The sequence below is a fragment of the Leptodactylus fuscus genome, chromosome 5, assembly GCF_031893055.1.
Source record: "Leptodactylus fuscus isolate aLepFus1 chromosome 5, aLepFus1.hap2, whole genome shotgun sequence".
Classification (NCBI taxonomy): domain Eukaryota; kingdom Metazoa; phylum Chordata; class Amphibia; order Anura; family Leptodactylidae; genus Leptodactylus; species Leptodactylus fuscus.
In genome coordinates this window covers 18579574-18723752 of record NC_134269.1, presented here as the reverse complement: position 1 = coordinate 18723752, position 144179 = coordinate 18579574, and the positions used below count along the sequence as shown (strand labels likewise).

Genomic DNA, 144179 nt, shown 5'->3' with positions numbered 1-144179 from the left:
CACTAATAGATGCAGGGAAGGTCTACAATCTAATGGATACTGATGTGTGGTCTGATCTGCCGGTCGTATGCTGCAGACTAGATGGATATATACTGACAGTATAACCTGTCACTTAGCAATGTATATCTCTGCTCATTCTGGGCTTAGGAGTCCAGTGGGCGGTGCTACTAGTAATGGACAGCTATGTGCACACACATAAAGGGAAGTCTGTCAATCACTGATATAGCTGCCCCATAAACCCAGATTGAGAAGAGACGTAAATGAATAAAATGCAATTTATACTAAATCTAGTCCTACAAACCAATATATCAGTCTGCTCAGAGCAAACTCCAGGCTCAGCATGAGAAGTATCACAAAGTCATCTACATTATATATCAATATAACCTACACTAAAGGTAAGTGCATTACATTACTGATCCTGTATTATACTCCAGAGCTGCGCTCACTATTCTGCTGGTGCAGTCACTGTGTACATACATTACATTACTTATCCTGTATTATACTCCAGAGCTGCGCTCACTATTCTGCTGGTACAGTCACTGTGTACATACATTACATTACTTATCCTGTATGATACTCCAGAGCTGCACTCACTATTCTGCTGGTACAGTCACTGTGTATATACATTACTTATCCTGTATTATACTCCACAGCAGCGCTCACCATTCTGCTGGTACAGTCACTGTGTACATACATTACATTACTTAACCTGTATTATACTCCAGAGCTGCGCTCACTATTCTGCTGGTACAGTCACTGTGTAGATATATTACATTACTTATCCTGTATTATACTCCAGAGCTGCACTCACTATTCTGCTGGTACAGTCACTGTGTACATACATTACATTACTTATCCTGTATTATACTCCAAAGCTGCGCTCACTATTCTGCTGCTACAGTCACTGTGTACATACATTACATTACTTATCCTGTATTATACTCCAGAGCTGCGCTCACTATTCTGCTGGTGCAGTCACTGTGTACATACATTACATTACTTATCCTGTATTATACTCCAGAGCTGCGCTCACTATTCTGCTGGTGTAGTCACTGTGTACATACATTACATTACTTATCCTGTATTATACTCCAGAGCTGCGTTCACTATTCTGCTGGTGCAGTCACTGTGTACATACATTACATTACTTATCCTGTACTGATCCTGAGTTACATCCTGTATTATACTCCAGAGCTGCGCTCACTATTCTGCTGGTACAGTCACTGTGTACATACATTACTTATCCTGTATTATACTCCAGAGCTGCACTCACTATTCTGCTGGTGCAGTCACTGTGTACATACATTACATTACTTATCCTGTATTATACTCCAGAGCTGCGCTCACTATTCTGCTGGTACAGTCACTGTGTACATACATTACATTACTTATCCTGTATTATACTCCAGAGCTGCACTCACTATTCTGCTGGTGCAGTCACTGTGTACATACATTACATTACTTATCCTGTATTATACTCCAGAGCTGCGCTCACTATTCTGCTGGTACAGTCACTGTGTACATACATTACATTACTTATCCTGTATTATACTCCAGAGCTGCACTCACTATTCTGCTGGTACAGTCACTGTGTATATACATTACTTATCCTGTATTATACTCCACAGCAGCGCTCACCATTCTGCTGGTACAGTCACTGTGTACATACATTACATTACTTAACCTGTATTATACTCCAGAGCTGCGCTCACTATTCTGCTGGTACAGTCACTGTGTAGATATATTACATTACTTATCCTGTATTATACTCCAGAGCTGTACTCACTATTCTGCTGGTGCAGTCACTGTGTACATACATTACATTACTTATCCTGTATTATACTCCAGAGCTGCGCTCACTATTCTGCTGCTACAGTCACTGTGTACATACATTACATTACTGATCCTGTATTATACTCCAGAGCTGCACTCACTATTCTGCCGGTGCAGTCACTGTGTACATACATTACATTACTTATCCTGTATTATACTCCAGAGCTGCACTCACTATTCTGCTGGTATAGTCAAGGTGTACATACATTACATTACTTATCCTGTACAGATCCTGAGTTACATCCTGTATTATACTCCAGAGCAGCGCTCACTATTCTGCTGGTGCAGTCACTGTGTACATACATTACATTACTTATCCTGTATTATACTCCAGAGCTGCGCTCACTATTCTGCTGGTGCATTCACTGTGTACATACATTACATTACTTATCCTGTATTATACTCCAGAGCTGTGCTCACTATTCTGCTGGTGTAGTCACTGTGTACATACATTACATTACTTATCCTGTATTATACTCCAGAGCTGCGCTCGCTATTCTGCTGGTGCAGTCACTGTGTACATACATTACATTACTTATCCTGTATTATACTCCAGAGCTGCGCTCACTATTCTGCTGGTACAGTCACTGTGTACATACATTACATGACATATCCTGTATTATACCCCAGAGCTGCGCTCACTATTCTGCTGGTACAGTCACTGTGTACATACATTACATTACTTATCCTGTATTATACTCCAGAGCTGCGCTCACTATTCTGCTGGTGCAGTCACTGTGTACATACATTACATTACTTTTCCTGTATTATACTCCAGAGCTGCGCTCACTATTCTGCTGGTGCAGTCACTGTGTACATACATTACATTACTTATCCTGTATTATACTCCAGAGCTGCGCTCACTATTCTGCTGGTACAGTCACTGTGTACATACATTACATTACTTATCCTGTATTATACTCCAGAGCTGCGCTCACTATTCTGCTGGTACAGTCACTGTGTACATACATTACATTACTTATCCTGTATTATACCCCAGAGCTGCGCTCACTATTCTGCTGGTGCAGTCACTGTGTACATACATTACATTACTTATCCTGTATTATACTCCAGAGCTGTATTTACAATTCACCCTCCAGTGATATAAGACAAGAATCCAGGACAAGAATTACTGGACACTTTACCTACAGTCACAAGAAGCTTCGATGAAGAAGTAACAGTGGCAGATAAGTAGACCACAGACCCTGGATTGTTCCTAAACCTTAGGCCCATCCCCAGCGACCCTCTGCAGGCCTTCTCTATGGTCAGTCCCATCTTCCTCTGATAGTCTCACTATGGGCCTCCTTCCTATATGACTAGTATCACCTGGTCCTACATACACCTCCTAGGTAGAGTCCAGGTTACTCGGGATACAGCCATGACTGTACCGCTATACTCTGTCCTCTTCTGCTTCATATTTGTTAAGGACCTTGTCTAGCAGTTTTCCTTAGGCTATAGCACTTGTCCTAGCCACCACTTATGGGCAAGTCCGAGTTACAGGAGAGCAATCTTAATAATCGCAAACCCCTACAGCCCCGGGTCACAATGTCCAACCCACACATGTGCCCTCTCAGTGTCCCAATTAATTACGGACTTTACAAATCGTTATCAATCATGGTTATTGCTATGGGGGGGAGCCCAGTTGTCCCAAACTATCCATCCACCTCCTGCGGGTCCAATCCGCTATTGAGAACTATCAGGTCCCGTAAATCCTCCAGCTTCCCGGATTACCTTAAGCTCCCCTATGGACCTCACCATGTCTTAGGTCCTCTCATCAGGGATGTCTTCACCCTTTGCGTATCCTCCAAGGTCCCACTAAGTCTACATCTCTTCTCACAGAGCATGTTACCACCCTTAAGGAAAATATGGACAGGAGTGTGGCGCCTCTCTGAACTTCAACTCTTCACCTAAAGAACTGGGCCCCATCCATTTGAGTCTCCAAAGCTCTTCTTGATAAGCTATATATGAATGTCGTCCCTGATGTCAAAATCAGTTCTCCAGGCTGGGGCCTGGTCCCCCTGATGACCATCTTCATTGTCCTACTCTGAAGAAGTTCCTGAGAAGAAGACTAAGTATCATAGGCCGATCCCTGCTCGGTCCCATTACATGACACTTCAGACAGCTATTCTTTGTGTTATGGTAGAATCTGGTTACCCCCATTAGGGTACTTAAGAATCCAAAGCTTGCAAACAGTAAAGTGAGGGCCAGAGTTTGGGGATCGTAACTAAATTCTATCACATTTTCTATGGTCAATGTTCTCCTTCTCAGGACCGGGCCATCTTGTTGGCCTCGCCACTCTTTGCAGTATTGCCTCCATCCTCATCTGATCCTTTAATGTTGTTCTTCTTCTCAGTTCACTTGCTCAGTCGCATTTTCTTCATCACTTGACTCATGGCCCCTCTACAAGCTTTTTTGCCCACAACATTCTAGATCTTAAAGCCACTCTGAGCCAGTGTCACGTCTATGGTGTCCACCACCCACCAGGTTAGAAAACAAAGCACAACCATCTTAAAGGAAGAAGCTTGGATCTTCTATATTTCTAGAAAAACTTGTCTACACAGTATCTGCTGTCCACATTCCAGGGGAAACACATTCCAGACCAAGTTGTCATGCCTAAATTGAAGAATCCTGAAGGTCAACCTTAGGCTTCTCACGTATTTCCTGAGGGACTATGGTTCCTCTCCTTGACTACAATCTTAGGGCAGTCAAGACGAACTCTCATAACCCCATGAGCTCTATTCTCATTGCCTCACGTCTTTTCCCACCTCTGTTTCTTCCTTAAGGGCTCAAGAAGATCAAGCTAGAAAGGTGTTCCTGTTCTGCTAGTAGCTCAGGACTGGCTGAGATGGTCCTTGCATGCAGGTTTTGTCAAATATGTCACGGATGCCTTATGACACCTTCTAGCTCTCCCAGATCTACTCCCTCAAGGTTTCCTCCTTCTCTTGATTCTACGGCCCTGTTAAACTTTTCTTGGTCCTGGTCAACCAGAAAAGAAATCCAGGACCTTCTGATATTGAATACTGTGGTCCCTCACATTCTCTACTTTTCTTGGGACTAGCCCATAGCCCTCTGAATGGTTTGGTTCCTGTCCTATCCAACTTCCAACGTCTCATGTGTAGTCCTCCTTCAGAAGGTAACACACATGGTTCCTCTAGTTTCATGAGACTTGTATCTGCTCTTGGATATTTTCCAGTTTCCATCCATTCTGAGGGTCTTTGAGTTGCCAGCTCTCTACTGTCCCCATCATAATAACCTTCTAGAGGGCAGAGGTTCTCCATCAGGCATCTTCTATTGTCCCGTCGGTTGTCTCTTTCTTCTACATTATGAAGTGCTTTCATTTCCTGTCCCTCTTAAATTAGAGAACTATCGAGCCGGGCATGCTTCTGCCTGAATCTTCAGACCTTCTCCAGATGATATATGAGGACACCGGCCTTCAAACCAACCACACCCATTGGATAGGCCCATGTACATGTGAAACATGTCACATCACATGGATCCCTTTTCCCCCCACATCTGCGGCCTCTGCACCCTCCTGTTTAGGGCATACACTAGTATATAGCACCATAGACCTCTTGTTTACCGTATATCCAGACACCAGGACGTGCCCATGTTCACCCTCCCCATGGCATAGGTAGTGACAATGAGAACGTCTGTCTATTGTGGACGCCCCGGGCACTCGTAAATGTTCTCTCCAGTCTCACTATAAATAAGCTTTGTGCTAGTAACTGTGCAGATATAGGTCAGACCAAAATGGGTCAGATTCTTGTCCAGCTGGCACAGAGCCTAGTATAAAATGCCTGTAGGGGGCGACGCCCAGGATGTATCGGGAGATCAGCACCAAAGGGGTAATGTGGCGGCAAGATGAGGGGGGGCATCGGTGCCAGGGATGTTATATGGAGACTTCTCTGCCCATGTCCTGGATCTTCACCCAATTCCCAGAACAAGATCTTCTGCTCCACAGAACAGTTATGTAACCAGAGGTTATACAACACGTCGCTGTATACAGCACATTACATATACACGTCCTGAGTCTATACACATTACTGTATACACATATTACATACACATATCACTATATACACACATTATATACACATGTCACTATATACACACATTACATGCACATATCATACACACACATTACATGCACATATCACTATACACACATTATATACACACATTACAAGCACATATCACTATATACACACACATTACATACACATATCATACACACACATGACATACACAGGTCACTATATACACACATTACATGCACATATCACTGTATACACATACTACATGCACATATCATACACACACATGACATACACAGGTCACTATATACACACATTACATGCACATATCACTGTATACACACATTATATACAGACATTACATACACATATCACTATATAAACACATTACAAACACAATTCACTGTATACACACATTGTATACAGGTGACATCTCAAGTGATGTCCTATTTTTGCTAGGTGACCCCTGCAGCCAATTACAGGCCTCAGCAATGACCTCCTCACATACAGCATGTGATGAACCATTTGTGAAGAGGTCACCGGGCCTGTATATTACATACCTCCCAACTTTCGAAGAGCCGAAAGAGGAACATAATATGCGCATAATATGGGCAAACTTAGCCCCGCCGACTTTTCTGTTGACTCCACCCATTCTCGTTCATTTTTCATGTGCCCCCACACAGTATAATCCTCCTACAGTCACCTGTAAATTATATTCCCCCCTCCATCTCTCCCCCAGTTTCATATATCCCCTTCATCTGCCCCCAGTTTCATGTCCCCTCCATCTCTGACCACAGTTTCATGCCGTTCTTTACCCCCTACATCTGCCCCAGAGTCATGCCATCCCCCCCTTCATCTGCCCCAGTGTCATGCCGTTCCCCCCCTTCATCTGCCCCAGTGTCATGCTGTTCCCCCCCTTCATCTGCCCCAGTGTCATGCTGTTCCTCCCCTTCATCTGCCCCAATGTCATGTCGTTCCCCCCTTCATCTGCCTCAATGTCATGCCATCCCCCCCCCTTAATCTGTCCCAATGTCATGCCGTCCCCCCTCTTCATCTGCCCCAATGTCATGCCGTTCCCCCCCCTTCATCTGCACCAATGTCATGCCGTTCCCCCCCTTCATCTGCACCAATGTCATGCTGTTCCACCCCCCTTCATCTGCCCCCAGTTTCATACGCCCCCTACATTATGTTCCCCTCAATGTTTAACACAAACACTTATACTCACTTTCCAACGCTCCCCCGCCGCTCTCTCCACTCTCTTACTCCACTCACATAGTTGTAGGCCCGATGTGACGCCATCACATCGCGCCTACACATGCAGAAGCTGGAGTGCAGCGGTAAGGCAGGAGCTGAGCTGTGATAGTTCCTGCTTTACTCCCTTATGTGTTCAACTCATCGGCGTCCTCCAGACGTCGGGACGGTTGGGAGGTATGATATTGTAGACCGCTGCTGCTGTGCTGACACTGAGAACAGAGGCCCAGAAAGTGGAGAGTAAAACTTTACGGCCTCCTCAGGAATCAGAACACTCCTCTAATGTCCTGGATCAGGTTTATCTACAGTAGTGGGAACATATAGGCAGTGGCGTAACTAGGAATGGCGGGGCCCCGTGGCGAACTTTTGACATGGGGCCCCCCCGACACCGAAGATCTCGACCAAGTCCCTCCTACGCATTCCTGCGCGCTCTATTATGTTCCATAGTGGCCCCTGTACACAGTATTATGTCCCATAGTGGCCCCTGCACACAGTATTATCCCCAATAGTGGCCCCTGCACACAGTATTATCCCCCATAGTGGCCCCTGCACACAGTATTATCCCCCATAGTGGCCCCTGCACACAGTATTATACCCAATAGTGGCCACTGCACACAGTATTATGTCCCTTAGTGGCACCTACAGGACTAAATACTGTCACGTCAACGGCTGACTGCTATACAAGGACAAATTGTGGATAAAAAATTTGGTCATGTGAATTACAATTTAGTAACTCCATGTGCCTCATATTAATAGCAGTTAACCCCATCATCTCCCTCCCTCCCATATCAGTAACTCTTATGGTGAGGCAAACAGGGGTTAATGTGAGGGAGATGATGGGGTTAACTGCTATTAATATGAGGCACATGGAGTTACTAAAACACAAGTAATCCCCCCATATGCCTGACATTAATAAGTAACCCCAGTACGTACCTGTGTAGCTTTAGTTTCACTTTCCTTCTTCCTTTCTTCCTCCAGTGCAGGACGGCAGGAGCTCGGCAGGGATAAGCCCCGCCTCCTCCTCTCATTGGTGGGCAGAGGACAGCAGAGAAAGGGAGGGGGGAGAGAGGGGGAGCGTCCTGCAGCGCTGACAGGAGCCAGAGCTGCAGCTCCTGTGTCTCACCTGTGTGTTGCTGCAGCTTCGGGGCCCCCTGTTGGTGGAAAGTATTCCACCAACAGGGGGCCCCGATCATTATACTCGGGGGTCCGAAAAGACCTCCAAGAATAATGATAGCAGCGGTAGCAGCTGTCGCCGGGCCCCTAATGTCCCGGGCCCTATGGCAGCTGCTACCGCTGCTATGGTGGTAGTTACGCCACTGCATATAGGGACATATATATTACTTAGTTTATATCACAGATCTGGTCTCTACCTCGGTTTTTGCGACTTTTTAAACACCAGTTGCGTTTTTGAGCCTCCCACACCCAGTGGAGAAGGCCGGATCTTTATAAAGAGCCACGCGCCTTATCAGTGGCGTAACTAGGAATGGCGGGGCCCCGTGGCAAACCTTTGACATGGCCCCCACCCCAAGCGACACCAAAGATCTCTACCAACTGACCCCCCCCCCCCCTCCGCATTTCTACACACAGTATTATCCCCCATAGTGGCCCCTGCACACAGTATTATCCCCCATAGTGGCCTCTGCACACAGTATTATCCCCCATAGTGGCCCCTGCACACAGTATTATCCCCCATAGTGGCCCCTGCACACAGTATTATCCCCCATAGTGGCCCCTGCACACAGTATTATCCCCCATAGTGGCCCCTGCACACAGTATTATCCCCCATAGTGGCCCCTGCACACAGTATTATGCCCCATAGTGGTCCCTGCACACAGTATTATCCCCCATAGTGGCCCCTGCACACAGTATTATCCCCCATAGTGGCCCCTGCACACAGTATTATACCCCATAGTGACCCCTGCACACAGTATTATACCCCATAGTGACCCCTGCACACAGTATTATCCCCCATAGTGGCCCCTACACACAGTATTATACCCCATAGTGACCCCTGCACACAGTATTATACCCCATAGTGACCCCTGCACACAGTATTATCCCCCATAGTGGCCCCTATACACAGTATTACACCCCATAGTGGCCCCTGCACACAGTATTATCCCCCATAGTGGCCCCTGCACACAGTATTATACCCCATAGTGGCCCCTGCACACAGTATTATGCCCCATAGTGACCCCTGCACACAGTATTATCCCCCATAGTGGCCCCTGCACACAGTATTATCCCCCATAGTGGCCCCTGCACACAGTATTATCCCCCATAGTGGCCCCTGCACACAGTATTATCCCCCATAGTGGCCCCTGCACACAGTATTATCCCCCATAGTGGCCCCTGCACACAGTATTATGCCCCATAGTGGTCCCTGCACACAGTATTATCCCCCATAGTGGCCCCTGCACACAGTATTATCCCCCATAGTGGCCCCTGCACACAGTATTATACCCCATAGTGACCCCTGCACACAGTATTATACCCCATAGTGACCCCTGCACACAGTATTATCCCCCATAGTGGCCCCTACACACAGTATTATCCCCCATAGTGGCCCCTGCACACAGTATTATGCCCCATAGTGGTCCCTGCACACAGTATTATCCCCCATAGTGGCCCCTGCACACAGTATTATGCCCCATAGTGGTCCCTGCACACAGTATTATCCCCCATAGTGGCCCCTGCACACAGTATTATACCCCATAGTGACCCCTGCACACAGCATTATCCCCCATAGTGACCCCTGCACACAGTATTATACCCCATAGTGGCCCCTGCACACAGTATTATGCCCCATAGTGACCCCTGCACACAGTATTATGCCCCATAGTGGCCCCTGCACACAGTATTATCCCCCATAGTGGCCCCTGCACACAGTATTATACCCCATAGTGACCCCTGCACACAGTATTATGTCCCATAGTGGCCCCTGCACACAGTATTACCCCCCATAGTGGCCCCTGCACACAGTATTATGTCCCCATAGTGGCCCCTGCACACAGTATTATACCCCATAGTGGCCCCTGCACACAATATCATGCCCCATAGTGGCCCCTGCACACAGTATTATGCCCCATAGTGGCCCCTGCACACAGTATTATGCCCCATAGTGGCCCCAGCACACAGTATTATGTCCCATAGTGGCCCCTGCACACAGTATTATGTCCCATAGTGGCCCCTGCACACAGTATTATGCCCCATAGTGGCCCCTGCACACATTATTATGCCCCATAGTGGCCCCTGCACGCAGTATTATGTCCCATAGTGGCCCCTATACACAGTATTACACCCCATAGTGGCCCCTGCACACAGTATTATGCCCCATAGTGTCCCCTGCACACAGTCTTATAAGCCATAGTGGCCCCTCCACACAGTAGTATACCCCATAGTGGCCCCTGCACACAGTATTATGTCCCATAGTGGCCCCTGCACACAGTATTATGCCCCATAGTGACCCCTGCACACAGTATTATGCCCCATAGTGGCCCCTGCACACAGTATTATGCCCCATAGTGGCCCCTCCACACAGTATTATCCCCCATAGTGGCCCCTGCACACAGTATTATTCCCCATAGTGGCCCCTGCACACAGTATTATGTCCCATAGTGGCCCCTGCACACAGTATTATGTCCCATAGTGGCCCCTGCACACAGTATTATGTCCCATAGTGGCCCCTGCACACAGTATTATGTCCCATAGTGGCCCCTGCACACAGTATTATGCCCCATAGTGGCCCCTGCACACAGTATTATGTCCCATAGTGGCCCCTGCACACAGTATTATGTCCCATAGTGGCCCCTGCACACAGTATTATGTCCCATAGTGGCCCCTGCACACAGTATTATCCCCCATAGTGGCCCCTGCACACAGTATTATGCCCCATAGTGGCCCCTGCACACAGTATTATCCCCCATAGTGGCCCCTGCACACAGTATTATGCCCCTTAGTGGCCCCTGCACACAGTATTATGCCCCATAGTGGCCCCTGCACACAGTATTATGCCCCATAGTGGCCCCTGCACACAGTATTATCCCCCATAGTGGCCCCTGCACACAATATCATGCCCCATAGTGGCCCCTGCACACAGTATTATGCCCCATAGTGGCCCCTGCACACAGTATTATCCCCCATAGTGGCCCCTGCACACAGTATTATGCCCCATAGTGGCCCCTGCACACAGTATTATCCCCCATAGTGGCCCCAGCACACAGTATTATGTCCCATAGTGGCCCCTGCACACAGTATTATGCCCCATAGTGGCCCCTATACACAGTATTACACCCCATAGTGGCCCTTGCACACAGTATTATGCCCCATAGTGGCCCCTGCACACAGTCTTATACCCCATAGTGGCCCCTCCACACAGTAGTATACCCCATAGTGGCCCCTGCACACAGTATTATGTCCCATAGTGGCCCCTGCACACAGTATTATGCCCCATAGTGACCCCTGCACACAGTATTATGCCCCATAGTGGCCCCTGCACACAGTATTATGCCCCATAGTGGCCCCTCCACACAGTATTATTCCCCATAGTGGCCCCTGCACACAGTATTATGTCCCATAGTGGCCCCTGTACACAGTATTATGCCCCATAGTGGCCCCTGCACACAGTATTATCCCCCATAGTGGCCCCTGCACACAGTATTATCCCCCATAGTGGCCCCAGCACACAGTATTATGTCCCATAGTGGCCCCTGCACACAGTATTATGTCCCATAGTGGCCCCTGCACACAGTATTATCCCCCATAGTGGCCCCTGCACACAGTATTATGCCCCATAGTGGCCCCTGCACACAGTATTATCCCCCATAGTGGCCCTGCACACAGTATTATCCCCCATAGTGGCCCCAGCACACAGTATTATGTCCCATAGTGGCCCCTGCACACAGTATTATGTCCCATAGTGGCCCCTGCACACAGTATTATGCCCCATAGTGGCCCCTATACACAGTATTACACCCCATAGTGGCCCCTGCACACAGTATTATGTCCCATAGTGGCCCCTGCACACAGTATTATGCCCCATAGTGGACACCCATGAACAATTATACTCTCAGGTCTTTTCAGTCCCCTGAATATAATAATCCAGGGGAGATAAAAACATTAAAAAAACACTGTTACTTACCTATCCCTGGCTCCGCTGCTGTCGGCCATCTTCAATGCTGTCCGGGACGTTGTGTGACTGGGGGGGCCTGCGTCACGAAGCATATGGACACAGGTCCCGGTCTTGTGACGTCAGGGACCCAAAGCCTGCCCGGAGAGGTGAGTAACACTGTTTTTATGTTCTGTTACCTCTCCTGGGCCTCAGACCCTCAAAAGACCGAAAAGACCCCCAAGTATAATAGTGCTTACCAATGCCAGCCCCTGTCAGGATCAGTAAGTAGGGAGTAACTCCAGCCGGGCACCCTAATGTCCCGGGCCCTGTGTCAGCCGCTACCCCTCCTACCCCGGTCGTTACGCCCCTGCGCCTTATGAAGACTGACGTTCAATACACTGGTCTACATGAACATGCCCATAGACGCCCTGTAGATTTAGGCATGCCCCCATGTGCACCTGTCTAACCATTTGTAGGATCTGATAAACGCACGAGCCTCACGACTAAGCAACACCTCAGCTTTTGTGGAACTACAAATCCCAGATCTCCCATAGAGGTGCCTAGAGGATGCTGGGAGTTGTAGTGCCAAAGATCGCTGACCCCAGTGCAATACAACCAGTAATATTGGGCACATACTGGTAGACTCTTTGCTTTCCCATTTCTCTCCATCAGACCCCGACCACCATGACGACTTCTCCCCACCATGACACATCTTAGAAGACGTTGCCCAGATGTCGGACTACTTTTTCAGTATGTGAGTGATCTGACGCTGGGGGATGTCCTGGGAGTGAATGTCGCTGGTGTTCAGCATTTACCACTATGTCACACAGCCATTCACTGACAGCAAGCAGAGATCTTTCAGATGATAAGAGATGAGCAGGCAGCAGGGGCGGGCATAGCCATGGTGTGATGCCAGTGACGGGCGCTGCGGTGCTCTCTCCAGCTGCTTCGGTCAGCGCGGTGTTAAAGCAATCATGATTTGATTATTCAGAGATCCAGGCTTAGCAGGATATTAATAACCTCCTGGCGGCGGTGGAGGGAATCAGACAGTCACACGTGAGGCCTCCGCTCGTGAGCCTCCGACTACCTACCGCCTACTAACTGACTGACCTGGAGCCGCCAAGGATTCTCCTCATCTAATCCATCCTAACCTGCTTACATGAGCTGGAAAAGTCACTCCACTGACCCACAGAGCTGACGCTCTAATAGACAGAAAGACTGGTACATACTGATACTGACCCACAGAGCTGACACTAATAGACAGAAAGACTGGTACATACTGATACTGACCCACAGAGCTGACACTCTAATAGACAGAAAGACTGGTACATACTGATACTGACCCACAGAGCTGACACTCTAATAGACAGAAAGACTGGTACATACTGATACTGACCCACAGAGCTGACACTCTAATATAGAGAAAGACTGGTACATACTGATACTGACCCACAGAGCTGACACTCTAATAGACAGAAAGACTGGTACATACTGATACTGACCCACAGAGCTGACACTCTAATAGACAGAAAGACTGGTACATACTGATACTGACCTACAGAGCTGACGCTCTAATATAGAGAAAGACTGGTACATACTGATACTGACCCACAGAGCTGACACTCTAATAGGCAGAAAGACTGGTACATACTGATACTGACCTACAGAGCTGACGCTCTAATATAGAGAAAGACTGGTACATACTGATACTGACCCACAGAGCTGACACTCTAATAGGCAGAAAGACTGGTACATACTGATACTGACCCACAGAGCTGACACTCTAATATAGAGAAAGACTGGTACATACTGATACTGACCCACAGAGCTGACATTCTAATAGACAGAAAGACTGGTACATACTGATACTGACCCACAGAGCTGACACTCTAATATAGAGAAAGACTGGTACATACTGATCCTGACCCACAGGGCTGACACTCTAATATAGAGAAAGACTGGTACATACTGATACTGAGCGACAGAGCTGACGCTCTAATAGACAGAAAGACTGGTACATACTGATACTGACCCACAGAGCTGACACTCTAATATAGAGAAAGACTGGTACATACTGATACTGAGCCACAGAGCTGACACTCTAATAGATACTCTGACACTCTAATAGACAAAAATGCTGGTATATACAGATCCCAAACCACAGAGCTGACACTCTAATAGAGAAAAAGGCTGGTACATACTGATCCTGACACACAGAACTGACACTCTAATATACAGAAAGACTGGTATATACAGGTCACGACCCAAAGAGCTGACACTCTAATATAAAGGGGGGTCATAATACCCAGGGGCAGGGCAGAAACATTGAGCTATAGTAATGCTGTGCTGCAGAGCTGACAATCTTAGGCTAAGTTCACATCTGGAGACTTGTCCTCCTTGCAGAGAGCTGACAGACACCCGCACATCCTTTGTAGGTCGGGGGCTGTGATGATGTCTGTGGGTCACCTCAGTGTTAGCAGTCCAGCTCTCCATTACTTTAGGTCCCCTGGAGATCCCCGCACAGATGTAAATAGGTCTTGATAAAATACAGGAGGGGGCGCACAACCCCTGTGGTATGTTACTAATAGTCAGCAGAGCTGACACTCTAAGGCTGAGGTCACGTCCATCCAGTGCGGATCTATCTAAAATCACCCAATGAAAAGGTCATGCAAGCCAAACTTTAGTTCCAAAGGATAGACCCCGTTATAGTCAGTGGGGTCCCTTGGGCTACATGGGGGTCCGCTATATTACGAGACTTCAACACGCGACCCCCTGACTCTAGTGTGACCCTCACATAATACAGTACAAAGTACAACACCCAGCCTACTCTCATAGTCTGCAGCTGTAAGGGCATGCTGGGGGTTGTAGTTCTTTAACAAATAGAGAGCCGCAGCTTGGAGATGACTATTGTTATATAATATAGGGAGTAAGAAGTAACCCCGAGCTGACCCTCTAGGAAATGGGGGACATAATATATTAAGGGGGGCGCCAGAAATCCTGATGGATGTCAACTCTGTCGTACAGAGGGTCATAATACAATAATGGGGAGGGGGGAGATCCAGAGGTGTATGAACACTGTGCTGCAGAGCTGACACTCTACTAGGGGGTCATAATACAATAATGGGGAGGGGGAGATCCAGAGGTGTATGAACGCTGTGCTGCAGAGCTGACACTCTACTAGGGGTCATAATACAATAATGGGGAGGGGGAGATCCAGAGGTGTATGAACACTGTGCTGCAGAGCTGACACTCTACTAGGGGTCATAATACAATAATGGGGAGGGGGGAGATCCAGAGGTGTATGATCACTGTGCTGCAGAGCTGACACTCTACTAGGGGTCATAATACAATAATGGGGAGGGGGGAGATCTAGAGGTATATGAACGCTGTGCTGCAGAGCTGACCCTCTACTAGGGGTCATAATACAATAATGGGGAGGGGGGAGATCCAGAGGTGTATGATCACTGTGCTGCAGAGCTGACACTCTTATATAAGGGAGGGGAGAGATCCAGAGGTGTATGAACGCTGTGCTGCAGAGCTGACCCTCTACTAGGGGTCATAATACAATAATGGGGACAGGGAGAGATCCAGAGGTATATGAACGCTGTGCTGCAGAGCTGACCCTCTACTAGGGGTCATAATATAATAATGGGGAGGGGGAGATCCAGAGGTGTATGAACGCTGTGCTGCAGAGCTGACACTCTACTAGGGGTCATAATACAATAATGGAGAGGGGGGAGATCTAGAGGTGTATGAACGCTGTGCTGCAGAGCTGACCCTCTACTAGGGGTCATAATACAATAATGGGGAGGGGGGAGATCTAGAGGTGTATGAACGCTGTGCTGCAGAGCTGACACTCTTATATAAGGGAGGGGAGAGATCCAGAGGTGTATGAACGCTGTGCTGCAGAGCTGACCCTCTACTAGGGGTCATAATACAATAATGGGGAGGGGGAGATCCAGAGGTGTATGAACGCTGTGCTGCAGAGCTGACACTCTACTAGGGGGTCATAATACAATAATGGGGAGGGGGAGATCCAGAGGTGTATGAACACTGTGCTGCTGAGCTGACACTCTACTAGGGGTCATAATACAATAATGGGGAGGGGGGAGATCTAGAGGTATATGAACGCTGTGCTGCAGAGCTGACCCTCTACTAGGGGTCATAATATAATAATGGGGAGGGGGAGATCCAGAGGTGTATGAACGCTGTGCTGCAGAGCTGACACTCTACTAGGGGTCATAATACAATAATGGGGACAGGGAGAGATCCAGAGGTGTATGAATGCTGTGCTGCAGAGCTGACACTCTACTAGGGGTCATAATACAATAATGGGGAGGGGGGAGATCCAGAGGTGTATGAACGCTGTGCTGCAGAGCTGACCCTCTACTAGGGGTCATAATACAATAATGGGGAGGGGGAGATCCAGAGGTGTATGAACACTGTGCTGCAGAGCTGACACTCTACTAGGGGTCATAATACAATAATGGGGAGGGGGAGATCCAGAGGTGTATGAACACTGTACTGCAGAGCTGACACTCTACTAGGGGTCATAATACAATAATGGGGAGGGGGGAGATCCAGAGGTGTATGATCACTGTGCTGCAGAGCTGACACTCTACTAGGGGTCATAATACAATAATGGGGAGGGGGGAGATCTAGAGGTATATGAACGCTGTGCTGCAGAGCTGACCCTCTACTAGGGGTCATAATATAATAATGGGGAGGGGGAGATCCAGAGGTGTATGAACGCTGTGCTGCAGAGCTGACACTCTACTAGGGGTCATAATACAATAATGGGGAGGGGGGAGATCCAGAGGTGTATGAACGCTGTGCTGCAGAGCTGACACTCTACTAGGGGTCATAATACAATAATGGGGAGGGGGAGATCCAGAGGTGTATGAACGCTGTGCTGCAGAGCTGACCCTCTACTAGGGGTCATAATACAATAATGGGGACAGGGAGAGATCCAGAGGTGTATGAACACTGTGCTGCAGAGCTGACACTCTTATATAAGGGAGGGGAGAGATCCAGAGGTGTATGAACGCTGTGCTGCAGAGCTGACACTCTTATATAAGGGAGGGGAGAGATCCAGAGGTGTATGATCACTGTGCTGCAGAGCTGACACTCTTATATAAGGGAGGGGAGAGATCCAGAGGTGTATGATCACTGTGCTGCAGAGCTGACACTCTTATATAAGGGAAGGGAGAGAACCAGAGGTGTATGAACGCTGTGCTGCAGAGCTGACACTCTTATATAAGGGAGGGGAGAGATCCAGAGGTGTATGATCACTGTGCTGCAGAGCTGACACTCTTATATAAGGGAGGGGAGAGATCCAGAGGTGTATGATCACTGTGCTGCAGAGCTGACACTCTTATATAAGGGAAGGGAGAGAACCAGAGGTGTATGAACGCTGTGCTGCAGAGCTGACCCTCTACTAGGGGTCATAATACAATAATGGGGAGGGGGAGATCCAGAGGTGTATGAACACTGTGCTGCAGAGCTGACACTCTACTAGGGGTCATAATACAATAATGGGGAGGGGGAGATCCAGAGGTGTATGAACACTGTACTGCAGAGCTGACACTCTACTAGGGGTCATAATACAATAATGGGGAGGGGGGAGATCCAGAGGTGTATGATCACTGTGCTGCAGAGCTGACACTCTACTAGGGGTCATAATACAATAATGGGGAGGGGGGAGATCTAGAGGTATATGAACGCTGTGCTGCAGAGCTGACCCTCTACTAGGGGTCATAATATAATAATGGGGAGGGGGAGATCCAGAGGTGTATGAACGCTGTGCTGCAGAGCTGACCCTCTACTAGGGGTCATAATACAATAATGGGGAGGGGGAGATCCAGAGGTGTATGAACACTGTGCTGCAGAGCTGACACTCTACTAGGGGTCATAATACAATAATGGGGAGGGGGAGATCCAGAGGTGTATGAACACTGTACTGCAGAGCTGACACTCTACTAGGGGTCATAATACAATAATGGGGAGGGGGGAGATCCAGAGGTGTATGATCACTGTGCTGCAGAGCTGACACTCTACTAGGGGTCATAATACAATAATGGGGAGGGGGGAGATCTAGAGGTATATGAACGCTGTGCTGCAGAGCTGACCCTCTACTAGGGGTCATAATATAATAATGGGGAGGGGGAGATCCAGAGGTGTATGAACGCTGTGCTGCAGAGCTGACACTCTACTAGGGGTCATAATACAATAATGGGGAGGGGGGAGATCTAGAGAAGTATGAACGCTGTGCTGCAGAGCTGACCCTCTACTAGGGGTCATAATACAATAATGGGGACAGGGAGAGATCCAGAGGTGTATGAACGCTGTGCTGCAGAGCTGACCCTCTACTAGGGGTCATAATACAATAATGGGGAGGGGGGAGATCCAGAGGTGTATGAACGCTGTGCTGCAGAGCTGACACTCTTATATAAGGGAGGGGAGAGATCCAGAGGTGTATGATCACTGTGCTGCAGAGCTGACACTCTTATATAAGGGAGGGGAGAGATCCAGAGGTGTATGAACGCTGTGCTGCAGAGCTGACCCTCTACTAGGGGTCATAATACAATAATGGGGACAGGGAGAGATCCAGAGGTGTATGAACGCTGTGCTGCAGAGCTGACACTCTTATATAAGGGAAGGGAGAGAACCAGAGGTGTATGATCACTGTGCTGCAGAGCTGACACTCTTATATAAGGGAGGGGAGAGAACCAGAGGTGTATGATCACTGTGCTGCAGAGCTGACACTCTTATATAAGGGAGGGGAGAGATCCAGAGGTGTATGAACGCTGTACTGCAGAGCTGACACTCTTATATAAGGGAAGGGAGAGAACCAGAGGTATATGATCACTGTGCTGCAGAGCTGACACTCTTATATAAGGGAAGGGAGAGATCCAGAGGTATATGAACGCTGTACTGCAGAGCTGACACTCTTATATAAGGGAGGGGTGGTGACCCTACAATACAGAAGGCGGGCAGAGCCCTGTAATCCTGCTGACAGAGCTGACACTAATACACATGAGACATAAACCCCTCGGCGCGGGCACCAGCAGCCCTTGTGCCAGTTTCCATATATAGGTCATGAGGCCTCGGTGTGAGTAGACGGGCGCAGTTCTGGTTCAGGGCTTTACAGGACAATGGCAGTCACGTTGCCCCACATCCACATGTCGCCTCCCTCCGCTCGCTCTCGTCATTACCTAAACGTTCTGATTTTTTTTTTTCTCTTTTAATAACTTAAAAATAGCAGAAGGACGGATAAGAGGTAAACAGGCGCCTACAAAATGGGTCAAGATGACAGGTCTGGACTGGAGGAGAGAAAACAGAAGCTATTTACGGGAAGAAAGATGTCAGTGTTAGAAGGACTGTGCCCCGGGCGCTCTCAGCCACGTTACACAATACTTGGCAGGGCTTCAGCAGCAGCGAACACGAGACTGGCATGTCACCTGTTACAGGTAACTGCCGCTACCCACAATGCACCGCGCTCGCCCCACAGGAACCCGACAATTACCATCTCCGGATTGCGTAGCAAACACAGAGTTAATAAGAGGCCTGAAGGTGGACGGACGGGTTCCTGAGCTTCAGCCGTGAGAAGATTTCTGAGACATAGAAATATATATAATAATCTGTGCCGGGCCCGTACTGGATGGAGCAGGGTCCCTTTAAATGGGGGCAGGTGTTAGATCACTACTAGAGGGCGCCACAGTAACCCGAAAAGCTACACATACATATAAAGTCCTGCAAAACGTGCAGATCCTGGGCCCCCCCATCATGTGCCATCTATAACACTCTATAGGTGTCGTCTTATCTTCTAGAGAGGCCATTGGGTCCCCCTGAGGCTCCGGGGCCCGGGAGTGATTCAGTCGCCGCCTCTAAGATCTCTGCTTGCTGTCAATAATAGAGACATTGGGGGAGATTTCTCGACTCCTGCGCCAGAATTTTTTATTTTTTTTTGCACAAGGGGTCGTGGCCATCGGCGCGGGGCTGTGCATCTGGAGGGAAATGTTTAACGTGGTATACAAGGCATACGAAATCTGGGCTGAGACACTAATATTTCTCACAGCTGAGGGTTTGTTACAGTGGTGTCCTGTCTGGTAAGGGAATAGTGTGACCTCCAGGCTGATACGTTACCTGCACCGACACATGGTAACAAACTATCCAGCCAGAGATTTGTGTCGCTGATGTATTTAGATGAGACATAACCGTATTAAGCCCAGGTTGAGCGAGGTTTGCCAAGCATATGCCAGGCTGCCCTACTACCCAATATAGGTCTGCGGATGAGGAGGCGGATGTGCCGTAAGCCTGCTGTTGTTCTTAGCTGTTGGTTGCGTCAGTGTCGGACATGTAACAGCCCCGGGGCTGAGCCGCCGCCGCCGTCGCTCTCTCTCGCTCTCAGTCAGGAACACGTGAGGGAAAAGTCTCATGTGCCCTGAGAAGCAAAAGACACCCAGTAACACCCTGACCTGAATATTACACAGGGAACAAGCCCTGAGGCCTGTGCCGCCGCCATGGCAGGAGAGGGAGGGCACGGCTGAGACACTGCTAATTACTAGACAGGGGGGGGGGTAAGGAGGTCTCAGAAGGCTCCTCAAGGTGACAGAGAAGACGTCATCGCCGCTTATCTTACCCATGAGATCAGGAGCTGCAAGGATCAGCGTGCAAGACACTGAGCCCCAACACTTAAAGGGGTACAGGACAATGACACACACACTTGGGGTACAGGACAGGAACACACACTTGGGGTACAGGACAGTGACACTGACACTTGGGGTACAGGACACTGACACTTGGGGTACAGGATGATAACACCCTAACACTTGGGGTACAGGACAATGACACTTGGGGTACAGGATGATAACACCCTGACTCCGTCATCTAGAAGTTTCCCTGCACTCCATGCACTTAGTATAAGATACCGCCTGATACGGCTTCAGTTATATGACCTTATTTATTAATAGATGGCCGGACCTTTGTACCGCACCAGCCCTCTGACCTCGTGTGTCCCTCCTATTCCCTTATAGATTCTATACTCTTACCAGCCGGGTCCTCACTCCTATTGTTTGCCCTTTGTCACAATGTAATATCTCATACTGTCTGTTCACGTTGCCTCTGATTTGTAAAGTGCTGCGGTATGTGTTGGCACTATATAAAGTTATTATTAATATATAACAGGAAACATTTGCCATCCTGAGCACTGACATATAATACGGCCATACAGAAGTGATATAACACCGCCATCTGCTGGACAGTCTGCAGAACGTCAACCTTAATGTCCTATTCCATATTTGTCGAATAAGAAAATAACTGATTTTTGGTCATCTCAAGATAAGTCCGCTGTTCTGGAGGGGAAGGAAACAGGACAACACTTGATTTATTATTCTCTATTCATCTGTGCCCATAGAAGCGGGCGGCTTTAGATATTGGAAGCCCTGTCCACAGGGCCGCCATCAGGAATTTTGGGGCCCCATACAGCCTAAGTGTCTGGGCCCCCCCCCCCCCACCACCACCTTATTTTGCGTCATACCAGTTCTGTATTACATTTCCCTTTATTTAGCAGCATTACAAGGCTTAATCAGATACTATTTGCAGGTACAATCTGCTACGTGTGACAGCGCCTATAGAGAGCCAACACCATCTATAAGAGCCCTCCTAATAAATCCTCAGGGCTTATTCACATTGCGTTTTTGGCCTCCCTTGCCGGGATCCGTTGGTAACCAGTCAGAATCAGCTGTCAACTTATCCCTGCACGAAGAACTGGCCATTAAAAAAAGGGGGGCCCTGCAGTTCTCCGTGCAGGGATAAGTGGGGAGCTGATTGTGACTGGTTACCAACGTATTCCGGCAAGGCAGGCCAAAAAAGCAACGTGAATACTCCTTTAAAGTGAAAGTCCCACCCCCAAACAGGCTGCTATGCTAGTAACATAGCCGCCTACATCATTATTATTCTCCAGCTAAAAGCTTATATATTATATATTATTGCCCCAGTTCCCTCTCCGCAGTGCCGCACACCCGATGTCCCAACAATCCCCCCCCCCCCCGTCCACCCTCTAACATCTTTCCATTGCCCCCTGTACCCATACCTCACATACCTCGCTTTGCGCGCCGCGGGAAATTTAGCCCCACCCACTGTTGTTGACTCCGCCCGCTCATTAATTTTTCATGTGCCCGCACACTGTATAATCCTAATCCTCCTACAGTCATCCGTAAATTATATGTCCCCCCTCCGTCTCTCCCCAGCTTCATATACACCCTTCATCTGCCCCCAGATTCATGTCCCCTCCATCTCTACCCCCAGATTCATGTGCCCTCCATCTCTGCCCCCAGATTCATGTCCCCTCCATCTCTGCCCCCAGATTCATGTGCCCTCCATTTCTGCCCACAGATTCATGTCCCCACATCTCTGCCCCCAGATTCATGTCCCCCCATCTCTGCCCCCAGATTCATGTCCCCTCCATCTCTGCCCCCAGATTCATGTCCCCTCCATCTCTGCCCCCAGATCCATGTCCCCTCCATTTCTGCCCACAGATTCATGTCCCCAATCTCTGCCCCCAGATTCATGTCCCCTCCATCTCTGCCCCCAGATTCATGTCCCCTCCATCTCTGCCCCCAGATTCATGTCCCCTCCATCTCTGCCCCCAGATTCATGTCCCTACATCTCTGCCCCAAGTGTCATGCCGTCCTCTCCATCTCTGCCCCCAGATTCATGTCCCTCCATCTCTGCCCCCAGTGTCATGCCGTCCTCTCCTTCATCTGCCCCCAGTTTCATGTTCCACATTAGACTTACCTTCTCCTTCGTTCCCCCGCTGCTCTCTGCACGCCTCTCTCTCTTACTGGCGCACAGTTGTAGACGCGATGTGATGTCATCACATCGCGTCTACACTGCCGGGTAGCCGGCGGCAGCGGCGAAGCGAGGAGCTGACACAGGTCAGCTCCTCGCTTCAGCCGCATATGTGTCAGGGAGAGAGGCGTGCAGCGGCGAAGCGAGGAGCTGACCTGTGTCAGCTCCTTGCTTCAGCCGCGTATGTGTTCAACTCAGATCTGCGTCCTCTGGATGCAGATCTGAGTTGAAACAAACAGGACATACAATGACTGCTGCCGGCACCAGGGGGCCCGGGCCCCCCCCATTTTTAAATTTGGCCGGGCCCCTGACTGGCCTATCGGCGGCCCTGCCTGTCCATGCCCACTTTGGCCCTGCCCATTTACAACCAATGACATATGACAATGTCCCTTTAGTGGCCTCAACATGGTATCATGCCCCCTTTGTGGTCCCCACACAGTATATTGCCCTCCTCAATTTAGCCTCCACATTATATTGACCCCCTTAATGTGGCCTCCACAGTATAATGCCCCCTCATTATGGCCCCACACAGCGCCGCACCTCTAATGAGGCAACCTGAGGCAACTTGGGGTAACCTTGGACTCTGACCTATCCTTCAAGCCACATATTCAAGCCCTCAACACCTCCTGCCGCCTCCAGCTCAAGAACATCCACCGAATTCGCCCCTTCCTCACCCCTGAAACCACTAAGATGCTCGTCCAGGCCCTCATAATCTCCCGCTTAGACTACTGCAACACCCTTCTCCATGGACTCCCAGCTAACACCCTCGCCCCCCTCCAGTCCACCTTAAACTGCGCTGCTCGCTTAATCCACCTCACCCCCCGATCTTCATCGGCTGCTCCCCTCTGCCAGTCCCTCCACTGGATAGCTATAGCCCAGCGAATTGAGTTCAATCTACTAACACTAACATACAAAGCCATCTACAATCTGTCCCCTCCATATATCTCTGAACTCATCTCCCGCTACCTGCCCACATGTAACCTCAGATCCTCCAATGACCTCCTACTCCGCTCTGCTCTCATCCGCTCCTCACACAACCGCCTCCAAGATTTCTCTCGTGCATCCCCCATACTCTGGAACTCCTTACCAAGACACATAAGACTGACCCCCACAATCACAGGATTCAAGAAGGCCCTGAAGACTCTTATACAGGAAGGCCTACAACCTCCAATAACACTATCACCGCACCCCCATCTGTACAGTCTCCCCCCTCTCCTTCTGTCTCTACCCCCTTCCCTCATAGATTGTAAGCCCTCGCGGGCAGGGCCCTCTACCCCACTGTGCCAGTCGGTCACTGTTAGTATTATATCTACCTGTATATTCTGTGTATTGTATGTAACCCCCAAATGTAAAGCACCATGGAATTAATATAATAATGTACAGCACCATGGAATTAATATAATAACGTACAGCACCATGGAATTAATATAATAATGTAAAGCACCATGGAATTAATGGTGCTATATAAATAAATAATAAAAATAATAATAATAATAATAATAACTGCCTCAGGCGGCGCTATGCCGGGGGCGGCATTTTTACTGACTCTAAGCCAGTCCAGGACAAGCTGCGTGCAAACTGTCCTGGACTGGCTTAGCGTTACCGCAGCCCGGCAGGGGAAGCGAGCGGTGGATTGGGGCGGCCCTGTGGACGCAGCGCTGCTTTAACTCTCACCTATTAGCAGCAGTCTCGGAGCGGAGGCAGGTGTGATGTAACAAGATTCCGGGACCACAGGCCGGGGCCAAATGATGAAGCAGCTAGGGTGCGGCTCCTGACTTCATCAGTGAACTCAACTCCAGATGAATTGAGGCTTGGACATAGCATCCACCTCCCGGAGTAGTGGGACAGCACCCGGAATCCAGGACTCTCCCACTGAACCCGGGATAGCTGGGAGATATGTATCATCCCTAATGTATATATTATGCCACCAGCAAAAGGAAGGAGCTGGTCTTTACCAGTGAGACTCCCTCTCTTTAAATGGGTGATAAATTACTGGGGGCGCCATTACTTGGACCTTCAGGATCACTAAAACTGGGGTCTCAGGCAACTTGTTTGTCCTTACCAAAGTGCGGTGATCGGGCTTTCAGGGTCCTGACATAAGAGAGTACGATGTCGTTTCCGTCAGCCCCATCGATAGAGAATGGAGCATCCAACGAGGACTGCTTTTATGATCCTGTCTCCGCAGATCCCGGAGTATAATAAGTGGAGGCCCGGGGGAGGTAAGTAAACATAAAAAAACTGCTACTCACCTCTCCTGGCTCCGGCGGGGCTCCCTATTCTCTTCCGACTGATGTTAAGGGCTATTGAGGCATCGTCTGTCACGCGGGTCACATGGCATCACAACGCTTGCATCTATGCGCCACATGATCACTGGGGCCCAATCACAGGCCTCCGTGGTCCCTGATGTCAATTATAAGGCCCAGCCCTGAACTGTACCATATATAATATTGAGAAACCTATAAAAAAAAAATATATTTGTCGGTTGAGATGGGAAAAAACAACAAAAAACAGAACGGTTCCATCGTTGTACCGGTTTTACGACGTTTGGTATGGGGCAGAATTGACACGTTAATTATGTACGATCACTGCCATACCAAATTTATATAGTCCATGCCGTGTATTACTGTGGGAGGAATTTTTTTTTTTCCTTTTTAGGCCAATTGGCGTCTGACTTGTGTTATTTTTCCCCCACTTCCTTTGGATCACCATAGTAGGACTTGATGGACTTGTGTCTTTATCCAACCCTATCTGGTAAGTGTCGGACCCCTGCTGATCAGTAGAGATGAGCGAGTAGTATTCGATGGAATACCTCCCCTGCATAGGTATTGGTGTAATGGTCGCATACCATGCGGTATACGCAGTAAAAATTCGATGCCCCTCCCACCTTCCCTGGTACTTTTTTACACCAATAACTATGCAGGGGAAGGTGGGAGGGGCATCGAATTTTTACTGTGTTTACCGCGTGGTATGCGACCGATTACACCAATATCTATGCAGGGGGAGTATTCGATCGAATACTACTCATTCATCTCTACTGATCTTCAATTGATGACCAATCCTATGGAGAGAGCAGCGCCGCACCTCCCATGAGGCAACCGCTTCAGGCGGCGCTATGTCAGGGCCCCGGGGAGGGCGGCATGTTTGCTGACCTAAGCCAGTCCAGGACAAGCTGTCCTGGACTGGCTTAGGGTCACCGTCACTGAGCGGTGGATTGGGGAGGCCGCTGAAGCAGCGCTGCTCCAGCGGCCGCCCCTCACACTCAGGCAGAGAGCAGGTCCTCTCCCTGCCTGCTAAAGATGCTCACTCTGCCCTGCCCCCTCTGCTCGGCCCCGCCCCTTCCTCCGGGGAGGGGGGGGGGGGGCGTTCTGATGTCCGCCTTCAGGCGGCAGAAACCCATGGTTCACCCCTGGGAGAGGGGGCACCACTATGTAACTCCAAGGAAGCTTCTTTAAGTTATAGGAGGGCTTGTTTTTTGTAGGGGTGAGCTGCAGTTTTTATTGACACCGTTCTGGAGTATAGACAACTTTTTTGTGACTTTTTGGAGAACGTATAGTAACAATTTAGATTGTTATTTTTTTAATGTCATTCACCATTCAGGATAGTGAGGGGCAGGAAGGACGCAGACAGGGCCTCCAACACTCCTCATTACCTCTCAGGTGCCACGATTTCCATTGGCCATATTATCATGGCCACCAAAGGCAAATGTTGACTGTGCCTGTATAGCCATCCTTGCCACTCCTTTTGTCATAGAGGAACACTGAAGACGAACCCGTGGTAATCTTGCCAAAAAAGACCACGCCCCTGACAAAAAAACTATCCAATGAACTGCTGAATATTTGCCTACAGCCGGCCTCTGCAGGGAAAACAAGGCAAAAAAAAAGCAAAGATCTAGGCAAAAGCGTATGGAATAAAGGTAAGTGGGACGTAATGGTAGCGGGGCACAGCTTTATTGATTAAAAAAATACACAAAAGTAAATAAATTAAAAAAAAAAAAAATTACAATAGTTCACAAACTAACCTCCGCAGTGCCGACAGTGAACCAAAGCGGCCAGCCAGGAACTGACAAGGTTAAATTTACCATAAATCTTCTTGCATAGAAATAGTGGAGCCCCTATAGACAATATATTTATATATTTATATAGATCTATATATATAGTGTGTCCAGATAAATATACTCCATATTGTATAGACGTATGTTTCTATATGTAGATAAGACAAGGCATGGCAGGACATCACCGGACGTGGCACAGGCTCATGATGACATCATAGGCTGGGAGGTGATGTCATAGATTGGAAGGTTTGAGCACAGAATGAGGTCTCAGGAAAGGGTAATGGTGGTGGCAGTGATGTCATGCAGGGGGCATGGCAGAAACCTGCAGTTCATTACTCGGTTGACCCTCCCTTTAAAGGGACTGCTTGCCGACAAAGACTGGAGTCCGCCATTTTGCGTAGTGATATTGCCAAACAAAATGGCCGCCCTCCGTTTGTCGGGACCGTGTCCATATGACGTGTCCCTGCTGAGTGTCGCTCTATGATCTCTTTAGTTTCTAGCGCTAAGTGTATGTGTATGTGCAGTAACTTTTATCCCAACTAAATAACAATTAAGGCACAGCACAAACACACGGATACACAGACACACACACAGACACACACATACACGCCTGTGCAGCCCCTGCCTCGCTCAGAGACTGTAGGGGGGCAATAAGGCTCAATTCAAGAATCCAGTGTGGGGCAGTTAGGACTCCTGCCCCCGGTCATTGCTCTCTCCTGAATATAGCGGGGCTAAATCCGTAATATCATCGACATTATTATTCGTTCACCCTGACAAAGACAAGAAATCCCTTTCCTTAGGAGCGCCGCTGACTCGTGACTGTGGTTGTGGCCGTCTGGGAACTTGGAGATTTTGCTGTCGGGATCTGGGGGTCACTCTCGGCTGCACTAATTCTAATGGTGACCGATGACTCCTTGGGTTGATCCGTTGTCTTCGCAGTTGCTGTAGGTGCCTTACTCTGCTTTTTGTCGACGTCAGAACTTCCCGTAATAGTTTTGGTCATCTGATCGCCTGTTATGGGTTTATTACATGATAGTGCAGGAGAGACCTTGGCCTGGGTGGTGTCCACCATGCTTACTCTATCGAAGCTGGGAGAGATGGTGGTCTTCTTGGACTGATCGCTCAGAAGTTTACTGATGCTACTATCAGACGCAGCTGTGGGCAACTTAGCCCGGGCAATCGTTTCTTCACTGATCGTCAGAGAACTCAATGGCCTGGTTGTCCCCCTTGGCTTGTCCTGTTCTGTTCCTGAAGGCTTACTAACACATGGAGTATTATTATCGGTAGAGGTGGTCTGCCCGGCTTCGGGAGAACTAACCTTATGAACAGATGAAGGAGCCATGGCCACCTTGGTCTTGTCACTTTCTGGTCCACTTGTCTTGCTTAGGGTTGCGTTATTGCTTGCTTGGCTCTTCTCAGTTGTACTTAGAGTTGGTTGACAAGTATGTGTGGACACCACTTTATCTTCTCCTTCACTCACTTTAACAGTCGGGAGGATGTTGGTCACCTTGGTCTGACTTGCTTCCTTACCACCCAGTGTAATATTATTGGTCACTGTGGTAGTCCCTCTTATTTGTTCATTTTCAGCTTTGGTTATCTGGATACTTATGGGAGAAACAACTGGTGGAACTGAGGGAAGCGACGGAGGAACCTCACTTATTGGCCCATTACTTTTCACATTTTCGGTGGTTGGGATAGATGGAGTAGATTTTGTAGGTTCACTGGATTTATCGGGGGTGACATTGGTGGCCTGAGTTGGTCCAGGCTTTATAGCGGTTGTGCTGGAGGTGGAAACCTTTATCTCATCTTTTAATCTAACAGGGTGAGAGGAAGCGGACTGGAATGTTTCGGGGTGTTTTCCGTTGGATCGAGATACAGATGGACATTTTGCAACGTCGGTTATCGGCTTCTCATCCTTAATACTGCAGGATGGTTCACATTTTGCATTGTTGGCGTCTGTCTGCTTTATTTCAGGTTCTTGAGATGAAGGGGTTGACATTTTGAGGGCAGACGCCTTGACGGAACCCTCAAGGTTTTTACTCTTTGCGGGGTGCATAACATCAGACTGTACATGTGAGAAGCCGATGGGTGTGCTCTTCATTTGGTCAACACTCTTGGACTTTACAGACTGAGAACAGTCTGTGAGATTGGAGGAGGTTCCTTTTGTGGTGAGATGGGGTGTACTTTTCCCCACAGTGGTCAGCTCTTCTACCACTTCTAGGTACCAGCGTTCTCTCATAGTTCCACATTCTTCTTCATCCTCCTCTCCTTTTTCTCCTTTTTTTCCTTCTCCCTCCCCTACACCTTCTTCTCCTTCACCTCGTCTACCCTCGTGTTCCTGCACAGGACTCAGAGTTTTCACCTGGCATCTTCCCACCATAGCATGGGAAGGGTCACCTTGTGTTGGAAGGGCAGATGTTGAAGTAGATGGAGGCTCTTGTGGTGAAAATGTAGCAGGACTACGGACTACTGTACCTATTTTTCCTACAACTTGAACCTTACCCTCAGTATTTTTGTGTCCATCTGTCTGTTGTAATATTCCTGTCCCCAAATCACCTTCCAGTCTCTCTAAACCATCTACCAAGAGATCTCCAGCACACAAGCTCCGTGGGGACTCCTGTCTACCTACTCTTCTCACTGCTTGTGACCTACTTCCAAGGGTTTCTCCTAGTTCTCCATCTGGAGTTCCACCACCGCCTCCTGGCTCCTGTTTTCTAGGTGCTCCACCACTTCCCCCTCCTCCTAACTTCTCTGCGGACTGCACTCTTTTCAGGAGAGGGGAACGTGGTGGTTCTGCACTCTTAGGACGTGGACGAGAGACAGGAGGAGAAGGATGCAACTTTGGAGGGAAGCTCTGTGTGGTCAAGCTGCTTCCTACACTGTGACTTGGAAGGAGAGGAGGGGAGGCCGCTGTAGTCGGTGATGGAGTATGAGCTAGTGGAGAAAGTGGCATGTTACCAGCAGACTTGCAGCGTGCAGAACGGTACTGGCGGTGAAGTTTTGGGGACAGACCATGAAGTGTACTGGGGCGAATATGGGGGGAGGGTGGTGCCGGAGAAGACGTGGAAGAGGATGTTGAGGCACAAGATGTGGAGGAAGATGGAGGAGGAGGGGCAGGAGAATTAGGAGTGCTGGAGGAAGGGGAGCTGCCTTGTGAAGAGGCACCTGTAGAAGTACAAGAAAGAAGTATATTAGTATTGGGTCCCAAAACTGTAGAGTTGTCTTCAAAGTTACTATTCCAAGTCAAGTCTTCCTCTGGTAGATGATACGGGAGATCTTAACCCATGAAAGATCGTCAACCCTACCTAGATATGCAGAATCCATTGACCGATAGCTGTGAGTTGGAGAGCGGGCAGAGAGGCTGTGAGTAGGAGATCCTGGGAGACTGTCACTAGAGGAGAGAGAGCGGCTGAGAGAAGATAGAGAGCGGCTGGTATGCAGGAGATTGGACTGCTTGGTGATCTTACGAAAGAGAGAACTGCGCTTCTTGCTGTTAAAGGAAGAGAGACAGGACAGAAAGAAGAAAGAATGGAAAAAGAGAAGAAATGCTAGATGACCCTTCACCTAACATCTACTACTACATTATTGAGCCCTCATAACCATCTCATTGGATCATCTCGAATGCATTGCCTACCACCATGGTCATCCACTCCATGCACCTTTGACCAGCAGTTTTCCACTAGCTCGTCGTCTTCTCTACCTTTCGTGGACCTACTAATATCTTCTGCACACTGAGCACACCCCTCACACATGAACCATACATCTCACATCTCTTACCTCTCTTGCCCTTCTCTCCCCATACTCCTCTTGCTTCTCCGGGCCATCTTGGACCTGTAGCTGCTCCTCCTAGCCGGGCCAGTTCTAATGGACGTGTTCTCGAAAGGTGTTGTGGTGACCAGCACCTTGTTCCCACTCTAAGGGAAAGAAAATGTGGGCCATCAGTACATTGTGGCCCAAAACTATTGAAGAATGATGTTTTTGATTTATGTACAAAGCTCCTACCTTCAGGATCAGCTCAACCACCTCCGTGTGCACCAGGCCATGTACAGGTTCTCCATTCACATGAGTAATAAGGTCACCGGCACATAGCCCTGCCTCATGAGCGGGACCTCCATCCTCAACATGCTGGGAATAAAGAGAAGACACATGGATTATCTCCTCGCAAGATGAATTTTGTGGTTGATCCTTTAGAATTCCCTTGGTTGATGTTGAGCTCGAATACATCTTAATGGGGCTTTCCATTAAAGACTGGAGGACATTACACTGAATTACAGTTAGAGGGGTGGATATAAAGAGCATAACACCATAGTTCATAGGATAGGCCATCAGTTTGTGATCTGTAGGGGTCCAACACTTAGACCAAGCACCGAACAGCTCGGAACAAGGAAAACCCTTTAAGGCCTAAACTAGTCCATGTCCCTAAGGGATTAAAGGGTTTGTATGAGACTACAAAAACATGGCTACTCTCTCCCAAAACCAGCGCTACAGCATCACCGGTTGAATGAAGCCAAACTGCAATACCAGACACAGCCTACAGACCAAAGTGGCACTGTATCCTGAGAAAGCAGCCATGTTTTTATAATCCTGGAGAATCCCTTCCAGGCTAGAACTTTAAGTGAAGAAGCTTCTTTATGTAAAGCAAGGAAAGTTGCATATATTTCACCATTTCCTTGCCGTGACATACATTATGGGGTAGAGCTTCTAACATGACATATAAAGAAGATAAACATACTTACCCAGACTATATGCTGAACACTGTACACATCGCTCTCCCCCATGTACACTCGAATGGCCCTCAGGGTGAAGCCATACTTCTTTCCTGACCGCTGGATGGAGATGGGGGAGCGGAGACTGCTGACTGCCGGGGTGTAGTCGCGGCTGGGAGAGGAGTCTCGTGAAGATGGATTGGATGATAGGGAGCGCGGAGACATTGGACTGACCAGAGGTGAACTGCTGTGTTGTTCAACTGTGGGGAGGGGGAGTAAATTACATAAATATTAGAGCGAGGGGCTTCAGTCACAAGCCTGGTATATGGGACACTAGTAGTCACGGGCCTGGCATATGGGACCCTAATAGTCGCGGGCCTGGATAGGGAACACTAGTAGTCATGGGCCTGGCATTTGGGACACTAGTAGTCATGGGCCTGGCATATGAGACACTAGTAGTCACGGGCCTGGCATATGGGACACTAGTAGTCATAGACCTGGCATATGGGACACTAGTAGTCACGGGCCTGGTATATGGCACACTAGTAGTCACAGGCCTGGCATATGGGACACTAGTAGTCATGGGCCTGGCATATGAGACACTAGTAGTCACGGGCCTGGCATATGGGACACTAGTAGTCATAGACCTGGCATATGGGACACTAGTAGTCACGGGCCTGGTATATGGGACACTAGTAGTCACAGGACTGGCATATGGGACCCTAGTAGTCATGGGCCTGGATAGGGAACACTAGTAGTCATGGGCCTGGTATATGGGACACTAGTAGTCATGGGCCTGGCATATGGGACACTAGTAGTCATGGGCCTGGTATATAGGACACTAGTAGTCACGGGCCTGGCATATGGGACACTAGTAATCATGGGCCTAGATAGGGAACACTAGTATTCATGGGCCTGGTATATGGGACACTAGTAGTCATGGGCCTGGTATATAGGACACTAGTAGTCACGGGCCTGGCATATGGGACACTAGTAGTCACGAGCCTAGTATATGGGACAGTAGTAGTCATGGGCCTGGATAAGGAACACTAGTAGTCACGAGCCTAGTATATGGGACACTAGTAGTCACGGGCCTGGTATATGGGACACTAGTAGTCACAGGCCTGGCATATGGGACCCTAGTAGTCATGGGTTTGGTATAAAAAGGCAGTAGTAGTTACAAGTCTGGTATATAGGACTGTAGTAGTCACAAATCTGGTATATGGGATACTAAGTATTTGTCACAAGTCTGGTATTCATGGGTCTGGTATATGGGGCAGTAGTAGTCATGGGCATGGTAAATGGGACAGTAGTAGTCATGGGCCTCGTATATGCGAAAGTAGTGGACACAGGCCTTGTATACTGGACAGTATTAGTCATGGGCCTGGTTTATAGGACAGTAGTAGTCACAAAAGTCTGATATTTTGGACAGTTACTAGTCACGGGCTTGGTGTATGGGGCACTAGTATTTGTCACAAGACTGATATATTGGACTGTATCAGTCATAAGCCTGGTATTTAGGACATTAGTAATCACGGGCCTGGTGTATGGAAAATTATTAAACACAGGCCTGGTGTATGGGACAATACTAGCCATAAGCCTGGTATATGGGACAATAGTAGTCATAAGCCTGGTATATGGGGCAGAAGTAGTCTCGGGCCTGGTATATGGGACATTAGTAGTCACAGGCCTGGTATATGGGACAATATTAGTCACAGGCTTGATATATGGGACAGTAGTAGTCACATGCCTGATATATGGGACAGTAGTAGTCATAAGCCTGGTATATGGGACATTAGTAGTCACAGGCCTGGTATATGGGACATTAGTAGTCACAGGCCTGGTATATGGGACATTAGTAGTCACAGGCCTGGTATATGGGACATTAGTAGTCACAGGCCTGGTATATGGGACAGTAGTAGTCACGGGCCTGGTATATGGGACATTAGTAGTCACGGGCCTGGTACATGGGACAGTAGTTGTAATAAGCCCGATATGTGGGACATACAGGCCTAGTATTAGGACAGTAGCAGTCACAAGCAGGGTATATGGGAACGTGGCATCACAGCGCTCACCTGTCGGAATCATGACGGACAGTGCGGTGGTAGAAGCGGACTTGATAACCTTTCCTCCAGTCCTCCTCCGTTCGCTGTCCCCGGAGAGGTGCTGGTGCCGAGCTCTGCGCAGGACAAGGTCATTGGTGGCGCGGGGCGAGGAGTCTGTGTCCTGCTGCAGATGTGATTCTGAAGACTTGTCTGAACAGGAGCATAGGCAGACAAGTTACACTAGTGACGCCACCACTTTATGCGCACTGGTTGTCAGTAATGCCTGCAGGGGTCGCTCACCTCCTTCTAGCTCTCCCAGGGGTATTTTACTTAGACCAAGCTGTGTCCCGCTGCTGCTTTTCACTCTGCCCTCTACTTCTCCTTCTAGAGGAGCCACAAAGCGAGCTGTATCCACCAAAGCAGAAAAGCGGCGCCTGGCAGCTAATGGAGGGCTGGAGTCAGCATCTGCGGCATCCGAGAAATGCTTCCTGCAACACAGAGTAGCACCCCCTGTTGGTACTGTACATGTACTTCTCCCCGACTAGCCCCAACTCCCCAAACAAAATACTGAATGCAGATGTGAGCCAGGCCTGACAGCAGACAGAGTGTGCTGCTGATATGTTTAGTATGACTACAGTAGATGCAATTGTAACAAACCAAGATTTCTGATAAGATTTAGGTTCTGTTCACACCTGCACACTGTTGGATGACAGCTACCTGGATATCGCACTGACTTATGATGGCGCTGGTTGGATGTGGTTGTGTCTAATATTTTGACAATGCATGCAGTATAGTGCACACTCACATTTCGGGAGACACGGTCCTCCAGCAGCGGTCTCTCAGGGTGACCCCACCAAGGGTCTCTCTCTTGCTCGTCCGCTCAGAGCGCTCCTGTTTGCTGGAGTCTTGGACAGGGGTGGAAGGTTTCTGCTCCAGTTGGGAGAGCTGCTCCATGCTACTGTAAACCTATATACCCCAAGAAGAGCAAAAGCAGTGACTGAAAATACATGGAAGCCTTCTTAAAGGGGAAATATACAACAGTATTCACAAGGGGCCCTTACTTTACTGAATCTTGGTGTACAGGATGAAAACTGCCTGATCTCCACAGAGTCTTCATCGTTCGTGTCATCTTCATCATAGGAATTAATATGCTGATAGCGATCTGACCGAGCTGTATGGCAAAACATAGGTGATACGCTGGCTTACAGGATAGCTACCTATAGGTGGTGCTAGAGAGGCTGTATACTACAGAGCTAGTTTGTATATTGTGTCCCAGGGAGCACTGCGGTATATTGCTGGATCTCCACAAGGAGAATGAGGACCTTTGTATAAGATGGCAAAAAGTGTAGACCAGGAGTCAGCAACCTTCAGCTGTTGTGACACTATAACTCCCAGCATGCTTCCTTCACTTCTATGGGCAAGTATGACTGCTGGGACTTGTAGTATCATAACACCTGGTGTAGGCACAATCAAGGTGGATGCCAGAAAGTAGAAGGGATAACCCTAAGCTGTGACAGAGACGCCATTAATCCCGGACCCTTATAGGGCCTTTCTAACTCAAGGTTATTGGGGGGCATCTTCTTTTAGAGAGGGGCTTTTAATATACTACAGCCTTGTGCAGTTTTTTGTGTAGCATGCTGCACTTTTTTAGTTGCCTTTGGGTGAAGACAGTCATAAAACTTAGTCTTTAGGTTCGACAAGCTGATCAGGAGGGCCAGCTCTGTCCTGGGGAGCCCCCTGGACCCAGAACAGGTGGTGGTTGACAGAAGGATACTGTCTGTGGTGACCTCCATGCAGGAGAACAAATCCCACCCCATGTATGAGACCTTGATGGCACTTGGCAGCACTGTAAGTGACCGTCTACTTCACCCCAAGTGTGAGAAGGAGCTATCGGAGGTCCTTCCTCCCCGTCAGGCTGTACAACCAACACCGAGCTAAGCAGAGATCACTCCATCACTCCATCCTTAAGTCGTGATATCCTCCTACTACCTCTTTATCTGTACCTACTGTCTCTGCAATGCCTCTACCTTGTATTTGTATATTGTATTATCCATGCTGCTGTAACACGCTGAATTTCCCCATGGTGGGACTATTAAAGGATTATCTTATCTTATCTTTAACCCAAAAACAGTTTTGCCAAGACCACCAGAGATGTTCAGTCCTAGTCTGCCCGATTAACACAGCGAGTGATATCCAGGTGTATTATAGACCAGGTTGTGGCTATTGTACTCACTGTCAAAGTAGCTGGTGTCATCCTCAGCCTCCAGATGAGGAATAAACTCTGCCTTCTGCCTCAGCAAACCATTCCAGTCCAGATCTGTGAAAAACTTGTGAGCCTTCACCTCAATGGCTCCCCCTAGTGGGTAACGAGGGAAAAACAATAGGTTAAATGAGATCTATGAGCAGTACATAGAATATACTGGGGCATGTCACTGTACAGCTTTCACAGCTATGATAGATTATTGACAGAGGAAGATTTTATGGGTCCCTAAATTCCTAATATATGTCATACATACATTAATAGACAGGTGTACTGTATGTACAATGTATATGAGATAGATAGATAGATAGATAGATAGATAGATGATAGATAGATAGATAGATAGATAGATAGATAGATAGATAGATGATAGATAGATAGATAGATAGATAGATAGATAGATAGATAGATAATAGATAGGAGATAGATAGATAGATAGATAGATAGATAGATAGATAGATAGATAGGAGATAGATAGATAGATAGATAGATAGATAGATAGATAGGAGATAGATAGATAGATAGATAGATAGATAGATAGATAGATAGATAGATAATAGATAGATAGATAGATAGATATTTACAGTAGATAGATAGATAGATAGATAGATGATAGATAGATAGATAGATAGATAGATAGATAGGAGATAGATAGATAGATAGATAGATAGATAGATAGATAATAGATAGATAGGAGATAGATAGATAGATAGATGATAGATAGATAGATAGATAGATAGATAGATAGATAGATAGGAGATAGATAGATAGATAGATAGATAGATAGATAGATAGATAGATAGAAGATAGATAGATAGATAGATAGATAGATAGGACATAGATAAATAGATAGATAGATAGATAGGAGATAGATAGATAGATAGATAGATAGATAGATAGATAGGAGATAGATAGATAGATAGATAGATAGATAGATAGATAGAAGATAGATAGATAGATAGATAGATAGATAGATAGGAGATAGATAGATAGATAGATAGATAGATAGATAGATAGAAGATAGATAGATAGATAGATAGATAGATAGATAGATAGGACATAGATAAATAGATAGATAGATAGATAGATAGATAGGAGATAGATAGAGAGATAGATAGATAGATAGATAGATAGATAGATAGGAGATAGATAGATAGATAGATAGATAGATAATAGCTCCGTGCTCCTCTGTAGGGCCGCCGCTGATCACTATGCACACCATGTAACCTCCACTGATAGACAGGACATATCTATAGATGGGGTCTTGTTCTGTAAAGCACATCCAGATTTCCTCTCCACATACTTATCTACGCCTGCCCTGTAATCTGGAAGGTTTCCTAATCCAGCGTCTGTTATGCCCCACTAATGCAGGATTACGGGGACGGCTCTGTAGTAGGTGCAAGCCTGGCACTTTCATCATCCTGGGCTTGCAGACTCATGCAAAATGGAAATTTCATTTTACCGGATAAATTCTTAGAATAAGATGATGACGGCTTGTGGTGACATCTGCATAAAATGTGCTGACACTGGAGAATAATGTAGAGCAGAATTATCAGGATGAAGTATATGGCCGCACGTCTCACCTGTCCCCAGTCTGAGTAAGGGGTCTGTCTGCAGAAGGCTGGAGATGAGATTCTGGGCATCTGCTGGTAAGGCTTCCTCACCCTCTGGCCAGACAATGTCGTCTAGGGGGCAGAGAGTACAGATATGTCAGTAATGCTGGCATCAATAATAAGAGATGGCTGAAAGGTACATCCACTGATCAACAGGGAAACCCCTTTCCAATGTGTCCCTTCTATATGGTGGAGCTGAGAGTGGCTTCCACCCTTAAAAACATTAGACATTTAAAGGGATTGTCCTATTATGGAAACCTATCCCGTATCCCTATCCGTTCACTTCTATGGGGCTGCTGATACTGCCAGAGATTACAGTCCCGGCAGCCCCATAGAAGTGAATGGAGTGTCGGTCACACAAGTGCACAGATACTCCATTCACAAGCTACTAAAGCCCCCCACCCTCTTGATCACTCAAGAACCTGTCGATCGATCACTCAAGAACCTGTCGATCGGTCACTTATCCCCTGTCCTGTGGATAGGAGATAAGTGTCCATAATGGGACAACCCCTTTAAGGGTGTGCCATGTAATACTATAGTACATGTCTCCCCATTACCAGTGAATAAGAAGGTGAATCTCATCTACTCACCACTGATCACCTGACCAAACAGCTCTTCGGGGGTGTCGCCAAAGAACGGGACACAGCCCACAAGGAACTCATACAAGATAATGCCCATCGCCCACCAGTCCACAGGTTTTCCGTAACCCTGACGCAGGATTACCTCTGGTGCTATGTATTCTGGGGTCCCGCAAACCTGGAAGATTTATAAAAGAAGAATGAAGTTAGAAATGACCTCCTTCTTCCAATATAAGATGTGGCGCGGGGTCTGCTCCTCCTACCACAGGGTATAACAGGAGACCGCTAGGTAAATATTAAATCTTCTCCTTTCTACATAGGGTGACACAGACTGTAGGGAGGAGTTACATGACATGGAATCTGCTCCTCCTAAACAGACAAGGAGGAGGAGCTAAGTGACCTGGACATGGGTGATACAAACAAGAGGAAGAGGCTATGCATCACAACCAGAGGGTGACACAGAGAGGATGGAGGAGCTATGTGTCCTGGAATAAACCCCTCCCACCAGAGGGTGAAACAGACAGGAGGGAGTAGCTACGCATCCCGGAATTTGTCCCTCTCACCACAGGGTGACACAGTTGTGAGGGAGGATCTATATGTCCTGGAATTAGCCCCACCCACTACAGGGTGACACAGACAAGAAGGAGTAACTATGTGTCTTGGAATTAGCCCCTTTCACTAAAGGGTGACACAGACAAGAGGGAGTAGCTAGGTGTCCTGGAATTATCTCCTCCCACTACAGGGTGACACAGACAAGAGGGAGTAGCTATGCGTCCTGGAATTAGCCCCTCCCACTACAGGGTGACACAGAAAGAAAGAGTAGATATGTGTCCTGGAATTAGCCCCACCCACTACAGGGCGACACAGACAAGAGGGAGTGGCTATGTGTCCTGGAATTAGCCCCTCCCACTACAGGGTGACACAGACAAGAGGGAGTAACTATGTGTCCTGGAATTAGCCCCTCCCACTACAGGGTGACACAGACAAGAGGGAGTAACTATGTGTCCTGGAATTAGCCCCTCCCACTACAGGGTGACACAGACAAGAGGGAGTAACTATGCGTCCTGGAATTAGCCCCACCCATTACAGAGTGAAAAAGACAAGAGGGAGTAACTATGTGTCCTGGAATTAGCCCCTCCCACTACAGGGCGACACAGAAAGAAAGAGTAGATATGTGTCCTGGAATTAGCCCCTCCCACTACAGGGCGACACAGACAAGAAGGAGTAGCTATGTGTCCTGGAATTAGCCCCCCCACTAGAGGGTGACACAGACAAGAGGGAGTAACTATGTGTCCTGGAATTAGCCCCTCCCACTACAGGGCGACACAGACAAGAGGGAGTAGCTATGTGTCCTGGAATTAGCCCCTCCCACTACAGGGTGACACAGACAAGAGGGAGTAATTATGTGTCCTGGAATTAGCCCCTCCCACTACAGGGCGACACAGAAAGAAAGAGTAGATATGTGTCCTGGAATTAGCCCCTTCCACTACAGGGCGACACAGAAAAGAAGGAGTAGCTATGTGTCCTGTAATTAGCCCCTCCCACTAGAGGGTGACACAGACAAGAGGGAGTAACTATGTGTCCTGGAATTAGCCCCTCCCACTACAGGGTGACACAGACAAGAGAGAGTAACTATGTGTCCTGGAATTAGCCCCTCCCACCCCAGGGTGACACAGACAAGAAGGAGTAGCTGTGTGTCCTGGAATTAGCCCCTCCCACTACAGGGCGACACAGAAAGAGGGAGTAGCTATGTGTCCTGGAATTAGCCCCTCCCACTAGAGGGTGACACAGACAAGAGGGAGTAACTATGTGTCCTGAATTAGCCCCTCCCACTACAGGGCGACACAGACAAGAGGGAGTAACTATGTGTCCTGGAATTAGCCCCTCCCACTAGAGGGTGACACAGACAAGAGGGAGTAACTATGTGTCCTGAATTAGCCCCTCCCACTACAGGGCGACACAGACAAGAGGGAGTAACTATGTGTCCTGGAATTAGCCCCTCCCACTAGAGGGTGACACAGACAAGAGGGAGGAGCTATGTGCCCTGGAATTAGCCCCTCTCACTACAGGGTGACAGACAAGAGGGAGTAGCTATGTGTCCTGGAATTAGCCCCTCCCACTACAGGGTGACACAGACAAGAGGAAGAAACTATGTGTCATGGAATTAGCCCCTCCCACCCCAGGGTGACACAGACAAGAGGGAGGAGCTATGTGTCCTGGAATTAGCCCCTCCCACCCCAGGGTGACACAGACAAGGGGGAGTAACTATGTGTCCTGGAATTAGCCCCTCCCACTAGAGGGTGACACAGACAAGAGGGAGTAACTATGTGTCCTGGAATTAGCCCCTCCCACTACAGGGTGACAGACAAGAGGGAGTAGCTATGTGTCCTGGAATTAGCCCCACCCACTAAAGGGCAACACAGACAAGAGGGAGTAATTATGTGACCTGGAATTAGCCCATCCCACTACAGGGTGACACAGACAAGAGGGAGTAGATATGTGTCCTGGAATTAGCCCCTCCCACTAAAGGGCAACACAAACAAGAGGGAGTAATTATGTGACCTGGAATTAGCCCCTCCCACTAAAGGGCAACACAGACAAGAGGGAGTAACTATGTGTCCTGGAATTAGCCCCTCCAACTACAGGGTAACACAGACAAGAGGGAGTAACTATGCGTCCTGGAATTAGCCCCACCCACTAAAGGGCAACACAGATAAGAGGGAGTAACTATGTGCCCTGGAATTAGCCCCTCCCACTACAGGGTGACACAGACAAGAGGGAGTAACTATGCGTCCTGGAATTAGCCCCACCCACTAAAGGGCAACACAGATAAGAGGGAGTAACTATGTGCCCTGGAATTAGCCCCTCCCACTACAGGGTGACACAGATAAGAGGGTGTAAATATGCGTCCTGGAATTAGCCCCACCCACTACAGGGTGACACAGATAAGAGGGAGTAACTATGCGTCCTGGAATTAGCCCCTCCCACTACAGGGTGGCACAGACAAGAGGGAGTAACTATGTGTCCTGGAATTAGCCCCTCCCACTAGAGGGTGACACAGACAAGAGGGAGTAACTATGTGTCCTGGAATTAGCCCCTCCCACTAGAGGGTGACACAGACAAGAGGGAGTAACTGTGTGTCCTGGAATTAGTCCCTCCTACTACAGGGCGACACAGAAAGAGGGAGTAGCTATGTGTCCTGGAATTAGCCCCACCCACTAAAGGGCAACACAGACAAGAGGGAGTAACTATGTCTCCTGGAATTAGCCCCTCCCACTAGAGGGTGACACAGACAAGAGGGTGTAACTATGTGTCCTGGAATTAGCCCCTCCCACTACAGGGTGACACAGATAAGAGGAAGTAACTATGTGTCCTGGAATTAGCCCCACCCACTACAGGGTGACACAGACAAGAGGGAGTAACTATGCGTCCTGGAATTAGCCCCTCCCACTACAGGGTGACACAGATAAGAGGGAGTAACTATGTGTCCTGGAATTAGCCCCACCCACTACAGGGTGACACAGACAAGAGGGAGTAACTATGTGTCCTTGAATTAGCCCCTCCCACTAAAGGGCAACACAGACAAGAGGGAGTAACTATGTCTCCTGGAATTAGCCCCTCCCACTAGAGGGTGACACAGACAAGAGGGTGTAACTATGTGTCCTGGAATTAGCCCCACCCACTACAGGGTGACAGATAAGAGGGAGTAACTATGTGTCCTGGAATTAGCCCCACCCACTACAGGGTGACACAGACAAGAGGGAGTAACTATGCGTCCTGGAATTAGCCCCTCCCACTACAGGGTGGCAAAGACAAGAGGGAGTAACTATGCGTCCTGGAATTAGCCCCTCCCACTACAGGGTGACACAGACAAGAGGGAGTAACTATGCGTCCTGGAATTAGCCCCACCCACTAAAGGGCAACACAGATAAGAGGGAGTAACTATGTGCCCTGGAATTAGCCACTCCCACTACAGGGTGACACAGATAAGAGGGTGTAACTATGCGTCCTGGAATTAGCCCCACCCACTACAGGGTGACACAGATAAGAGGGAGTAACTATGCGTCCTGGAATTAGCCCCTCCCACTACAGGGTGGCACAGACAAGAGGGAGTAACTATGTGTCCTGGAATTAGCCCCTCCCACTAGAGGGTGACACAGACAAGAGGGAGTAACTGTGTGTCCTGGAATTAGTCCCTCCTACTACAGGGCGACACAGAAAGAGGGAGTAGCTATGTGTCCTGGAATTAGCCCCACCCACTAAAGGGCAACACAGACAAGAGGGAGTAACTATGTCTCCTGGAATTAGCCCCTCCCACTAGAGGGTGACACAGATAAGAGGAAGTAACTATGTGTCCTGGAATTAGCCCCACCCACTACAGGGTGACACAGACAAGAGGGAGTAACTATGCGTCCTGGAATTAGCCCCTCCCACTACAGGGTGACACAGATAAGAGGGAGTAACTATGTGTCCTGGAATTAGCCCCTCCCACTACAGGGTGACACAGACAAGAGGGAGTAACTATGCGTCCTGGAATTAGCCCCTCCCACTACAGGGTGACACAGATAAGAGGGAGTAACTATGTGTCCTGGAATTAGCCCCACCCACTACAGGGTGACACAGACAAGAGGGAGTAACTATGTGTCCTTGAATTAGCCCCTCCCACTAAAGGGCAACACAGACAAGAGGGAGTAACTATGTCTCCTGGAATTAGCCCCTCCCACTAGAGGGTGACACAGACAAGAGGGTGTAACTATGTGTCCTGGAATTAGCCCCACCCACTACAGGGTGACAGATAAGAGGGAGTAACTATGTGTCCTGGAATTAGCCCCACCCACTACAGGGTGACACAGACAAGAGGGAGTAACTATGCGTCCTGGAATTAGCCCCTCCCACTACAGGGTGGCAAAGACAAGAGGGAGTAACTATGCGTCCTGGAATTAGCCCCTCCCACTACAGGGTGGCAAAGACAAGAGGGAGTAACTATGCGTCCTGGAATTAGCCCCACCCACCACAGGGTGATACAGACAAGAGGGAGTAACTATGTGTCCTGGAATTAGCCCCACCCACTACAGGGTGACACAGACAAGAGGGTGTAACTATGTGTCCTGGAATTAGCCCCTCCCAATAGAGGGTGACACAGACAAAAGGGAGTAACTGTGTGTCCTGGAATTAGCCCCTCCCACTACAGGGCGACACAGACAAGAGGGAGTAGCTATGTGTCCTGGAATTAGCCCCACCCACCACAGGGTGATACAGACAAGAGGGAGTAGCTATGTGTCCTGGAATTAGCTCCTCCCACTACAGGATGACACAGACAAGAGGGAGTAACTATGTGTCCTGGAATTAGCCCCTCCCAGTACAGGGTGACACAGGCAAGAGGGTGTAACTATGTGTCCTGGAATTAGCCCCACCCACTACAGGGTAACACAGACAAGAGGGAGTAACTATGTGCCCTGGATTTAGCCCCACCCACTAAAGGGCAACACAGACAAGAGGGAGTAACTATGTGTCTTTGTATTAGACCCTCCCACTAGAGGGTGACACAGGCAAGAGGGTGTAACTATGTCTCCTGGATTTAGCCCCTCCCACTACAGGGTGACACAGACAAGAGGGAGTAACTATGTGTCCTGGAATTAGCCCCTCCCACTACAGGGTGACACAGACAAGAGGGAATAACTATGTGTCCTGGAATTAGCCCCTCCCACTAAAGGGCAAAACAGACAAGAGGGAGTAACTATGTGTCCTGGAATTAGCCCCTCCCACTACAGGGTGACAGATAAGAGGGAGTAACTATGTGTCCTGGAATTAGCCCCACCCACTACAGGGTGGCACAGACAAGAGGGAGTAACTATGCGTCCTGGAATTAGCCCCTCCCACTACAGGGTGGCACAGACAAGAGGGAGTAAATATGCGTCCTGGAATTAGCCCCTCCCACTACAGGGTGACACAGACAAGAGGGAGTAGCTATGTGTCCTGGAATTAGCCCCTCCCACCCCAGGGTGACACAGACAAGAAGGAGGAGCTGTGTGTCCTGGAATTAGCCCCTCCCACCCCAGGGTGACACAGACAAGAGGGAGTAACTATGTGTCCTGGAATTAGCCCCTCCCACTAGAGGGTGACACAGGCAAGAGGGTGTAACTATGTGTCCTGGAATTAGCCCCTCCCACTACAGGGTGACACAGATAAGAGGGAGTAACTATGTGTCCTGGAATTAGCCCCTCCCACTACAGGGTGACACAGATAAGAGGGAGTAACTATGTGTCCTGGAATTAGCCCCACCCAATACAGGGTGACACAGACAAGAGGGAGTAACTATGTGTCCTGGAATTAGCCCCTCCCACTAGAGGGTGACAAAGGCAAGAGGGTGTAACTATGTGTCCTGGAATTATCCCCTCCCACTACAGGGTGACACAGACAAGAGGGTGTAACTATGTGTCCTGGAATAAGCCCCTCCCACTAGAAGGTGGCACAGACAAGAGGGAGTAACTATGTGTCCTGGAATTAACCTCTCCCACTACAGGGTAACACAGACAAGAGGGAGTAACTATGTGTCCTGGAATTAGCCCCACCCACTACAGGGTGACACAGACAAGAGGGAGTAACTATGCGTCCTGGAATTAGCCCCACCCACTACAGGGTGACACAGACAAGAGGGAGTAGCTATGTGTCCTGGAATTAACCTCTCCCACTACAGGGTAACACAGACAAGAGGGAGTAACTATGTGTCCTGGAATTAGCCCCACCCACTACAGGGTGACACAGACAAGAGGGAGTAACTATGCGTCCTGGAATTAGCCCCACCCACTACAGGGTGACACAGACAAGAGGGAGTAACTATGTGTCCTGGAATTAGCCCCTCCCACTACAGGGTAACACAGACAAGAGGGAGTAACTATGTGCCCTGGAATTAGCCCCTCCCACTACAGGGTGGCACAGACAAGAGGGAGTAACTATGTGTCCTGGAATTAGCCCCACCCACTACAGGGTGGCACAGACAAGAGGGAGTAACTATGTGTCCTGGAATTAGCCCCACCCACTACAGAGTGACTGAGACAAGAGGGAGTAACTATGTGTCCTGGAATTAGCCCCTCCCACCCCAGGGTGACACAGACAAGAGGGAGGAGCTATGTGTCCTGGAATTAGCCCCTCCCACCCCGGGGTGACACAGACAAGAGGGAGTAACTATGTGTCCTGGAATTAGCCCCTCCCACCCCAGGGTGACACAGACAAGTGGGAGTAACTATGTGTCCTGGAATTAGCCCCTCCCACCCCGGGGTGACACAGACAAGAGGGAGTAACTATGCGTCCTGGAATTAGCCCCTCCCACTACAGGGTGACACAGATAAGAGGGAGTAACTATGTGTCCTGGAATTAGCCCCACCCACTACAGGGTAACACAGACAAGAGGGAGTAACTATGTGCCCTGGATTTAGCCCCACCCACTAAAGGGCAACACAGACAAGAGGGAGTAACTATGTGTCTTTGTATTAGCCCCTCCCACTAGAGGGTGACACAGGCAAGAGGGTGTAACTATGTGTCCTGGATTTAGCCCCTCCCACTACAGGGTGACACAGACAAGAGGGAGTAACTATGTCTCCTGGAATTAGCCCCTCCCACTACAGGGTAACACAGACAAGAGGGAGTAACTATGTGTCCTGGAATTAGCCCCACCCACTACAGCGTGGCACAGACAAGAGGGAGTAACTATGCGTCCTGGAATTAGCCCCACCCACTACAGCGTGGCACAGACAAGAGGGAGTAACTATGCGTCCTGGAATTAGCCCCTCCCACTACAGGGTGGCACAGAGAAGAGGGAGTAAGTATGTCTCCTGGAATTAGCCCCTCCCACTACAGGGTGGCACAGACAAGAGGGAGGAGCTATGTGTCCTGGAATTAGCCCCTCCCACTAAAGGGCAACACCGACAAGAGGGAGTAGGTATGTCTCCTGGAATTAGCCCCTCCCACTAGAGGGTGATACAGACAAGAGGGAGTAACTATGTGTCCTGGAATTAGCCCCACCCACTACAGGGTGGCACAGACAAGAGGGAGTAACTATGTGTCCTGGAATTAGCCCCACCTACTACAGGGTGACACAGACAAGAGGGAGTAACTATGTGTCCTGGAATTAGCCCCTCCCACTAGAGGGTGACACAGACAAAAGGGAGTAACTGTGTGTCCTGGAATTAGCCCCTCCCACCCCAGGGTGACACAGACAAGAAGGAGGAGCTGTGTGTCCTGGAATTAGCCCCTCCCACCCCAGGGTGACACAGACAAGAGGGAGTAACTATGTGTCCTGGAATTAGCCCCTCCCACTAGAGGGTGACACAGGCAAGAGGGTGTAACTAATTGTCCTGGAATTAGCCCCTCCCACTACAGGGTGACACAGATAAGAGGGAGTAACTATGCGTCCTGGAATTAGCCCCTCCCACTACAGGGTGACACAGATAAGAGGGAGTAACTATGTGTCCTGGAATTAGCCCCACCCACTACAGGGTAACACAGACAAGAGGGAGTAACTATGTGCCCTGGATTTAGCCCCACCCACTAAAGGGCATCACAGACAAGAGGGAGTAACTATGTGTCTTTGTATTAGCCCCTCCCACTACAGGGTGACACAGGCAAGAGGGTGTAACTATGTGTCCTGGATTTAGCCCCTCCCACTACAGGGTGACACAGACAAGAGGGAGTAACTATGTGTCCTGGAATTAGCCCCTCCCACTAGAGGGTGACACAGACAAGAGGGAGTAACTATGTGTCCTGGAATTAGCCCCTCCCACTAAAGGGCAACACAGACAAGAGGGAGTAACTATGTCTCCTGGAATTAGCCCCTCCCACTAAAGGGCAACACAGACAAGAGGGAGTAACTATGTGTCCTGGAATTAGCCCCTCCCACTACAGGGTGGCACAGACAAGAGGGAGTAACTATGCGTCCTGGAATTAGCCCCACCCACTACAGGGTGGCACAGACAAGAGGGAGTAACTATGCGTCCTGGAATTAGCCCCTCCCACTACAGGGTGGCAGAGACAAGAGGGAGTAACTATGCGTCCTGGAATTAGCCCCTCCCACTACAGGGTGGCACAGACAAGATGGAGTAACTATGCGTCCTGGAATTGGCCCTCCCACTACAGGGTGACACAGACAAGAGGGAGTAGCTATGTGTCCTGGAATTAGCCCCTCCCACTACAGGGTGGCACAGACAAGATGGAGTAACTATGCGTCCTGGAATTGGCCCTCCCACTACAGGGTGACACAGACAAGAGGGAGTAGCTGTGTGTCCTGGAATTAGCCCCTCCCACTACAGGGTGGCACAGACAAGAGGGAGTAGCCATGTTTCCTGGAATTAGCCCCACCCACTACAGGATGACACAGACAAGAGGGAGTAACTATGTGTCCTGGAATTAGCCCCTCCCACCCCAGGGTGACACAGACAAGAAGGAGGAGCTGTGTGTCCTGGAATTAGCCCCTCCCACCCCAGGGTGGCACAGACAAGAGGGAGTAACTATGCGTCCTGGAATTAGCCCCTCCCACTACAGGGTGACACAGATAAGAGGGAGTAACTATGTGTTATGGAATTAGCCCCTCCCACTACAGGGTGACACAGATAAGAGGGAGTAACTATGTGTCCTGGAATTAGCCCCACCCACTACAGGGTGACACAGACAAGAGGGAGTAACTATGTGTCCTGGAATTAGCCCCACCCACTACAGGGTGGCACAGACAAGAGGGAGTAGCTAGGTGTCCTGGAATTAGCTCCTCCCACCCCAGTGTGACACAGACAAGAGGGAGGAGCTATGTGTCCTGGAATTAGTCCCTCCCACTAGAGGGTGACACAGGCAAGAGGGTGTAACTATGTGTCCTGGAATTAGCCCCTCCCACTACAGGGTGACACAGACAAGAGGGTGTAACTATGTGTCCTGGAATTAGCCCCTCCCACTACAGGGTGGCACAGACAAGAGGGAGTAACTATGCGTCCTGGAATTAGCCCCTCCCACTACAGGGTGGCACAGACAAGAGGGAGTAGCCATGTGTCCTGGAATTAGCCCCTCCCACTAGAGGGTGACACAGACAAGAGGGTGTAACTATGTGTCCTGGAATTAGCCCCTCCCACTACAGGATGACACAGACAAGAGGGAGCAACTATGTGTCCTGGAATTAGCCCCTCCCACCCCCGGGTGACACAGACAAGAAGGAGGAGCTGTGTGTCCTGGAATTAGCCCCTCCCACCCCAGGGTGGCACAGACAAGAGGGAGTAACTATGCGTCCTGGAATTAGCCCCTCCCACTACAGGGTGGCACAGATAAGAGGGAGTAACTATGTGTCCTGGAATTAGCCCCACCCACTACAGGGTGACACAGACAAGAGGGAGTAACTATGTGTCCTGGAATTAGCCCCACCCACTACAGGGTGGCACAGACAAGAGGGAGTAGCTAGGTGTCCTGGAATTAGCCCCTCCCACCCCAGTGTGACACAGACAAGAGGGAGGAGCTATGTGTCCTGGAATTAGTCCCTCCCACTAGAGGGTGACACAGGCAAGAGGGTGTAACTATGTGTCCTGGAATTAGCCCCTCCCTCTACAGGGTGACACAGACAAGAGGGTGTAACTATGTGTCCTGGAATTAGCCCCTCCCACTACAGGGTGGCACAGACAAGAGGGAGTAACTATGTGCCCTGGAATTAGCCCCTCCCACTACAGGGTGGCACAGACTAAAGGGAGTAACTATGTGCCCTGGAATTAGCCCCTCCCACTAGAGGGTGACACAGACAAGAGGGAGTAGCTATGTGTCCTGGAATTAGCCCCTCCCACTACAGGGTGACACAGACAAGAGGGAGTGGCTATGTGTCCTGGAATTAGCCCCACCCACTACAGGGTGGCACAGACAAGAGGGAGTAACTATGTGTCCTGGAATTAGCCCCTCCCACCCCAGTGTGACACAGACAAGAGGGAGGAGCTATGTGTCCTGGAATTAGTCCCTCCCACTAGAGGGTGATACAGACAAGAGGGAGTAACTATGTGTCCTGGAATTAGCCCCTCCCACCACAGGGTGACACAGACAAGAGGGAGTAACTATGTGTCCTGGAATTAGCCCCTCCCACCCCAGGGTGACACAGACAAGAGGGAGGAGTTATGTGTCCTGGAATTAGCCCCTCCCACCCCGGGGTGACACAGACAAGAGGGAGTAACTATGTGTCCTGGAATTAGCCCCTCCCACCCCAGGGTGACACAGACAAGAGGGAGTAACTATGTGCCCTGGAATTAGCCCCTCCCACCCCAGGGTGACACAGGCAAGAGGGAGTAACTATGTGCCCTGGAATTAGCCCCTCCCACCTCAGGGTGACACAGACAAGAGGGAGTAGCTATGTGTCCTGGAATTAGCCCCTCCCACCCCAGGGTGACACAGACAAGAGGGAGTAACTATGTGCCCTGGAATTAGCCCCTCCCACCCCAGGGTGACACAGACAAGAGGGAGTAACTATGTGCCCTGGAATTAGCCCCTCCCACCCCAGGGTGACACAGGCAAGAGGGAGTAACTATGTGTCCTGGAATTAACCCCTCCCACCCCAGGGTGACACAGACAAGAGGGAGTAACTATGTGTCCTGGAATTAGCCCCTCCCACCCCAGGGTGACACAGACAAGAGGGAGGAGTTATGTGTCCTGGAATTAGCCCCTCCCACCCCGGGGTGACACAGACAAGAGGGAGTAACTATGTGTCCTGGAATTAGCCCCTCCCACCCCGTGGTGACACAGACAAGAGGGAGTAACTATGTGTCCTGGAATTAGCCCCTCCCACCCCAGGGTGACACAGACAAGAGGGAGTAACTATGTGTCCTGGAATTAGCCCCTCCCACCCCAGGGTGACACAGGCAAGAGGGAGTAACTATGTGCCCTGGAATTAGCCCCTCCCACCCCAGGGTGACACAGACAAGAGGGAGTAACTATGTGCCCTGGAATTAGCCCCTCCCACCCCGGGGTGACACAGACAAGAGGGAGTAATTATGTGTCCTGGAATTAGCCCCTCCCACCCCAGGGTGACACACTCACACCCACCTGTTTGTCCAGGAATTCTCTGGCTTCACTTTCAATGTGTCCTTCATATAAGTTAGTCGTGTGATTCATGAGCCCCATTTTGGACAGGCCGAAATCAGTCAGTTTGATGTGACCCATTGAGGTTATCAGCAGACTATAAGGATGAGAGAAGAAGAGAATCGCCATCAGGTACCAAGCGTGAGGACAGACAGAACACATCATGTAAGGAAACCATCCATTCATTTCCCTGCAAGGCCTCGTTAATAGGGACCAGCTCCTTGAGAACCTCATTTAAAAAAGCGGTTGTTAGGCACTATGTCCCTATTAACCAGCCTGACAATTGACAAGGTACTGGCGGCGGTCTGACAACTGCCCGACACTTACCCGCCAGCTCACGTGTATGGGGACAGACGTCTACTCACTTGTCAGGTTTCAGATCCCGGTGAACGATCCCGTAGTTATGTAGGTATTCCAGGGCCAGGACAGTCTCAGCGAAATATAATCGCGCCATCTCCAGAGGGAGAGCGCCAATGTGTTTCAGTAGAGTGGCACAGTCGCCCCCTGCCAGGCATAGGATGGAAAGACAGGAGGGGAGAGATGACAATACTGATTATGGCGTGGGGAGACGCAAATCACAGGTACTAGTAGTGGTAACAATCAAGGATGTGCAAGGGGAAAGGGTCTCGATTTTTCCAAGGCCCCCTCCCACAACAGTGTACACCCTTGTACACATGGCTAGGCTCCTTTATATCTCATGGCATACAGCCAGCGGAGCCAAAATATCTCTATTGATCCCATGACCCTAATATCTCCAGAGGAGGACGTTCAGCACATGGTGTACCTCACCTTCCACGTACTCCATGACCATGCAGAGGTGTCGGCGAGTCTGGAAGGAGCAGAACATGCTGACCACAAATGGATTCTGTGCAAACGTCAGGATGTCTCGCTCCACAAAGGCCTGGTGAACCTGGTTCCTCAGCAGCAAGTTCTGCTTGTTGATCTTCTTCATAGCAAAGCGTTGGCGGGTCTCCCGATGCCGGACAAGGTACACTGCTCTGTTGGAGGAGAGACCATGAGCCAAAGTCACAGAATCACTGACAGACCTAGACGGGGTTTATCATGGGAGCCTAATGGCAGCTAAGTCATGAAGGTGTCTCTGCTGACCCTGTATAACAGCAGTCCCGGATATCTAGGGACCATCACATATCCTACACGTGTACTGGAATATCTATGAGAATTGTCTCACAACTGCCCCGGATTTCGGGTGCGGTCCTGGGCAGGTAGGAAGCAGATGGGGTTGAGTACAATAATGAAGCAGCGAGCTGGCCTCATCTCTGCTCCAGGTGACTTGGACAGAGGAAGGTGAGAGGTAGTGACATCATGTAGTGATCACATGTAGTGATGGGTACAGGGACCGGAGTGGACTCCGAAGAAACAAGGCAAAGTAAGTATTAGTTTTATTTTCTCTCTTTGTGCCATAAAGAGGGGCATTATGTGCACTGTGAGGCCATAATAGTGTGAGGACCACATAGAAGGGGACATTATACCCTGGGGCGGGCCGCAAAGAGGAAAATATTATATATTGGGGCCACAATCAGTAAGACATTATACTGTAGAGGCCACAATAAGGGGAGGCATTATACTGTGGTGGCCATAATGAGGGGCATTATACTGTGGAGGCCATAATGAGCGGAGCATTATACTGTGGTGGCCACAATGAGCGGAGCATTATACTGTGGTGGCCACAATGAGCAGGGCATTATACTGTGGTGGCCACAATTAGCGGAGCATTATACTGTGGAGGCCACAATTAGCAGGGCATTATACTGTGGAGGCCACAATAAGGGGAGGCATTATACTGTGGTGGCCATAATGAGCGGAGCATTATACTGTGGTGGCCACAATGAGCGGAGCATTATACTGTGGTGGCCACAATGAGCAGGGCATTATACTGTGGTGGCCACAATTAGCGGAGCATTATACTGTGGAGGCCACAATTAGCAGGGCATTATACTGTGGAGGCCACAATGAGCAAGGCATTATACTGTGGTGGCCACAATGAGCAGGGAATTATACTGTGGAGGCCATAATGAGCAGGGCATTATAGTGTGGAGGCCACAATGAGGGCGGCATTATACTGTGGAGGCCACAATGAGGGCGGTATTATACTGTGGAGGCCACAATGAGCAGGGCATTATACTGTGGAGGCCACAATGAGGGCGGTATTATACTGTGGAGGCCATAATGAGCAGGGCATTATACTGTGGAGGCCACAATGAGGGCGGTATTATACTGTGGAGGCCACAATGAGCAGGGCATTATACTGTGGAGGCCACGATGAGCAGGGCATTATACTGTGGAGGCCACAATGAGGGCAGTATTATACTATGGAGGCCACAATCAGGGGAGGCATTATACTGTGGAGGCCACCATGAGCAGGGCATTTTACTATGGAAGCCACAATGAGTGGGATACTATAAAATGGAGGCCATAATGAAGGGGGACATTATACTGTTTTTTGGCACAAATGGGCAAGGCCATGGGCGGGATTGAAAGTATGACAGACGATACATAATTTCATTGCGGCGCCCCCCAGGTTTTGTGTAACAAGGTGTAACAAGCCAGGACAATGATAGAAGTCTCAAACCAAATTTTTGCAAACTGCCCAGTGACCTTCTACCTATGTTGGGTCATTTCTGATCCACTTACCCGTAGGCGCCATTGCTGATCAGTTTAATGTTCTCAAAGTCGCTCTCTTCGGGGGGTCTTATTGTCTTAGCAGCTCCTTTTCCCTAAATAAAGAGATTTGGGAAATCAATGTGATAAAAATGTTCATTTGTGGATGAGGAATCCTAAATGCAGCGACAGCAGATACAGCCTCTCACCTCTCCGGTGTCTTCACTCTCTGGAGTGTGCGTCTCTAAGGTAAGAGGTTCTTCAGCAGCTACCTCTATAGAGGAATAGTCTTTGGTTATGGTTTATACTACATAAGACTTCTTACACTCTCTATTACTAGGGTGCACTATTACCTGGGAAGGGGTCTCTTGTGAGTCCCAGCTGTCTTAGGATGTATTGGGGTATGTCCGTCTTAAGGTTTCCTTCCTTCACCTGGTCCTCGGCTGCTTCCAACAGATGATAAAACTCTTCGGGGTTAAACTCCTGTAAATGAGATTTTGTTTAAAGGGGAAGAACTGGGACTGACAAGGGTTAAACGTTGCAGCCTTAAGACGTCTGTCTCTGCTGTCACCGAGCATTAGAAAGCCGTATCCAGATGCTGCAGGAAGCGCTGACGTCAGACGTCACTGGGGAAATAAAGCGAGACTGTAGGATGTAATGGCTGCTGCCGCTTGTAGGATTATAATGGATGTGCCCCCTCTGGAAAGCCCTGGGAGAAGATATTTATTACCAGCAGTCTAGTAGACCTTCCGGAGAGGCATCAGACGCCATTTCTTTACATATGATAGTAGCCATGGTTTGTCCATGTTATTACAGGCCATACCCATCCAGCTGAATGAAGCTGCAGTACTAGACACAGCCAGAGGACAAATGTGGCGCTGTTTTTAAAAAAGAAACAAACCCTTTTTCCTGTTCCTGGACAAACCCTTTAAAGCAACTTTGTCAGGGCTCTTATCGGAAAGCAGAAGAGGACAAAGGAGGAGACGCCGAGCTTAGAACAATCTGCTTCAGCAGTAAAGAGAGATGCCGAGATTCAGTTGTATGAGATTCTATGTGTGCGGGGGTGGGGCAGGACGTAAAGGTTTCTTCAAGGTGTGAGTGGAGGGGGGTGCAGGACTCACAGGCTCTCTCTATGAGTGGGAGGGGGATGCAGGACTCACAGGCTTTCTCTATGAGTGGGAGGGGGGTGCAGGACTCACAGGCTCTCTCTATGAGTGGGAGGGGGATGCAGGACTCACAGGCTTTCTCTATGAGTGGGAGGGGGGTGCAGGACTCACAGGCTCTCTCTATGAGTAGGAGGGGGATGCAGGACTCACAGGCTCTCTCTATGAGCAGGAGGGGGTGCAGGACTCACAGGCTTTCTCTATGAGCAGGAGGGGGTGCAGGACTCACAGGCTTTCTCTATGAGTGGGAGGGGGATGCAGGACTCACAGGCTCTCTCTATGAGTAAGAGGGGGTGCAGGACTCAGGCTTTCTCTATGAGTGGGAGGGAGATGCAGGACTCACAGGCTTTCTCTATGAGTAAGAGGAGGGTGCAGGACTCAGGCTTTCTCTATGAGTGGGAGGGAGATGCAGGACTCACAGGCTTTCTCTATGAGTGGGAGGCGGATGCAGGACTCACAGGCTTTCTCTATGAGTAGGAGGGGGATTAAGGACTCACAGGCTTTCTCTATGAGTGGGAGGGGGTGCAGGACTCACAGGCTTTCTCTATGAGTAGGAGGGTGCAGCAGGACTCACAGGCTTTCTCTATGAGTGGGAGGGGGATGCAGGACTCACAGGCTTGCTCTATGAGTGGGAGGGGGATGCAGGACTCACAGGCTTTCTCTATGAGTGGGAGGGGGGTGCAGGACTCACAGGCTCTCTCTATGAGTAGGAGGGGGGTTCAGGACTCACAGGCTCTCTCTATGAGCAGGAGGGGGTGCAGGACTCACAGGCTCTCTCTATGAGCAGGAGGGGGTGCAGGACTCACAGGCTCTCTCTATGAGTAAGAGGAGGGTGCAGGACTCAGGCTTTCTCTATGAGTAGGAGGGGGATACAGGACTCACAGGCTTTCTCTATGAGTGGGAGGGAGATGCAGGACTCACAGGCTTTCTCTATGAGTGGGAGGTGGATGCAGGACTCACAGGCTTTCTCTATGAGTAGGAGGGGGATTAAGGACTCACAGGCTTTCTCTATGAGTGGGAGGGGGATGCAGTTGTATGAGATTCTATGTGTGCGGGGGTGGGGCAGGACGTAAAGGTTTCTTCAAGGTGTGAGTGGAGGGGGGTGCAGGACTCACAGGCTCTCTCTATGAGTGGGAGGGGGGTGCAGGACTCACAGGCTTGCTCTATGAGTGGGAGGGGGATGCAGGACTCACAGGCTTTCTCTATGAGTGGGAGGGTGCAGCAGGACTCACAGGCTTTCTCTATGAGTGGGAGTGGAATGCAGGACTCACAGGCTCTCTCTATGAGTAAGAGGAGGGTGCAGGACTCACAGGCTTTCTCTATGAGTGGGAGGGGGATGCAGGACTCACAGGCTTTCTCTATGAGTGGGAGGGGGATGCAGGACTCACAGGCTCTCTCTATGAGTAAGAGGAGGGTGCAGGACTCACAGGCTTTCTCTATGAGTAGGAGGGGGATACAGGACTCACAGGCTTTCTCTATGAGTGGGAGGGAGATGCAGGACTCACAGGCTTTCTCTATGAGTGGGAGGCGGATGCAGGACTCACAGGCTTTCTCTATGAGTGGGGGGGGGGATGCAGGACTCACAGGCTTTCTCTATGAGTAGGAGGGGGATGCAGGACTCACAGGCTTTCTCTATGAGTGGGAGGGGGATGAAGGACTCACAGGCTCTCTCTATGAGTAGGAGGGGGTGCAGGACTCACAGGCTTTCTCTATGAATGGGAGGGGGGTGCAGGACTCACAGGCTCTCTCTATGAGTGGAGGGGGATGCAGGACTCACAGGCTTTCTCTATGAGTAGGAGGGGGATACAGGACTCACAGGCTTTCTCTATGAGTGGGAGGCGGATGCAGGACTCACAGGCTTTCTCTATGAGTGGGGGGGATGCAGGACTCACAGGCTTTCTCTATGAGTGGGAGGGGGATGCAGGACTCACAGGCTCTCTCTAAGACTGGAGGGGGATGCAGGACTCACAGGCTTTCTCTATGAGTGGGAGGGGGATGAAGGACTCACAGGCTTTCTCTCTTTGAGTGGGAGGCGGATGCAGGACTCACAGGCTTTCTCTATGAGTGGGGGGGATGCAGGACTCACAGGCTTTCTCTATGAGTGGGAGGGGGATGCAGGACTCACAAGCTCTCTCTAAGACTGGAGGGGGATGCAGGACTCACAGGCTCTCTCTATGAGTGGGAGGGGGATGAAGGACTCACAGGCTTTCTCTCTTTGAGTGGGAGGGGGATGCAGGACTCACAGGCTTTCTCGCTGTTAATGGGAGGGAGATGCAGGACTCACAGGCTTTCTATATGAGTGGGAGGGGGATGCAGGACTCACAGGCTCTCTCTATGAGTAGGAGGGGGATGAAGGACTCACAGGCTTTCTCTATGAGTGGGAGGGGGATGAAGGACTCACAGGCTTTCTCTATGAGTGGGAGGGGGATGAAGGACTCACAGGCTTTCTCTCTTTGAGTGGGAGAGGGGTGCAGGACTCACAGACTTTCTCTATGAGTGGGAGGGGGATGAATGACTCACAGGCTTTCTCTGAGTAGGAGGGGGATGCAGGACTCAGAGGCTTTCTCTATGAGTGGGAGGGGGATGCAGGACTCACAGGCTTTCTCTATGAGTGGGGGGAGCAGGACTCACAGGCTTTCTCTATGACTGGAGGGGGATGCAGGACTCATTCGCTTTCTCTATGAGTGGGAGGGGGATGCAGAACTCACAGGCTCTCTCTCTTTGAGTGGGAGAGGGCAGCAGGACTCACAGGCTTTCTCTATGAGTGGGAGGGGGATGCAGGACTCATATGCTTTCTCTATGAGTGGGAGGGGGAGAAGCAGGACTCTCAGGCTTTCTCTATGAGTGAGAGGGGGAGAAGCAGGACTCACAGGCTTTCTCTATGAGTGGTGGGGGGATGCAGGACTCACAGGCTCTCTCTATGAGTAGGAGGGGGATGCAGGACTCACAGGCTCTCTCTATGAGTAGGAGGGGGATGCAGGACTCACAGGCTTTCTCTATGAGTGGTGGGGGGAGCAGGACTCACAGGCTTTCTCTGTGAGTGGGAGGGGGATGCAGGATTCACAGGCTTTCTCTGTGAGTGGGAGGGGGATGCAGGACTCACAGGCTTTCTCTATGAGTGGGAGGGGGATGCAGGACTCACAGGCTTTCTCTATAATTGGGAGTGGAATGCAGGACTCACAGGCTTTCTCTATGAGTGGGAGGGGGATGCAGGACTCACAGGCTGTCTCTATGAGTGGGAGGGGGATGCAGGACTCACAGGCTTTCTCTATGAGTATGAGGGGGATGCAGGATTCACAGGCTCTCTCTATGAGTGGGAGGGGGGTGCAGGACTCACAGGCTTTCTCTATGAGTGGGAGGGGGATGCAGGACTCACAGGCTCTCTCTATGTGTGTGCTCGGCCTCCACCCTCAATTCTACACCACTCTCAGACAGGAGACCAGACAGAGCTGCTTTAAGCCTGTGGAATAGGAATCTTTACCAGGTACCTAATGACTCCTAGCCCCACAATCTGAAAGATGACAAATAGTCTAAACCCCGCCCACAGCATGTAAATAAAATAATGGCCGACGTGGCTAAATACATAGTTATTGACCCACCAAGCATTCCAGCAGACGGGCCGGCCGTGAGATGATAATGAGCAGATTCTTCATCAGTTGAGCGATAAAAGCCACTTCTGATCCTTCCGAGCGCTCCACGGCCTGTAGAGCACAGAGCGGGTTATGTGGGGTCATGTCTATTCCTTACCAATCTATCGTTACTCCTAAGGAGTGATTTCTGCTCTGCTATTGAATACAATGTCTAAATAGTATACATTTAGCGCCCCCAAGTGGTGACTGCAGGCAGGCGGAATGTTCTAAAAGATACACACAGTACATTATACTGGATCATATAAAACAGCCACGCATCTGTTTCCATAAACCTCCATGCTGATCACTAAAGGTTGAAGATCCCTTTAACATTAACCCCATAATCATCAGAGTTCCCGCCATTGTTCCCAGTCTCTTATTCTCCCCCAGCATCTTACATCCTGCAGCAGCTTGTCCAGGTTATCCTGCAGCTGATAGAAGTAAGTACTGGTGATCATTCCCTCCGTGCTCCGTGTCAGGCAGTCTCTCGCAAGCTCTACGATTTGGTGGTGGATAAAGTTAAGGACGCCGTCGGCCAAAGGCAAGACATTTTCAGGGGAGAAGTTGGAGATAAACACTCGGAGACGGTCCTCCATCTGAGCTGTGGCCTGGAATGAACAAACATGATGCTCTTTACTGTGGCCTAGGTAGGTAAAATGTATTTACTATATGATGAAAGAGACGATCTTCGGTAAGGAGTAAGGGTGGGTTCACACTACCGTTAGTAATGTCCATTGCTCTCATCCATCATCAGCTGTCTGTGTCCATCAATCTACTACTTTTAATGTATTGGATGATGGTAGTGTGAACATCCCCTAAGAAGATCACAACTGTAAGAACGTATTTTCCAGATCTCCGTACCTTGGGGAACCTTTCTTTATACACATGGTTCATCATCACAATTTCATTGTCGTAAGAGGAAGGTGATCGGCCGGGGCTGAGGATAGAGAACAGAGCTGTCACTGCAGTATATAGCACATGGCATTGCTGCAAATCCTCCTATCCTGGTCCAATATCTTGGACTATACAGTATAGTCAGTGTTCATTCATAGTCAGTAAATACACCCTAATCCATTGCCTGGTAGGCCCTACATGGCCGATATGTTCTGCCTATAGACTAGTGCTTTCTACTTATCACATCCGTGAGATCCATGATATCTATAATGCAATCCTATTACTTCCGTCATCGTTGGTGACAATTGTTCCATTTTCACTACAGAGAGCCAGTCTAAAACTTTCCCTGCTCCGGGACACTCCTTGAGGTCTCCCTTTAAAGATTGGGTAAATCACTTATAAAGAACTCCACGTTGTCATAGGGAGAACTGTGTAGCCACAGCTACTTAGTTCTCTCTATCACCTCACTGCACTCATCTAAATGACATAGACCCCAAATATGTAGCATTTTCCTGCCACCAAGGATATGGATATTAGCCCTTCTCTGCCCTAGACAACCAGTGATGCCGTCATGCATCTTGTCACTAACTTTATAGGCCAATAGAATTAGGGCCATTAATTCCTACAGTGCACTAGGAATATCATTATCCACCAGGGATACTGGCAATAACATTTTCACTGCCCCAGTCCACCCCAGATAGTAGTATGAACATCTTTACTGCCTAAGACCACCTTAGATATGAATATGAACCTCTTTCCTGTCCTACACCATCCTAGATACTAATATGAACATCTTTACTGTACAAGACCACCTTAGATACAAATATGGAACTCTTCATTGCCCTAGCCTATCCTAGATACTAATATGAACCGCTTCACTGCCCTGGGCCACCCTAGATACTAATATGAACATCTTTACTTACCAAGACCACCTTAGATACTAATATGAACATCTCCATTGTCCTAGTCCACCCTAGATACTGATATGAACATCTTCACTGCTCTGGGCCACCCTAGATACTAATATGAACGTAGCCACTGTCCAAGACCATCTTAGACACGAATATGAACCTCTTCACTGCCCCAGGCCACCCTATATATTAATATGAGCATCTTTACTGCCCAAGACAACCTTAGATACAAATATGAACCTCTTCACTGCCCTAGCCCACCCTAGATACTAATATTAACCTCTTTAAGATAAGATAAGATAATCCTTTAATAGTCCCACATTGGGGAAATTTACTGCTTTAGACCACCCTAGATACTAATATGAACCTCTTCACTGCCCTAAATCACCCTGGATATTAATGTGAACCTCTTCACTGCACTAGACCACCCTCAATACTAATATGAACCTTTTCTCTTCTCCAGACCACCCTAGATACTAATATAAACCTCTTCTGCACCACACACCATCAGAGATGTATACATTAACCTGTCCTCGGTCTTAGACTAGAGATTATGATAATAGTAATCTCTTGTCTGCCCTCATTTCCAGAGCTAAGGAGTAACCTTTTTCATCACCCTCGATCCCAAGGGTGTTACCATAAATCCATAAACCATCTTAGCTACTAATGGCAGCTCTATCAAAAAAAGTTTGGATCACCCAATTAATAGGGAATGGCACCAGTTTTCTTTCTGCCCCCTCACTAAATTCAAAGCCTACAGACAGAACATTGACTAAAATAATACCGTGGTTACTAACATGTCGGAATAATAAAAGGAGATGGACCAATACTGAGTACCATATAACCAGGAAGCTGACTGACCTTAAACTTCGAGATCGTGGCCTGACGGCAGGTGACCTACGACCTCCGTCATCATCAGGGATACTCTCTGTACTGCCGAAATGCTTGGATAGGAAGTGGAGCTCGTCCAAGGTGGGCTGGAATGGTAGCTGGTGAAGGCGTTCCTGAGAAGAGGAAGAGGACTGCAAGGAAGAGACAGCGGGACAGGACGAGGAAAATAAAGAAGAACGTGGGTTATAGAGGGAAAACAGAAGGTGACTGTATACAGGGAAGATATGGCTGAATGAGAAGGAGCAGAGGATCAAGGGAAAAATCAAAAAAGTGGAAAATAGGCATAACTGATGCCGATGTCATTCAACACAACCTATGGCTGTCATAGTTCACCCAGTCTATATGACACCTATCATACATGTCCTCCTTAATATGTACGAACTATGGTGGCGAGGACTCTGGTAAGATTATATCACATCTAAGAGGCCATCATATCCTAGAGGGAAGTGGTCACCATGAACTTCAAGACCAATGAGTAAGATGCCCTAAACTCCATTTTATGCCAAAACCTTCAAGTCTGGTGAAAGTTATGAAATCGTCAAAGGCTCAGCCCAACTCACCGATACAGTGGAGCTTGGAGTATTTGTCCCATATCCAGATGATGGAAGTGAAGCAAGAGACCAGCGGCGGCCATCTGTCCTGCTGAAAGCATACAAAACACCAATAAACTACAGTACAGTATTAGTAGACTACTGTCCCGGGGATCCCATGGAGCCCCCGAGTGACATTGTGTCATTATATGGAGTCCTCTTATGGGAGCTCCTGTGAAGGTAATGTAGGGAATAGGAACGTAGGGATTCCAAGTGTCAGTATGTAATCCATGTAGTATACCAAGTGTCAGTATGTCATTGATATGGTACCCTGAGTGTCAGTATGTCATCCATATAGTATACCAAGTGTCAGTATGTCATCCATATAGTATACCAAGTGTCAGTATGTCATCCATATAGTACACCAAGTGTCAGTATGTCATCCATATAGTACACCAAGTGTCAGTATGTCATCGATATGGTACCCTGAGTGTCAGTATGTCATCCATATAGTATACCAAGTGTCAGTATGTCATCCATATAGTATACCAAGTGTCAGTATGTCATCGATATGGTACCCTGAGTGTCAGTATGTCATCCATATAGTATACCAAGTGTCAGTATGTCATCCATATAGTACACCAAGTGTCAGTATGTCATCCATATAGTATACCAAGTGTCAGTATGTCATCGATATGGTACCCTGAGTGTCAGTATGTCATCCATATAGTACACCAAGTGTCAGTATGTCATCCATATAGTATACCAAGTGTCAGTATGTCATCCATATAGTATACCAAGTGTCAGTATGTCATCCATATAGTATACCAAGTGTCAGTATGTCATCCATATAGTATACCAAGTGTCAGTATGTCATCCATATAGTATACCAAGTGTCAGTATGTCATCGATATGGTACCCTGAGTGTCAGTATGTCATCGATATAGTATACCAAGTGTCAGTATGTCATCCATATAGTATACCAAGTGTCAGTATGTCATCGATATGGTACCCTGAGTGTCAGTATGTCATCCATATAGTATACCAAGTGTCAGTATGTCATCCATATAGTATACCAAGTGTCAGTATGTCATCGATATGGTACCCTGAGTGTCAGTATGTCATCGATATAGTATACCAAGTGTCAGTATGTCATCCATATAGTATACCAAGTGTCAGTATGTCATCGATATGGTACCCTGAGTGTCAGTATGTCATTGATATGGTACCCTGAGTGTCAGTATGTCATCCATATAGTATACCAAGTGTCAGTATGTCATCCATATAGTATACCAAGTGTCAGTATGTCATCCATATAGTACACCAAGTGTCAGTATGTCATCCATATAGTATACCAAGTGTCAGTATGTCATAGATATAGTATACCAAGTGTCAGTATGTCATCCATATAGTACACCAAGTGTCAGTATGTCATCCATATAGTATACCAAGTGTCAGTATGTCATCCATATAGTATACCAAGTGTCAGTATGTCATAGATATAGTATACCAAGTGTCAGTATGTCATCCATATAGTATACCAAGTGTCAGTATGTCATCCATATAGTATACCAAGTGTCAGTATGTCATCCATATAGTACACCAAGTGTCAGTATGTCATCCATATAGTATACCAAGTGTCAGTATGTCATCCATATAGTATACCAAGTGTCAGTATGTCATCGATATGGTACCCTGAGTGTCAGTATGTCATCGATATAGTATACCAAGTGTCAGTATGTCATCCATATAGTATACCAAGTGTCAGTATGTCATCGATATGGTACCCTGAGTGTCAGTATGTCATTGATATGGTACCCTGAGTGTCAGTATGTCATCCATATAGTATACCAAGTGTCAGTATGTCATCCATATAGTATACCAAGTGTCAGTATGTCATAGATATAGTATACCAAGTGTCAGTATGTCATCCATATAGTACACCAAGTGTCAGTATGTCATCCATATAGTATACCAAGTGTCAGTATGTCATCCATATAGTATACCAAGTGTCAGTATGTCATAGATATAGTATACCAAGTGTCAGTATGTCATCCATATAGTATACCAAGTGTCAGTATGTCATCCATATAGTATACCAAGTGTCAGTATGTCATCCATATAGTACACCAAGTGTCAGTATGTCATCCATATAGTATACCAAGTGTCAGTATGTCATAGATATAGTATCCCAAGTGACAGTATGTCATCCATATAGTATACCAAGTGTCAGTATGTCATCCATATAGTATACCAAGTGTCAGTATGTCATCCATATAGTACACCAAGTGTCAGTATGTCATCCATATAGTACACCAAGTGTCAGTATGTCATAGATATAGTATACCAAGTGTCAGTATGTCATCCATATAGTATACCAAGTGTCAGTATGTCATCCATATAGTATACCAAGTGTCAGTATGTCATAGATATAGTATACCAAGTGTCAGTATGTCATCCATATAGAATACCAAGTGTCAGTATGTCATCCATATAGTACACCAAGTGTCAGTATGTCATCCATATAGTATACCAAGTGTCAGTATGTCATCCATATAGTACACCAAGTGTCAGTATGTCATCCATATAGTATACCAAGTGTCAGTATGTCATAGATATAGTATACCAAGTGTCAGTATGTCATAGATATAGTATACCAAGTGTCAGTATGTCATAGATATAGTATACCAAGTGTCAGTATGTCATAGATATAGTATACCAAGTGTCAGTATGTCATCGATATGGTACCCTGAGTGTCAGTATGTCATCCATATAGTATACCAAGTGTCAGTATGTCATCCATATAGTATACCAAGTGTCAGTATGTCATCCATATAGTACACCAAGTGTCAGTATATCATCCATATAGTATACCAAGTGTCAGTATGTCATAGATATAGTATATAGTATACCAAGTGTCAGTATGTCATCCATATAGTATATAGTATACCAAGTGTCAGTATGTCATCCATATGGTACCCTGAGTGTCAGTATGTCATCCATATAATACACCAAGTGTCAGTATGTCATGGGCAGCCCATTAGTCAGTACGTCATCCATGTAGTACATGAAGTCTCAGGATACCATTGAAGCATGCCTTCATTCTACAACCCCAAGTAATAGTATGTCACTGTTGTGTCATTGTACCATCAACGTAGGACCCCAAATGTGTGTTACCAATATAGTACCCAAGTGTCATTGTGTTTAAGACTACATACAGTGCTGTGAAATAATATCTGCCCCCTTACAGATTTCTTTTGTTTTTGCTTTTTTTTGTAATACTTCCATTTTTCAGATGATCAAACAAATTTCAATATCAAAGATAGCCAGAGTGACTACGCCATCGCGTGACCACCATGTTGGACTGTCGGCACAATGTTTTTCTCTGAGATGTCGTGTTAGTTTACCTCCCCGTGTAACAGGACGCACCTTCCAAAAAGTTCCATTATTGTCTCGTCAGTTGACAGAATATTTTCCTGAAATTCTTGAGGATTATACAGATGTTTTTGGGTCAGCCGTGGGTTTTGGCTCTCTCTTGTGGATACCATATGTGCCCCTGGATCATGAACACTGACCTTGAGTGAGGCAAGTGCGGCCTGTAGTTCTGGGTTCTTTTGTGACCTCCTGGACGAGGAGTTGATGCACTTTTGGAGTAATTTTTGTAGGTCGGCCACTCCTTAGAAGATTCGCCATGGCTCCATGTTGCCTTTAGCAATGACTTTGTAACCCTTTCCAGACTGACAGTTGTCAATGACTTTGTTTCTCATCTGTTCTTGAATTTCTTCAGATTGGGGCATCATGTATTGTTTTTTTGGGATCTTTTAGCCTACTTCATGTTGTCAGACAGCTTCTATTTCAGAGATTTCTTGATTCTGCAGGTCTTGTAGTGATCAGGTCTGGCTGAATTCAGCGCACTCAGCTTTCCCGGTATTCACCCCGCTGCCAGAGATATCGGTGCTGTTAGTTTCGGCACTGATATCCTTCCACTGTCAGAAGTGGCAGGCCACTGGGTGGTAAGGAACGATCTTATGACAATATAAGGCTATTGAAGAATACTGTCAGGGGGCTTCCTTACTGCCCAGCAATGATGCTAGGTTGTAAGGTCTGCCCTTCTGACAGTGAAGAGATATCGGTGCTGTTAGTTTCGGCACTGATATCTTTCCACTGTCAGAAGAGGCAGGCCTTACATCGCTGGGTGGTAAGGAATGATCTTATGACAATATAAGGCTATTGAAGAGTCGGGGGGCTTCCTTACTGCCCTGCAATGATGCTATGTTGTAAGGCCCACCCTTCTGACAGTGAAGAGATATCGGTGTCAAAACTAACGGCACCAATATCTTCCGCCCCAGAGCACATACCAGCGCACCGTCAGCTATCTAGTGGTATATAATACCACAATTCAAAAGTAGCCAACCCCTTACTACATCAGCCAAGTCTCCAATAATAGTCTACTGTAAACCCCGATTACCTGCGTGAAGATGCAAATGAGAAGTGAGCAGCTGCACTGGGGGAAAAATTTCGAGGACTGTCCATAGGGCTTCCCCCTGGAATCAGAGGAGACATACGGTTATAGATATGGCCATCATGTCTGATCATAACTGTGTCTGCCAACTATGGAGCAGGCAAACCTGAGATCTCACTGATGTACAGTATATAGGAAAGTAATGGATTCTAATTCATGTATATATTCCTGCAGATACCCAGGTTATACCAGCATGGTGGCTATGATGAGATATACCCTATTTTGTGACCACTTACCTATGTGCCCGGGCAGAGGGGAGTGCGGTCGGGGGAGAGTAGGCGAACTGCTGCTTGTCAGGATTAAACTTTTCCTGTTGCTGCTTCTGCAACTACATAAGAGAACAGAGATGTATATGTATGGTATATATCGCCTGTACATTATATACAGTATTTGCATTGAGATGCCTGGTTGTATATTTCTCCTGTACATTATATACAGTATTTGCAGAGATTTATACGGCTGTATATGTCTCCTATACATTATATACAATATTCACAGATATGTATACAGGTGTATATGTCTCCTATACATTATATACAATATTCACAGATATGTATACGGGTGTATATGTTTCCTATACATTATATACAATATTCGCAGATATTTATACGGCTGTATATATCTCCTATACATTATATACAATATTCGCAGATATTTATACGGCTGTATATGTCTCCTATACATTATATACAATATTCGCAGATATTTATACGGCTGTATATATCTCCTATACATTATATACAATAGTCGCAGATATTTATACGGCTGTATATGTCTCCTATACATTATATACAATATTCGCAGATATGTATACGGCTGTATATTTCTCCTGTACATTATATACAATATTCGCAGATATTTATACGGCTGTATATTTCTCCTGTACATTATATACAATATTCACAGATATGTATACGGGTGTATATTTCTCCGGTACATTATATACAATATTCACAGATATTTATACGGCTGTATATGTCTCCTATACATTATATAATATATTCACAGATATACGGGTGTATATGTCTCCGGTACATTATATACAGTATTTGCAGTCATGTGTACGGTTATATATTTCTCTTGTACATTATATACAATATTCACAGATATTTATACGGGTGTATATGTCTCCTATACATTATATAATATATTCACAGATATACGGGTGTATATGTCTCCGGTACATTATATACAGTATTTGCAGTCATGTGTACGGTTATATATTTCTCTTGTACATTATATACAATATTCACAGATATTTATACGGGTGTATATGTCTCCTATACATTATATACAATATTTGCAGATATTTATACGGGTGTATATTATATACAGTAACTATGAGCAGAAGAACAAAGGCCTGGAGACACATGTGAGTGACAGCGAGTGCCGGGAGATGAGCGCAGACACACAGTCTGGAATCTGAGACGAGACAGCTCAGCTGGCAGATAGGAGTCACGGCGCGGCACCCCAAGGGAGACCCCGGACATGCTTAGACTCCTACATACATGTAGTATATGACAGGCGCACACACAACCGCAGACAGACAGCTATGAATAATACATGACATTCAGGCTGCAATACTCAGACTGTATATATCATACAAGATCCTCAAGCCCATAGGCTTTCCCTGTGCTGGACCTTATGTGGGACCACTGTATATGTCCATCTGATCACATGACCACCTATTAAACTGGCCATAGACGCAGCGTGTTTCACTCCAAGACATTTTATGATGACTGATATCAGGAGAACCATAACACATATCTGATATATCTCAATGGATCGTAGCTAAGAGGTCCGGCCCCATAGACTATGGCCACTTTGGAGTTGTAATAATGCTATAGCTATGGAGTCATCTGCTATACATCATACAGTATCTACCTGTGTATATAATGTAAGCAAATCCCCCCCCCCTCTGCTATATTAGTCCAATATACGACCCGCAGATCTGAGGTCCCATACACAGCTCATCTATGTCCCCTATAGCTCGGCTCTGCTGCATCACCTCCGCACCTGACTCTACAGACACTTCCGCACAAAGACATTGATGACATAATGTCATCCAGACTAGAGGACATCTCACCCCCCCTCACCCACACCCTCAACCACATTACCTCTTGGTTCGTCTAAACATGGCGGTGGTGGTGGTGGGTAGGTGACCTCGTCCAGGTGAGTGCGAGTATCACAGCTGGAGGGAGGGGGATGGGATTCGCTGATCAAAGGCAGATTAGGAGGGACATTATGGATGAAAAAGACCGAGGGGAGGGAGGATTTTGTGTAGAAGGTGGTGAAAGGACAAGATGGGGGTAAGGAGAGAGAAGGGTGTAATGTAAGCATAGAAGAGGGGGGTACAGACAAAGATGAATGGAGGCGAGGAGAGAAGGAGCCGGGCGAGGAGGGGAGGACGCTGCAAAGGTGCAGGAGACGGCAGGAAGGTGATCAGGTGCAGAGAGAGAAGGATGATGGGGAGATCAGGGGATGGGAGGAAGAAATCTGGAGGGGAGAGCGAGGGACGGACAGAGAGAGATGACAAGGATATTCTGAGGGCGAGCGGAGGGAAAAGGAAACAGCAGAGAGATCTGCAGACGGGAGGGGGAGCGGACGGGAAGATGGAGAGGTGTGTGTCTGCAGATGTGCCCTCCACTGCCACTGCTGGGTCACAGGACAAGAACATACGTGTGCAGCTACTGCTGGGTCACAGGACAAGAACATACGTGTGCAGCTACTGCTGGGTCACAGGACAAGAACATACGTGTGCAGCTACTGCTGGGTCACAGGACAAGAACATACGTGTGCAGCTACTGCTGGGTCACAGGACAAGAACATACGTGTGCAGCTACTGCTGGGTCACAGGACAAGAACATACGTGTGCAGCTACTGCTGGGTCACAGGACAAGAACATACGTGTGCAGCTACTGCTGGGTCACAGGACAAGAACATACGTGTGCAGCTACTGCTGGGTCACAGGACAAGAACATACGTGTGCAGCTACTGCTGGGTCACAGGACAAGAACATACGTGTGCAGCTACTGCTGGGTCACAGGACAAGAACATACGTGTGCAACTACTGCTGGGTCATAGACTGAGAACATACGTGTGCAACTACTGCTGGGTCATAGACTGAGAACATACGTGGCAGCTACTGCTTGGTCACAGGACAAGAACATACATGTGCAGCTACTGCTGGGTCATAGACCAAGAGCATACGTGTGCAGCTATTGCTTGGTCACAGGACAAGAACATACGTGTGCAGCTACTGCTGGGTCATAGACTGAGAACATACGTGGCAGCTACTGCTTGGTCACAGGACAAGAACATACATGTGCAGCTACTGCTGGGTCATAGACCAAGAGCATACGTGTGCAGCTATTGCTTGGTTACAGGACAAGAACATACGTGTGCAGCTACTGCTGGGTCACAGGACAAGAACAAACGTGTGCAGCTACAACTGGGTCACAGGACAAGAACATACGTGTGCAGCTACAACTGGGTCACAGGACAAGAACATACGTGTGCAACTACTGCTGGGTCATAGATAGAGAACATACGTGTGCAGCTACTGCTGGGTCACAGGACAAGAACATACGTGTGCAACTACTGCTGGGTCATAGACCGAGAACATACGTGTGCAGCTACTGCTGGGTCAAAGGACAGGAACATACGTGTGCAGCTACTGCTGGGTCAAAGGACAGGAACATACGTGTGCAACTACTGCTGGGTCATAGACCGAGAACATACGTGTGCAGCTACTGCTGGGTCACAGGACAAGAACATACATGTGCAGCTACAACTGGGTCACAGGACAAGAACATACGTGTGCAGCTACTGCTGGTTCAGAGAACGAGAACATACGTGTGCAGCTACTGCTGGGTCACAGGACAAGAACATACATGTGCAGCTACAACTGGGTCAAAGGACAGGAACACACGTGTGCAACTACTGCTGGGTCATAGACCGAGAACATACGTGTGCAGCTACTGCTGGGTCACAGGACAAGAACATACATGTGCAGCTATTGCTTGGTCACAGGACAAGAACATACGTGTGCAGCTACTGCTGGTTCAGAGAACGAGAACATACGTGTGCAGATACTGCTGGGTCATAGACTGAGAACATACGTGTGAAGCTACTGCTGGGTTACAGACCTTGAACATATGTGTACATGTAGTGCTTTGTCTTGGTCTTAGAACATACATATGCATCTATTGCTTTGTCATAGACCCACAACATACGTGTATATTTACAGGTTATAATATTTAACAGACCAAAAACATAGGTGTACAACCAGATCTACTGCTGTGTTATCATCATGTGCATCAATCGCTCTATCATAGACCTAGAACATACATGTGCGTTTACTAAATTATATACAATGGACCAAGAACATACATGTACATGTACTTCTGTTAGCTCAGAACATATGAGTACATCTACTGCTGTGTCATGGATCTAGAAAATACATGTGCATCTAAGTCATAGGCCCAGAACATACATGTGCATTTCCTGATAATATATATACCAGAGTAAGAACATGGTTGTGCACCTACTGGAACATACATGTGCATCAACTGCTGTATCACAGACCCAGAACATACTTGTGTATTTGCTGGATATATGTAACATATATGTACATCTACTGGCTATGTGTATAGACCCTAGCACATATGTACACATCACACATGTTTCTGTGTATCTTCTGGTTATATGTTACACATCTGAACATGTGTATGTATTTATTACTGTGTCAAAGCTCCAGAACATACAGTATATTACCTGTATGCTACTGACCTACTACTAACACATATGTGTGCACTATATACCCTCATATCCAGCTCTGTCCATCATCACTTATATACCTCCATATCCAGTGTATATGTGACCCTCTATACGCCTCAACATTGAAATTACAGCACCAAGAAGGAAAGTCATGGAGTTCTGGAGATCCCAGGATGGGAAGAGCGCCACATGTGGTCCGAGGGATGTCATGGCAGGCTGAATGCACTTAGGCAAATCCGGAGATGCTGTAGACCATGGTAACATGTTTACTGCACACAAGCTGCTCATGGTAATACGAACAATATGTGACCTGGTCGGAAAAAAACATTTTGGGTCACTTTGGGGAAATAGTCGCACCACTGGTTCCACCAACGCAATGTTGAGCTGTTAGTGTCCTGAGAAGACTAGAGGGTCCAGCTACCATCCCTTATACCAGATGTAGGACAAGGGTGACGTTCCCTTGTGAAGGCCTTTTCATGGTGTTGCCCACGTGGTCTCCAGGCCAATCTCTGGCTACCATTGCGTATTAGATGAATGCGGCGCTCCTCGCTGAAGAGGACAGACCTCCATTCCAGCCTCTATCGCCATTTTGCTGTGCACCATGATAGCCTTTAAGCTTGGTAACGTCCTGTAGCTGGACGTCTGGCTCATGGGCCAATGTCGTGTCAACTCCTTCTGGTTTGTGTGGACACTGTTTGATGTCCAAGGTTTGGGATGTGACGTCCATTTTCACTTGTAGTACAGAATGGATCGCTACGTGCCATTCCTCCAATCACATGATCTGTCCGTGCACAGGTTCTCCTCCGCACTCCTCTTGTCTCCATTCCAGTCTGCCATTGTTCTCCCAATCACCAGGACGCACAACATTGCCCAGCGCTGACACCTCGGCCTACAGGCCTCAAAGTGTCAGCAATTGTAGACCAACCCCGGCTGATTCCTCCATATGTAGGACCTTATGGTTTGTCCTTCAAGGTGCTGAAATCTCAAAGTTGAGGAGTGTATGTACCTCTAGTGTATATCCAGATCAGTATACAATCATCTATATACCTCTAGTGTATAGCCAGATCAGTATACAATAATCTATATACCTCTAGTGTATACCCAGATCAGTATACAATCATCTATATACCTCTAGTGTATAGCCAGATCAGTATACAATAATCTATATACCTCTAGTGTATAGCCAGATCAGTATACAATCATCTATATACCTCTAGTGTATAGCCAGATCAGTATACAATAATCTATATACCTCTAGTGTATAGCCAGATCAGTATACAATCATCTATATACCTCTAGTGTATACCCAGATCAGTATACAATAATCTATATACCTCTAGTGTATAGCCAGATCAGTATATAATAATCTATATACCTCTAGTGTATAGCCAGATCAGTATATAATAATCTATATACCTCTAGTGTATATCCAGATCAGTATACAATCATCTATATACCTCTAGTGTATAGCCAGATCAGTATACAATAATCTATATACCTCTAGTGTATACCCAGATCAGTATACAATCATCTATATACCTCTAGTGTATAGCCAGATCAGTATACAATCATCTATATACCTCTAGTGTATAGCCAGATCAGTATACAATCATCTATATACCTCTAGTGTATAGCCAGATCAGTATACAATAATCTATATACCTCTAGTGTATAGCCAGATCAGTATACAATCATCTATATACCTCTAGTGTATACCCAGATCAGTATACAATAATCTATATACCTCTAGTGTATAGCCAGATCAGTATATAATAATCTATATACCTCTAGTGTATAGCCAGATCAGTATATAATAATCTATATACCTCTAGTGTATAGCCAGATCAGTATACAATAATCTATATACCTCTAGTGTATAGCCAGATCAGTATACAATAATCTATATACCTCTAGCGTATAGCCAGATCAGTATACAATAATCTATATACCTCTAGTGTATAGCCAGATCAGTATACAATCATCTATATACCTCTAGTGTATAGCCAGATCAGTATATAATAATCTATATACCTCTAGTGTATATCCAGATCAGTATACAATCATCTATATACCTCTAGTGTATAGCCAGATCAGTATACAATAATCTATATACCTCTAGTGTATAGCCAGATCAGTATACAATCATCTATATACCTCTAGTGTATAGCCAGATCAGTATACAATCATCTATATACCTCTAGTGTATAGCCAGATCAGTATACAATCATCTATATACCTCTAGTGTATAGCCAGATCAGTATACAATCATCTATATACCTCTAGTGTATAGCCAGATCAGTATACAATAATCTATATACCTCTAGTGTATACCCAGATCAGTATACAATAATCTATATACCTCTAGTGTATAGCCAGATCAGTATATAATAATCTATATACCTCTAGTGTATAGCCAGATCAGTATATAATAATCTATATACCTCTAGTGTATAGCCAGATCAGTATATAATAATCTATATACCTCTAGTGTATAGCCAGATCAGTATACAATAATCTATATACCTCTAGTGTATAGCCAGATCAGTATACAATAATCTATATACCTCTAGTGTATAGCCAGATCAGTATACAATCATCTATATACCTCTAGTGTATAGCCAGATCAGTATCCAATAATCTATATACCTCTAGTGTATAGCCAGATCAGTATATAATAATCTATATACCTCTAGTGTATAGCCAGATCAGTATCCAATAATCTATATACCTCTAGTGTATAGCCAGATCAGTATACAATAATCTATATACCTCTAGTGTATAGCCAGATCAGTATATAATAATCTATATACCTCTAGTGTATAGCCAGATCAGTATATAATAATCTATATACCTCTAGTGTATAGCCAGATCAGTATACAATCATCTATATACCTCTAGTGTATAGCCAGATCAGTATACAATCATCTATATACCTCTAGTGTATAGCCAGATCAGTATACAATCATCTATATACCTCTAGTGTATAGCCAGATCAGTATACAATAATCTATATACCTCTAGTGTATACCCAGATCAGTATACAATAATCTATATACCTCTAGTGTATAGCCAGATCAGTATATAATAATCTATATACCTCTAGTGTATAGCCAGATCAGTATATAATAATCTATATACCTCTAGTGTATAGCCAGATCAGTATACAATAATCTATATACCTCTAGTGTATAGCCAGATCAGTATATAATAATCTATATACCTCTAGTGTATAGCCAGATCAGTATACAATAATCTATATACCTCTAGTGTATAGCCAGATCAGTATACAATAATCTATATACCTCTAGTGTATAGCCAGATCAGTATCCAATAATCTATATACCTCTAGTGTATAGCCAGATCAGTATATAATAATCTATATACCTCTAGTGTATAGCCAGATCAGTATCCAATAATCTATATACCTCTAGTGTATAGCCAGATCAGTATACAATAATCTATATACCTCTAGTGTATAGCCAGATCAGTATCCAATCATCTATATACCTCTAGTGTATAGCCAGATCAGTATACAATAATCTATATACCTCTAGTGTATAGCCAGATCAGTATATAATAATCTATATACCTCTAGTGTATAGCCAGATCAGTATACAATAATCTATATACCTCTAGTGTATAGCCAGATCAGTATACAATAATCTATATACCTCTAGTGTATAGCCAGATCAGTATACAATAATCTATAAACTTCTAATGTATATCAATCTGTATATATGGTAATCTATATACTTCCATAGTTCTCTATATAATATAAGTGATATCCTACAGCCAGTCATAGAGGCATCCCGGACACTCCTTCCTCTATACCGCCATCCACTTACACATACATCCCCCATATGGACATAACCCTGGGGCACTTACCCGCTGCTTTTCCTGGGCAGGGGCAGATCCTGCAGAGACAAGAAATACAAGAGATTGTCAGAATAAACTATAGAAATATCCTTATATATAATTCTACAACATCAGGGGGCAATTCATCATTTCTGCAGTACCCAAGGTCACCAAGCTGCCCTTTGCGGCCCAGTATTAGCCCCAACCTCGACACAAAACAGAGAGAAACTGCGCATCTTAAGAAGAGAGAACTGGAGAACTTCATGACGGAACAACCTTAAGGTGGCAGCACCTGAAATGCTCTACTATTTAGGAAGGGGCTGAGTTGACAATCAGTTTCACAGTAGGCTGTAAAGCGAGATGGCTTCCTTTAGCATAGACTGCTGACATCTAGTGGTGAATATAATAAATGCAGTTTATTACAAATATTTTCGATATGTGTAATTTCACAGAAATCGTCTCTTAGTGGAAGGAAATTGATATATTGTCACATGTAAAAGCAATATATGCAATATGTCTGCCTATGAAATCACCCGCACGGACTGTGTAATCTGTTTCTTCAGTGCCCTTTAAGTTAAAATCTGTAATATTCCCATATTCCCAAACCTTGCAGCGTTGGATCTCAGTTTCTAGGGAGACGGGTAAGCGGCACAGAAAATGCTGAGACACTGGAGAGAGACCGGAGCCAAGAGGAAAACAGAGCAGGTGGCGATACGTGATGTCATCAGATATAGATCGGCTACACAATGCTTAAGGGGCAAGTGCCGCTCCCTGCTTGGCTTGTAATCCAATAGCAGTGTTTGTAAGAAATTTAAAGGGATTGTCCAGGAGTGTGAGAATATGATTTGATTTGATATGAGAATATATATATATATATATATATATATATATATATATATATATATATATATTGTCACGGAGCAAAGGTATACGTCTTCCTCCGGATGGTCTTTTGAATCAACACGGACGCAAGAGGTCGGGAGACAACAGCAATTTATTGTAATCCACAAAGTTAGTAGCTGGCGGCGGTCACATCAACCGTAATAACAATAAGTCCACAGAAGTCACAATCCAATGATAGCTTTGGTTCCTTGGTCCTGTAACTAAATCCTGGCTCTCTGCAGAGCTGTGCACAGGCCGGCTAACACATACTAACTGCTAGCTACAACTATATACTAAGACTGTTACACCTATATCTGTGGGTGGGAAGGGCTGAGTCACAGATCCTTCCCCCCTCACCTATACCAAGGAGAGCAGACTCCCTGTCTACTATCGACAATGCACCATCCAACATCTTCTTGGAGACACTGATCAGATTATCTCCACCCATTGTCCTCACTGGTCCTCACTAGTTAGAGGTATTTGCATACAATGTGCTAACACACTAGACCCTAATCAGCCAACTACACATTGATGTATATAACAGGTTAGAGAATACATTCCACATGAAATATATATTACACATTGCCTATAGTATAGACTCTAACCATCCCGTGACATATATATATATATATATATATATATATATATATATATATATGTATTGTGATGTACAATACAAGCAGCTGAATGTGGGCGGGGCTTGTGCAGTGTGATTGACAGCTCCGATCTAAGGTCCTGCACCATAGTCCTGTACTGGGAAAACACATCACTGTATCATATAGAGGCGTGATATAAAGCCCCTGGGCCACAGTGCAAAATCTGTACTAGGGCCCCTATCTACCTTGTGCCATGTTAAAGGGATTGTGTCACCAGAACTCAGCATATCACCCCAGCCCTGCAAACAGACATATTGGGGTCATCTGAATCATACAGTGTTCTTCCCTTGTTTCTCCATTGCTGAGATCTCCCTGTTTTTGCCATGATTGGCTCTTTGGCACAGTGAGGGCGTTTTCGCTTACATCTTTGGAGCAACTGTGGGCTTCTGGTGACACACTCCCTTTAAGAAATATATGACCAGAAATCAGGAATGACACTGCGCTGACTCCACAAGCATTTGATAAAAACCATGCACTTTATTGGATTCCAATTGATTTAATGGATTCCAAAACACTGGAATCCAATAAGGTGTGTGGAGTCAGCGCAGCGTCGTTCCCGAATTCTGGTCATATATTTCTGGTTTACCACCTACGTGTGTCGGGTTCTCCTGCTGCTCATCAGTACTCCGCCACTATTGTCGCAACACTCTGAAAGAACTATTGGAGTTGACAAGAAGTCAGTTGCTCGGTGTATTTATTTATTGCTTTATTACACTCCCTTTAAGGGGCCATTATAATGGAACTATGATATCATTTATTTTCAGTGGTCACTATGCACAGTACTTTATTAAAAGGGGCACTGTACATGATAAATGACTACAGGGTCACTATACATGGTACATTATTACAGGGTCACTATACATGGTACATTATTACAGGGGTCACTATACATGGTACATTATTACAGGGTCACTATACATGGTACATTATTACAGGGGTCACTATACATGGTACATTATTACAGGGTCACTATACATGGTACATTATTACAGGGGTCACTATACATGGTACATTATTACAGGGGTCACTATACATGGTACATTATTACAGGGTCACTATACATGGTACATTATTACAGGGTCACTATGCATGGTACTTTATTACAGGGTCACTATACATGGTACATTATTACAGGGTCACTATACATGGTACATTATTACAGGGGTCACTATACATGGTACATTATTACAGGGGTCACTATACATGGTACTTTATTACAGGGGTCACTATACATGGTACATTATTACAGGGTCACTATACATGGTACATTATTACAGGGGTTACTATACATGGTACATTATTACAGGGTCACTATGCATGGTAATTTATTACAGGGGTCACTATACATGGTACATTATTACAGGGGTTACTATACATGGTACATTATTACAGGGTCACTATACATGGTACATTATTACAGGGGTCACTATATATGGTACATTATTACAGGGTCACTATACATGGTACATTATTGCAGGGTCACTATACATGGTACATTATTACAGGGTCACTATACATGGTACATTATTACAGGGGTCACTATACATGGTACATTATTACAGGGGTCACTATACATGGTACATTATTACAGGGGTCACTATACATGGTACTTTATTACAGGGGTCACTATACATGGTACATTATTACAGGGTCACTATACATGGTACATTATTACAGGGTCACTATGCATGGTAATTTATTACAGGGGTCACTATACATGGTACATTATTACAGGGGTTACTATACATGGTACATTATTACAGGGTCACTATACATGGTACATTATTACAGGGGTCACTATATATGGTACATTATTACAGGGTCACTATACATGGTACATTATTGCAGGGTCACTATACATGGTACATTATTACAGGGTCACTATACATGGTACATTATTACAGGGGTCACTATACATGGTACATTATTACAGGGGTCACTATACATGGTACATTATTACAGGGGTCACTATACATGGTACATTATTACAGGGTCACTATACATGGTACATTATTACAGGGGTTACTATACATGGTACATTATTACAGGGTCACTATACATGATACATTATTACAGGGGTCACTATACATGGTACATTATTACAGGGTCACTATACATGGTACATTATTACAGGGTCACTATACATGGTACATTATTACAGGGTCACTATACATGGTACATTATTACAGGGGTCACTATACAAGGTACATTATTACAGGGGTCACTATACATGGTACATTATTACAGGGGTCACTATACATGGTACATTATTACAGGGGTCACTATACAAGGTACATTATTACAGGGTCACTATACATGGTACATTATTACAGGGTCACTATACATGGTACATTATTACAGGGGTTACTATACATGGTACATTATTACAGGGTCACTATACATGGTACATTATTACAGGGGTCACTATATATGGTACATTATTACAGGGTCACTATACATGATACATTATTACAGGGGTCACTATACAAGGTACATTATTACAGGGTCACTATACATGGTACATTATTACAGGGTCACTATACATGGTACATTATTACAGGGGTTACTATACATGGTACATTATTACAGGGTCACTATACATGGTACATTATTACAGGGGTCACTATATATGGTACATTATTACAGGGTCACTATACATGGTACATTATTACAGGGTCACTATACATGGTACATTATTACAGGGTCACTATACATGGTACATTATTACAGGGTCACTATACATGATACATTATTACAGGGTCACTATACAAGGTACATTATTACAGGGGTCACTATACATGGTACATTATTACAGGGGTCACTATACATGGTACATTATTACAGGGGTCACTATACAAGGTACATTATTACAGGGGTCACTATACATGGTACATTATTACAGGGTCACTATACATGGTACATTATTACAGGGTCACTATACATGATACATTATTACAGGGGTCACTATACATGGTACATTATTACAGGGTCACTATACATGGTACATTATTACAGGGTCACTATACATGGTACATTATTACAGGGTCACTATACATGGTACATTATTACAGGGGTCACTATACAAGGTACATTATTACAGGGGTCACTATACATGGTACATTATTACAGGGTCACTATACATGGTACATTATTACAGGGTCACTATACATGGTACATTATTACAGGGGTCACTGTCCAAGGTACATTATTAAAGGGGTCACTGTTAATGGTACATTATTACAGGGGTCACTATACATGGTACATTATTACAGGGGTCACTATACATGGTACATTATTACAGGGGTCACTATACATGGTACATTATTACAGGGGTCACTATACATGGTACATTATTACAGGGTCACTATACATGGTACATTACTACAGGGATCACTATGCATGGTACATTATTACAGGGTCACTATACATGGTACATTATTACAGGGGTCACTATACATGGTACATTATTACAGGGTCACTATACATGGTACATTATTACAGGGGTCACTATACATGGTACATTATTACAGGGGTCACTATACATGGTACATTATTACAGGGTCACTATACATGGTACATTATTACAGGGGTCACTATACATGGTACATTATTACAGGGGTCACTATACATGGTACATTATTACAGGGGTCACTATACATGGTACATTATTACAGGGGTCACTATACATGATACATTATTACAGGGGTCACTATGCATGGTAATTTATTACAGGAGTCACTATACATGGTACATTATTACAGGGGTCACTATGCATGGTACATTATTACAGGGTCACTATACATGGTACATTATTACAGGGGTTACTATACATGGTACATTATTACAGGGTCACTATACATGGTACATTATTACAGGGGTCACTATACATGGTACATTATTACAGGGTCACTATACATGATACATTATTACAGGGGTCACTATACATGGTACATTATTACAGGGTCACTATACATGGTACATTATTACAGGGGTCACTATACATGGTACATTATTACAGGGGTCACTATACATGGTACTTTATTACAGGGGTCACTATACATGGTACATTATTACAGGGGTCACTATACATGGTACATTATTACAGGGGTCACTATACATGGTACTTTATTACAGGGGTCACTATACATGGTACATTATTACAGGGTCACTATACATGGTACATTATTACAGGGTCACTATACATGGTACTTTATTACAGGGGTCACTATACATGGTGCATTATTACAGGGTCACTATACATGATACATTATTACAGGGGTCACTATGCATGGTAATTTATTACAGGGGTCACTATACATGGTACATTATTACAGGGGTCACTATACATGGTACATTATTACAGGTCACTATACATGGTGCATTATTACAGGGGTCACTATACATGATACATTATTACAGGGGTCACTATACATGGTACTTTATTACAGGGGTCACTATACATGGTACATTATTACAGGGTCACTATACATGGTACATTATTACAGGGGTCACTATACATGGTACATTATTACAGGGGTCACTATACATGGTACATTATTACAGGGTCACTATACATGGTACATTATTACAGGGGTCACTATACATGGTACATTATTACAGGGGTCACTATACATGATACATTATTACAGGGGTCACTATGCATGGTACTTTATTACAGGGTCACTATACATGGTACATTATTACAGGGGTCACTATACATGGTACATTATTACAGGTCACTATACATGGTACATTATTACAGGTCACTATACATGGTGCATTATTACAGGGTCACTATACATGATACATTATTACAGGGGTCACTATGCATGGTAATTTATTACAGGGGTCACTATACATGGTACATTATTACAGGGGTCACTATACATGGTTAGAGATGAGCGAACAGTGTTCTATCGAACTCATGTTCGATCGGATATTAGGCTGTTCGGCATGTTCGAATCGAATCGAACACCGCGTGGTAAAGTGCGCCATTACTCGATTCCCCTCCCACCTTCCCTGGCGCCTTTTTTGCTCCAATAACAGCGCAGGGTAGGTGGGACAGGAACTACGACACCGGTGACGTTGAGAAAAGTAGGCAAAACCCATTGGCTGCCGAAAACATGTGACCTCTAATTTAAAAGAACAGCGCCGCCCAGGTTCGCGTCATTCTGAGCTTGCAATTCACCGGGGACGGAGGTTTCCGTCCAGCTAGCTAGGGCTTAGATTCTGGGTAGGCAGGGACAGGCTAGGATAGGAAGGAGAAGACAACCACAACAGCTCTTGTAAGAGCTAAATTCCAGGGAGAAGCTTGTCAGTGTAACGTGGCACTGACGGGCTCAATCGCCGCAACCCAGCTTTCCCAGGATCCTGAATGGAATACACTGTCAGTGTATTCCCGTATACCCGATATATACCCCCGATACCCGTTCCAACGGTGTGCCCCCCCACCTTCACCCCAGAAATACCCTGCAAGTCCCCTAGCAATAGAATTGGGGCTATATACACCCACTATTTTTGCTACTGCCATATAGTGCCATTGTCTGACTCGGAATTCAAAGAATATATTGTGGTTACGTGCACCCACAATTTTTACTACTGGTATACAGTGCCAGTTTCTGACTGGTAATTCAAAGAATATATTGGGGTTATAAATACCCTCATTTCTTGCTACTGCCATATAGTGCCATTGTCTGACTGGGAATTCAAAGAATATATTGGGGTTACGTGCACCCACAATTTTTACTACTGGTATACAGTGCCATTGTCTGACTGGTAATTCAAAGAATATATTGGGGTTATAAATACCCTCATTTCTTGCTACTGGTATATAGTGCCAGTTTCTGACTGGGAATTCAAAGAATATATTGGGGTTACGTGCACCCACAATTTTTACTACTGGTATACAGTGCCATTGTCTGACTGGGAATTCAAAGAATATATTGGGGTTACGTGCACCCACAATTTTTACTACTGGTATACAGTGCCAGTTTCTGACTGGGAATTCAAAGAATATATTGGGAATACAAATACCCTCATTTCTTGCTACTGCCATATAGTGCCAGTGTCTGACTGGGAATTCAAAGAATATATTGGGGTTACGTGCACCCACAATTTTTGCTACTGGTATATAGTGCCAATTTCTAACTGGGAATTCAAAATGCGCAAGGCTCCCGGAAAGGGACGTGGACGAGGCCGTGAGCGAGGTCGGGGGAATGGTTCTGGGGAGCAAGGTAGCAGTGAAGCCACAGGGCGTCCCGTGCCTACTCCTGTGGGGCAGCAAGCATTGCGCCACTCCACAGTGCCAGGGTTGCTTGCCACATTAACTAAACTGCAGGGTACAAACCTTAGTAGGCCCGAGAACCAGGAACAGGTCTTGCAATGGCTGTCAGAGAACGCTTACAGCACATTGTCCAGCAGCCAGTCAGACTCTGCCTCCTCTCCTCCTATTACACAACAGTCTTGTCCTCCTTCCTCCCAAAATTCCCAAGCTTCACAGAACAATAACCCCAACTGTCCCTGCTCCCCAGAGCTGTTCTCCGCTCCTTTCATTGTCCCTCAACCTGCCTCTCCACGTCACGATTCCACGAACCTAACAGAGGAGCATCTGTGTCCAGATGCTCAAACACTAGAGTCTCCTCCATCTCCGTTCGATTTGGTGGTGGATGACCAGCAACCCACCCTCATCAACGATGATGTGACGCAGTTGCCGTCAGGGCATCCAGTTGACCGGCGCATTGTGCGGGAGGAGGAGATGAGACAGGAGTTGGAAGAGGAAGTGGTGGATGATGAGGACACTGACCCGACCTGGACAGGGGGGATGTCAAGCGGGGAAAGTAGTGTGGATATTGAGGCAAGTGCAGCACCAAAAAGGGTAGCTAGAGGCAGAGGCAGAGGTCAGCAGCTTAGGCGAAGCCAGGCCACACCCGGAATCTCCCAAGATGTTCCAGTTCGTACCCAGCCCCGAAAAACTCCCACCTCGAGGGCACGTTTCTCGAAGGTGTGGAGTTTTTTCAAGGAATGCGCCGAGGACAGATATAGTGTTGTCTGCACAATTTGCCTCTCGAAATTGATTAGGGGCTCTGAGAAGAGCAACCTGTCCACCACTTCAATGCGCCGTCATTTGGAATCCAAGCACTGGAATCAGTGGCAGGCAGCAACGGCAGGACAAAGGCCGCCTGCCGGTCACGCCACTGCCACTGCCTCTGCCACTGCCTCTGCCTCTGCCACTGCCACTGCTGACTGTGCTGGCGATGCACTCCAGAGGACGAGCCAGGACACCACTTCATCTGCCTCCGCCACTTTGTTGACTTCTCCCTCATCCTCCCCTGTTCCTGTCTTATCTCCTTCTCCTGCACCATCAAAGGCACCATCAGGCGCTTCTTTACAACAACCCACCATCTCTCAGACATTGGAGCGGCGGCAGAAATACACTGCTAACCACCCACACGCGCAAGCCTTGAACGCCAACATCGCTAAACTGCTGGCCCAGGAGATGTTGGCGTTCCGGCTTGTTGAAACTCCCGCCTTCCTGGACCTGATGGCAACTGCGGCACCTCGCTATGCCGTCCCTAGCCGTCACTACTTCTCCCGGTGTGCCGTCCCCGCCTTGCACCAGCACGTGTCACTCAACATCAGGCGGGCCCTTAGTTCCGCGCTTTGCACAAAGGTCCACTTGACCACCGACGCGTGGACAAGTGCATGCGGACAGGGACGCTACATTTAACTGACGGCACACTGGGTGAATGTAGTTGAGGCTGGGACTGCTTCCCAAACTGGCCCGGTGTACCTCGTCTCCCCGCCTAACATTCCTGGCAGGGACACGAGAAGAACACCCCCCTCCTCCTCCTCCTCTACCGCCTCCTCCTCCGCCACCGCCTCCTCCTCCGCCACCGCCTCCTCCTCCGCTGTTAGATTGACCCCAGCTACGAGTTGGAAACGTTGCAGCACTGGCGTTGGTAGACGTCAGCAGGCTGTGCTGAAGCTGATCAGCTTGGGGGACAGACAGCACACTGCCTCCGAGGTGCGGCGCATGTGCGCCCACTTTCGCAAGTCGACAGTAGCCGCTGCTAGCTTAAAATCTCTCCAGCAACGCCTGCATGTGCCACAACACCGGCTTTTGTGCGACGTCCCCACACGCTGGAACTCAACGTTTCAGATGTTGAATAGAGTGGTTGAGCAGCAGAGACCTTTGATGGAATACCAGCTACAAAACCCTAGGGTGCCACAAAGTCAGCTGCCTCAGTTTCACATCCATGAGTGGCCATGGATGAGAGACCTTTGTGACATCCTACGGGTGTTTGAGGAGTCCACAAGGAGGGTGAGCTCTGAGGATGCGATGGTGAGCCTTACAATCCCGCTCTTGTGTGTTCTGAGAGAATCCCTGATTGACATCAGGGATAACTCAGATCACACAGAGGAGTTAGGGATAGCATCCGATCCGTCACAGCTGGAGAGTAGGTCCACACATCTGTCCGCTTCATCGCGTTTAATGGAGGAGGAGGAGGAGGAGGAGGAGGAGGAAGAAGAGTTGTCCGATGATGTGATGGTGATACAGGAGGCTTCCGGGCAACTTCGAATCGTCCCATTGTTGCAGCGCGGATGGGTAGACATGGAGGATGAGGAGGAAATGGAGATTGAACTTTCCGGTGGGGCCAGAGGAGTCATGCCAACTAACACTGTGGCAGACATGGCTGAGTTCATGTTGGGGTGCTTTACAACCGACAAGCGTATTGTCAAAATCATGGAGGACAACCAGTACTGGATCTTTGCTATCCTTGACCCCCGGTATAAAAACAACATCTCGTCTTTTATTCCAGTAGAGGGGAGGGCCAATCGCATCAATGCTTGCCACAGGCAATTGGTGCAGAATATGATGGAGATGTTTCCAGCATGTGACGTTGGCGGCAGGGAGGGCAGTTCCTCCAGTAGGCGACCAAGTTCTCACCGGTCCACACAAACGAGGGGCACACTGTCTAAGGTCTGGGACACCTTGATGGCACCCCCTCGCCAAAGTGCCGCCACGGAGGGTCCTAGTGTCACCAGGCGTGAGAAGTATAGGCGCATGTTGCGGGAATACCTTTCCGACCACAGCCCTGTCCTCTCCGACCCCTCTGCGCCCTACACGTATTGGGTGTCGAAGTTGGACCTGTGGCTTGAACTTGCCCTATATGCCTTGGAGGTGCTGTCCTGTCCTGCCGCCAGCGTCCTATCTGAGAGGGTGTTCAGTGCAGCCGGTGGCATCATCACTGACAAGCGCACCCGTCTGTCAGCTGAGAGTGCCGACCGGCTCACTTTGATAAAAATGAACCACCACTGGATAGAGCCTTCATTTTTGTGCCCACCTGTGTAAAGCACCCCAACATGAAACTCCATGTCTGTACTCAACCTCTCCAATTCCTCCGCATCCTCATACTCATCCACCATAAGCGTTGCACAATTCTGCTAATACTAGGCTCCCTCCAACATGATTTCCCCCAACTCTGCTGGTTAGAGGCTCCCTCCACCCTGATTTCCACCAACTCTGCTGGTTAGAGGCTCCCTCCACCATGAATTTGCCCAAACTGGGCTGGTTAGAGGCTCCCTCCACCATGAATTGGTCCAAACTGGGGTTTTTAGAGGCTCCCTCCACCATGAATTTGCCAAAACTGGGCTGTTTAGAGGCTCCCTCCACCATGAATTGGTCCAAATTGGGGTTTTTAGAGGCTCCCTCCACCATGAATTTGCCCAAACTGGGCTGGTTAGAGGCTCCCTCCACCATGAATTGGTCCAAATTGGGGTTTTTAGAGGCTCCCTCCACCATGAATTGGTCCAAACTGGGCTGTTTAGAGGCTCCCTCCACCATGAATTGGTCCAAACTGGGGTTTTTAGAGGCTCCCTCCACCATGAATTGGTCCAAACTGGGCTGGTTAGAGGCTCCCTCCACCATGAATTGGTCCAAACTGGGTTTTTTAGAGGCTCCCTCCACCATGAATTGGTCCAAACTGGGGTTTTTAGAGGCTCCCTCCACCATGAATTGGTCCAAACTGGGGTTTTTAGAGGCTCCCTCCACCATGAATTTGCCCAAACTGGGCTGTTTAGAGGCTCCCTCCACCATGAATTGGTCCAAACTGGGTTTTTTAGAGGCTCCCTCCACCATGAATTGGTCCAAACTGGGGATTTTAGAGGCTCCCTCCACCATGAATTGGTCCAAACTGGGGTTTGTAGAGGCTCCCTCCACCATGAATTTGCCCAAACTGGGCTGTTTAGAGGCTCCCTCCACCATGAATTGGTCCAAATTGGGGTTTTTAGAGGCTCCCTCCACCATGAATTGGTCCAAACTGGGGTTTTTAGAGGCTCCCTCCACCATGAATTTGCCCAAACTGGGCTGTTTAGAGGCTCCCTCCAGCATGAATTGGTCCAAACTGGGGTTTTTAGAGGCTCCCTCCACCATGAATTGGTCCAAACTGGGGTTTTTAGAGGCTCCCTCCACCATGAATTGGTCCAAACTGGGGTTTTTAGAGGCTCCCTCCACCATGAATTGGTCCAAACTGGGCTGGTTAGAGGCTCCCTCCACCATGAATTTGCCCAAACTGGGCTGTTTAGAGGCTCCCTCCACCATGAATTGGTCCAAACTGGGCTGGTTAGAGGCTCCCTCCACCATGAATTGGTCCAAACTGGGGTTTTTAGAGGCTCCCTCCACCATGAATTGGTCCAAACTGGGCTGGTTAGAGGCTCCCTCCACCATGAATTGGTCCAAACTGGGTTTTTTAGAGGCTCCCTCCACCATGAATTGGTCCAAACTGGGGTTTTTAGAGGCTCCCTCCACCATGAATTGGTCCAAACTGGGGTTTTTAGAGGCTCCCTCCACCATGAATTTGCCCAAACTGGGCTGTTTAGAGGCTCCCTCCACCATGAATTGGTCCAAACTGGGCTGGTTAGAGGCTCCCTCCACCATGAATTTGCCCAAACTGGGCTGTTTAGAGGCTCCCTCCACCATGAATTGGTCCAAACTGGGTTTTTTAGAGGCTCCCTCCACCATGAATTGGTCCAAACTGGGCTGGTTAGAGGCTCCCTCCACCATGAATTGGTCCAAACTGGGTTTTTTAGAGGCTCCCTCCACCATGAATTGGTCCAAACTGGGGTTTTTAGAGGCTCCCTCCACCATGAATTGGTCCAAACTGGGCTGGTTAGAGGCTCCCTCCACCATGAATTGGTCCAAACTGGGTTTTTTAGAGGCTCCCTCCACCATGAATTGGTCCAAACTGGGGTTTTTAGAGGCTCCCTCCACCATGAATTGGTCCAAACTGGGGTTTTTAGAGGCTCCCTCCACCATGAATTTGCCCAAACTGGGCTGTTTAGAGGCTCCCTCCACCATGAATTGGTCCAAACTGGGCTGGTTAGAGGCTCCCTCCACCATGAATTTGCCCAAACTGGGCTGTTTAGAGGCTCCCTCCACCATGAATTGGTCCAAACTGGGCTGGTTAGAGGCTCCCTCCACCATGAATTTGCCCAAACTGGGCTGTTTAGAGGCTCCCTCCACCATGAATTGGTCCAAACTGGGCTGTTTAGAGGCTCCCTCCACCATGAATTGGTCCAAACTGGGGTTTTTAGAGGCTCCCTCCACCATGAATTGGTCCAAACTGGGGTTTTTAGAGGCTCCCTCCACCATGAATTGGTCCAAACTGGGGTTTTTAGAGGCTCCCTCCACCATGAATTTGCCCAAACTGGGCTGTTTAGAGGCTCCCTCCACCATGAATTGGTCCAAACTGGGTTTTTTAGAGGCTCCCTCCACCATGAATTGGTCCAAACTGGGGTTTTTAGAGGCTCCCTCCACCATGAATTGGTCCAAACTGGGGTTTTTAGAGGCTCCCTCCACCATGAATTTGCCCAAACTGGGCTTTTTAGAGGCTCCCTCCACCATGAATTGGTCCAAATTGGGGTTTTTAGAGGCTCCCTCCACCATGAATTGGTCCAAACTGGGGTTTTTAGAGGCTCCCTCCACCATGAATTTGCCCAAACTGGGCTGTTTAGAGGCTCCCTCCAGCATGAATTGGTCCAAACTGGGGTTTTTAGAGGCTCCCTCCACCATGAATTGGTCCAAACTGGGGTTTTTAGAGGCTCCCTCCACCGTGAATTGGTCCAAACTGGGGTTTTTAGAGGCTCCCTCCACCATGAATTGGTCCAAACTGGGCTGGTTAGAGGCTCCCTCCACCATGAATTTGCCCAAACTGGGCTGTTTAGAGGCTCCCTCCACCATGAATTGGTCCAAACTGGGCTGGTTAGAGGCTCCCTCCACCATGAATTGGTCCAAACTGGGTTTTTTAGAGGCTCCCTCCACCATGAATTGGTCCAAACTGGGGTTTTTAGAGGCTCCCTCCACCATGAATTGGTCCAAACTGGGCTGTTTAGAGGCTCCCTCCACCATGAATTGGTCCAAACTGGGGTTTTTAGAGGCTCCCTCCACCATGAATTTGCCCAAACTGGGCTGTTTAGAGGCTCCCTCCACCATGAATTGGTCCAAATTGGGGTTTTTAGAGGCTCCCTCCACCATGAATTTGCCCAAACTGGGCTGGTTAGAGGCTCCCTCCACCATGAATTGGTCCAAACTGGGTTTTTTAGAGGCTCCCTCCACCATGAATTGGTCCAAACTGGGGTTTTTAGAGGCTCCCTCCACCATGAATTGGTCCAAACTGGGCTGGTTAGAGGCTCCCTCCACCATGAATTGGTCCAAACTGGGTTTTTTAGAGGCTCCCTCCACCATGAATTGGTCCAAACTGGGGTTTTTAGAGGCTCCCTCCACCATGAATTTGCCCAAACTGGGCTGTTTAGAGGCTCCCTCCACCATGAATTGGTCCAAATTGGGGTTTTTAGAGGCTCCCTCCACCATGAATTTGCCCAAACTGGGCTGGTTAGAGGCTCCCTCCACCATGAATTGGTCCAAACTGGGCTGGTTAGAGGCTCCCTCCACCATGAATTGGTCCAAATTGGGGTTTTTAGAGGCTCCCTCCACCATGAATTGGTCCAAACTGGGCTGTTTAGAGGCTCCCTCCACCATGAATTGGTCCAAACTGGGGTTTTTAGAGGCTCCCTCCACCATGAATTGGTCCAAACTGGGCTGGTTAGAGGCTCCCTCCACCATGAATTGGTCCAAACTGGGTTTTTTAGAGGCTCCCTCCACCATGAATTGGTCCAAACTGGGTTTTTTAGAGGCTCCCTCCACCATGAATTGGTCCAAACTGGGTTTTTTAGAGGCTCCCTCCACCATGAATTGGTCCAAACTGGGCTGGTTAGAGGCTCCCTCCACCATGAATTGGTCCAAACTTGGCTGTTTAGAGGCTCCCTCCACCATTAATTGGTCCAAACTCTGCTGGTTAGAGGCTCAATCCACCCTGATTTTCAAAACAAATGTTGGTGCCAACCTCAACTTACTACAAGGGCCAAATTCACTGCTGGTGACAAGCTCTCCTCACTGCAAGTGCCAAATACACATGTTTCAAGGTGTTTTCCTACTGTCAGAGAGGTGGTATTGAGTGTGTAAAGTGTGTAGTTGTTAGGCTGTGATGTTGGGGTAATAGAGGGTCTTTGGTGTGTTAGATGCCCCCAGACATGCTTCCCCTGCTGTCCCAGTGTCATTCCAGAGGTGTTGGCATCATTTCCTGTGGTGTCATAGTGGACTTGGTGACCCTCCAGACACGGATTTGGGTTTCCCCCTTAACGAGTTTATGTTCCCCATAGACTATAATGGGGTTCGAAACCCGTTCGAACACACGAACAGTGAGCGGCTGTTCGATTCGAATTTCGAACCTCGAACATTTTAGTGTTCGCTCATCTCTATACATGGTACATTATTACAGGGGTCACTATACATGGTACATTATTACAGGGTCACTATACATGGTACATTATTACAGGGGTCACTATACATGGTACATTATTACAGGGTGACTATGCATGGTACTTTATTACAGGGGTTACTATACATGGTACATTATTACAGGGTCACTATACATGGTACATTATTACAGGGTCACTATACATGGTACATTATTACAGGGGTCACTATACATGGTACATTATTACAGGGTCACTATACATGGTACATTATTACAGGGGTCACTATACATGGTACATTATTACAGGGGTCACTATACATGGTACATTATTACAGGGTCACTATACATGGTACATTATTACAGGGTCACTATACATGGTACATTATTACAGGGGTCACTATACATGGTACATTATTACAGGGTGACTATGCATGGTACTTTATTACAGGGGTTACTATACATGGTACATTATTACAGGGTCACTATACATGGTACATTATTACAGGGTCACTATACATGGTACATTATTACAGGGGTCACTATACATGGTACATTATTACAGGGTCACTATACATGGTACATTATTACAGGGGTCACTATACATGGTACATTATTACAGGGGTCACTATACATGGTGTATTATTACAGGGGTCACTATACATGGTACATTATTACAGGGTCACTATACATGGTACATTATTACAGGGTGACTATGCATGGTACTTTATTACAGGGGTTACTATACATGGTACATTATTACAGGGTCACTATACATGGTACATTATTACAGGGTCACTATACATGGTACATTATTACAGGGGTCACTATACATGGTACATTATTACAGGGTCACTATACATGGTACATTATTACAGGGGTCACTATACATGGTACATTATTACAGGGTCACTATACATGGTACATTATTACAGGGGTCACTATACATGGTGTATTATTACAGGGGTCACTATACATGGTACATTATTACAGGGTCACTATACATGGTACATTATTACAGGGGTCACTATACATGGTGTATTATTACAGGGGTCACTATACATGGTACATTATTACAGGGGTCACTATACATGGTACATTATTACAGGGTCACTGTACATGGTGCATTATTACAGGGGTCACTATACATGGTACTTTATTACAGGGTCACTATACATGGTACATTATTACAGGGTCACTATACATGGTACATTATTACAGGGTCACTACATATGGTACATTATTACAGGGGTCACTATACATGGTACATTATTACAGGGTCACTATACATGGTACCTTATTACAGGGTCACTATACATGGTACATTATTACAGGGGTCACTATGCATGGTACATTATTACAGGGTCACTATACATGGTACATTATTACAGGGTCACTATACATGGTACATTATTACAGGGTCACTATACATGGTACATTATTACAGGGGTCACTATACATGGTACATTATTACAGGGTCACTGTACATGGTACATTATTACAGGGGTCACTATACATGGTACATTATTACAGGGTCACTATACATGGTACATTATTACAGGGGTCACTATACATGGTACATTATTACAGGGTCACTATACATGATACATTATTGCAGGGTCACTATACATGGTGCATTATTACAGGGTCACTATACATGGTACATTATTACAGGGTCACTATACATGATACATTATTGCAGGGTCACTATACATGGTACATTATTACAGGGGTCACTATACATGGTACATTATTACAGGGGTCACTGTGCATGGTACATTATTACAGGGGTCACTATACATGGTACATTATTACAGGGTCACTATACATGATACATTATTGCAGGGTCACTATACATTGTATATTATTACAGGGTCACTATACATGGTACATTATTACAGGGGTCACTGTGCATGGTACATTATTACAGGGGTCACTATACAAGGTACATTATTACAGGGTCACTATACATGGTACATTATTACAGGGGTCACTATACATGGTGTATTATTACAGGGGTCACTATACATGGTACATTATTACAGGGTCACTATACATGGTACATTATTACAGGGGTCACTATACATGGTACATTATTACAGGTCACTATACATGGTACATTATTACAGGGTCACTATACATGGTACATTATTACAGGGGTCACTATACATGGTACATTATTACAGGGTCACTATACATGGTACATTATTACAGGGTCACTATACATGGTACATTATTACAGGGTCACTATACATGGTACATTATTACAGGGTCACTATACATGGTACATTATTACAGGGTCACTATACATGGTACATTATTACAGGGTCACTATACATGGTACATTATTACAGGGTCACTATACATGGTACATTATTACAGGGTCACTGTGCATGGTACATTATTACAGGGTCACTATACATGGTACAATATTACAGGGGTCACTATACATGGTACATTATTACAGGGGTCACTATACATGGTACATTATTACAGGGTCACTATACATGGTACATTATTACAGGGTCACTATACATGGTACATTATTACAGGGGTCACTATACATGGTACATTATTACAGGGCCTCACTCCCACACTCTCGGGAACACACAACATGCAAAACTACCAGGCCCCAAACCTTGATTGGGCCCTATATAAAATATACCATTATTCTATATGGCAAAGGGCCCTCTTCTGTAAGGTTATATGGGCAAATCGAGTGGGGCATAAAATACCCTAAGAATAATGTTGGGATGTCTGGATCAGCATAACCTCACAGCACAGGTCATACCAGTAAGAGCCATGTCGTCCCTATACACTGCTACGCCACGGCACCCAGGGACAGTGCCCATCTAGGTCCGACCATACTGGGGCAAGGCTCACGTCTGCTAATTTTTTTACTTTTATCCTTGCCATAAACGTCAATAGATCACATGGCCGTCATACTTCTGGAAAGTTCTGGGGAATGTTCTTGGAGCCGTTTACGTGACGTCGGTGAGAACCACCACAAGAACAGAGCCCATATGGTGAGAACAGGCGCTAAAATCCGTGTGTATAAATAATGTATATCTAATTTTACTTCTATGACTTGCCACAGACGTTGCGGGAGAGATGACATGTGTGGTGCAATGTTTACAGCGCCAGCAGCTTATTTTGGGAGGGGCTACAGATGATTGACAGCTCCGCTCTACCATATTACAGGACTGATGTCGCTGCCACATGGTGCGGCGCAGACACATCACACACGACCAGTCACAATACAGACACCTATTTTGGCTGATTCCCGGTAAATAGAGAAGATTTAAGAAAACAGAAGTAAATAGAGCTTGGCAGTCAATGAGGAGTCTAATGCCCAAAAAACAGGAAAATACCCAGTAGGTGCCGCCAGGGAGCGGGATAGTAACGTACGGGCTGTCACAATACTCCAACATGTATCATGCAGTGAATCTACGGATAAACTACATTTCCCATGATTCATCTGTCTGCATTCACTCTCTGTGTACCCCTCCTTTCTCCCCTGCAATGAAATCTCAGGTCCAAATCTAAATCACTCCCAAATCCGAGGTCACATGCTGCTGTAATGTTTTGTTTGCTGGCTGCACTGCTAACAGGGAGGTGTCATGAGCTTGCAAACTAAATATCACAGCTGACCTGAAAATAAATCAATTCTAAAGGTGCTGAACCTAAACAGGATATAAATTAGGAAGTGTCCTTCGGCAAGCTGGTGGGTGGGCTTTGACTGTTGGATTGACAGAACACTGTAAAGAAACTCTACATATATAGGCATTGCCTTTACCGTGAGAGATTATTTATTATCATTACTAGAAACATATAATAATGCAGATGATTTATACACAGTCAATGAATATTACATTACACAGGTTTGGAGAACACTTACACCCTGCCAGGATTGACAATGGACTTGCTGTAAGCTCAATGTTATCTTTGTGTTTCAATAGAGAGATAACACAATTGTCTGCCCAGACCAGGAGAGAACAGCTCTGAAATAAATACAGTGTACACCGCCCCCCTCCCCTCCAGAGAGCAGGGAGCCAAGTCGTCTGTCCTGCATCAGAGGAGTCTTGACAACAATGTGTAAACAAATGAAGCAGCATTGCTAAAGCAATATACTCAGGAAAGCTCTTGAATTGACATAAGATAGCAGTATAGAATCCTTGAGATGGGAATATCCCTTTAAAGGTAAGAGTGCGCGGTCAGGTATACAGGCATTGCCAACATGATGTCACCTATAAGACAATTCCAACCTGAACTTCCACTATAGATGTTAGGAGCCATCGGACAGGCCCCCCGCCAGCTCTTACCCAGCACTATAGTGCATTCACCGTGCTAAGATTTTATAACTAGAAAGGAACATCTCAGCCAGACATTAGAAGGTTTGCCGTAAATGAACCTCATGGCGTCATCTTCCCCCGATGACAAGGGAGCAATAATCTTCTTGGAATCAATAGCTCTGTGTCATCCCTCCGGCCTGCTACTACTCAGCTGCTGGCTGGTGCAGGCTCTTCTGTCAGTGCTAGATTTTGCTCCCTTGCCAATTTCCTGGGCTGCAGCAGACTACCTATTACCGTCCGCCCGGAGAGGCGTCTCGGAGCAGCGTTCAGCCTGTTTACAAGGATGTGCTCCAGAGCGTGAATCTAAGAGGTGCAGCAATTGTCAGAGCTCACTACTACACTGCACTGCAGCACAATGGCAGCTAAGATATTAGGAATTTCTACTTTATCTACGCTCCACAGTAAATACAAGGCCATGGGTCGCCCTCTACAATGTATGCAAGGCCATGGGTCGCCTTCTACAACCATGCATACCTCCCAACTTTTGAAGAACTGAAAGAGGGACAAAATGTGTGGCACGCATAGTGCGCCGCGGCAAATTTAGCTCCACCCACTTTTATGTTGACTTCGCCCATTCTCATTCATTTTTCATGTGCCCGCACAGAGTATAATCCTCCTACAGTCACCCATAAATTATGTCTCCCCCAGTTTCATATACACCCATCATCTGCCCCCAGTTGCATGTCCCCTCCAGCTCTGCCCCCAGTTTCATGTCCTCTCCATCTCTGCCCCCAGATTCATGTCCCCCATCTCTGCCCCCAGATTCATGTCCCCCCATCTCTGCCCCTAGATTCATGTCCCCCCATCTCTTCCCCCAGATTCATGTCCTCTCCATCTCTGCACCCAGATTCATGTCCCCCCATCTCTGCCCCCAGAGTCATGTCCCCCCATCTCTGCCCCCAGATTCATGTCCCCCCATCTCTGCCCCCAGATTCATGTCCCCCCATCTCTTCCCCCAGATTCATGTCTTCTCCATCTCTGCACCCAGATTCATGTCCCCCCATCTCTGCCCCCAGAATCATGTCCCCCCATCTCTGCCCCCAGATTCATGTCCCCCATCTCTGCCCCCAGATTCATGTCCCCCCATCTCTGCCCCCAGATTCATGTCCCCCATCTCTTCCCCCAGATTCATGTCCTCTCCATCTCTGCCCCCAGAATCATGTCCCCCCATCTCTGCCCCCAGATTCATGTCCCCCCATCTCTGCCCCCAGATTCATGCCCTCTCCATCTCTCCCCACAGATTCCTGTCCCCCCATCTCTGCCCCCAGATTCATGTCCCTCCATCTCTGCCCCCAGATTCCTGTCCCCCCATCTCTTCCCCCAGATTCATGTCCCCCCATCTCTGCCCCCAGATTCATGTCCCCCCATCTCTGCCCCCAGATTAATGTTCCCCCATCTCTGCCCCCAGATTCATGTCCTCCCATCTCTGCCCCCAGATTCATGTCCCCCCATCTCTGCCCCCAGATTAATGTTCCCCCATCTCTGCCCCCAGATTCATGTCCCCCCATCTCTTCCCCCAGATTCATGTCCCCCATCTCTTCCCCCAGATTCATGTCCCTCATCTCTGCACCCAGATTCATGTCCCCCATCTCTGCCTCCAGATTCATGTCCCCCATCTCTTCCCCCAGATTCATGTCCCTCATCTCTGCACCCAGATTCATGTCCCCCCATCTCTGCCCCAGAATCATGTCCCCCATCTCTGCCCCCAGTTTCATGTCCCCCCATCTTTGCCTCCAGATTCATGTCCCCCCATCTCTGCCCCCAAAATCATGTCCCCACATCTCTGCCCCCAGTGTCATGCCGTTCCCTCCTTCATCTGTCCCCAATTTCATGTTCCACCTCAATGTCTACACACAAAAACCACTTACACTCACCTTTTCCTCTCTCCCCCGCCGCTCTCTCCGCAGTCTCGCTAACACAGTTGTAGGTGCGATGTGACATAATCACATCGCGCCTACACAGCCACTAGCCGGAGTGCAGTGACAGCTCCTTGCTTCAGCCGCATATGTATTCAACTCAGATCTGCGTCCTCCAGACGCAGATCTGAGTTGAAATTGGGACATACCTCCCTCCAACCGTGACCGCGGGACACGTCACCGAAATCGTGAATGTCCCGCGGAAATCAGGACGGTTGGGAGGTATGACCATGTATGACCGCAAATATGGCCTTTATTACTGATCCAACTGCTTTGCCACACCAACAGTGACTCATTACAATAACAGTCTCAATGGCACCTCAGGTGCCAGCTACAATGCCTGGTAGAGGTTCAACACTATGGGAGAATTTAACACATTGGTCGGCCCCATGCAAAGGTTTCATAAGTGGAGCGCCCCTATTACCTCCACTTACATATACCTGGCCTGAACAAATTATAATAACCCCCTTCGATGCCCCCACATAATACAATGCCCCTGCAGTGGCATCACACATTAACCTGCCCCCACAGTATAAAGTTGTGTGAAAAGTGTTGCGAGAAAAGATGCAATACGTTTTTTCCCACCCTATGTGGGACTCTAGCCTGAAAGGAGAAAGTCCAGGCACGAGATATGTAAATGCAGCAGCTTGCCACAAGGCATCACGGTCCCGGTTTAGATACGGTTTTGTTTTTCTAGTCCTTATTGCTCTGGATCTTCTCCATTACTTACATTATGCACTTGAATAATTTTCCAGTTTCTCCCATAAGGCCTTTCAATATGCAAATGTAAGGCGCCTCAGGTATCGGCGCACAGAATAAATTTGTCGATAAAGCATTATCAGGCTTGAATGACAGCTAGACCCGGATGGTAGATGAATCTTCACGATCGGGGAAGCTGGTGCCCGGTGTAGCAGCGAGCGGCTGCCCATCCTGCACATCATTATCTAGGTTCATTGCATATGGATGGCCTACAATGGCGGTAAGAAGCCTTCTGCATATTCATGTGAGCCTGCTGAGAGACCCGAGCGAGCCGCCTGCCTCTCATAGTCTCATGGGAAATGTAGTTTTTATAGCTGCTGGCAAAACTAGTCTATGGTGGCTTACTGCCTGGTCTGCTGACATCACGTCAGGTTGTCAGGATGTTTTTCGCATTAACATTTAATGATCTTAGCAGAATTTGATTAAAGGCGGAGTGCGAATCAGAACCCAATGCCGCACTGTCATTATGTCATAGACCAGTAGTCACCAAAATCCTTTAGGAAGTCATGTCACCCATCGTGATGTGGCCAACAACTGCCCCGTGTAATGAAAGAGGAAGGAAGGGGGTGAGGGGAGTTAGTGCTCATACACAGTGGGGTGCACGAGAGGGCCACAATTAAGGACCTGGTGACATGTGAGTGACATCACTGGGCCATTTCCAGCTGCAGGTCACATATAGGTCTCAGCGGTCACATGCGGCACGGAGGATGCCACGTTCCGTGGTCAAATAGACACAGAAGCACTGGGAACAGGTGAATATAAACATATATTTAACGAGCATCTGCCCGGGGGATGTTTGTAGGAGCCGACCTGCGTATACATATACAATGGGTGTTGCCAATAATCCACCTGCTCCCACACCTTGGCTCTGCGACATCTATGTATATGCGTAGTATACGCAGGTGCGGTGCGGCCCCACTAATTCCGCCCCCCTCCACTTACCCCCTGTGCGGCACCCACCTCTGGCGCATCCCAGGCAGCCCACAGACCTCTAAGTGCCCCCCACAACCCTCCTCCAGCGGGCCCCCGCCCCCCCCCCCCTCACTCCCGTCAGGTTGCAGACCTGATACCCCCATCGTACTCACAGAGTATGTTGAGCCAATAGATGCTGCCAACATTTCCACAAGTGTCACTCCCCGCTGGCAGAGGCTGAACACTAATTAGCCACAGCCGACACACCCAATACACTCCGCGGGGTCCCACAGCAAAGCTGGTGGCGTCAGGCTGGACCGTCGCGTTGCACACTGTGCGGGGTGAGCCTATATAGCACCGCCCACACACTCATGCGATCCTATCGGAGAACGGCTGAAGGACCTGAGATGACGTCATCTCAGGTCCTTTAGCCCAGTGTGAACATGAATTCGGTGGTAGCGGTCACGAGGTACGGGCATTTAGCCGCCTAATAAGTAGTCTATGTTTCCTTCCAGCTTCCAATCTATGTGTGTACCGAATGTCATGCAAATCTGTGCAGCCATTTTTGCGTGATTGAGGAACAAACATCCAAACATAGGATTATAATATTAGTAGGATGTTTCACCTTCCCAAGCCTCCTCTGTGAAGTGTCAGATTCTTGGACAAGCCCTTTAAGCATGCTGAAGTCCTGGTTTAGAAAAACTATTTCCATACACATTATTAGGGAATGAGTTATTAGATGGGGGGGTCGTCTGTTCAGGACCCTCATCTCTTACCCAAGAATGTCTGGACAACCAGTCCTGTCCTACATTACATACTGATTTCAATGTTCATGATGTAATGCTTCATTTTCCCTGTAGGGGTGCTGCAGGGAAACTGAACACTTACTGCCAGATTACCGCGGATAGCTGGGAATACTGGCAGGGGAGTCTTGGTGATCAGTTTATTGCCAAGGGACTCTTCTAGCAAGAATTGGCCATAGCAGAGAGCCACTTTAATACGAGGAAACCATTTTTAGATGAATGTCAACCATAGTTGAACCATTTTTGTCACAAAAATGAACTTCAAGTGTGTTGGTCTCACAGAGTATGGACCAGTATAAACTAGGATATAAGGGAATGGAAAATCCATTGCAGTAATACATGGTCTTAAAGAATTGATTTCTGGAGATTCATTATACATAGAACTATTGCAGACAACTGTCTTATCTTACTGCTGGATACCACAAGTGCACGCACCTCCATTAATATGATGTGACCCCTGTACGTGACCAGTCTGGTTCCTAATCTCTCTGTGTCCTGCTTTCCTTCCCAATCTGACTCCTAATCCTTCCCTGCCCCGTTCCTCTTCCATCCCTCTTCTGTTGTTCCCCTCCGTTCCTTGCCTACATTTGCAGGATACCTGTGCCAGCAATATTGAGGCGGATATCGATGTGTCCCATACATGTCTCTTAGATAAAAGATACTTCAATATTTGTGTTCTTTGAACCTTTTCCTCCATGTCTTGCCGTGATCTTCTGCAATCCTCCTCCCCCCAACCATCAGTGTTTTTCTATGACAATGAAAGCAAAGACCCAGACTCCCTTGGGGCGAAGAATCACCAAGGCTTCTAGTACTAGTAGCAAAATAGCTTCAGGGAAGCAACAGCTTCTTGTTGTAGAGCGTTTACAGAAATCCTGATGTTTACTGCTTTATGTAGCCAAGGACTACACATGTGCTGGGTGAAGAGGGGTAATACCCAATTTTATATACGTCTTGCACTACAACCATCACTGCAAGGTTACAGTGAAGCAATGGTCTGAGAGGATGAGAGCGGAGAGGTCTATATCAGAGAGCGCTATGATAGCCCTAAGGCTGCACTACTGACACAGGAGCCACTAGTCTGGATAAATTGGGTAACGGAACCATTGCAACACATGGGGCCTGGACATACAGGATGGTAACTGCACTGGATCCAACTTATTTGGGCATTGTATCATGAAGACACTAAACACTATGACATAATGGTGGGCATCAATGGAAAATACTGCATGTGGCATAATGAAACCTAATGTCATCCCAGGACAAGACAACCTCCCAAGAACGCAGTCAGTTGTCCACAATGGCATTGCACCATGTCATCCATGTAGGTACAACATTGTGTCCATGAGGGCTTTAGTTGTTAGGATCCATGGCAGTGCGTCATATACGTGGGCATCGGACAATGTTTGATGTCTTCTGGTGGCCATCCATAGTCAGGACTACCTAGAACTAATATGGCAGTTCTATCAGTTCAGTTGACCCTTCATGTGGTAGGAGACTGACCATGTACTTTAGACAATGTCATAGAATCATAGCAGATAAAGTTGGATAAAGACACCAAGTCGATCAAATCCAACCTATAAATCCACCAAACTCATCCAGAGGAAGACAAGTAAAATCTTATAAGAAAAATACTTCCCCAACTCCAAACTATACTGAGTCCCTGGGACATCCTATCCCAAAAATTTATATTTTCTATCTCAAAAAATCATCTAGACTCCTCTAGAACCCGCACAAGTTATCAGTCATCGCCTCAGTTCCATAGTCCCATTTCTTTACAGTTCTTACTGTAAAGAATCCCCCCCCCTTATTTCCTCTAATTGCAGGGGAGGCCCCTTATCATAGTCACTGGCCTAGTGTAGAAAGATCACTGGAAATGTGAATGGACAGTGCAGAGATGTCTTTGTACATTGTTGTTAGATCTCAACCCGATGTAGTATAATGGCCCCTTCAGTGCCCAATATATAATATAATGGCCCCACAGTGCCTCTATGTATAAAGTAATGGCAAAAGGAAGATGAGCAAACATATGTAGCGTTACTTACCTCCCCTAGGGTCTGTCATGGGTCCCCATCTTCTTCGAGCCTCTTCTAACCTCTTGTATGAGGTTATGTTCCGCTGAGGCCAGAGATAGGTCCTCAGCGGTCAAATGAGTCCTGCTTCATAATACAGATGCTGAACCACATGACCACTAGGGCAATATCACAGGGCTCAGCAGGCCTTGATCTTATACAAGATGTTGGAAGAGACTTGAAGAGAAGGGGACCCACATCAGAGACCAGAGTCAAGGGGAAGGTGAATAACACTGTTCGTTACTCACCTCCTCTGGGCCTCCAATTATTATACTATGTGGTCTGAGGAGACCCTAGAGTATAATAGTGGTTTGTGAGTAGTGAACCCCCTAGACTACCATTCTTGGAGGGGCTTTCACCATGGCATGTACCTCTGGGGATAGCCAGGTGAACCCCCCATGGATACACTGCTCTAATCCATACATTCCCTTAATTACTTTGGTCACCTCCTCTGTATACACTCCAGTTCAGTTATATTTTTCCTATATAAAGGTGCCCAAAATTGGCACAGAATTGTACATATGGCCTGACCAGTGATTTGTAAAGAGGCACAACTATATCCTTGTCGTGAGCATATATTCCTCTTTTAATGCAGCCCATGATTTTACTTGCATTGGCAGCAGCCGCCTGACACTGGTAGCTAAAATTAAGATTACTGTCCACTAATATCCCCATTGTTTTCAGCAGTATTCGTAACCTGTGTTCCTCCTCTGTGATATACTACAATCCTCCCCTGTGATATACTACAATCCTCCCCTGTGATATACTACTATCCTCCCCTGTGATATACTACTATCCTCCCCTGTGATATACTACTATCCTTCTCTGTGATATACTACTATCCTCCTCTGTAATATACTGCTATCCTCCCCTCTGATATACTACTATCCTCCTCTGTAATATACTGCTATCCTCCTCTGTGATATACTACTATCCTCCCCTGTGATATACTACTATCCTCCCCTGTGATATACTACTATCCTCCTCTGTAATATACTGCTATCCTCCTCTGTGATATACTACTATCCTCCTCTGTAATATACTACTATCCTCCTCTGTGATGTACTACTATCCTCCCCTCTAATATACTACTATCCTCCTCTGTGATATACTACTATCCTCCCCTGTGATATACTACTATCCTCTTCTGTGATATACTACTATCCTCCTCTGTAATATACTACTATCCTCCCCTCTAATATACTACTATCCTCCTCTGTGATATACTACTATCCTCCCCTGTGATATACTACTATCCTCTTCTGTGATATACTACTATCCTCCTCTGTAATATACTACTATCCTCCCCTCTAATATACTACTATCCTCCTCTGTAATATACTACTATCCTCCCCTGTGATATACTACTATCCTCTTCTGTGATATACTACTATCCTCCTCTGTGATATACTACTATCCTCCCCTCTAATATACTACTATCCTCCCCTGTGATATACTACTATCCTCCCCTGTGATATACTACTATCCTCCCCTGTGATATACTACTATCCTCCTCTGTAATATACTACTATCCTCCCCTGTGATATACTACTATCCTCTTCTGTGATATACTACTATCCTCCTCTGTAATATACTACTATCCTCCTCTGTGATATACTACTATCCTCCTCTGTGATATACTACTATCCTCCTCTGTAATATACTACTATCCTCCTCTGTAATATACTACTATCCTCCTCTGTGATATACTACTATCCTCCTCTGTGATATACTACTATCCTCCTCTGTGATATACTACTATCCTCTTCTGTGATATACTACTATCCTCCTCTGTAATATACTACTATCCTCCTCTGTGATATACTACTATCCTCCTCTGTGATATACTACTATCCTCCTCTGTAATATACTACTATCCTCCTCTGTAATATACTACTATCCTCCTCTGTGATATACTACTATCCTCCCCTCTAATATACTACTATCCTCCCCTGTGATATACTACTATCCTCCTCTGTAATATACTACTATCCTCCCCTGTGATATACTACTATCCTCCTCTGTGATATACTACTATCCTCCCCTGTGATATACTACTATCCTCTTCTGTGATATACTACTATCCTCCCCTCTGATATACTACTATCCTCCTCTGTAATATACTACTATCCTCCTCTGTAATATACTACTATCCTTCTCTGTAATATACTACTATCCTCCTCTGTAATATACTACTATCCTCCCCTGTGATATACTACTATCCTCCTCTGTGATATACTACTATCCTCCCCTGTGATATACTACTATCCTCTTCTGTGATATACTACTATCCTCCCCTCTGATATACTACTATCCTCCTCTGTAATATACTACTATCCTCCTCTGTAATATACTACCATCCTCCTCTGTAATATACTACTATCCTCCTCTGTAATACACTGCTATCCTCCTCTGTAATATACTGGTATCCTCCCCTCTGATATACTACTATCCTCCTCTGTAATATACTACTATCCTCCTCTGTGATATACTACTATCCTCCTCTGTAATATACTACTATCCTCCTCTGTGATATACTACTATCCTCCTCTGTGATATACTACTATCCTCCTCTGTGATATACTACTATCCTCCTCTGTGATATACTACTATCCTCTTCTGTGATATACTACTATCCTCCCCTCTGATATACTACTATCCTCCTCTGTAATATACTACTATCCTCCTCTGTAATATACTACCATCCTCCTCTGTAATATACTACTATCCTCCTCTGTAATACACTGCTATCCTCCTCTGTAATATACTGGTATCCTCCCCTCTGATATACTACTATCCTCCTCTGTAATATACTACTATCCTCCTCTGTGATATACTACTATCCTCCTCTGTGATATACTACTATCCTCCTCTGTGATATACTACTATCCTCCTCTGTAATATACTACTATCCTCCTCTGTAATATACTACTATCCTCCTCTGTGATATACTACTATCCTCCTCTGTGATATACTACTATCCTCCTCTGTGATATACTACTATCCTCCTCTGTAATATACTACTATCCTCCTCTGTAATATACTACTATCCTCCTCTGTGATATACTACTATCCTCCTCTGTAATATACTACTATCCTCCTCTGTAATATACTACCATCCTCCTCTTTAATATACTACTATCCTCCTCTGTAATATACTACCATCCTCCTCTGTAATATACTACTATCCTCCTCTGTAATATACTACTTTACAGAGCTTAGTATTATCTGCATTCACCCTCTACCAGGTCCTTACTAAAAATATTAAAACGAAAAGGACCCAGAACTGACCCGATAACAAAAGTGAAGGAACTGGGTAATCTTATATAAAAAGAATAGAATGAAGTCAGAAGGACTGCAAAAACTATGAGGTAAGTACAAGGCGCTGCTTCAAAAAGAAGGTGCTTATTAAAAAACAAAAAAAACAAAAGCACAAAAGTACAAAGCGTTCCCACTTCTTCAGGTAAGTTACATATAATATTACAGAATACATACTCTCTAGAGCAGGAAATGACATAAAATCATCAAATTGCAAAGTATTAACCCATAAAAGGCTCAACATACAAAAAATGGGAACATATACAGTACAGACCAAAAGTTTGGACACACATTCTCATTCAAAGAGTTTTCTGTATTTCCATGACTATATAAGTGTGGATTCACACTGAAGGCATCAAAACTATGAAGTAACACACGTGGAATTATATACTTAACAAAAAAGTGTGACACAACTGAAAATCTGTCTTATATTCTCAGTTCTTCAAAGTAGCCAGCTTTTGCTTTGATTCCTGCTTTGCACACTCTTGGCATTCTCTTGATGAGCTTCAAGAGGTAGTCACCTGAAATGGTCTTCTAACAGTCTTGAAGGAGTTCCCAGAGGTACTTAGCACTTGTTGGCCCTTTTGCCTTCACTCTGCGGCCCAGCTCACCCCAAACCATCTCGATTGGGTTCAGGTCTGGTGACTGTGGAGGCCAGGTCATCTGGTGTAGCACCCCATCACTCTCCTTCTTGGTCAGATAGCCCTTACACAGCCTGGAGGTGTTTGGGGTCATTGTCCTGCAGAAAAATAAATGATGGTCCAACTAAACGCAAACCGGATGGAATAGCATGCCGCTGCAAGATGCTGTGGTAGCCATGCTGGTTCAGTATGCCTTCAATTTTGAATAAATCCCCAACAGCAAAGCACCCCCACACCATCACACCTCCTCCCCATGCTTCACAGTGGGAACCAGGCATGTAGAGTCCATCCAGTCACCTTTCTGTGTCGCACAAAGACACGATGGTTGGAACCAAAGATCTCATATTTGGACTCATATTTGGACCATTTCCACTGGTCTAATGTCCATTCCTTGTGTTCTTTAGCCCAGACAAGTCTTTTCTGCTTGTTGCCTGTCCTTAGCAGTGGTTTTCTAGCAGCTATTTTACCATGAAGGCCGGCTGCTGCACAAAGTCTCCTCTTAACAGTTGTTGTAGAGATGTGTCTGCTGCTAGAACTCTGTGTGGCATTGACCTGCTCTCTAATCTGAGCTGCTGTTATCTGAGACAGATGAATTTATCCTCCGCAGCAGAGGTGACTCTTGGTCTTCCTTTCCTGGGCCGGTCCTCATGTCAGCCAGTTTCTTTGTAGCGCTTGATGGTTTTTGCACCTGCACTTGGGGACACTTTCAGAGTTTTCCCAATTTTTCCGACTGACTGACCTTCATTTCTTAAAGTAATGATGGCCACTCGTTCTTCTTGACTTAGCTGCTTTTTTCTTGCCATAATACAAATTCTAACAGTCTATTCAGTAGGACTATCAGCTGTGTATCCACCTGACTTCTGCACAACACAACTGATGGTCCCAACCCCATTTATAAGGCAAGAAATCCCACTTATTAAATCTGACAGGGCACACCTGTGAAGTGAAAACCATTTCAGGTGACTACCTCATGGAGCTCATCAAGAGAATGCCAAGAGTGTGCAAAGCAGGAATAAAAGCAAAAGGAACCAAGAGTAGTGGACTATGTTAGTCACAAAAATTGCAAATATTTGATGTCAGAAAATGGCCAGATAAATTCACACTACAGTGTGTATAGGTCATACTGGTAGCACACTATAAGTCATCAGTATCTGATTGGTTGGGATTGGACACCCAGACCTTTCACAGATCAGTTTCCTGCAGGAGCCGTGCGCTATCAAGATGGAAGGAGCTGGAAGAAGTTCTGTTCCAAAATCTGTCCTTTCTACCTATAGCCAACACCCACAGCGCACCCGACATTTTATATTCTGCACCTGAAATGGAAACTGCGTTATGACTGGTTACTATAGAGGTTTCAAAATTCTGCCGCAAGAAAATCAATTGCACCACGGATGAATTAAAGGGGTTGTCCAGCGATACAACCTCATTAAAGGGTTGCTTCAATGTACTGATGACCTTTGGAGATTCGATACCTGGCACTGCCACCCATCAGCAGGAGTACCAACTACCATAAACACCTGCAAAGCAAGCACCAAGATCCCATCGTTCTGCTCCTTGGATGGACGCATTCACTTCATCAAGTGAGCCTGGACTGCAAAACAGGCAAATACAGGATCCGACCTGAGCTTCTCTCTTGGCTCACTGCCGGATATATGGGCCGATAATATACAGGTGTGTGTATGGGGCATAGAGATGGAACACACAGCTACCACACTTCAACATCTACATCAATGAACTGGCTGCAGCCCTAGAGGCCTCACCAACTCCAGGCCTCACCCTGAATGACTGTAAGGTGAAGTTCCTGCTATACACCGACGACCTCCTACTCCTGGCCCCCACTGAGAAAGACCTCCAAGAAAGCCTGTCAGTGCTGGAAAAATTCAGCACCACATGGGCCTTACCCATCAACCAGAAGAAGACCAAAGTCATGGTATTCCAGAAGAAGGGCCACAATAAAGCCTCCACCACCCCACAATTCACACTGAACGGCTCCACACTGGAGAAAACCAACAGCTACACCTACCTGGGGCTGGAGCTCAGCCAATCAGGAAGCTTCAAAGTAGCAATAGAAACCCTGAAAGCAAAAGCCTGCAGAACCTTCTACGCCATCAGAAGACAACTGTATCACCTCAAACCACCAGTGAGGGTCTGGATGAAGATATTTGACACAGTCATCACCCCGATCCTTCTCTATGGCAGCGAGGTTTGGGGCCCAGCCACCTACCCAGACCAGTCAAAGTGGGATTCCAGCCCAACAGAGAACTTCCACCTGGAGTTCTGCAAGTACCTGCTCCATGTCCATCGCAACACCACCAACATGGCCTGCAGGGCAGAGCTAGGCAGGCTCCCCTTATGGCTCACCGTGCAGAAGAGGGCACTATCATTCTGGACTCACATACAGGGCAGCAGTCCTGGCTCTTACCACCACCAAGCCTGGCTGAGCCACAGAGCCCCGAGAAAAACTGATACCCCCCAACCAAGCATCGGCCATCTGCCAAGCCAAAACCCCCAACATGCCCTGAACAAGGCTCAAATAAAAGGAGCCATTGAGAGAGACAAAGAGCGGTACATCGAGGAATGGAGAAGCGCAATAAATAACTCCAAGAAACTCACTGTGTACCAGTCACTGCAAAGAGACTACACCATGGCCACCTACCTGGAGAGAATACGCCACCCCAAGCACAGACAGACCCTGAGCCGGTACAGACTGAGCGCCCACAACCTGGAGATGGAGACGGGGTGACACAGGCAGACGTACAAGCCACGGGAGAACAGACTGTGCCAGCACTGTGACCAGGGGGCCCTAGAAGACGAGACCCACTTCCTGCTACACTGCACCAAATACTCAGCTTTGAGGGCCGTCTACTACCAAAGACTCTCTGCCCACATCCCAGACTTCATATCTGCAGACGAGAAGAGGAAACTCTACATCCTACTGGGAGAAGAAGAGGCCACTGTGGAGATCGCTGCCCAATACGTGTCCAGCTGTCACCAAACAAGAGGAAGATGAGACTCCACGGACTGTTATACCCCAAATCAACCATCCCCCCATAAACACCACTCCCCCCCCCCCGACTCCAACTCCCACCCACACTTTACTAGCTTTGGCAATGCCAAATATCTATTCGGACGTGCCAATAAAGTCTATTTGATTTGATCACTGACAGAGTGCCCAGCCGTGTGCATGAGGCCTTAAAGTCAGGCTGTCACAAGGGAGCGATGATTTATTCTTAGACATTATTGCACATCGTGCAGATGGGAACCACATGAATGGGTTTGGGGTGTTGTCTAGTGATGTCAATAATGAATGTCATGATATGTCTAGGGCTATACTGCGACTATGGCTGAGACACATCACATGGCCAAAGACTGCGGTGGTGCTATCATCATCATAAGTAATAAAAGAGAAGGCTGTCACGGTGCCATTAGCAAATTGCTGTGACACTAAGACTGCATTATACTGTGTGGGGACCACTAAGGTGGTATTATACAGGGTGTGGGGGACACTAAGGTGGTATTATACTGTGATGGGGACACTAAGGTGGTATTATACTGTGTGGGAGACACTAAGGTGGTATTATACTGTGTGGAGGACACTAAGGTGGTATTATACTGTGTGTGGGGGACACTAAGGTGGTATTATACTGTGTGGGGGACACTAAGGTGGTATTATACAGGGTGTGGGGGACACTAAAGTGGTATTATACTGTGTGGGGGACACTAAGGTGGTATTATACTGTGACGGGGACACTAAGGTGGTATTATACTGTGACGGGGACACTAAGGTGGTATTATACTGTGTGGGGAACACTAAGGTGGTATTATACTGTGTGTGGGACACTAAGGTGGTATTATACTGTGTGGGGAACACTATGGTGGTATTATACTGTGTGTGGGGGACACTAAGGTGGTATTATACTGTGTGGGGGACACTAAGGTGGTATTATACTGTGATGGGGACACTAAGGTGGTATTATACTGTGTGGGAGACACTAAGGTGGTATTATACTGTGTGGAGGACACTAAGGTGGTATTATACTGTGACGGGGACACTAAGGTGGTATTATACTGTGTGTGGGGGACACTAAGGTGGTATTATACTGTGTGGGAGACACTAAGGTGGTATTATACTGTGTGTGGGGGACAATAAGGTGGTATTATACTGTGTAGGGGACACTAAGGTGGTATTATACTGTGTGTGGGGGACACTAAGGTGGTATTATACTGTGTGGGGGACACTAAGGTGGTATTATACTGTGTGGGGGACACTAAGGTGGTATTATACTGTGACGGGGACACTAAGGTGGTATTATACTGTGTGTGGGGGACACTAAGGTGGTATTATACTGTGTGGGAGACACTAAGGTGGTATTATACTGTGTGTGGGACACTAAGGTGGTATTATACTGTGTGAGGGGACACTAAGGTGGTATTATACTGTGTGGGGGACACTAAGGTGGTATTATACTGTGTGAGGGGACACTAAGGTGGTATTATACTGTGTGAGGGGACATTGAGGTGGCATTATACTGTGTGTGGGGAACACTAAGGTGATATTATACTGTGTGGGGGAACACTAAGGTGGTATTATACTGTGTGTGGAGGACTAAGGTGGTATTATACTGTGTGTGGGGGGACACTAATGGGGTATTATGCTGTGGGGGGACACTAAGGTGGTATTATACTGTGTGGGGGACACTAAGGTGGTATTATACTGTGTGGGGAACACTAAGGTGGTATTATACTGTGAGTGAGGGGACACTAAGGTGGTATTATACTGTGAGTGAGGGGACACTAAGGTGGTATTATACTGTGTGGGGGACATTAAGGTGGCATTATACTGTGTGTGGGAAACACTAAGGTGGTATACTGTGTGTGGGGAACACTAAGGTGGTATTATACTATGTGCGGAGGACTAAGGTGGTATTATACTGTGTGTGGGGGATACTAATGGGGTATTATGCTGTGGGGGATGCTAAGGTGGTATTATACTGTGTGTGGGGATACTAACATGGTATTATACTGTGTGTGGGACACCAAAGTGGTACTATACTGTGTGGGGGAGACCACTAAGGCTGCATTATAGTGTGTGGAGTCCACTAAAGTTGCATTGTAGTGTGCGGGATCAATAAGGCTGCATTATACTGTGTAGGGAACATTACATGATATTATACTGTGTGGGGGACACTAAGGCAGCAATGCAATGTGTGGGGGACACTAAGGTGGTATTATACTGTGTGGGGGGAACACTAAGGTGGTATTATACTGTGTGTGGAGGACTAAGCTAGTATACTGTGTGTGTGGGACACTAATGGGGTATTATGCTGTGGAGGGACACTAAGGTGGTATTATACTGTGTGGGGGACACTGAGGTGGTATTATACTGTGTGGGGGGACACTAACATGGTATTATACTGTGTGTGGGACATCAAAGCGGTACTATACCGTGTGGGAGAGACCACTAAGGCTGCATTATAGTGTGTGGAGTCCACTAAAGTTGCATTATAGTGTGCGGGATCAATAAGGCTGCATTATACTGTGTAGGGAACATTACATGATACTGTGTGGGGGACACTAAGGCAGCAATGCAATGTGTGGGGGACACTAAGGTGGTATTATACTGTGTGTGGGGCCACTAAGGCTACACTATACTGTGCGCGGACCACATAAATGACATAGAACTGTTTGGGGGGCACTTAGAGGCATTATACTGTGTGGGGGACACTACAAAACATTACACTATGTATAGGCCACTAAGGGGTCCTCATACTGTGTGGGGACCACTAGGGCGCATCTAAGTGTGTGTGGGGCCGAATAAGGGATAATTACAATGTTTGGGGGCACACAAAGACCAGACAAGTTGAAGGGGGAATTGGATAGGGTAGCGGCATGGCTGAACAAATCAGCTGTGGCCTGAATCATCCCCTTTCCAAAATCTGGCATACGCCCTGGCCACACACATATATTACTAGCCGAGCCACTACCTTAAAAGCATCACATCACCATATATCAATCTGCACAATGCAAACAAAGCTAGACTAGACAGCGATGCTATGTAGGAGGTGCGCTGTATCCCACAATGCATTGCACACTCATAAATAAGCATCATAGCAAGGAGTCAGCCAGCCATTAGGCAACCATAGGGGTATACAGGGAGAGGGAATACATAAGTCAACGTCTATCATCCCACAATGCATTGCACGGCCTGGGCCTATATAACCCAGGATGCATAGCAAGGAGCCGGAGCATTACTCAGTGACACATTAGGATACGGTGGTTTCCTAGCAACAGACAGCAGAGAGAGCGTATATTATAGGCAGGGTATAATACTACACAAGGAAATGCAGGAGCCGGGTATACGAGACTTGTATATACAGCAACGATAGGGGTGTGACGGGAGAAACGGGGCCGTCTATACAGGTAAAGGAACCCGGGCCATTATTTTGCTACACAACTACACCCACTAGGCCCTCTAAGTAAGAGGGATGGAAACAGCTTCACACCTATGCCCCTCCCCTCTGTGAGCTCTCAGCCAATCAGTATAGAGTCAGGGTCACATGACACAAAGCTCGGTAGATCTGACCCCCAAAAAACAGGAAGTGGTCAGATTCAGGAAAACTTTCTAAGCCCCCTGAAAACTATCACTAAATAATTAAAAGGATACAATAATCCCAAAAATAACTTTGGTTTTTTAAAGGACATCATATATATAAGCGAACATAGGAAAACCATGCTTGGTAACACTTCCCCTTTAATTAAAGGGGTATACCAATACCTCAATTTTATGACTTATAAACAGGACTACATCCGTCCTTAAGACAATAAATAAGAATTGAGGAGAGAAATATTCATTCATGTCATAGCAAGTCATAATCATGTGACGGCAATGTGAAGTTATACATGTCTAAAGCGTATAAAATTATATGTAATAACCTCAAGTAGTCACAGGGGCGGGGATTCTGACTAGTCACACCTCCCGAATGCGATCCCCCTTACCGCCTCCATCTTGTGATGTCATAAGGGTGATGTCAATGTCACCCAGGAGGTGAGGTTAGCCAGGAAACGGGGTGACTATGCTGAAGCTGCTCCCCGCCCCTCTGACTACTTAGGCCCTACTGGGGCCCAAAGCCTGGGGGCCAAACGTCTCTCTGCCACATGAAATATAACATGCAAAATAACACCAGGCAACAATGGGGCCCCATTACAGATGTTGCCTTGGGGCCCAATAACATCAAGTTACAACTATGAGGGAGAAGATAAAGGAAGAGGTATACAGCTATATGGAATAATAAAGGAGGAGATACAGGGGGGATTTATGGAGTAATAGGGGGAGATATAGGGGAGGATATATGGAGTAATAGGAGGAGATACAGGGGGGATATATGGAGTAATAGGAGGAGATATAGGAAGAGGATATATGGAGTAATAGGAGGAGATATAGGGGAGGATATATGGAGTAATAGGAGGAGATATAGGGAAGGATATATGGAGTAATAGGGGGAGATATAGGGGAGGATATAGGGAGTAATAGGAGGAGATATAGGGGAGGATATATGGAGTAATAGGCAGAGATATAGGGGAGGATATATGGAGTAATAGGAGGAGATATAGGAGAGGATATATGGAGTAATAGGAGGAGATATAGGGGAGGATATATGGAGTAATAGGAGGAGATATAGGGAGAGGATATATGGAGTAATAGGGGGAGATATAGGGAGGATATATGGAGTAATAGGAGGAGATATAGGGAGGATATATGGAGTAATAGGCAGAGATATAGGGGAGGATATATGGAGTAATAAGAGGAGATATAGGGGAGGATATATGGAGTAATAGGAGGAGATATAGGGGAGGATATATGGAGTAATAAGAGGAGATATAGGGGAGGATATATGGAGTAATAAGAGGAGATATGGGAAGTGGATATATATGGAGTAATAGAAGGACATATAGGGAGGGGACATATGGAATAATATGAGCTATAGGGAGATGATATATGGAGAAGATGTATGGAGTAATAGTAGGATATATAGGGAGAGAATATATGGAATCATAGAAGGAGATACAGGGAAGGAAGGAAGTAGGAATATATATAGAAAATGGATATATGGAGTAATAGGAGGAGATCTAGGCAGGGGATATATAAAATAATATTCAGAAATATAGGTAGCGACTATATGGAGAGGATGTACAGAGTAATAGTAGGATATACAGGGAGGGAATATATGGAGTAATAGGAGGAGATATAAGGAAGGGATCTATGGAGTAATAGGAGGAGATATAGGGGAGTATATACGGAGTATTAGGAGGCCATATAGGCAGACCTTACACTGAGAATAACAAGGGACTGCAGGGAGTGACAGCACATGTGTGTATAATATGACAGGTACATAACACAATCCCATATGTGCTACATGTAGGTACGGCCACTGTAAAGAGGAGGAGGTGAGGGAGGGGGAGCAAGTCGGATGGAGGGAGGAGTACTGCTATAGGGTGGCAGTGAAGATATGTCAGAAGAGAGAAATGATGGAGCATTACAGTAAATCCACCAGGAGATTACAGATTTGCACAGTAAAGTGACAGCCAAAAAAACCCACACACATAAAAGTGTAATAAAGCCGAGCCTATAGCAAGCCCCGTACCTGCAGCCTCCTGCGTCTGATGATGGCAGAATCATCCATGTCATATGGAGAGTGCGGAACAGAGAGAATGAGACAGGGAGGGGGGAAGAGACAGGCAGGGAAGGAGAGAGGGAGCGAGAGAGGGAGGAGAAGAGAGAGGAGGGAGGGGAGGAGGATGGCACACTGCTATACACTAATACATCAACACAAAAGATCAGCTACCTCCTGTGTCACCGAGGGAGGGGAGACCCCGACTATATACTGATCAATCCACAGGACAGACACCGGGATATGGGACAGGTAGTGATAGACAGTATATATACTGTACACTACATGATGGAGGGAGCTGTCCCTGGTGCTGACACCGGCCCGACTACTACATGGAGAGAAATCACACTGTACTGTGTAATATATATATATACTGATACTAACCATACTGTACTGTATCTATATACTGATAATATATATACTGTACCGTATAATGATATATCTATACACTGATAATATATATACTGTACTGTATAATGATATATCTATACACTGATAATATATATACTGTACTGTATAATGTAGTATCTATACACTGATAATATATATACTGTACTGTATAATGATATATCTATACACTGATAATATATATACTGTACTGTATAATGTAGTATCTATACACTGATAATATATATACTGTATAGAGATGAGCAAACACTAAAATGTTCGAGGTTCGAAATTCGATTCGAACAGCCGCTCACTGTTCGAGTGTTCGAATGGGTTTCGAACCCCATTATAGTCTATGGGGAACATAAACTCGTTAAGGGGGAAACCCAAATTCGTGTCTGGAGGGTCACCAAGTCCACTATGACACCCCAGGAAATGATACCAACACCCTGGAATGACACTGGGACAGCAGGGGAAGCATGTCTGGGGGCATAAAAGTCACTTTATTTCATGGAAATCCCTGTCAGTTTGCGATTTTCGCAAGCTAACTTTTCCCCATAGAAATGCATTGGCCAGTGCTGATTGGCCAGAGTACGGAACTCGACCAATCAGCGCTGGCTCTGCTGGAGGAGGCGGAGTCTAAGATCGCTCCACACCAGTCTCCATTCAGGTCCGACCTTAGACTCCGCCTCCTCCGGCAGAGCCAGCGCTGATTGGCCGAAGGCTGGCCAATGCATTCCTATGCGAATGCAGACTTAGCAGTGCTGAGTCAGTTTTGCTCAACTACACATCTGATGCACACTCGGCACTGCTACATCAGATGTAGCAATCTGATGTAGCAGAGCCGAGGGTGCACTAGAACCCCTGTGCAAACTCAGTTCACGCTAATAGAATGCATTGGCCAGCGCTGATTGGCCAATGCATTCTATTAGCCCGATGAAGTAGAGCTGAATGTGTGTGCTAAGCACACACATTCAGCACTGCTTCATCACGCCAATACAATGCATTAGCCAGTGCTGATTGGCCAGAGTACGGAATTCGGCCAATCAGCGCTGGCCAATGCATTCTATTAGCCCGATGAAGTAGAGCTGAATGTGTGTGCTAAGCACACACATTCAGCACTGCTTCATCAAGCCAATACAATGCATTAGCCAGTGCTGATTGGCCAGAGTACGGAATTCGGCCAATCAGCGCTGGCTCTGCTGGAGGAGGCGGAGTCTAAGGTCGGACCTGAATGGAGACTGGTGTGGAGCGATCTTAAACTCCGCCTCCTCCAGCAGAGCCAGCGCTGATTGGCCGAATTCCGTACTCTGGCCAATCAGCGCTGGCCAATGCATTCTATTAGCCCGATGAAGTAGAGCTGAATGTGTGTGCTAAGCACACACATTCAGCACTGCTTCATCACGCCAATACAATGCATTAGCCAGTGCTGATTGGCCAGAGTACGGAATTCGGCCAATCAGCGCTGGCTCTGCTGGAGGAGGCGGAGTCTAAGATCGCTCCACACCAGTCTCCATTCTGGTCCGACCTTAGACTCCGCCTCCTCCGGCAGAGCCAGCGCTGATTGGCCGAAGGCTGGCCAATGCATTCCTATGCGAATGCAGACTTAGCAGTGCTGAGTCAGTTTTGCTCAACTACACATCTGATGCACACTCGGCACTGCTACATCAGATGTAGCAATCTGATGTAGCAGAGCCGAGGGTGCACTAGAACCCCTGTGCAAACTCAGTTCACGCTAATAGAATGCATTGGCCAGCGCTGATTGGCCAATGCATTCTATTAGCCCGATGAAGTAGAGCTGAATGTGTGTGCTAAGCACACTCATTCAGCACTGCTTCATCACGCCAATACAATGCATTAGCCAGTGCTGATTGGCCAGAGTACGGAATTCGGCCAATCAGCGCTGGCTCTGCTGGAGGAGGCGGAGTCTAAGGTCGGACCTGAATGGAGACTGGTGTGGAGCGATCTTAGACTCCGCCTCCTCCAGCAGAGCCAGCGCTGATTGGCCGAATTCCGTACTCTGGCCAATCAGCACTGGCTAATGCATTGTATTGGCGTGATGAAGCAGTGCTGAATGTGTGTGCTTAGCACACACATTCAGCTCTACTTCATCGGGCTAATAGAATGCATTGGCCAGCGCTGATTGGCCGAATTCCGTACTCTGGCCAATCAGTGCTGGCCAATGCATTCTATTAGCTTGATGAAGCAGAGTGTGCACAAGGGTTCAAGCGCACCCTCGGCTCTGATGTAGCAGAGCCGAGGCTGCACAAGGGTTCAAGCGCACCCTCGGCTCTGATGTAGGAGAGCCGAGGGTGCACTTGAACCCTTGTGCACCCTCAGCTCTGCTACATCAGAGCCGAGGGTGCGCTTGAACCCTTGTGCACACTCTGCTTCATCAAGCTAATAGAATGCATTGGCCAGCGCTGATTGGCCAATGTATTCTATTATCCTGATGAAGTAGAGCTGAATGTGTGTGCTAAGCACACACATTCAGCTCTACTTCATCGGGCTAATAGAATGCATTGGCCAGCGCTGATTGGCCAGAGTACGGAACTCGACCAATCAGCGCTGGCTCTGCTGGAGGAGGCGGAGTCTAAGATCGCTCCACACCAGTCTCCATTCAGGTCCGACCTTAGACTCCGCCTCCTCCAGCAGAGCCAGCGCTGATTGGCCGAATTCCGTACTCTGGCCAATCAGCACTGGCTAATGCATTGTATTGGCGTGATGAAGCAGTGCTGAATGTGTGTGCTTAGCACACACATTCAGCTCTACTTCATCGGGCTAATAGAATGCATTGGCCAATCAGCGCTGGCCAATGCATTCTATTAGCGTGAACTGAGTTTGCACAGGGGTTCTACTGCACCCTCGGCTCTGCTACATCAGATTGCTACATCTGATGTAGCAGTGCCGAGTGTGCATCAGATGTGTAGTTGAGCAAAACTGACTCAGCACTGCTAAGTCTCTGCATTCGCATAGGAATGCATTGGCCAGCCTTCGGCCAATCAGCGCTGGCTCTGCCGGAGGAGGCGGAGTCTAAGGTCGGACCTGAATGGAGACTGGTGTGGAGCGATCTTAGACTCCGCCTCCTCCAGCAGAGCCAGCGCTGATTGGTCGAGTTCCGTACTCTGGCCAATCAGCGCTGGCCAATGCATTCTATTAGCCCGATGAAGTAGAGCTGAATGTGTGTGCTTAGCACACACATTCAGCTCTACTTCATCAGGCTAATAGAATACATTGGCCAATCAGCGCTGGCCAATGCATTCTATTAGCTTGATGAAGCAGAGTGTGCACAAGGGTTCAAGCGCACCCTCGGCTCTGATGTAGCAGAGCTGAGGGTGCACAAGGGTTCAAGTGCACCCTCGGCTCTCCTACATCAGAGCCGAGGGTGCGCTTGAACCCTTGTGCACACTCTGCTTCATCAAGCTAATAGAATGCATTGGCCAGCACTGATTGGCCAGAGTACGGAATTCGGCCAATCAGCGCTGGCCAATGCATCCCTATGGGAAAAAGTTTATCTCACAAAAATCACAATTACACACCCGATAGAGCCCCAAAAAGTTATTTTTAATAACATTCCCCCCTAAATAAAGGTTATCCCTAGCTATCCCTGCCTGTACAGCTATCCCTGTCTCATAGTCACAAAGTTCACATTCTCATATGACCCGGATTTGAAATCCACTATTCGTCTAAAATGGAGGTCACCTGATTTCGGCAGCCAATGACTTTTTCCAATTTTTTTCAATGCCCCCGGTGTCGTAGTTCCTGTCCCACCTCCCCTGCGCTGTTATTGGTGCAAAAAAGGCGCCAGGGAAGGTGGGAGGGGAATCGAATTTTGGCGCACTTTACCACGTGGTGTTCGATTCGATTCGAACATGGCGAACACCCTGATATCCGATCGAACATGTGTTCGATAGAACACTGTTCGCTCATCTCTAATACTGTACTGTATAATGTAGTATCTATACACTGATAATATATATACTGTACTGTATAATGATATATCTATACACTGATAATATATATACTGTACTGTATAATGATATATCTATACACTGATAATATATATACTGTACTGTATAATGTAGTATCTATACACTGATAATATATATACTGTACTGTATAATGTAGTATCTATACACTGATAATATATATACTGTACTGTATAATGATATATCTATACACTGATAATATATATACTGTACTGTATAATGATATATCTATACACTGATAATATATATACTGTACTGTATAATGTAGTATCTATACACTGATAATATATATACTGTACTGTATAATGTAGTATCTATACACTGATAATATATATACTGTACTGTATAATGATATATCTATACACTGATAATATATATACTGTACTGTATAATGATATATCTATACACTGATAATATATATACTGTACTGTATAATGTATATATCTATACACTGATAATATATATACTGTACTGTATAATGATATATCTATACACTGATAATATATATACTGTACTTTATAATGTAGTATCTATACACTGATAATATATATACTGTACTGTATAATATATCTATGCACTGATAATATATATACTGTACCGTATAATGATATATCTATACACTGATAATATATATACTGTACTGTATAATGATATGTCTATACACTGATAATATATATACTGTACTGTATAATGATATATCTATACACTGATAATATATATACTGTACTGTATAATGATATATCTATACACTGATAATATATATACTGTACTGTATAATGTATATATCTATACACTGATAATATATATACTGTACTGTATAATGATATATCTATACACTGATAATATATATACTGTACTTTATAATGTAGTATCTATACACTGATAATATATATACTGTACTGTATAATATATCTATGCACTGATAATATATATACTGTACCGTATAATGATATATCTATACACTGATAATATATATACTGTACTGTATAATGATATGTCTATACACTGATAATATATATACTGTACTGTATAATGTTATATCTATACACTGATAATATATATACTGTACTGTATAATGATATATCTATACACTGATAATATATATACTGTACTGTATAATGTTATATCTATACACTGATAATATATATACTGTACTGTATAATGATATATCTATACACTGATAATATATATACTGTACTGTATAATGATATATCTATACACTGATAATATATATACTGTACTGTATAATGTAATATCTATACACTGATAATATATATACTGTACTGTATAATGTAATATCTATACACTGATAATATATATACTGTACTGTATAATGATATATCTATACACTGATAATATATATACTGTACTGTATAATGATATATCTATACACTGATAATATATATACTGTATAATGATATATCTATACACTGATAATATACTGTACTGTATAATGATATATCTATACACTGATAATATATATACTGTACTGTATAATGATATATCTATACACTGATAATATATATACTGTGCTGTATAATGATATATCTATACACTGATAATATATATACTGTACTGTATAATGTAGTATCTATACACTGATAATATATATACTGTACTGTATAATGATATATCTATACACTGATAATATATATACTGTACTGTATAATGTAGTATCTATACACTGATAATATATATACTGTACTGTATAATGATATATCTATACACTGATAATATATATACTGTACTGTATAATGTAGTATCTATACACTGATAATATATATACTGTACTGTATAATGATATAAATCAAAATCAAATCAAAAATAAAAAAAAATGCTTTATTGGCACGTCCGAATAGGTATTTGGCATTGCCAAAGCTAGTAAAGTGGGTGGGTGGGTGGGGGGAGTTGGGTTGGGTGGGTGGTGGGTATGGGGGGGTTCGGTTATAACAGTCCATGGAGTCTCATCTTCCTCTTCGTTGGTGACTGCTATATGGGGAGGTGGGGGTGGGGGTGGGTGGGGCGGGTGTATTGGGATAAATATAACAGTCCATGGAGTCTCATCTTCCTCTTGTTTGGTGACAGCTGGACACGTATTGGGCAGCGATCTCCACAGTGGCCTCTTCTTCTCCCAGTAGGATGTAGAGTTTCCTCTTCTCGTCTGCAGATATGAAGTCTGGGATGTGGGCAGAGAGTCTTTGGTAGTAGACGGCCCTCATAGCTGAGTATTTGGTGCAGTGTAGCAGGAAGTGGGTCTCGTCTTCTAGGGCCCCCTGGTCACAGTGCTGGCACAGTCTCTTCTCCCGTGGCTTGTACGTCTGTCTGTATCGCCCCGTCTCTATCTCTAGGTTGTGGGCGCTCAGTCTGTATCGGCTCAGGGTCTGTCTGTGCTTGGTATATATCTATACACTGATAATATATATACTGTACTGTATAATGTAGTATCTATACACTGATAATATATATACTGTACTGTATAATGTAGTATCTATACACTGATAATATATATACTGTACTGTATAATGTAGTATCTATACACTGATAATATATATACTGTACCGTATAATGATATATCTATACACTGATAATATATATACTGTACTGTATAATGTAGTATCTATACACTGATAATATATATACTGTACTGTATAATGTAGTATCTATACACTGATAATATATATATACTGTACTGTATAATGATATATCTATACACTGATAATATATATACTGTACTGTATAATGATATATCTATACACTGATAATATATATACTGTACTGTATAATGTAGTATCTATACACTGATAATATATATACTGTACTGTATAATGATATATCTATACACTGATAATATATATACTGTACTGTATAATGGTATATCTATACACTGATAATATATATACTGTACTGTATAATGGTATATCTATACACTGATAATATATATATACTGTACTGTATAATGTAGTATCTATACACTGATAATATATATACTGTACTTTATAATGTAGTATCTATACACTGATAATATATATACTGTACTGTATAATGTAGTATCTATACACTGATAATATATATACTGTACTGTATAATGTATATCTATACACTGATAATATATATACTGTACTGTATAATGTAGTATCTATACACTGATAATATATATACTGTACTGTATAATGATATATCTATACACTGATAATATATATACTGTACTGTATAATGATATATCTATACACTGATAATATATATACTGTACTGTATAATGATATATCTATACACTGATAATATATATACTGTACTGTATAATGATATATCTATACACTGATAATATATATACTGTACTGTATAATGTAGTATCTATACACTGATAATATATATACTGTACTGTATAATGATATATCTATACACTGATAATATATATACTGTACTGTATAATGGTATATCTATACACTGATAATATATATACTGTACTGTATAATGATATATCTATACACTGATAATATATATACTGTATAATGATATATCTATACACTGATAATATATATACTGTACTGTATAATGGTATATCTATACACTGATAATATATATACTGTACTGTATAATGGTATATCTATACACTGATAATATATATACTGTACTGTATAATGTAGTATCTATACACTGATAATATATATACTGTACTGTATAATGATATATCTATACACTGATAATATATATACCGTACTGTATAATGATATATCTATACACTGATAATATATATACCGTACTGTATAATGATATATCTATACACTGATAATATATATACCGTACTGTATAATGATATATCTATACACTGATAATATATATACCGTACTGTATAATGATATATCTATACACTGATAATATATATACTGTACTGTATAATGATATATCTATACACTGATAATATATATACCGTACTGTATAATGATATATCTATACACTGATAATATATATACTGTACTGTATAATGATATATCTATACAATGATAATATATATACTGTACTGTATAATGTAGTATCTATACACTGATAATATATATACTGTACTGTATAATGTAGTATCTATACACTGATAATATATATATACTGTACTGTATAATGTAGTATCTATACACTGATAATATATATATATATATATATACTGTACTGTATAATGATATATCTATACACTGATAATATATATACTGTACTGTATAATGATATATCTATACACTGATAATATATATACTGTACTGTATAATGATATATCTATACACTGATAATATATATACTGTACTGTATAATGATATATCTATACACTGATAATATATATACTGTACTGTATAATGATATATCTATACACTGATTGTAAAGGGTCAATAAAGCAGGTATTAAAAAACCATATAGTAAGAGGGAGCAGTGACATCTCCTGTAATATGACATATATACATTTTTATGTTTATCCCTTTGTTGTTCTGCCCCTAGTTCCATTAGCATACATGAGTTACACCCATTATCTCCGCAGGGGTTTCCTGCAGAGCCAAGGCAGCAAGAGCCTTATGTAAACATGCCACAGTCTGCCTGGAATCGGCCACAGTATACAGGAAATCGGGTTTTCTAACAATAATTCCCCAGTGGAACCGCCTATCCTCGCACCGATAAATCCCTCACAAACACAAGGTCGGAGACGAGCACCCCAAATTGGGACTCGGTATTGTTTAGCGCAGAGAAAAGGTCCAGACATGAAACTTATTACTCAAATGAGTTTGGGGTGTCATCCTTGGTGTCTACAATCTCACCACGAACCCCATCATACCACATGCCTGACACTATAGTCATCTGTTGAGGAATTATGACTGTTCTTAGTTATTTGGTTTCAAGATGGAGGGCGGGACTTCACCTCCTTGTGACATCACTCAGGAGGAGACCTGGGCAGTATATGGCCTCACCTGGGGGAGAAAAGCTCTCTTTGTTCCTGGCCAGCATGCCCAACCTACAAACTTGTTTTGGTACGGTTTGCTTTTTATCTATTATTCCCATTTTATGTATTGTATTGTGCTGTTATCTGTATTTGCTTGTCCTCCACTGATATATATTTCCATATATGTTAGTGGTTAGTACCAACCTACTCGGGTTAATAAATGCATAAAATTTATAAAGTTTGTTTCATATTATCCTATAAACCCAGGCACACGCACAGGGGATGAGTGGAAAGTAAGAAAGAAGAGCGATCGCCAGTGTGCCAAGCGGCTTTGGCAAAGCGAGATTCTTCACCGTTTCCTGTATCTGAGCTCACCCGGATAACTAATTAGTTATTGATTGATTTCAGTGATCCAAAGAGCCCCAAGACATAAGACCAGCCAGGAGTTTCATTGAAAAACAAAAAAAAATTACACCTTTGATACTTAAATCCAATTTGCATAATAATTTAGAGCGCTTAATGTTTGTGAGACAAATTGTACTTTGTAGTGGTACCATTAACCCCTTCCCGACATGCGCCGTAAAAGTACGGCGCATGTCGGGTCTGTAACTATGGCGACCGCCCGGGAGCCGGGCGGCCGCCATAGCCGCCGGGTGTCTACTGCTTTAAGCAGTAGACAACCGGCTCTAATGCCTCTGATCGGTCCCCGGACCGATCGGAGGCATTAACCCCTCCGGCGCCACAGTCAAAGGTGCCGGAGGCGCCATTTTCCCGGCGGTGCATGGGCGCCGCCATTTTTGCCCGGGATCGCCAGCTCCTGGAGCATGCTCCAGGGCCGACGCCACGTTGGCATGACAGCCAGGAGCCTGTACAAGGCTCCCAGGCTTGTCTGCAAATCCTCTCTTTTGCAGGCTGGTCTATGCAGCCTGCAAAAGAAAGGATGATTTTTTGCAATGCATTGCAATGCATTAGCATTGTAATGCATTGCATTAGTGATCAGACCCCCTGGGGTTCAACACCCCTAGGGGGTCTAATAAATGCAAAAAAAAAAAGTGAAAAAAAATATAAAAAAATATAAAAAGTATTAAAAGTTCAAATCACCCCCCTTTCCCTAGAACACATATAAAAGTAGTTAAAAACTGTGAAACATATACACTCACCGGCCACTTTATTAGGTACACCTGTCCAACTGCTCGTTAACACTTAATTTCTAATCAGCCAATCACATGGCGGCAACTCAGTGCATTTAGGCATGTAGACATGGTCAAGACAATCTCCTGCAGTTCAAACCGAGCATCAGTATGGGGAAGAAAGGTGATTTGAGTGCCTTTGAACGTGGCATGGTTGTTGGTGCCAGAAGGGCTGGTCTGAGTATTTCAGAAACTGCTGATCTACTGGGATTTTCACGCACAACCATCTCTAGGGTTTACAGAGAATGGTCCGAAAAAGAAAAAACATCCAGTGAGCGGCAGTTCTGTGGGCGGAAATGCGTTGTTGATGCCAGAGGTCAGAGGAGAATGGCCAGACTGGTTCGAGCTGATAGAAAGGCAACAGTGACTCAAATAGCCACCCGTTACAACCAAGGTAGCCAGAAGAGCATCTCTGAACGCACAGTACGTCCAACTTTGAGGCAGATGGGCTACAGCAGCAGAAGACCACACCGGGTGCCACTCCTTTCAGCTAAGAACAGGAAACTGAGGCTACAATTTGCACAAGCTCATCAAAATTGGACAATTGAAGATTGGAAAAACGTTGCCTGGTCTGATGAGTCTCGATTTCTGCTGCGACATTCGGATGGTAGGGTCAGAATTTGGCGTCAACAACATGAAAGCATGGATCCACCCTGCCTTGTATCAACGGTTCAGGCTGGTGGTGGTGGTGGTGTCATGGTGTGGGGAATATTTTCTTGGCACTCTTTGGGCCCCTTGGTACCAATTGAGCATCGTTGCAACGCCAAAGCCTACCTGAGTATTGTTGATGACCATGTCCATCCCTTTATGACCACAATGTACCCAACATCTGATGGCTACTTTCAGCAGGATAATGCGCCATGTCATAAAGCTGGAATCATCTCAGACTGGTTTCTTGAACATGACAATGAGTTCACTGTACTCCAATGGCCTCCACAGTCACCAGATCTCAATCCAATAGAGGAGCATCTTTGGGATGTGGTGGAACGGGAGATTCGCATCATGGATGTGCAGCCGACAAATCTGCGGCAACTGTGTGATGCCATCATGTCAATATGGACCAAAATCTCTGAGGAATGCTTCCAGCACCTTGTTGTATCTATGCCACGAAGAATTGAGGCAGTTCTGAAGGCAAAAGGGGGTCCAACCCATTACTAGCATGGTGTACCTAATAAAGTGGCCGGTGAGTGTACATGTTAGGTATCTCCGCGTCTGAAATCGCCCGCTCTACAAATCTATAAAAATATTTTTCCTGTTCGGTAAACGCCGTAGCGGGAAAAATAGTCAAAAGTGCAAAACCGCCGTTTTTTCACTGTTTTGATTCTGATAAAAATTTGAATAAAAAGTGATCAAAGCAATAACATTTCCCGAAAATGGTAGAACTAAAAAGTACACCCAACCCCGCAAAAAAAAACGCCCTATGCATCCCCGTACACTTACGTATAAAAAGTTACGGCCGTCAGAACATGGCGACTTTTAGAAAAAAAATTTTTTAACACAGTTTTGGATTTTTTTTAAGGGGTCAAAATGTAAATAAAACCATATAAATTTGGTATCCCTGGAACCGTACCAAAACAAAGAATATAGGGGACATGTAATTTTGTCTGCACAGTGAACGCCGTAAAACCAAAGCCTGTAAGAAAGTCGCAGAAATGCATTTTTTTCTTCAAATCCACCCCATTCTGAATTTTTTTCCTGCTTCCCAGTACATTATATAGAATAATTAATGGTAGTATCATGAAGAAAAATTTGTCCCGCAAAAATTAAGACCTCATATGGCTCTGGGAGTGGAGAAATAAAAAAGTTATGGGGTTTAGAAGGAGGGGAGTTAAAAACGAAAAACGAAAATCAAAAAATGCCATCGGCGGGAAGGGGTTTATATTCTTTCTGATGTATTGAGAAGCTGAAAAAAAAATCAGAATGGGTTTATGCCACTATCTTACGGGTGTTCACTGTGCAGCCAAAATGATGTCACCTGTATTCTGTGGGTCAGTACAACATTTTATGTAACCCCTTAAAAACCCAAAACTTTGCAAACAAAAATTAAAATTTCTTGCACTCGCTATATTCGGACAACTGTTTTTATATTTCTTGGGGGTCTTTTTTTTTTTGCGGAACCAGATGCGCTTTTTGTATATACATTGTTGGCAAAAAGTATTGGCCCCCCTGCAATTCTGTCAGATAATATTCATGTTCTTCCAGAACATGATCACAAGCACAAACTCTTTGGTAATATCTTAATTTCCCCCTACGCCTAACAGCAGCACAACTGGGGTATTTCTGCCCCTATGAGCTGTTAGGACAGGTGGAATTTTTAATTACCTAACAGCTTTGACCCCTATAAGAGGCCGGAAGACCAACTCCCCATTGTGTTTTTTTTCTGTCCTGTGGGACAGGACAGGTGGTCAGGGGGGAGCAGGGGTTCTGACCTCTCATAGGGGTCTGCTTCTCTCCCCCCTCTTACCTGACAGCTGAAGACTTTTTTCTTTTTTCTCTGTTCTTTGCTTCTCTTTGTTCCCCTGGAGCTACTTCGTCTCCCACCGCCGGGGGAGCACTCCGGCTCGCGCGCTTGGCCGCGTCTGCTGCGCTGGCTCCGGGGCTTCCCTGTGCGGGGGAGGAACTTCCGGACCTAGGAACCTTTCTTTAGGTTCCCAGGTCCGCCGGCTGGGGTGTCCGCCGCGCATGCGCAGTAGCGCGAATCGCGCGGCAGCCCGAAAAAAAACCCCCTAGAGACGAGCATTTTTTGCCGGAGGAAGGTCAGGGGGGTCCCCCTCCCCTCCCTTGAGGGTCCTGCAGCCTGGAAGTCTGGGGGCGGGGGCCCCCATTAGCCTCTATCCAAACTTTGCCCCTGAGAAAGGAGGGGGGCATTTCCCTCCAGAAGTCCCCGCCCCCCTGGTCTATAAATTCCCCGCCTACCCACCATTCAGTGCTTGTTGCTCCGGTTACAAGCAGCACGAAGAAGCTCCTGGCAGTTATTCTAACTTTCTACGCCGAGTGAGGTTTGGTGGAGGTGGCTGGGGGGGAGGGGGAATATCCCCCACCATGGGGGCAAGTTTGTTAGTATTGTTGTTTCTCTCTTCTCCCTCAGAATGTCTTCTTCTTCCTCCTCCGCCATTCCTCCATGGAGGAAAGCAGTTTCAAAAAGAAAGCACCTTGCGTGTGCCACCTGCAGGATTCCTCTTCCGGACGACTCCCAGTATCGGTTTTGTCAGGGATGTAGAGCTCCCTCCTCTGAGGCGACCCCCATGCGTGAGATGGTATCCTGGGTGAAGGGATTTGTCTAGGATTCCATGAAGAGAATGGAAACCTCCGTCTCCCACCTGGCCAAGAGACCGCGCCTGTAGTGTGAATTGTCCCTTCCGCCCTTGGAGAACCTGCGCCTCAGAGATGTGGAGTCGTCATCGGATTCTGAGGAGGAGGAGGAGATCTTCCCTATGGAGAAGATGTCAAAATTGTTCAGAGCACTCAGGATCAGAGACCGGGAGGGTGGAGAAGGCTCAAGCCGCAGGTCCCGTACCTTCAAGCCTTCTTCAGAGATGCTCCGCCTGATGGAAGGGAAGTGGAGGTGCCCAGAAAAACCCTTTGCCCCGTCCAGGCGATTCAAAACCCTATTCCCTGTCTCTGAAAGCCAGCTACAAGTGTGGGGCTCTCCGCCTAAAGTAGATGTGGCTGTAGCTAAATTATCAAGACGCACGGTCCTCCCGACTGAAGACGGGTCAAGTCTAAGGGATCCTATGGATCAACGGGTGGAAGGATCCCTGAGGCGAGTGTATTTGGCCTCCTCTGCCCAGGCCTCTCTTGGCATTGTCGCCAATGAAGTAGCCACTGGCCTGCGGGCAGAGCTCTCGTCTCTTGCCAAAGACATTGACTCCGGAGTGGATCGGGACGACCTCCTAGCGGCGATGTCGGACATCACCTTGCTGGTAGACCATCTAACGGAGGCCACCCACTTCCAGACCCGTCTGGCCGCCAGATCTATGGCTTTAGCTACCGCTGCTCACCGGCCCCTGTGGCTGAAGCCCTGGAGAGCTGACCTCACCTCTAAGAACAGCCTGTGTAGCCTCCCCTTTGAACCCGGCCGGCTGTTCGGGAAGGAGCTCGACCGCATTATGGAGGGATTGGCCGACTCCAAGGGCAAAAATCTACCTCAGCCCTTTGAAGGACAGAGCTCCTCCTTTCGGGTCAGGGAGCCTCTAGAAGAGGAACCAGAGGCCAGCGGCGGTCCGGCAGAGGAAGAGGTCGGGGTTCCTCTCGTGGGCGTAAGAGAACCTCCTTCTAATTCTCCCACCTCTTCCCCCCCTCCCCATCCCCCCCCCCCTCTGGTGGGCGGTCGTCTTTCCCACTATGTGGATGCCTGGCGCCAAAGTTTTCGGGACCCCTGGGTCATCCAGACAATCCAGGAGGGTTATAAAATCAATTTTATTTCCCAGCCGCCAGAGAAGATGGTAAGAACCCGCCCTCTTCAGGGCTCCAAACAACTTCATCTGGAGAAATCAATTCAAGAGTATGTAGACAAGGCCGCGCTGGAGGTGGTACCCCGCGCAGATCAAGGCACAGGCGTCTATTCTACAGTCTTCTTGGTCATCAGCCGAGTGGCGCATGATCATCGATCTCAGATACCTGAATCACTTCATCCGCAAGGTGTGCTTCCGCATGGAAACCATCAGGTCAGTACTGCCTTTTCTACAGCCTGGAGATCACTTCATCACTCTGGACCTGAAGGACGCCTATCTCCACGTACCCATCTTTCCGGCACACCGAAAGTTCCTAAGGGTTGCCGTATACATAGAAGGGAAAGAGGCGCACTTCCAGTTCACAGCCCTCCCGTTCGGCATATCCTCCATCCCTCACACCTTCACAAAGGTCATAGCTCTGGTCGCTGCCGGTCTGCGCCTTCAAGGCATATTTATAGTCCCCTATCTGGACGACTGGCTTCTCAAAGCTCACTCAAAGGAGGTTCTTACCACGCAGGTGCAGACCGTCGTAGCTCTACTAAACAAGCTGGGGTGGCTGGTAAACTGGCAGAAGTCAGTGGTGGTGCCATCAACTCAAGTTCAGTTCCTGGGACTTATCCTAGACTCTCTCAACATGACGATCTCTCTACCCTCCTCTCTCAAAAGGAAGATTGCTCGGGCGGTACATCACTTATTCACTACACGGAGGGTCACCATCAGGACGGCCATGGACACCATAGAAGCAGTTCCTTGGGCCCTATGGCATATGCGACCACTACAGAACGAGATCTTGAGAGTCTGGAACCACAGTCCTACAGGATTACAGAAGCCTATCCAGTTAACCATCAGCACCCGCCAAACTCTGCCCTGGTGGACCCATCTGCGCGATGGGAAGTCCTCGGTCCAGCCCGCCTGGACCTTGTTGAATAAAGATGCCTCCCTCACAGGCTGGGGAGCTCATCTGGGGGAGACCCCGGTACAAGGTACGTGGAATCAGCGGGAGAGGACGCGCTCATCCAACTGGCGCGAGCTTACCGCAGTTCATTGAGCCCTTCTGTCGTTTGCACCGGTTCTGCAGGGAAAAGCAGTCAAGGTAAGGTCGGACAATCTGACGGCAGTCCATTACATCAACAAGTATTACTTGCAGCTCCTGCAAGTCACTAACCGGATCTTCTCTTGGGCAGAACGGAACCTCTCCCAGCTGGCCGCGGTACACATCCAGGGCTGCCTGAACATCCTAGCGGATCAACTCAGCAGAGGCAGCCCGACCTCAGGCGAATGGTCCCTAGATCAGGACATCTTCCACTACCTGACCAGGAGGTGGGGTCTCCCCGAGGTGGATCTGATGGCCACCCAATACAACGCCAAAGTAGAAAAGTTTTGCTCCCTGTACCGGGAAGACAACCCTTTGGCTGTGGATGCCCTGTAAATACCATGGAGATTCAAGCTGGTATACGTTTTCCCTCCCATTCTGATGATTCCGAAGGTATTGGCGAAACTCAGGCAGGACCAGACCTCGACAATAGTGATTATGCCGTTCTGGCCAAAAAGGGCATGGTTCACCGACCTTATCCTTATGAGTCGGGGGAACTACTGGAGGCTTCCACCAGTCAGGAACCTGGTGTCACTGAACAGTTGGCCGTGCCTGGGCCTAGACAAATTCAACCTCACTGCCTGGAGGTTAACAGCGCCATACGCGCAGACAGAGGATTGTCCCAGGGAGTGCTAAGTACCTTAGCCCATTCAAGAGCAGAAGCAACCAATCAGAACTACCAGAGGATCGCCCGGATATTCCGAGATTGATGTACAGGCAACCAGCGCGATCCAGAGATGGAGTCCTAGAGTTCTTACAGAACGGCCTAGAGAGAGGACTAGCACCTGCCACCCTTAAAGTCCAAGTGTCAGCTCTATCTGCTCTCCTGGAGACACGGTTATCACAAGATCCTCTCGTCAAACAGTTCCTTAGGGGGGCTACCAGGCTCCGCCCCCAGGTACGGCCCCCTGTCCCAAGGTGGGACCTGGCCGCGGTTCTACAAGGGCTCTGTGCACCCCCCTTCGAACCCTTATCTGAAGTGGACTGGAAGTACCTGTCATTCAAGGTGACGTTCCTGCTGGCAATAACCTCCGATAAGAGAGTTGGTGAACTACAGGCCTTAGCGGCCTCCGAACCCTTCACCACCTTCTTTCCAGACAGGGTGCAGCTGAGGTTCGTCTCAGGATTCTTGCCAAAGGTACCCACACTTCAGAATACCAACCAGGTAATTGCCTTGCCGGCTTTCTTTCCCTCGCCTGCTTCGGAGCAGGAGGAGAAGCTACACACACTGGATCTGGTAAGAGCACTACGTATTTACCTAGACCGTACAGCACCGTTCCGAAGATCAGAGAATCTTCTAGTCAATGTGTTTGGCCACAATAGAGGCTCTAAAGCATCAAAGGCAACCCTGTCAAGATGGATCAGAGAGGCCATTAGCTGTTCCCTACGGGCCCAAGAGCTTCCTATTCCAGAATTTTTACGAGACCATGCCACCCGAGCAGTGGCAACATCTTGGGCAGAGACACGGTTCCTCTCCTTGGAGCAAATATGTGCAGCAGCCTCTTGGAGCTCACAATTGACTTTTGCCAAACATTACAGACTGGACTGGCGTACGGCCGATGCTACAGCATTTGGGCACTCCGTCTTGGCATCAGCCTGCCAGGATGACCCGCCCTAGGGGAAACAATACTTGCTAAATCCCCAGTTGTGCTGCTGTTGGGCGTAGGGGGAAAGAAAGATTATGAATGATAATCTGTTTTCCCTTAGTCCAAACAGCAGCACAAGGCTCCCTCCCTAGGAGGTGCTATTGTACAGATTCTTTATGTGTGTGTACCGCTTTGTAATTGCTCTTTGTATGCCATACTTGATACTAACACAAGGGAGGAGCAGGTCTTCCGGCCTCTTATAGGGGTCAAAGCTGTTAGGTAATTAAAAATTCCACCTGTTCTTACAGCTCATAAGGGCAGGAATACCCCAGTTGTGCTGCGGTTTGGGCTACGGGAAAACAGATTATCATTCATAATCTTTCGTTATTTTGCTTGGAATGGAAAAACACAAAAGAGAATGAAAAAAAAGTCAAATCATTGATCATTTTACACAAAACTCCAAAAAAGGGCCGGACAGAAGTATTGGCGCCCTCAGCCTAATACTTGGTAGCACAACCTTTAGACACAATAACTGCGCACAACCGCTTCCGGTAACCAGCAATGAGTTTCTTACAAGGCTCTGCTGGAATCTTAGACCATTCTTCTTTGGCAAACTGCTCGCGGTCCCCCCTGAGATGTGAAGGGGGCCTTCTCCAAACTGCCACCAAGAGATCTCTCCTCCCCCACAGGTGTTCTATGGGATTCAGGGCTGGACTCATTGCTGCCACTTTACAAGTCTCCAGGGCTTTCTCTCACCACCATTTTCTAGTGCTGACCTGAAGTGTGTTTTGGCTCATTGTCCTGCTGGAAGACCCATGACCTCTGAGGGAGACCCAGCTTTCTCACACTGGGCCCTACATGATGCTGCACAATGTGTTGGTCGTCTTCAGACTTCATAATGCCATGCACACGGTCAAGCAGTCCAGTGCCAGAGGCAGCAAAGCATCCCCAAAACATCAGGGACCTCCGCCATGTCTGACTGTAGGGACCGTGTTCTTTTCTTTGAAGGCCTCTTTTTTTTCCTGTAAACTCTATGTTGAGGCCTTTTCCTACTTTTGTCTCATCTGACCAGAGAATATTCTTCCAGAACGGTTTTGGCTTTCTCAGGTACGTTTTGGCAAACTCCAGCCTGGCTTATGTCTCTGGGTAAGAAGTGGGGTCTTCCTGGGTCTCCTACCATACAGTCCCTTCTCATTCAGACGCTGACAGATAGTACGGGGTGACACTGTTGTACCCTCGGACTGCAGGGCAGCTTGAACTTGTTTGGATGTTAGTCGAGGTTCTTTATCCGCCATCCGCACAATCTTGCGTTGAAATCTCTCGTCAATGTTTCTTTTCCGTCCACATCTAGGGAGGTTAGCCACAGGGCCATGGGCTTTACACTTCTTGATGACACTGCGCACGGTAGACACAGGAACATTCAGGTCTTTGGAGATGGACTTGTAGCCTTGAGGTTGCTCATGCTTCCTCACAATTTTGCTTCTCAAGTCCTCAGACAGTTCTTTGGTCTTTTCTCCATGCTCAATGTGGTACACACAAGGACACAGGACAGAGGTGGAGTCAACTTTAATCCATTTCAACTGGCTGCAAGTGTCATTGTTATTGCCACCACCTGTTAGGTGCCTCAGGTAAGTAACAGGTGCTGTTAATTACACTAATTAGAGAAGCATCACATGATTTTTCAAACAGTGCCAATAGTTTTGTCCACCCCCTTTTTTATGTTTGGTGTGGAATTAGATCCAATTTGGCTTTTTGACAATTCTTTTTATGGTTTTCAATTGAAGACAAATTAAATTAGGATAATAAATAATACCAAAGAGTTTGTGCTATCAATCATTTTCTGGAAGAACATGAGTATTATCTGACAGAATTGCAGAGGTGCCAATACTTTTGGCCAACACTGTAACATGTTGGGGATCACCAGAGCCCTAGATGGTAGCACTGCTGGGCAGAGCAGTACAAGTCGGGAAACGCCAAACACAAAGCGCACCACAAATCACAGGAAACCAGACACTGAGATCACTTACCAGCAGATGTTTCGGGTGGCGGTGCATGTCCAATGATACAGAAGGCTGTGCTGGGGGGTCAGCAGGTGGCAGCAAAGAGTCAAAGCGTAGTCGTACGGTTCGGGTCATAAACAAGAGGGCAACGCAGTACAGTGGGAAATCCAAAGGGAACGTCAGGCAGGCCGAGTCAGTAACAGGAGCGGTGGAGCAGTAGAAAATCAGTATTCAGCGGGTCTAAAGGCAAGCTGGGGTCATAAATAGCAGCAGGCACAGTACACAAATCAGGAGGCAAAAGGCAGAGTCACAGGTCAAGGCAAGGGGGTCAGAGACAGGCAAACAGGATAGGAGAACGCTTACTACCAGGACACTAGGTACAACTGAATAGCCAGCGGTGGTCTGGAGCCAGAGCCCTCCTTACTGTGTATTTGTAGCAGATACCAGGTAGTTATGGCAGCCACTCTGCTTCAGAGCAGCCATCATCCTTAAAGACTCAGCACTCAGTAATATTACAGCGGATGTCTGGAAATGGCTAAAAATTGAAAATATAAAAAAGTAAATTAAACAATCATGTTAGGTATGCTGTTATGTGAATATGTCCACACCGTCCAAAAATAGTGTGATTTATCCTGTGGCCTGCCGCTGAACTTGTTCCTCGCGCTGTGCCTGTGATTGTTCCGGCATCTCAGCAGCTCACTGGGACACCATATAATGAGTGTGTTGTTGGCGTCGATGATCCGCATGCTTCGGTGTTTCAACAGCTTTCAAACTGGCCTGCCGCTGAAATTGTTCATCACGCTGTGCCTGTGATTGTTCCAGCATCTCAGCAAATCGCTGAGATGCCATATAATGAGCGTGTTGTTGGCATTGATGATCCCCCTGAGATCCGCCTGAGGAGAACTCTGTGACTTCTGGCTCCTTCATAGCTCTCATTGTTCTAGAATTTTGTAACAAATTAGATTTTCTTTTCCCCGGTATGTTTAAAATTGGCAAACTGTCAATCTGGATTAAAGCTGTTTTTCCATCCAGTGTGTCAGCCTGGAGCAGATCACTTAATATGCAAATGCATGTACACAATCCACTGAGGGTTAGCTGTGTGTTTACATAGAGAGATAACAGGCCTGACTTTATCAGTCTGCTGCCAAGAGCAGTGTAATATAGTATGTGACCATAAATTCATAACAGTTGTGAAGCCATGTCATTTACCGGGACATGTGTTATTCGAGGTTACAAACTATCTATGTGCCAAATTTCATACAAATCCATTCAGCTGTTTTTGCATGAAGGAGTAACAAACACCCAAACTTTCACATTTATAATATTAGGAGGATATATATATATATATATATATATATATATATATATATGTGTGTGTGTGTGTGTTTTGATCCACATCTTACGCCCAAAAAAGGCAATAAAAAGTGATTCAAACATTGTTCACACCAAACGTTAGTACCTATTAAATTTACAATTGCGCATACCTGTCGGCCATTTTCCTGTGGCCTTAGGAAAATGGCGACGGGCATGCGCAGTCAGCGCTTTTTGAAGAAGACGCCACGGAACAAGGAATAAGAGGTGGAGGCAGCAAACAAGAAGAAGATGGCGATGGATAGTTTTCTCACAGTACTGGGACCGCCCCCTGTGCTGCGAGAAAACTTATTAACATATGGACGAAAACCGGGATATCTAAGGAATGGTGGTGCAGAGAAGACATCTAACGGTAGGGGAAGAATAGCCTTTCTTAAGGCTATTCTGACGTGGGTTTAGCTTAAAAACAGGATTCTAATGATAGAATCCCTTTAAGGGTTTTTTTGGAAGGTGAAGATGGAAAATATAAGATTTTTTTAAAATTATTATTTATAAAGTCATTGTAAGATCCATCAACAGTGCATAGAAATGGTTTCCAGATATTATTTCGGGTCCACTATGCCCGGCCCATACAGCATCAGAATTACAGCCCGAGACCATCCGTAGGCCGGGGCAACTTGTGGTGTAAACGTAGTGTTTTATAGCTACTGTATAGAGGATGGGATTCTAACAAATACGCGCAGGAGACAGGTTGCAATTTCCAAAACCGTTGCACTGCTAGGAATTTTAAGCATGTCAATTATAGCTACAGAACCACCGATGGTGTCCCTATAGGTATAATGGAAGTAGAAAAACTCTGTGGACTTTCTGTGAAAAGCACTGCTGGAAAGACTGTGATGTGTTGCTGCCACAGTTTTTCGCACAGCGCTTTTTTTTAGTACGACCTGCTACATGGGACCTTTGTCCAATTCCTGGACAACCCCTTTAAGACTCAGGGCTCGTTCACATCTGCGTTGTTCGGTCCTTATTGCAGGTTTCCGTTTCCTGCATAAAACAGATGCAGGAGACGGAAGCCTGCAGGAGACTTTCTCACCCATTCATTTGAATGGGTGAGAAAGCTGTCTGGCCGTGCGCGGCAGTGAGCGTTTTGCGCTCTCCGCCGCGAAACCGGGTTTTATAATCCGGACACAGAGTCGGACATGCACTACTCTGTGTCCGGATAAAAAAATCCGGTTTCGCGGCGGAGAGCCTAAAACGCTCACCGCCGCACACGGCCGGACCCGGTCTATGGTTTCCGTCTTCTGCCATGCAGAAGACGGAAACCATAGTACGGAGACATGAACGCAGGTGTGAACCCAGCGTAACTCCAAAGGGACCCAGAGCAGGTAAACCAGAAAAGAAAAAAACAAGCCCTGGCCACAGGATAGGACTCAGTGACATACAGTGTTGGCCAAAAGTATTGGCACCCCTGCAATTCTATCAGATAATACTCCGTTTCTTCCAGATAATGATTGCAATCACAAATTCTTTGGTATTATTATCTTCATTTAATTTGTCTTCAAAGGAAAACCACAAAAAGAATTGTCAAAAAGCCAAATTGGATATAATTCCACACCAAACATAAAAAGGGGGTGGACAAAAGTATTGACACTGTTTGAAAATGCTTCTCTAATTTGTGTAATTAACAGCACCTGTTACTTACCTGAGGCACCTAACAGGTGGTGGCAATAACTAAATCAGACTTGCAGCCAGTTGAAATGGATTAAAGTTGACTCAACCTTTGTCCTGTGTCCTTGTGTGTACCACATTGAGCATGGAGAAAAGACAGAATTGCAGGGGTGCCAATACTTTTGGCTAACACTGTATGTGAGTGACATCACTGCATCTTCTCCAGCTACTGCCGTCAGCAGTCAAGTGCGGCATGAGACTTGACAGCAAAAGCACAGTGCGCACCTGACCAGACTGCGGCGGTGGACACCAGAGTATCAGGGACAGGTATATTTTAGTTTTAGGTTATCCACTTTACGCCCTTCTGGAGTTTGTCCAATTCCTGGACAACCCCTTTAACTGTCTCAGTTGGTATTTATATATTACAAAGTTTGTCAAATATAAATGCATAGTAAAATCGTCACCTGCTTGTTGATGGTTTCCAAAAGGCAAATTCTTTTTACCCTTTACAGAACTAGAGTTACATGATAACATATGACTGTGATAGTGATACTGATCCGCAGAGCTAGCACTCAGTCTGCCCTCATAGGTGTTTGCAGTGTGACTTTACAGACACCATCCCCTCCCTATTGCAGGTGGTGTCAGTGACAAGGACAGTGCTGATCCATGGCTGAGCGCTTATTCAGCCTTGTCATTTGCTATTAGCCGCTTCTTCCCCCAGTCTAATCCTTCATATTGCAGCCACCCGACCATGCAGCCGCCCCTGAATCATTACTCCTCGCCTATCACTTCTGTATCTCTGCTGGTACAACATGAATCATGGCCGCCCTCGCCTGTAATGTTCTAGTCAGACATTTCTTAGTTCTATCTGTTGCTGGGAAAGCTGGGTGACCTTTGACACAATCTGGGCGACAACCACAGTAGGAGGCAATAGACCATGTTCTATAGGGGTCCGGGCAGATTATAGAGGGCTGATGACTTCTTCTCCATGGATGCCAATGCTGATCTGGCAATTCTACATATTAGATAGTGGATTTGCCACTGATTTAATCCGATGCATTGCAAAAAGAGAAAATCTGCCGTCAATTCTGCGGGTATTTTACAGCACATGTGATGGGGATATACAACACCCTCTTCATATAGGGTGCAAATGGATTTCAGACAATCAGCCGTTCTGCAGATGTGAACTCACCCTAAGTGCTGTCATTCAATGTAATGTAGGGAGTAATGAAAAGCCGAGTACAAAGGATCCTGCACGTCTCTGTGTCTGCGCCGTCATCAGGAGATGATATACTAGACATGTAAGAGGATACGTGACCTGTATACAGCGCTCCTAGCACAACAGCAATGGCCACATATTGATATGAGATACAATGTAGTAGAGCTGAGTTTGTCTTTGGCACAATGTGTCATGATTAGAGATGAGCGAACAGTGTTCTATCGAACTCATGTTCGATCGGATATTAGGCTGTTCGGCATGTTCGAATCGAATCGAACACCGCGTGGTAAAGTGCGCCATTACTCGATTCCCCTCCCACCTTCCCTGGCGCCTTTTTTGCTCCAATAACAGCGCAGGGTAGGTGGGACAGGAACTACGACACCGGTGACGTTGAGAAAAGTAGGCAAAACCCATTGGCTGCCGAAAACATGTGACCTCTAATTTAAAAGAACAGCGCCGCCCAGGTTCGCGTCATTCTGAGCTTGCAATTCACCGGGGACGGAGGTTTCCGTCCAGCTAGCTAGGGCTTAGATTCTGGGTAGGCAGGGACAGGCTAGGATAGGAAGGAGAAGACAACCAACAGCTCTTGTAAGAGCTAAATTCCAGGGAGAAGCTTGTCAGTGTAACGTGGCACTGACGGGCTCAATCGCCGCAACCCAGCTTTCCCAGGATCCTGAATGGAATACACTGTCAGTGTATTCCCGTATACCCGATATATACCCCGATACCCGTTCCAACGGTGTGCCCCCCCACCTTCACCCCAGAAATACCCTGCAAGTCCCCTAGCAATAGAATTGGGGCTATATACACCCACAATTTTTACTACTGGTATACAGTGCCATTGTCTGACTGGGAATTCAAAGAATATATTGGGGTTATAAATACCCTCATTTCTTGCTACTGCCATATAGTGCCAGTTTCTGACTGGTAATTCAAAGAATATATTGGGGTTACGTGCACCCACAATTTTTACTACTGGTATACAGTGCCATTGTCTGACTGGGAATTCAAAGAATATATTGGGAATACAAATACCCTCATTTCTTGCTACTGCCATATAGTGCCAGTTTCTGACTGGTAATTCAAAGAATATATTGGGGTTACGTGCACCCACAATTTTTACTACTGGTATACAGTGCCATTGTCTGACTGGGAATTCAAAGAATATATTGGGAATACAAATACCCTCATTTCTTGCTACTGCCATATAGTGCCAGTGTCTGACTGGGAATTCAAAGAATATATTGGGGTTACGTGCACCCACAATTTTTACTACTGGTATACAGTGCCAATTTCTAACTAGGAATTCAAAATGCGCAAGGCTCCCGGAAAGGGACGTGGACGAGGCCGTGGGCGAGGTCGGGGGAATGGTTCTGGGGAGCAAGGTAGCAGTGAAGCCACAGGGCGTCCCGTGCCTACTCCTGTGGGGCAGCAAGCATTGCGCCACTCCACAGTGCCAGGGTTGCTTGCCACATTAACTAAACTGCAGGGTACAAACCTTAGTAGGCCCGAGAACCAGGAACAGGTCTTGCAATGGCTGTCAGAGAACGCTTACAGCACATTGTCCAGCAGCCAGTCAGACTCTGCCTCCTCTCCTCCTATTACCCAACAGTCTTGTCTTCCTTCCTCCCAAAATTCCGAAGCTTTACAGAACAATAACCCAAACTGTCCCTGCTCCCCAGAGCTGTTCTCCGCTCCTTTCATTGTCCCTCAACCTGCCTCTCCACGTCACGATTCCACGAACCTAACAGAGGAGCATCTGTGTCCAGATGCTCAAACACTAGAGTCTCCTCCATCTCCGTTCGATTTGGTGGTGGATGACCAGCAACCCACCCTCATCGACGATGATGTGACGCAGTTGCCGTCAGGGCATCCAGTTGACCGGCGCATTGTGCGGGAGGAGGAGATGAGACAGGAGTTGGAAGAGGAAGTGGTGGATGATGAGGACACTGACCCGACCTGGACAGGGGGGATGTCAAGCGGGGAAAGTAGTGTGGATGTTGAGGCAGGTGCAGCACCAAAAAGGGTAGCTAGAGGCAGAGGCAGAGGTCAGCAGCTTAGGCGAAGCCAGGCCACACCCGGAATCTTCCAAGATGTTCCAGTTCGTACCCAGCCCCGAAAAACTCCCACCTCGAGGGCACGTTTCTCGAAGGTGTGGAGTTTTTTCAAGGAATGCGCCGAGGACAGATATAGTGTTGTCTGCACAATTTGCCTCTCGAAATTGATTAGGGGCTCTGAGAAGAGCAACCTGTCCACCACTTCAATGCGCCGTCATTTGGAATCCAAGCACTGGAATCAGTGGCAGGCAGCAACGGCAGGACAAAGGCCGCCTGCCGTTCACGCCACTGCCACTGCCTCTGCCACTGCCTCTGCCTCTGCCACTGCCACTGCTGACTGTGCTGGCGATGCACTCCAGAGGACGAGCCAGGACACCACTTCATCTGCCTCCGCCACTTTGTTGACTTCTCCCTCATCCTCCCCTGTTCCTGTCTTATCTCCTTCTCCTGCACCATCAAAGGCACCATCAGGCGTTTCTTTACAACAACCCACCATCTCTCAGACATTGGAGCGGCGGCAGAAATACACTGCTAACCACCCACACGCGCAAGCCTTGAACGCCAACATCGCTAAACTGCTGGCCCAGGAGATGTTGGCGTTCCGGCTTGTTGAAACTCCCGCCTTCCTGGACCTGATGGCAACTGCGGCACCTCGCTATGCCGTCCCTAGCCGTCACTACTTCTCCCGGTGTGCCGTCCCCGCCTTGCACCAGCACGTGTCACTCAACATCAGGCGGGCCCTTAGTTCCGCGCTTTGCACAAAGGTCCACTTGACCACCGACGCGTGGACAAGTGCATGCGGACAGGGACGCTACATTTCACTGACGGCACACTGGGTGAATGTAGTTGAGGCTGGGACTGCTTCCCAAACTGGCCCGGTGTACCTCGTCTCCCCGCCTAACATTCCTGGCAGGGACACGAGAAGAACACCCCCCTCCTCCTCCTCCTCTACCGCCTCCTCCTCCGCCACCGCCTCCTCCTCCGCCACCGCCTCCTCCTCCGCTGTTAGATTGACCCCAGCTACGAGTTGGAAACGTTGCAGCACTGGCGTTGGTAGACGTCAGCAGGCTGTGCTGAAGCTGATCAGCTTGGGGGACAGACAGCACACTGCCTCCGAGGTGAGGGATGCCCTCCTCGATGAGACGGCAATATGGTTTGAGCCGCTGCACCTGGGCCCAGGCATGGTCGTTTGTGATAACGGCCGGAACCTGGTAGCAGCTCTGGAGCTTGCCGGACTCCAACATGTTCCATGCCTGGCCCACGTCTTCAACCTAGTGGTGCAACGTTTCCTAAAGAGCTACCCCAATGTTCCAGAGCTACTGGTGAAAGTGCGGCGCATGTGCGCCCACTTTCGCAAGTCGACAGTAGCCGCTGCTAGCTTAAAATCTCTCCAGCAACGCCTGCATGTGCCACAACACCGGCTTTTGTGCGACGTCCCCACACGCTGGAACTCAACGTTTCAGATGTTGGATAGAGTGGTTGAGCAGCAGAGACCTTTGATGGAATACCAGCTACAAAACCCTAGGGTGCCACAAAGTCAGCTGCCTCAGTTTCACATCCATGAGTGGCCATGGATGAGAGACCTTTGTGACATCCTACGGGTCTTTGAGGAGTCCACAAGGAGGGTGAGCTCTGAGGATGCGATGGTGAGCCTTACAATCCCGCTCTTGTGTGTTCTGAGAGAATCCCTGATTGACATCAGGGATAACTCAGATCACACAGAGGAGTCAGGGATAGCATCCGATCCGTCACAGCTGGAGAGTAGGTCCACACATCTGTCCGCTTCACTGCGTTTAATGGAGGAGGAGGAGGAGGAGGAGGAGGAGGAGGAAGAAGAGTTGTCCGATGATGTGATGGTGATACAGGAGGCTTCCGGGCAACTTCGAATCGTCCCATTGTTGCAGCGCGGATGGGTAGACATGGAGGATGAGGAGGAAATGGAGATTGAACTTTCCGGTGGGGCCAGAGGAGTCATGCCAACTAACACTGTGGCAGACATGGCTGAGTTCATGTTGGGGTGCTTTACAACCGACAAGCGTATTGTCAAAATCATGGAGGACAACCAGTACTGGATCTTTGCTATCCTTGACCCCCGGTATAAAAACAACATCTCGTCTTTTATTCCGGTAGAGGGGAGGGCCAATCGCATCAATGCTTGCCACAGGCAATTGGTGCAGAATATGATGGAGATGTTTCCAGCATGTGACGTTGGCGGCAGGGAGGGCAGTTCCTCCAGTAGGCAACCAAGTTCTCACCGGTCCACACAAACGAGGGGCACACTGTCTAAGGTCTGGGACACCTTGATGGCACCCCCTCGCCAAAGTGCCGCCACGGAGGGTCCTAGTGTCACCAGGCGTGAGAAGTATAGGCGCATGTTGCGGGAATACCTTTCCGACCACAGCCCTGTCCTCTCCGACCCCTCTGCGCCCTACACGTATTGGGTGTCGAAGTTGGACCTGTGGCTTGAACTTGCCCTATATGCCTTGGAGGTGCTGTCCTGTCCTGCCGCCAGCGTCCTATCTGAGAGGGTGTTCAGTGCAGCCGGTGGCATCATCACTGACAAGCGCACCCGTCTGTCAGCTGAGAGTGCCGACCGGCTCACTTTGATAAAAATGAACCACCACTGGGTAGAGCCGTCATTTTTGTGCCCACCTGTGTAAAGCACCCCAACATGAAACTCCATGTCTGTGCTCAACCTCTCCAATTCCTCCGCATCCTCATACTCATCCACCATAAGCGTTGCACAATTCTGCTAATACTAGGCTCCCTCCACCCTGATTTCCCCCAACTCTGCTGGTTAGAGGCTCCCTCCACCCTGATTTCCACCAACTCTGCTGGTTAGAGGCTCCCTCTACCATGAATTTGCCCAAACTGGGCTGTTTAGAGGCTCCCTCCACCATGAATTGGTCCAAACTGGGGTTTTTAGAGGCTCCCTCCACCATGAATTGGTCCAAACTGGGCTGTTTAGCGGCTCCCTCCACCATTAATTGGTCCAAACTGGGCTGGTTAGAGGCTCCCTCCACCATGAATTTGCCCAAACTGGGCTGTTTAGAGGCTCCCTCCACCATGAATTTGCCCAAACTGGGCTGGTTAGAGGCTCCCTCCACCATGAATTGGTCCAAACTGGGGTTTTTAGAGGCTCCCTCCACCATGAATTGGTCCAAACTTGGCTGTTTAGAGGCTCCCTCCACCATTAATTGGTCCAAACTGGGCTGGTTAGAGGCTCCCTCCACCATGAATTGGTCCAAACTGGGTTTTTTAGAGGCTCCCTCCACCATGAATTGGTCCAAACTGGGGTTTTTAGAGGCTCCCTCCACCATGAATTGGTCCAAACTGGGCTGTTTAGCGGCTCCCTCCACCATTAATTGGTCCAAACTGGGCTGGTTAGAGGCTCCCTCCACCATGAATTTGCCCAAACTGGGCTGTTTAGAGGCTCCCTCCACCATGAATTTGCCCAAACTGGGCTGGTTAGAGGCTCCCTCCACCATGAATTGGTCCAAACTGGGGTTTTTAGAGGCTCCCTCCACCATGAATTGGTCCAAACTGGGCTGTTTAGCGGCTCCCTCCACCATTAATTGGTCCAAACTGGGCTGGTTAGAGGCTCCCTCCACCATGAATTGGTCCAAACTGGGTTTTTTAGAGGCTCCCTCCACCATGAATTGGTCCAAACTGGGGTTTTTAGAGGCTCCCTCCACCATGAATTGGTCCAAACTGGGCTGTTTAGCGGCTCCCTCCACCATTAATTGGTCCAAACTGGGCTGGTTAGAGGCTCCCTCCACCATGAATTTGCCCAAACTGGGCTGGTTAGAGGCTCCCTCCACCATGAATTGGTCCAAACTGGGGTTTTTAGAGGCTCCCTCCACCATGAATTGGTCCAAACTTGGCTGTTTAGAGGCTCCCTCCACCATTAATTGGTCCAAACTCTGCTGGTTAGAGGCTCAATCCACCCTGATTTTCAAAACAAATGTTGGTGCCAACCTCAACTTACTACAAGGGCCAAATTCACTGCTGGTGACAAGCTCTCCTCACTGCAAGTGCCAAATACACATGTTTCAAGGTGTTTTCCTACTGTCAGAGAGGTGGTATTGAGTGTGTAAAGTGTGTAGTTGTTAGGCTGTGATGTTGGGGTAATAGAGGGTCTTTGGTGTGTTAGATGCCCCCAGACATGCTTCCCCTGCTGTCCCAGTGTCATTCCAGAGGTGTTGGCATCATTTCCTGGGGTGTCATAGTGGACTTGGTGACCCTCCAGACACGGATTTGGGTTTCCCCCTTAACGAGTATCTGTTCCCCATAGACTATAATGGGGTTCGAAACCCATTCGAACACACGAACAGTGAGCGGCTGTTCGAATCGAATTTCGAACCTCGAACATTTTAGTGTTCGCTCATCTCTAGTCATGATGTTACATTGTGTGGCCATAATATTGTATGTAATCCGCCAAATTATCATAAAGGAAATGTTATAACTGAGCCTTATATTACAGCGTGTATATAGATATAACCTATGTAAACCTTTCATTTTATATACACTAATATCCAAAAAAATACCGCACCAACAAGTTGTCCTGACCCAAAGCAGTGTGATGTAATGATGTACACCTATAGTCTGGATACAAGAAGAGATATGGCAGGACATGGAGGTATATACAGGTCTGTATGGTATATAGCAGTACATTTACCACAGATGTTACACCTATAGTCTGGATACAAGATGAGATACAGCAGGACATGGAGGTATATACAGGTCTGTATGGTATATAGCAGTACATTTACCACAGATGTTACACCTATAGTCTGGATACAAGATGAGATACAGCAGGACATGGAGGTATATACAGGCTCTGTATGGTATATAGCAGTACATTTACCACAGATGTTACACCTATAGTCTGGATACAAGATGAGATATGGCAGGACATGGAGGTATATACAGGCTGTGTATGGTATATAGCAGTACATTTACCACAGATGTTACACCTGTAGTCTGGATACAAGATGAGATATGGCAGGACATGGAGGTATATACAGGCTCTGTATGGTATATAGCAGTACATTTACCACAGATGTTACACCTGTAATCTGGATACAAGATGAGATACGGCAGGACATGGAGGTATATACAGGTCTGTATGGTATATAGCAGTACATTTACCACAGATGTTACACCTGTAGTCTAGATACAAGATGAGATACGGCAGGACATGGAGGGATATACAGGCTCTGTATGGTATATAGCAGTACATTTACCACAGATGTTACACCAATAGTCTGGATACAAGATGAGATACGGCAGGACATGGAGGTATATACA

The 144179-nt window shown here is 46.5% G+C and overlaps 1 protein-coding gene across 2 annotated transcripts; it reads right to left on the bottom strand.

Moving 5' to 3' along the window:
* Positions 1 to 27010: 27010 nt before the first annotated feature.
* Positions 27011 to 113059, bottom strand: MAST1 (microtubule associated serine/threonine kinase 1). 2 transcript variants are annotated; one of them, XM_075272534.1, is made up of 27 exons: positions 112974 to 113059; positions 74243 to 74271; positions 65815 to 65906; positions 65525 to 65600; positions 61087 to 61168; positions 60497 to 60657; positions 58692 to 58767; positions 58229 to 58438; positions 57801 to 57902; positions 53392 to 53521; positions 53248 to 53312; positions 53072 to 53154; positions 51209 to 51417; positions 50785 to 50923; positions 50384 to 50516; positions 38345 to 38510; positions 37725 to 37826; positions 36115 to 36237; positions 34943 to 35052; positions 34687 to 34847; positions 34182 to 34369; positions 33912 to 34091; positions 31867 to 32096; positions 31133 to 31255; positions 30908 to 31044; positions 30436 to 30620; positions 27011 to 30295 (listed from the first exon to the last, which is right to left on the bottom strand). In XM_075272534.1, exons 1-27 carry the CDS (start codon positions 113010 to 113012, stop codon positions 27927 to 27929), a joined length of 5700 nt encoding a protein of 1899 aa, XP_075128635.1. In that variant the 5' UTR covers positions 113013 to 113059; the 3' UTR covers positions 27011 to 27926. The 2 variants fall into 2 exon arrangements, with proteins under 2 accessions (XP_075128635.1, XP_075128636.1); XM_075272535.1 differs by having other exon boundaries at positions 61087 to 61165.
* Between the last annotated feature and the right edge of the window lie 31120 nt (positions 113060 to 144179).

Coding starts and splice junctions, on each gene's coding strand:
- MAST1 (XM_075272534.1), bottom strand. CDS start 113,012: ATGGATGATTCTGCCATCATCAGACGCAGGAGGCTGCAG. Junction 57,903..58,228: donor TGGACAAGCTGCTGCAGGAT/GTAAGATGCTGG, acceptor TGTGCTCTACAG/GCCGTGGAGCGCTCGGAAGG. Junction 53,313..53,391: donor CACAAGAGACCCCTTCCCAG/GTAATAGTGCAC, acceptor ATTCCTCTATAG/AGGTAGCTGCTGAAGAACCT.